At 45.4% G+C, this 139,788-nt stretch overlaps 3 protein-coding genes across 9 annotated transcripts; 2 read left to right on the forward strand and 1 right to left on the reverse strand.

Annotated features, from left to right (window-relative positions):
• The first annotated feature begins 35,872 nt into the window (after positions 1-35,872).
• On the forward strand, positions 35,873-80,961 carry GOLGA3 (golgin A3). Of its 2 annotated transcripts, XM_070950483.1 has the most exons (24): positions 35,873-36,201; positions 40,532-40,813; positions 43,394-43,506; positions 47,371-48,056; positions 49,225-49,336; positions 49,871-50,177; positions 52,798-53,000; positions 54,551-54,688; positions 56,408-56,569; positions 57,551-57,919; positions 59,281-59,358; positions 59,966-60,229; positions 61,680-61,774; positions 62,971-63,187; positions 63,277-63,420; positions 65,229-65,426; positions 67,010-67,126; positions 68,095-68,234; positions 69,267-69,399; positions 71,167-71,289; positions 72,653-72,817; positions 74,550-74,707; positions 77,074-77,320; positions 79,523-80,961. In XM_070950483.1, the coding sequence occupies exons 1-23, from the start codon at positions 36,084-36,086 to the stop codon at positions 77,279-77,281; spliced, it is 4,530 nt and encodes a 1,509-aa protein (XP_070806584.1). In that variant the 5' UTR covers positions 35,873-36,083; the 3' UTR covers positions 77,282-77,320; positions 79,523-80,961. The 2 variants fall into 2 exon arrangements, with proteins under 2 accessions (XP_070806584.1, XP_070806583.1); XM_070950482.1 differs by lacking the exon at positions 79,523-80,961 and having other exon boundaries at positions 77,074-77,950.
• A 1,835-nt stretch (positions 80,962-82,796) lies between these two features.
• On the forward strand, positions 82,797-111,011 carry ANKLE2 (ankyrin repeat and LEM domain containing 2). 3 transcript variants are annotated; one of them, XM_070950850.1, is made up of 14 exons: positions 82,797-83,140; positions 86,900-87,334; positions 90,938-91,132; positions 91,979-92,172; positions 92,735-92,923; positions 94,469-94,591; positions 95,218-95,284; positions 95,602-95,783; positions 97,440-97,546; positions 101,122-101,306; positions 103,425-104,118; positions 107,118-107,249; positions 109,287-109,451; positions 110,449-111,011. In XM_070950850.1, the coding sequence occupies exons 1-14, from the start codon at positions 82,834-82,836 to the stop codon at positions 110,450-110,452; spliced, it is 2,979 nt and encodes a 992-aa protein (XP_070806951.1). In that variant the 5' UTR covers positions 82,797-82,833; the 3' UTR covers positions 110,453-111,011. The 3 variants fall into 3 exon arrangements, with proteins under 3 accessions (XP_070806951.1, XP_070806953.1, XP_070806954.1); XM_070950852.1 differs by lacking the exon at positions 110,449-111,011 and having other exon boundaries at positions 82,797-83,074; positions 109,287-109,648; XM_070950853.1 differs by lacking the exon at positions 110,449-111,011 and having other exon boundaries at positions 82,799-83,140; positions 109,287-109,648.
• Positions 111,012-112,555: 1,544 nt separating this feature from the next.
• PGAM5 (PGAM family member 5, mitochondrial serine/threonine protein phosphatase) lies at positions 112,556-127,604 on the reverse strand. Of its 4 annotated transcripts, none has more exons than XM_070950774.1 (7): positions 127,275-127,604; positions 120,750-120,928; positions 120,167-120,292; positions 117,377-117,462; positions 116,537-116,667; positions 114,882-115,032; positions 112,556-114,275 (listed from the first exon to the last, which is right to left on the reverse strand). In XM_070950774.1, the coding sequence occupies exons 1-6, from the start codon at positions 127,559-127,561 to the stop codon at positions 114,882-114,884; spliced, it is 960 nt and encodes a 319-aa protein (XP_070806875.1). In that variant the 5' UTR covers positions 127,562-127,604; the 3' UTR covers positions 112,556-114,275. The 4 variants fall into 4 exon arrangements, with proteins under 4 accessions (XP_070806875.1, XP_070806874.1, XP_070806873.1 ...); XM_070950773.1 differs by having other exon boundaries at positions 116,537-116,670; XM_070950772.1 differs by having other exon boundaries at positions 117,374-117,462.
• Between the last annotated feature and the right edge of the window lie 12,184 nt (positions 127,605-139,788).

A 139,788-nucleotide genomic window follows, 5' to 3' on the forward strand; every position in this document is an offset into this window, starting at 1 on the left:
CCCAGATGGTCCCTCTATTTAGGCCAGAGCAAGAATCCATGCAGAAAAAAATATATAGCTGGATGTTTATTGATGAAATGCAAGCAAAGCCAAAACATTTGGCTGGCAAAAAAAAAACGAGATTAAAAGCAGGCAAAATCTGAACAAGGAAACTTACTTTTTCTCTCTCTCTCTCTCTTTCTCTCTCTCCTATTTCTTTCTTTCCTTTTTTATTTCTCTTTATCTCTCCCCCTTTCTCCCTTCTCTCCTTCTCTCTCTTTTCCTTTTTATCTCTTTATCTCTCCCTCTCTTTCTCCCTTCTCTTTCTTTCTCTCTTTCTTTCCTTTTTTATCTCTTTATCTCTCTTCTTTCTCCCGTCTCTATTTCCTTCTATTTCTCTTTCTTTACCTTTTTATCTCTCCCTCTCTTTTTCTTTTTCTTTCTCTTTCTCCTTTCTCTCTCTCTTTTTCTATCACTTGCTTTCCCTTTTTTCTTTTTCTCTCTCTGTCTCTTTTACTCTTTCCCTTTTTCTCTCCCTCTTTCTCTTTCTTCCTCTTCCTCTTTCTCTCTCTCTCTCCGCCCCTTACCTGTTCCTTACCTGTATTTTACAAGAGGTAAAACTCAAGTGACCAGGTTCTGGATTGGCAGAAATAATGAACACCTCATCACCTCCCATCACGGCTGACATTGGAGGGGCATCTAGATCGATGATGGGTTCCAGATTGCCAGGACAGGAAGTGACTGGAGAAAATACCAAAATATATTTATTTGCACCAAAGAAATAGCAAGCATGTTTTCAGAATTATTTGTAACCCATTCTGCATTCTTCTCAAATGCTCTATAGAAGTACTAGCTGGACGCCCGTGCTTCGCTACGAAACTATGTGATCAGGCGTGATAAATTGACACTTAAAGCCTGAAACCTAATGTAGAACATGTAACTCCGTAGCATCAGAGCATGTGAATATAAAACAACTGGCAGTTGGGACAGAGTTCCTTTGGGAGCCCCAGCCCTGTGGAAAGAACTGCCCCCGGAAATTCGTAAGATCTCTGACCTCCGGGTGTTTCACTGCGCATTGAAGACCCTGTTGTTCCGCCAGGCCGGACTATCAACACAATAGTTTTAAATTGGGGTATTTAAATTTTTGGGGGTTTTAAATCTGAGCCAATTTATTTAATTATTTTAAATTTTATATTGTTGTTTTGTCTGTGTTTTTAAATAGGCTGTATACCGCCCTGAGTCCTTCGGGAGAAGGGCGGTATAGAAATAAAATTATTATTATTATTATTATTATTATTATTATTATTATTATTATTATTATTATTATTATTATTATTATTATTCAGGTGGGGAGGGGGAGTAGAACATTTAACTCCTTAGCATCAGAGCGTGTGAATATAATACTGTATATGAAATACTAATGATCTGATGGTCATTTCGAAAAATCCTTTCTTAGCGAGCACCTAGAAGCCAAGAGGAACATACGTGCCAAATTTCAAGTTTGTAAGGCTTTACCATTCTGGAGATTTCGTGATGAGTGAGTGGTATTTGGCTTTTATATATCTATAGATTTCTCAACTTTGGCAACTTTAAGATGGGTGGACTTCAACTTCCAGAATTCCCCAATCAGCTTTGCCCAGAGATTCATTCTTCTTCTCCACCACTCTTTGCTGGCTGGCTGGGAATTCTGAGAGTCGAAGTCTACTTATCTTAAAGTTGCCAAGCTTGATAAACGCTGTTCTAAGTCATGGATCTTCTCTAACAGTCATGAATCTTCTCCTTGGAAGACTTCCAAAGTGCTTCTTCATGTCTTCTATCATCTTTTGCTAATCTTGTAGGACCTCTAGATACATTGGACTTTGCTTCCCACAATTCCCTCACAGTGGTTCAAAAATAACTAGCTGCTATTAAAAGATGTCTCTGATATAGTGCTGGAGAAGACTCCTGCGAGTCCCTTGGACTGCAAGGCAATCAAATGGATCAGTCCTAGAGGAGATCAACCCTGACTGCTCTTTAGAAGGCCAGATCCTGAAGAGGAAACTCAAATACTCAAATGGTCACTTAATGAGAAGGAAGGACTCCCTGGAGAAGAGCCTAATGTGGGAAAGATTGAGGGCAAAAGAAGAAGGGGACGGCACAGAACGAGGTGGCTGGATGGAGTCACTGAAGCAGTCGGCATGAGCTTAAATGGACTCCAGAGGATGGTAGAGGACAGGAAGGTCTGGAGGAATGTTGTCCATGGGGTCGCGATGGGTTGGTCACGACTTCGCAACTAACAACAACAATAGATAGATGGTAGGTAGGTAGGTAGATAGATCCAAGGGAGTCCTGCGAGTCCCTTGGACTGCAAGGCGATCCAACCGGTCAGTCCTAGAGAAGATCAACCCTGACTGCTCTTTAGAAGGCCAGATCCTGAAGAGGAAACTCAAATACTCAAATGGTCACCTAATGAGAAGGAAGGACTCCCTGGAGAAGAGCCTAACGCTGGGAAAGATGGAGGGCAAAAGAAGAAGGGGACGGCACAGAACGAGGTGGCTGGATGGAGTCACTGAAGCAGTCAGCGTGAGCTTAAATGGACTCCAGAGGATGGTAGAGGACAGGAAGGCCTGGAGGAACGTTGTCCATGAGGTCGCGATGGGTCAGACACAGCTTCACAACTAACAACAAGAACAACTGATATATTAGCAGGTCATTCCTTAATCTATAATCAAGAAATTCATAATACTCTTTGGTTGTGTGATATCACAGCAGGGATGAAATGGACTATTGGACCCTGAACAAGAACTCTCTAGTTGCAAAAATTGGACAACAAAGTCCACTTAACCTTTTTCTGCTTACCGACGCCAAGGGAATGATTGTTGTTTTCGTTTTCTTGACATGGGATCACCAGCTGGAGTTCACTGACGTCAACGCCGGAGTTCTGGATCTGGTTCTACAATTCCAAACATTTCCAAGTTCAAGCAATCGATCAGCAACCTGTTTCAAAAGTGGTAAACGAAAGTCCACAGAAGGACCAGAAATAACGATACTTACTTCTTGATCATTGTGGACTTCCAGAGAACTTCTTTTGAGACATAACCTCCACCTAGAAAATAAAGAAGGAACACATTTAATTATTAAGTGTCCTTCATATACAAAGCTACAGACATTCTTGAGTTGGGTTGGACTCTTGTTAATCCACCACACTTGTTGTGACCTCGGCTTCCTGAGTCATTAAACCAGACGAGTAGTCCCAAAAACCTCTTTTATTGCAACAGCTGTGAATTACGTTCATTCACAGCTGAGTCCCAATTAGTTGCAAAAAGTCCTTCAGGATAATGACCAACCTTTGTCTCCCTTGACACGCTTCCAAAGTTGGCTACTGACAAGTTGCTGTTAGAACCTGTACAGGAAGTCCCCAACTTACAACGGTTCATTTATGACCGTTCAAAGGTACAACAGCACTGGAAAAAGTGACTTAGGACCATTTTCCACTCTTACGATGTTTTCAGACATTGGCAACAGACTCATATTTATGACAGGTTGCAGCATTCCGCGGGGGGTGTCACACAATCCCCTTTTTTGCTAACCTTCTGACGAGCAAAGTCAACGGGTGAATCCAGGTTCGCTTAACAACTGTGTGACTAATTGAACAAATGCAGCAATTCACTTAGCAACGGTGGCAAGAAAGGTCGTAAAATGGGGCAAAGCCCGCTTAACCAATGTCTCGCTTAGCAACACAAGTTCAGGTGTCAGGATTCCAAGTAACACCCCCAATGAAAAAAGACTCCGAGGCTTGAAGTTCCTCAAAGTTCCATTTTATTAGAGATGTCATATTGGCACATCATGATGGGACATAGTGGCTCAGTGGCTAAAACGCTGAGCTGATCAATCAAAAGTTCGGCAGTTCAGCGGTTCGAATCCCTAGTGCTGAGTAATGGGGTGAGCTCCCGTGACTTGTCCCAGCTTCTGCCAACCTAGCAGTTCGAAAACATCTAAAAAATGCAAGTAGAAAAATAATAGGGACCACCTTTGGTGGGAAGGTAACAGCGTTCCGTGCGCCTTTGGCATTGAGTCATGCCGGCCACATGACCACGGAGACGTCTTCGGACAGCGCTGGCTCTTTGGCTTTGAAATGGAGATGAGCACCGCCCCCTAGAGTCGGGAACAACTAGCACCTGTGTGCGAGGGGAACCTTTACCTTTACCTTATTGGCACATCTGGGAAAACCCGAATCTGAAAGCTTCCAGATTTTCCCCACCCAAAGGAAAGTCCAAGTCCCTGCCCAGCACCCACATGTCCATCACATGGTCCAATCAAAACACCGTTCCAACTGGACATGTCTCCCAGTTCCAGCCTTCCAAGTGCAGGGCAAGATGTCCTTGACTGTCTGAGAAAGGAATGTTATTATGGCTATATATCACACTGGCTCCATACAATCCCCCCTCCCAGTTTCCCACAGTAGTAAATGTGGCAGTCCTGAAGCAGGGGTGAAATGCTACCAGTTCGGACCAGTTCGGGCGAACCGGTATTTCCGACGATCAGCTGTGACGTACGATTTATATTAGCTAGAATCGTTGGATTTCCTGCTTTCTAGCGAATCTAAATCGCATGGCACAGCGGATTTCCCTACGCCCCTTGTTGTTCTACATACCTTTGCAGACTCAGAAGGCTTCAAAATGTTCCTTTTTTTAGTGCTGCGTGGGCGCGCCTCAGGCGCGCATGTGCGCAAAGCGCGCGCTCGGTAGTAGACTCACAGAACTGACTTCAGAGGATTTCACCGCTGGCCTGAAGGCCCGATGCAAAAGATGGCTTCCAGGCCTGACATCAGGGCTCAGTTGCGGTCATAAGACGAGGACTTCCCGTAAATTGGCCGTTCGGCTATTCCAATAGTTTGCAAAGTTGGGAGGCCTTCGGTGGCAACCTCTTTTTGTCTCCGCAAAACGCATCGAGACGACCCCATCCCGGATTGTACAGGACACGGTTCATATTCACGAAGGTGGCCAGACGAATTCGGAGGCCAAAAGCAATTAGAAGGATTGGCCAAACCAACAAATGAAGCTTTCATTCCTTCTTCAACCAGTACACAAAGGGAGCAGTGTGGCAAAATCTTGGAGAATCCCCAGAGAGTGGTGGAGGAAAATGAATCGCGGGACATTTCACTGAGGAACTGTCTTTTCTTCCTCCTTTCCCCCTTCCACTCATTTACACGCACAAACACAGACTATTAGAACAGCGTTAGGTGACTTACACAGCCAGAAGTGGAGAAGTATGTCTGGGCCGGGTTGCTCACTTGATCCAGGCTGCTACATTTAGCCTCACCGATGAAAACGAGAAGGAGGAGATGGAGAGACGAATCGAGAGAAGTAAACACCACCACAGTAGCTACTTGCTGGGGCTTCAGGAAAGCACGGCAGAGCAACAGGGAAGGAGAACATGTCCCATGCTCCATTAGTGAGTTTTACTTACCTTCGCTACCAGTTCGGAACTGTGAGCGCATGCGTGCGTGCGCTCGCTTTGCTCGCGTGTGGCGCTTCTGCGCATTTGCAGAACCTTCTGCGTATGCACAGAATGTCCGTGATGATGTCCGGGCAGGTGGGTGGAGCCTCCCGCCACAGCTGCTACCAGTTCGCCTGAACCAGTGCGAACCGGTAGAAATCCACCACTGCCACGCTCCCCCAAAACAGCACGTGGATTTCCTTAATAACTGAGCAATCGAGTTTGGGACTTTTGGATCGGGAAGAAAAGAGCTTGAAGCTTGTGTTTTCACCTAAGCTTCCTGAAAGCACGAAGCAGACTCCTTTTTTTTTATTATTTGATTGATATGCCGCCCTTCTCCGGAGACTCAGGGTGGCTTACAATGCGTTAAGCAATAGCCTTCATACTTTTGTATATTTTATACAAAGTCAGCTTATTGCCCCCACAAACTGGGTCCTCATTTCACCTTCCTTAGAAAGGATGGAAGGCTGAGTCAACCTTGAGCCTGGTAAGATTCGAACCTGCAGAAATTGCAGGCAGCTGTGTTAATAACAGGGTGCATTAAACCACTGTACTACCAAGGCTCCTTGTCCCGACAAAACCCCTTTTTATTAAGCTAATGTGAATTCCTCTCATTCACATCCAGCAACGTCCCGGCAAACCGTTTTTTCAGGGTGAATTTGCAACCACAGACCTTATCAGGCTTGGAGAGCTGCCAGGCCAATATCTTCCAAACTTGCAATGCTACACAAGGAAATACTTGGCAAGGAGCAGGGGTGAAATCCAGCAGGTTCTGACAGGTTCTGGAGAACCGGTAGCGGAAATTTTGAGTAGTTCGGAGAACCGGCAAATACCACCTCTGGCTGGCCCCAGAATGGGGTGGGAATGGAGATTTTGCAGTATCCTTCCTCCAGGAGTGGGGAGGGATTTTGCAGTATCCTTCCCCTGCCACACCCACCAAGCCACGCCCACAGAACCGGTAATAAAAAAAATTGGATTTCACCACTGGCAAGGAGTCTCTGAGAGTCACGAACAGATCTTCACACTAATGAAATGAACTAATTGTCTCCTGCAAACTCCACTCCCCTTTCGCTCTTCTTTATTCCTGATGGGAGGGGTCATTCACCATCCACCTGTGCCTTTACTCCCGAGTTGACCCTTCTTCCTTAGCTGTTCCCTTCTCCTGGCAGCTCTGAGCATTCACACATCGGGAACAGGCTCCAGTGTTCTTCTGCCCCACTGATGTCTGACTCTGAAGGCAGCTGACAACTGTCAGACGGCCCTGGTCTCATCTCTGCCTCCGACGCAGAGCCCTTGTCAGAGCCTTCCCCAGACTCCAGGACTGGCCCAGGTTCCTCCCCAACCTCATCACTGTCCGAATCTGCTGCCAGCTCCACTGGCCGCTGGTGGGCCACAATAGTGCCTACTTCGGCACTATTTACACTACTCTTTGGCTGAAGAGGTTGTAAAAAAATGCTTTTAAAAGCCTCTGACGATCCCAGCTGACTTGCCTAATTGGCAGAGGCTTTTTTTTTAACTTTTAAAAGCATTTTTTCAGCTGAAGAGGTTGTAGAAAAAATGCTTTTAAAAATAATAAAAAGCCTCTGATGATTGTGTGGCTCAGCTGGGCATGGGGGTGGGGAGGGATTTTTGCTACCAGTTCTCCGAACCACCCGCCACCATCGCTACTGGATCGGGCGATCCAGTCCGAACAGGGAGCATTTCACCCCTGCTCCGAAGTCACTTTTCTCTTGTATCAGAGAAACATCGCTCCACTTCACTAAGTCTATTAAAGTGACTTCAGAAACACATGATTAAGGATTAAGATCAAGGAGAGATTCAACCTAGAAATAAGGAGAAATTTTCTGACAGTGAGAGCAATCAATCAATGGAACAGAAGTTGCCTTCAGAAGTTGTGGGAACTTCATCACTGGAGGCTTTCAAGAAGAGACTGGACTGCCATCGGTCAGAAATGGTGTAGGGTCTCCTGCTTGGGTGTGGGGTGGGTTGGACTAGATGACCTACAAAGTCCCTTCCAACTCTGCTAATCTGTTAAGACTTAAAACACAAAGCGGTGAAGACTCCACCATCGCTCACTTACCTACATGCAATGCAGAGCGAGGACAAAAGAACCATCGCAAAGAACAGGATGCCCGTGATGACCACCAACATCATGGTATTCTCTTCTCCATCCTGGATGTCGTTTGTGGGCATCGTCTCCGTCCCGTTCTTGTACTCAAAGAGCATGGCGAAGCCTCGCCCACGGTCGGTGGTGGTGATCAGCTCCACAATAACTTCCACCATCTTAAGAGAAGACCCAAAGGTCATGTTTTGGTTCAAGGGCGATTTTGCCCCACAGAAACGAGAAGAAAAAGCGATGAGGTCCGAGACATATAAGACATCATCTGGACAAACGTCAGCGGAGGATGACGGAGTGGAAGATACGTTCACCACCGGCAGGATCATGGTTGAAATGGCAGCCTCTTCTCCAAAAATCACCTTCCCGAAACGTCTCTGAGGACTTTCGGAGTTTTCCTTAGCAGGGTAGTGAGCAAAGAATATTTTGTCCACCAAGTCCTCCTTCTCCTGTTCTCCACCTTGTCTCGTCAAGGTATCGTCGGTCCCTTCCTGGATTGGAAATTTACTTGGTTGAGTGACCGCTAAGTCTTTGGGTTCTCCGCTTGGGTGGAATACTTTCCACTCAAGGTTTTGAGAAGTGGCTTCTGGGAGGCCCTCAACGAGATCCGTTGAGTCAAGATCAAGGTCAACCGAAGTCTTGGTTGGAAAGACGGTGCTTGAATATTCTGCGGTGTCTTCTCCAGGTGAAGAATCCTTGTTTGTATTTTTGGTCAAAGAAAAATAGCCATCCCAGGCATCCGGGTCTTCACTGATGCTTTCAAAGACATCAAAGTCAAAGATCTCCAACAGTAAGTAGGTCTTGGCAGGAATAAGAAAGCGCCAGACGCAGTGCATGCCCGACGAATAATTGCTGGGGAAGCCGGGAGATAAAATCAATCCTCTTTCCCAGGAACTAAACTGAGCCCCGCAGGAATAATAGACCTGAAACAACAAAAAGGAGGAAAATTCACACTCATTTCCTTCAACAAAAGCATTCACTCTCTCAACTGACCAAGAGGTCTCCCTCCTTTTGGACCCATCAGTTCTGAGTTATTTTTTTTTTACAGATTAACAGAGTGGGAAGGGACCTTGTAGGTCATCTAGTCCAACCCCCCACCCAAGCGGGAAACCCTACACCATTTCTGACTAATGGCAGTCCAGTCTCTTCTTTAAAGCTTCCAAGGATGAAGCTCCCCCAACTGCTGAAGGCAACTTCTGTTCCATCGGTTGATTGTTCTCACTGTCAGAAAATGCCTCCTTATTTCTAGGTTGAATCTCTCCTTGTTCGGTTTCCATCCATTCTTCCTTGTTTGGCCTTCAGGTGCTTTGGAAATAGATTGACCCCTTCCTTTCTGTGGCAGCCCCTCAAATATTGGAAGACTTGCTATCATGTCTCCCCTGGTCCTTCTCTTCCCTAGACTAGCCAGGCCCAGTTCCTGCAACTATTCTTCATGTTTAGTCTCCAGGCCTTTGATCAGATAGATTGAGATTAACAAAGTTGGAAGGGACCTTGTAGGTCATCTAGTCCAATCCCCTGCCCAAGCAGGAGACCCTACACCATTTCAGAGAGATGGCATTTCAGTCTCTTCTTGAAAGCTTCCAGTGATGAAGCTCCAAAACTTCTGAAGGCAACTTCTGTTCCATTGATTGACTGTTCTCACTGTCAGAAAGTTCCTCCTCATTTCTAGGTTGAATCTCTCCTTGTTCATTTTCCATCCGTTATTCCTTGCCTGGCCTTCGGGTGCTTTGGAAACAGGTTGACCCCCTCCTCTCTGTGGCAGCCCCTCAAATATTGGAAGACTATTGTCATGTCATCCCTGGTCCTTCTCTTCACTAGACTAGCCAGGCCCAGTTCCTGCAACCGTTCATCGTATGTTTTAGCCTCCAGTCCCTGAATCATCCTGGTTGCTCTTCTCTGCACCCTTTCTAGAGTCTCAACATCTTTTTTATAGTGTGGTGACCAAAACGGGATGCAGTATCCTAGGTGTGGCCTTACTAAGGCTTTACATACATTTATTTGTTGCTCATGGATACAAAACAAAGTTTTTCCTGTCTTGAAAAAACGTTGAGAGGAGAACTAGTTGTGTTGAGGAAGCCAGTGGAACGGCTGGCCTTCAGAAGTTGTTGGTGCTTCATCACTGGAAGTTTTTAAGAAGAGACTGGACAGCCACTTCTGCCAATGGTGTAGGGCAGGGGTCAGCAACCTGCGGCTCTGGAGCTGCATGTGGCTCTTTCACCCCTCTGCTGCAGCTCCCTGTCACTCAAAATATGCCTCACAACCGCCAATATGCGACACAGCCAGCACACAATTTGAACTTTTCAACCCCCGGTAGGCCAACCATGGATGAATCCAAGAAAAGAAAAGTTTCAGAAGAAAACGGAACGTTTACTTCAACTACATATGCTAGTTTTGTGGCCGCTCAAGAAATAGTCAGGCACGGGAAGGGTTTTGTGGCTCCCGGTGTTTTGTTTTCTGTGGGAAATGGGTCCAAATGGCTCTTTGAGTGTTTAAGGTTGCAGACCCCTGGCATAGACTCTCCTGCTCATGCAGGGAGTTGGATTAGAAGACCTGCAAGGTCTCTTCCAGCTATATTCTCAATTGAACTGAGGAAAATTACCCAGTGTCTTCTCCATCAAGAGAAGGGTAGTTCTGTCTGATGTGTTAGGTTAAAGCTATAATATAAAAATATACAGTAGTCCTTGACATACGACCCAATATTTTTGTTGCTCGACGAGACAGTTATTGAGTTTCACCAAACCTTTTTACAACCTTTCTTGCCGCCGTTGTTGAGTGAATCCCTGCCATTGTTAAGGTAGTAACACGGGTTGTTAAGTGAATCTGGCTTCCCCCCATTGACTTTGCTTTTCAGAAGTTCACAAAAGGGGATCACGTGATCCTGGAACACTGCAACCGTCATAAATGTGAGCCAGTTGCCAGGCGTCTAAATTTTGATCACATCACCATGGGGATGCTGCAATGGTGGTAGGTGTGAAAATTGGTCCTAAAGAGTGGTGAAATCCAAATTTTTTACTACCGGTTCTGTGGGCGTGGCTTGGTGGGCGTGGTGTGGCTTCGTGGGCATGGCAGGGGAAGGATACTGCAAAATCTCCATTCCCTCCCCACTCCAGGGGAAGGATACTGCAAAATCCCCATTCCCTCCCCACTCCAGGGGAAGATATTGCAAAATCTCCATTCCCTCCCCACTCCAGGGGAAGGATATTGCAAAATCCCCATTCCCTCTCCACTCCAGGCGAAGGATACTGCAAAATCCCCATTCCCTCCCCACTCCAGGGGAAGGATACTGCAAAATCCCCATTCCCTCCCCACTCCAGGGGAAGATATTGCAAAATCTCCATTCCCTTCCCACTCCAGGGGAAGGATACTGCAAAATCCCCATTCCCTCCCCACTCCAGGGGAAGGATACTGCATAATCTCCTTTCCCTCCCCACTCCAGGGGAAGGATACTGCAAAATCCCCATTCCCTCCCCACTCCAGGGGAAGGATACTGCAAAATCTCCATTCCCTTCCCACTCCAGGGGAAGGATACTGCAAAATCCCCATTCCCTCCCCACTCCAGGGGAAGGATATTGCAAAATCTCCATTCCCACCCCACTCTGGGACCAGCCAGAAGTGGTATTTGCCGGTTCTCCGAACTGCTCAAAATTTCCGCTACCGGTTCTCCAGAACCTGCTGGATTTCACCCCTGGTCCTAAATTGCTCTTTTGAGTGCCTTGGTAACTTCGACCGGTCACTAAATGAATGGTTATAAGTCAAGGACTTCCTGTACTGTTTGGAAAAGTCTCAGTGCTTCTGGGTTTTATGGTGAGTCTAAAGCATCCATGGAATTTCAGCCTCGACCCAAAAGATCTAAATCCTCATATATTTTCCTATCCTGCTCTCGATTAAGCTTGGATAGAGCAAAGTTATATATTAACAAGACTTTTCTTTCAAACACCATCCATTCCCTGGCATTAATTGTGGAGGAAAGAGGGTTGAAAAGGAAAAAAAAAAAATACAAAGGGATTAAGTCATTTTTCGTCTGTTTAAACACAAATGGATCTTGGCAAGAGAACAGAGAAGTCACACAGAGTTTGTGCATAAGCCCAGATGCGAAAATATTGCAGATTCTTTCCCCCCCTCGGTCTGAAATTAAACTCGCTGGAGAAAAATAGAATAACAGAGTTGGATGGGAACTCAGAGGTCTTCTAGTCCAACCCCCTGCTCAGGCAAGAATCCCTATATCCATGATAGTGAACCTATGGCACGCGTACCAGAGGTGGCACGTAGAGCCCTCTCTGTGGGCACACATGCTGTCGCCAGCTGCTCATCTGGTTTCCAGTGCACTAATCTTTGTGGGCGCTGGAGCACCAGAAAATGGCCTGAAAACAGCCAAAAAAACGGGCCTGAAAACAGCCTGAAAATGGCCCGAAAAACAGCCAAAAATGGCCCCAAAACAAGCATGCGTACGCCAGCCAGCTGGTCTTCAATCTTCCGGTGCTCTGGTGCACACCCATACAGACGCATGCATGCGTGTTCCAGTTTGGGCACTCGGTGTCGAACATCACTGCCCTATATCCTCCTGGACGCATTGGCTGCCCAATCTTTTCTTAAAAACCTCCAGTGATGGAGTACGCACAACCTCTGGAGGCAAAACCTTTCTGGAGAAAGGTTGTGTTTTTTTCCCCAAGTTTTCTCTCAGCTTCATACAAGCCACTACCTTCTTTTCCACATCGTGGTTTGTTTCTGCACTAAATCATAGTCTTAAGTTTTGTGGCCGCTCAGGAAATAGTCAGGTATGGGAAGAGTTTTGTGGCTCCCGGTGTTTTCTTTTCTGTGGGTGACGGGTCCACATCTCTCTGAGTGTTTAAGGTTGCTGACCCCTGATCTAAGGAGACCCTGACCTTTAAGATCTCTTAAGTTCTCTGTCGGGGTTCCAAGTAATACACCCATAGCAAGCAAAACTCCGAGGCAGGTAGATTCAGGGGTTCGCAGGGGTTTGGGAGAACCCGTAGCTAACATTCTGTGCAGTTCGGAGAACCCCCAAATCCCACTCCTGGCTCGCCCTGTCCACCCCTCCCCTCCCCTCCCTGGAATCCCCATGAGGCCCATTTTGGATGTAGGTAAGTGCAGGGCACATGTGGAGGTTCGGGAAGGGAGCCTTGGTGGCGCAGCGGACTAAACTGCTGTTAAAGTAGCACTTAGCTGCCAGCTGCCTGCAATTACTGCACGTTCAAATCTCACCAGGCTCAAGGTTGACTCAGCCTTCCATCCTTCCGAGGTAGGTAAAATGAGGACCCGGATTGTGGGGGCAATAAGCTGACTTTGTATAAAAAAAGAACACCGCTTAGGGGGGGCCGAAAGCCCTACTAAGCAGGTATATACAAAAGTATGAAGGCTATTGCTTAACGCATTGTAAGCCTTCTCCGGAGAAGGGCAGCATATAAATTGAATGAATAAATAAATAAATAAATAAATAAATAAATAAATAAATGTGAAAAACGGGCCTACTGGAAGTTCAGGAAGGCCAGAAACAGAAGGCCAGAGGGTCTCTGGAGCCTGGGGAGGCCGTTTTCACCCTTCCGGAGGCTCGAGGAAAGCCTCCAGAACCCGGGGAGGGCAAAAACGCCCCCCTGTGGTGCAGGAGACCAACTAGTGCCACCATAGCCACGCCCACCCAGCAACTGGGCAGAGAACCCCTTGCTAAATTTTTTGAAGTCCACCCCTGGGATTGACCCAAGATACTTGATTGTCAGAAGAAGAGACAGAAATGAAGTCCCCTTCTCCATTCCAGGGTAAGGCAGGTCTCTCAGGGCTGATCCCAAAATGTCCTAAAGCTTTGTCCCTCTATACTTTAATCTGCAACACCTGATGTCCCTTGATGTTTTTCTGGAATAGTCATCACTATATATATATATATATGTGTGTGTGTGTGTGTATATGTATGTATATATATATATATATATATATATATATATATATATATATATATATATATATATATATGTATATGTATATGTATATATATGTATATATATATGTATGTATATGTGTATGTGTGTATGTGTATGTGTATATGTATGTGTATATGTGTATATATATATACATATTTTATGGCCGTTGGTAGTGAACATGGTGTTTTAGGAATGTCAATGTTTCTCCTAATTCTTCTGGAAGACCCAAACAATTCTGGCATCAAGATGGATGCCCATTTTATGCCATGAGATGCAAAAATCTATAATATTATATATATATATATAGTGTGCCGAAAAATCCAGAGGACCACAAGATGGAGCCAAAGAGTTATCATTCCCAACATGTCTGTGCTGCCCTCTTGTGGTCATGCAGATTTTTACAACCTAGATCTGGTACCCATACTCTATATTTTATTTATTTATTTTATTTTATTTTTCGAACTTCTATACCACCCTTCTCCTTTCGGACTCAGGGCGGTGAACAGCCAAGATAAAAAACATTTATACATAAAAGTTAAAAATAGATTTAAAATAATTAAATAAATTTGGCCCGTAATTTAAAACTTATCAATTTAAAATCCATATCAAATTTTAAAACCAACCATAAAATCAGGACAGTCCGGCTAACTGAAAAAAATAGGTATTTAGGGCCTGACGAAAAGTCCGGAGGTCGGAGATCACTCGTATCTCTGGGGGTTCCAAAGGGTAGGTGCCACCACAGAGAAGGCTCTCCCCCTGGGGGTCGCCAGCCGACATTGTCTGCCCGACGGCACCCTGAGGAGGCCTGCTCTGTGGGAGCGAACTGGCCGGTGGGAGGCAATTGGTGGCAGAAGGCAGTCCCGTAAGTACCCCGGCCCTAAGCCATGGAGCGCTTTAAAGGTGATCACCAACACCTTGGACCTATCCGAGTCTGTAGAGAGATTCTCAGTCCTCCAGGTCATGGTTGTCCCAAAGGTGCTTTTTTCAAGAGGCAACTGGATTTCCTGATTTATCTTTGAAGATGTTTTGCTTCTCATCCAAGAAGCTTCTTCAGCTCTGACTTGGATGATGGGGGAATGGAAGGATTTATATTCCTTGCAGTCAGCTGATCATTTGCATCCTTTTAGAGGGTCATTGAAGCACTTGGAGGTTTATCTGTGTCCTCAGGGTCAGCTGACTAGTGCAATGGTTCCTGTAGAGCTGAAGAAGCTTCTCGGATGAGAGAGCAAAACGTCTTCAAAGAAAAAAAATCAAGGAAGTCCATTTGCCTCCTGAAAAAGCACCTTGGGGTATCCCATCCAAGGTTGCTGAAGATCTGTTCCCAAGATCCTTTGCCTAAAGCCACACTAGCTGATGTTCAGCAACATCTGGATGGACATCCATCATCTCCTTATCTTGAATCTTTTACACAGGAATATTTATTTATTGGTTCGATTTATATGCCGCCCTTCTCCGGAGACTCAGGGCGGCTTACAATGCGTTAAGCAATAGCCTTCATACTTCTGTATATACCTGCTTAGTAGGGCTTTTGGCCCCCCCTAAGCAGTGTTCTTTTTTATACAAAGTCAGCTTATTGCCCCCACAATCCGGGTCCTCATTTTACCTACCTCGGAAGGATGGAAGGCTGAGTCAACCTTGAGCCTGGTGAAATTTGAACTTGCAGTAATTGCAGGCAGCTGGTGCTACTTAACAGTGCTTTAGTCTGCTGCGCCACCAAGACTCTATAATAACAGAATAATCAGAGACGAGAAAGCGTGGAAGCCTCATTAAATCCACGAGATTTAAATTTTTTTGAAAAAAATTCTAACCCAATAGAGTAGATTATCGTTGTGTTCTCCCGCTTGCTTTGTATAACCAGCTGGATTTTTATACGGTCATCAATGCAGCTGTTTCTTTATTTGGAAAAAGATGCAGAATTTGCTTCTGATCTTTGGGCTTAGCCGTGAAATTATTTTTTCCATAGCGCCAAATTACTTGAGCTTAGTTGACGTGTTGTTGTTTTTTTTTCTCTTGTTGATTACAGCTTCAGATGCCAGGAAGGTCTGTCTGGTAATTGCACGGAAAGAGAAAATTGTTTTGTGAGTCAACGAAGGCCGGCTTACTCATTCGAAAAAGGTGTGTCTTTTTTCACAACCATCTTGGACACAAAACAGCTCGTTTGTTTTCCTCGTGAAAACGTCTTTCTCTTTTCTCTTCATTGTGGAGCGTTCCAAACACAGGTCGTCCTTGAATTACGACCTCAGTTTGGAGCCAGAATTTCCCTGGCTAACCAAAGAGTTGGTTCAATGAGCCACGGTAATGTTACGACGGTTTTTTTTCCCACGGTTGTTAAGTGACTCATGCGGTCGTTAAACAAACCCAGCTTTCTCTACAGCAGTCCTCGACATAACAACAAGTCATTTGTAACCTTCAATTCAAGGTTACAAAGGGGGCCGAAAAAGTGACTTATATGACTGTTTTTCATACTTGTGACCGTTGCAGTATCCTCGTGCTCACGTGGTCAAAATTGAGACACTTGGCAACCGACTCATATTTATGACGGTCGCAGTCTCCCGGGGGTGTGTGTCCCATGATTCCCCTTTTGCGACCATCTGACAGGCAAAAGTCCAGGGAGAAACCAGATTCACTGAACAACCGGGTTACTCATTGAACGACGGCAGTGAATTCACTTGACAAGTGCGGCTAGAAAGATCGTAAGACGGGTTAAAACTCACTTAAGAAACGTCTCACTTAACAACCTGAGTGATTGGGCTCTCAATTGGGGTCGTGAATTGAGGACTACACGTATTGACTTTGATTGTCCAAAACTGGCTGGAAAAGTCCCAACTAGCGATCTTGAGATCCCAAACACAGCTAATTCCAAATTATTTCTTCAGTACCTTCTTTTTTTTTTTTTTGGAAAAAAGTTTTTTTTTTATTTTTTAAAACATAAACATAAAATACATCTTTTCAAAACGAAGCATTGCTCCGGCCACAAATTGGTACAAATCACTAACAAATCTTAATTTTCAATTAACACAACGTAATATTTTACTTGATTATTTCCCTAAATTCTATCTATTTAACTATGCCGTTATCCCAAAAACCCATTACTTAAATCTTAAATCCTAACCAAATATCATTCCATTTTTCTTTTTTCTTTTTGCTTAGATGGATGTATTTTAACAATATAAATCATTAACAATTATTATAAGCATTTAAACAATATTTTAACTGTTGCTCCCAATATAATCATCTTCATTACTATTTATCCCAACATAATCATCCTAATTTTAATTCACTACCTTCTTGAGCACAGCACAAGGTTTAAGGTGGAGCGATCTTGCAGAAATGAAATCGATTTACGTTCAACTTGCTTCCTGACTTACGACCATTCGTTTAGTGACCATTTGAAAAAAGTGACCCAGGGCCGTTTTCCACACTTACGATCAACTGTAGCTTCTCTAATGATCAAAATTTGGATGCTTGGCAACTGATTCATATTTATGACGGTTGCAGTGTCCCGGGGTCACGGGATCCCTTTTTACGACGAAGTCAACGGGGAAGCCAGGTTCACTTAACGACCATGTTCCTAAACTTTAACAATGGCCGTGGCTCGGTGTACAAGAGTGGCGAGAAAGGTCATGAAAACGGACAAAACTCAACATTCCACTGCTCGCTTAGCAATGGAAACGTTGGGTTTATTTGCGGTCGTAAGTTAAGGACTACCTACTGTATACTAAATCAATATCTTGCAGAAGCTGCACTCAGCGTATTCCTGGTGACTTGGGAGGCAAAAAAAAGCAGAGAGTGCAATATTTAGGATAATTTACGGTAGATGTTGAAACCTTAGATACATGTTTTCTTCTCATTTTAGGTAGCCTTATCCAGGGATGGGCTGCTGGGTTTTTTTTTTTTTTTTTTAATTTGATTTATATGCCGCCCTTCTCCGGAGACTCAGGGCGGCTTACAATGCTTTAAGCAATAGCCTTCATTCTTTTGTATATTTTTATACAAAGTCAGCTTATTGCCCCCACAAACTGGGTCCTCATTTCACCTACCTTAGAAAGGATGGAAGGCTGAGTCAACCTTGAGCCTTGGAGAGATTCGAACCAGCAGAAATTGCAGGCAGCTGTGTTAATAACAGGGTGCACTAAACCCTTGTACTATCAAGGCTCTTTTGTAGGGGTTCGGGAGAACCTCTAACTGTGCAGTTTGGAGAACCCCCAAATCCCACTCCTGGCTGGCCCTGCCCACCCCGCCCCTCCCAGGAGTCCCCACGTGGCCTGTTTTGGATGCAGGTAAATGCAGGGCGCGCACAGAGGCTCGGAGAGGGTGAAAAACGGGCCTAACGGAAGTTCAGGAAGGCCTGAAACGGGTCCATTTCCGGCCTCTAGAGGGCCTCTGGAGCCTGGGGAGGTCATTTTCGCCCTCCCAGAGGCTCAAGCAAAGCCTCCGGAGCCCAGGGAGGGCAAAAACGCCCCCCTACCATGGTGCAGGAGGCCAGCTAAGCCACGCCCACCATGGCCACGCCCACCCAGCAACTGGGCAGAGAACCGCTTGCTAAAATTTTGAAGCCCATCCCTTGCCTTGTCTAAATCAAGCAAAACGAGCCAAATGGAAAAAGCTGGGTTGCTGTATCAGAACAACAGAATAACAGAGTTGGAGGGGACCTTGGAGATCTTCTAGTCCAACCCCCTGTGGAAGCAAGAGACCTTACATCATCCCAAACAAAATGGTTGTCCCGTCTCTTCTTAAAAACTTCCAGCGTTGGAGCATCCCCAACTTCTGCTGGCAAGCTGTTCCACCCGTTCGTTGTCCTCACTGTCAGGAAATTTCTCCTTAAGTCCTAGGTTGCTTCTCTCCTGGACTGGTTTCTTCTCATTAAATTTACAAACTCATAAATTTAGTGGTCTTCTCTTCAGGAAACCCAGCCCTGCAGATTCCCTGCTCCATCTCACAACAACAGTCCGGGAATCTGCTGAGAGAATTCCAAGCGATGTTCAAATCAAATTCTTGGGGGAAATATTTTTAGGAGAGGCTCTTTGGAAGTAGTGTTAGTTTTTCAAAGCTCAGTTCCTTCCCATCCCTCCTCTCCTCTCCTCATGCTGTGATGAAAACAGAAACTTGACTTTGTTTTCGAACAGCGTGAAGTAGACAGTTCTTTCATGTAAGCCCCAGGACGTTCCCACATGTTGAGTACGCTACAGAAGGCCATATGGATAAGAAAAAACAACCCACAAGTGGGAAACAAAAGAGGCCAGGCCCTACAAGATCATTTTGATTACTTCCGCTGGGTTTCAACCTCCCCAGATGCCTGGAATAATTTTATTTCCCCTCTTAAGAAAGTTAATAGGTAAAGGTTTCCCTTGCACATATGTGCTAAGTCGTTCCCGACTCTAGGGGGCGCTGCTCATCTCCGTTTCAAAGCCGAAGAGCCAGCGCTGTCCGAAGACGTCTCCGTGGTCATGTGGCCGGCATGACTCAACGCCGAAGGCGCACAGAACGCTGTTCCCTTCCCACCAAAGGTGGTCCCCATTTTTTCTGCTTGCATTTTTTACCTGCTTTCGAACTGCTAGGTTGGCAGAAGCTGGGACAAGTCACGGGAGCTCCCCCTGTTACGCGGCACTAGGGATTCGAACCACTGAACTGCCGGCCTTTCGATCGACAAGCTCAGCGTTTCAGCCACTGAGCCACCACATCCCTTTCAGAAAGTTACGGACCACCAAATTCCAGAGTTTTTGATTATACATTGTTTTGATGAAGATTACAGTAGTTTTGATGAACGTTGAGTTCCTGACACTTGTTTTAGTTGCAGCTCTACAAGTAGACCCACCTGCTCTTACGGCAGAGTACCAAAACTCTGGTTCGATCTTGGATTTCCCAAAAAGAGGAACTCAAAAAAGATCATCCGTTCAGCTCCATGTCTCCATATCACGGAGCCTTTACTGACAAATGTGGGGTTCGAAGTCTCTACATCTGGAAGTCAGAAATGAGAAGGGACTTTCTGACAGGGAGAATACTCAACCGATGGAACAGAAGTTGCCTTCGGAAGTTGTGGGAGCTTCATCACTGGAGGCTTTCAAGAAAAGATTGGACTGTCATTTGTCAGAAATGGTGTAGGGTCTTCTGCTTGAGTGGGAAAGTTGGACTAGATCAGCGGTCACCAACTGGTGGTCCATGGACTACTGGTGGTCCAAGAGAAAATTTTGGTGGTCCACAGAAAAATTATTTGCATTTTTTATATTGCACTAAATCAGGGGTCCTCAAACTATGGCCCCTGGGACGGATACGTGCAATGAACGTTTGTGTTGCTGCAGAGAGTCTCCCCCTTCAGGGTCTTTTTGTGTGGGTCGGAGGGGGGCATAAATTCCAATATGGGGTCTGCTTCAGCCTCCTGGTGTGGGGCTTTGGGCGAAGGCTGGAGGGAAGTGCCGCTGGTGGCAAAGAGACAGGGTGCCTTGTTCCAGTGGGACTGCCTCATGGCCTGGAACTGGCTGACCATCTCAGCCTGCTGAGCCTCCAGATGCCAGTACCTGGCCTTGCACTCCTGCAGGTCTTCCCTCTGCTTGGAAAGCCTATGCTCCTAGTCCTCAGTGAGGTGCTTCTGCTGAGCCTCCTTCTCGGTCAGATCCAATTTGAACTGAGCTGTTTTGCCAACTCTTTCTCATGGTGGCTGCTTAGCTCCAACAACTGCTTCCTGTTGGGGTTCTAAGGAGCCCGGGCAGGGAGGCGAGGAGTGGCTGGGAGGGGAGAGGCGAGTAGAAGCCGGCGAGGCGCCCCTCAATATGAGTGACATCGAGTTGACCACGCCCACCGAGTCACATGACCACCTAGCCACCCCCACCCAGCTGGTCATTAGACAGATCATATTAGTGGTCCGTGGGATTTAAAATTATGAATTTGGTGGTCCCTGAGCTCCAAAAGGTTGGTGACCCATGCCTGGACTAGATGAAATGCAAGCTCCCTTCCAACTCTGTTAATCTGTCCCCAAATTGAGAAGAACCGAGAGACTTTATGGAGACAAAAGTAGGACACTGAGGAACTGGAGATCCACTCTGCTAAGTGGAACCTGGACGTCAACACCTGGCTGAAGGCATGATCAAAAGGGCAGTTTTTTTTCGTGTGGTGGTCATTCTCAGTCATGGTTGACCCAACCTCCCTCTTCCCCCCCCAATTGTTTCCTCATTGTGGCCGTCATTGTTGTCTACAAATGACCCCTACCTCTATTCTAAGCCAAAAGGGCCCTGTTTTTTTTTAACCACTTGGCATTATTTATTTGCATAGATTTGGCTTCTATTATTTTGCTGGGTTGATCTGGCAAGGGAGCTCATACAGCAAGCTGTGATCCCAGCCTGGCTGCCAGATTTAATCGCTGAAATGTCAGAGACTTTATTAATCAAACGGCATTCTTTGCTAATTGAGGGACATAGTTTCCAAATGGAAGGATTTTTTCCCCCCCTCCGAACCAAATACTTGACTGAGCTTAGGAGCCAGGCTGGGTGGGGGGTGGGGGGGGAATCCATCTTGGTCCACAATGCTTTGTTATTAGGGTTGGTCACACAGCCAGCCAGATGTTTCGACTGGGGTTGGTGTGGTTGTTGAGCCTTTCCCGAGGATCTGGATGGAAAGGTGCTGCTCAAGGTTTTGATTCAGGATGTCAGCCGTTCCAAGCCAAGCTGCCTTCTTTGCAATTGACGGATGGGGATTGTGTCAATGCTGAGGGTGTTCAAGGGTTGCTCCAGATGTTTTGGGATGGGACTGCATCCCAGGGTGTCTGTCACTTACGGGTGCTGTCTTTGCTTCCTTTGGCCATAGTAGTTCTCCTTCTATTGCACGTCTTTGTATTTTGTGATTTTTTTTTCCTCTCCAGTTCTTTCTCTTCTATTCTGCTGTCTCCACCTAATGCCACATCCACTATTCAGTATTTTTGTATTTCTTATCAACAACTGTTGCGGTGTTGTGTGTGGCAGGAGCTTGTTTGTCTGAATTCTAAAGTTCCACAGCACTTTAGACTCCTCCTCCTCCTCCTCTTCCTCTTTCTCCTTCTTCTCCTCCTTCTCCTCCTTCTTCTCCTTCTCTTCCTTCTCCTTCCTCCTCCTCCTCTTCTCTCTCCTTCTCCTCTTCCTTCTCCTCCTCCTTCTCCTTCCTCCTCCTCCTCTTTCTCCTCCTCCTCCTCCTTCCTCCTCCTTCTGTTTCTCCTTCTCCTCCTCCTACTCCTCCTTCTCCTTCTTCTCCTCCTCCTCCTCTTTCTCCTTTTTCTCCTCCTTCTTCCCCTTCCCCTTCTCCTTCCTTCTCCTTCCTCCTTCTCCTCTTTCTCCTTCTCCTTCTTCTTCTCCTCCTCCTCCTTCCTCCTTCTCCTGTTTCTCCTCCTCCTCCTCCTCTTTCTCCTTCTCCTCCTCCTCCTCCTCCTCCTCCTCCTCCTCCTCCTCCTCCTTCCTCCTCTTTCTCCTCCTCCTTCTCCTCAAATTATTTTAATCATTATTTGTTATGTTGTCCCACCAGTTCTTATTATTTCCAAGCTCAATAGGCTACACCTGACCCTATTTTCGCCTTCCTGTCTCGTTATATGCCTCATCATTGGAGACTTTCAAGAAGAAACTGGACAGTCACTTGTCTGGAATGGAATAGGGAGGGTCCTCCTGCAGAGGGTTGGATTAGAAGACCTCTAAGGCCCCTTCCAACTCTGTTATTCTGTTCTGTTAAGATGCTAGATAGGATTTTTTTCCCCATCAGTAGGACATCGATTCGCAAATTAGAAACGGTTAGATTATATTGTGGGGCCAAATCGATTCTAACTTCAATGCCTCAGTGGAGATTTAAATTCAGAACTACCACTGATTTTGGATTTTCAAGAACCGAAGCTAGGAAACTGACAACCCTTGGCTATTCCAGGGGGCTAAATTAATTGCTTCCATCCCTCCCTGCCCCAAAGAAGAGGGAGTCAAGCTCTTCTCCAAAGCACCTGAGGGCAGGACAAGAAGCAACCGGTGGAAACTCATCAAGGAGAGAAGCAATTTAGAACTAAGGAGGAATTTCCTGACAGTTAGAACAATTAATCAGTGGAACAACTTGCCTCCAGAAGTTGTGGATGCTCCAAGACTGGAAGTTTTTAAGAAGAGGTTGGATAACCATTTGTCTGAAGCGGTGTAGGGTTTCCTGCCTAAGCAGGGGGTTGGACTAGAAGACCTCCAAGGTCCCTTCCATCTCTGTGATTCTAAATTCTAAACCATCTCTGCTTCCTCTTTCTCTTTTCATCACTTCATTTTCAAGGTGGCTGGCTAGTCCAGTGGTTTACAATTTCATGGCCAAGGGGACTGAACGGTACAGCGAAGGCTTCCCAGCAACGTCCAAGCGGGAAAGCGCGCTCCAACCCCCCCCCCCACCCTCCCCCCACGGCAGCCCTCGCCCCCCCCTCCCCAAATCTGCCTGGCTTCCTTTGGGGAGGATTTTGAAATCAAAGACAGCCCTGTCCGCCTCTTTCCTTCCCTCCCAGCTCAAAGGATCGTAAACAACCCCGAATGGCTCTTCCCACCCACCACACCCGTTTCTCCCCCCCCCACCCTAATTTTCCTTTTCAATGAAACCCACATGGACCCTGTTTGGAAATCCAAAGCGCCCCCTCCTCTCCTCGGGCTCTGCCTCTCCCCCTCTCTCCCGCACGCAACTTTCCACCGGGAAACGGAGGAAGATGGGGAGGGGGGGCGAAGAGAGAGAGAGCGAAGCCACCCCGACATGTCCGGATAAATCCCCCCCCCCAAACACACTCCCCTCTCCTTTCCTCCCGGCCCGCTCGGCCAAAGTCTCGGCAAGGCGAAGCGCAATTACGCAGCGAGCCCGGCTGCTTTGGAGAGGTGCCCGGCTTTCGCGGTGGATTCGGGAGAGGCTCTTTCCATGCAAGGTTGGGGGCTGGGGGCGGCAAAGTTTGGGTTTTAGGTGGGGGGGGGTAACAGGGGAGTCCCCGGCGTCGGAGGGTTTTTGCAAAGGAGTGAAAAGCAGCATTAGAGGAAGAGGAGAAGAGGAGGGCAGAGGAAGAGAAGCGAGAGACCGAAAGTGTGGGGGAGAGAGAGAGACAGAGACACAGACACAGAGAGAGAGAGAGAGACAGAGAGAGACAGGGAGAAAGAGAGAGAGAGAGAAAGAGAGAGAGAGAGAGAAAGAGAGAGAGAGAGACAGGGAGAAAGAGAGAGAGAGAGAAAGACAGAGAGACAGAGAGAAAGAAAGAGAGAGACAGACAGACAGAGACACAGAGAGAGAGAGAGACAGAGAGAGAGAGAGACACAGAGAGAGAGACAGACAGAGACACAGGGAGGGGGGGAGATAGATAGGGAGAGAGAGACGGAGACAGAGACAGAGACAGAGAAAGAGACAGAGACAGACAGAGACGCACACACACACACACAGAGAGAGAGAGAGAGAGAGAGAGAGAGAAATCCCCCCTTGGCAAAAACCTCTGTTCCCCCCCCGGGGGGCTTACCTGGCCTTGGGCCCCCCAGGACCAGCACAGGGCAGCCGCTGTCAGCAGAAGCAAGCAGGCGGGACGGCCCATCCTGGCTTCTCCGGTTGGGACGCTGCCTGCTGGGCGAAGCCGCTATCCGCTGGCGGGGTGGGTGGGTGGGTGGTTGCCCCCGCCCGGCTCCCCTCTCCGTCCTCCCCCGACGCTGCCCGCCCGCGGTTCTCCGCTTCTCCCGCGCGGCCGTCCAGTCGCCTCCCTGGCCGCCTCCCCGGGGCGGGCGGATCACCTGCGACGGGAGGGGTGGGTGGGCTTCGAGATCTCCTCCAGCCTGCCTTGGTTGAGGCGAGGGGCGCGGGCGCGGCTTCGGCTAACGGGAGAGGGAAAGGAGGCGCCGTTGCGCTTGTCCCCCTGCGCTGGTTGGGGGTCCCCCTTCGGCTTTCTCGGGGTCCCTTTTTCTTTTACACATGAAAGAAGGGAGAAGCCCCCCCCCGTGGCCCCTTTCTTCTCCTCCTCCTCCTCCTTTTTTTCCTTTATTTTTCTTCCTGTTTTCTTCTACTGTTTCTTTTTTACTTCCTTCTCTCCCTCTCTAGCCCTTTCATTCAACTTTTCCCTTTCCTTTCTTTCCTTCGTTTCTTTTTTTTTCTTTACTTTCTTCCTTCCTCCTTCATTTTCCTCCCTTCCTTTCCTTTCTTTTCTCTCTTCCTTTCCTTTCCTTTCTCTCCTTTCCTTTCCTTCATTTCCTTCCTTCCTTTTTTTCTTTGCTTCCTTCCTTCCTCCTTCATTTTCCTCCCTCCTTTCCTTTCTCTCTTCTTTCCTTTCCTTTTTCTCCTTTCCTTCCCTTCCCTTCCTTCCTTTTTTCTTTGCTTCCTTCCTTCCTCCCTCATTTTCCTCCCTCCTTTCCTTTCTTCTCTGTCCTTTTCTCTCTCTCCCTTCCCCTTTTCTTTCCGTATCCCTTCCTTCTTCCCTTTCATCCTTCTTTTTTTCCATTCCCCCCTTCCCTTCCCCCTTTCTCTTTTTCCTTCCTTCCTTCCTTTTCCTCTCAATTCCTTTCTTCTTTTCCTTTCTTTCTTCTCCCAATTATACTATTTTATTCATTTATTTATTAGTCCAATTTATATGCCGCCCTTCTCCGTAGACTCAGGGCAGCTTACAATGCATTATAGCAATAGCCTGCATACCTTTTTTGTATATACCTGCTTATTAGGGCTTTCGGGGGCCCCCTAAGCGGTGTTGTTCTATACAAAGCTGGCTTATTGCCCCCACAATCCGGGTCCTCAATTTACCTACCTCGAAAGGATGGAAGGCTGAGTCAACCGTGAGCCTGGTGAGATTTGAACTCGCACTAATTGCAGGCAGCTGGCAGCTAAGTGCTAGCACTTAACAGCACTTAGTCCGCTGCACCACCGAGGTGTATGTACAGCCGGGCCATTTTAAGATGAACAAGAGAGAGGAAAGGCAGAAAGTTTTTAAAGGCGTCCCTTTATGTCTGAAATTTTAAATAGCACAAAATAAACCAGAAATTGGGGGCTTTTCCCTCAGGTCCCTTAGCCATCATCGACCTAAGAGCTGAAGACAGAGAAAGAATTCTATCACATCTATTGAAGAACGAGCTGTTGTGTTGTTTTCCGCACATATATATTTTTTGTCGCCCTTGATGTTTCTCATTCCAACGTCCACCACAAATTTCAGAAACAGGAAATGGGGTGCGAAGGGAAGGGAAGAAACGAGAAGGCTGTGTGGAGGCAGGGCTAGAAAAACAGAAGACAAAGCTCAGCTTTGTGTGGAAATTATGTTAATAAAAGTAAAGGTTCCCCTCACACATACATGCTAGTCGTTCCTGACTCTAGGGGGCAGTGCTCATCTCCGTTTCAAAGCCGAAGAGCCAGCGCTGTCCGAAGACGTCTCCGTGGTCATGTGGCCGGCATGACTCAACACCAAAGGCGCACGGAACGCTGTTCCCTTCCCACCAAAGATGGTCCCTATTTTTCTACTTGAATTTTTTACCTGCTTTCGAACTGCTAGGTTGGCAGAAGCTGAGACAAGTCACGGGAGCTCACCCTGTTACGTGGCACTAGGGATTCGAACCGCTGAACTGCCCACCTTTCGCTCGACAAGCTCAGCATCTGAGCCACTGAGCCACCGCGTTCCTATGTTAATATGCAGGTATAAATGAGCTCTTAGAAATGATAACCACTTTGGGAATAGAAATGCCACCCATCTTGTGCTGATGGGACCAACTCAAAATCTCTTTCTCGGATGCCACCAACTCTGGAAGAGACATCTCCAAGGGTTAGGTTCTCATTTTTTTATTTCTTTCCATCTTACGGTTCTTACCGCGAATGAGATGCCTTCTGTTTTGACTCGCCGCAGGCTGAGAAAATGCTCATTGCTGGGTTACAGTGGAAGGAGGAGTCAACTCAAACGGGGGGATTTATCCATTGGGGTTGATGGTGACTCCCCACCCCATCCCATCTCTTAACCTGCTGACTCCTTGGGGGTTGAAGCGAGTTCAAGTCCAAGAGAATGATTGGCCCTTATCCCAACAGAAGAAAAGGCCTGTCACTTGGAGTTAAATTGTGAGGTCCTTGGTGCTCTCTGAGTATGCAGACGTTTCATGACCCAACTAGGTAACATCATCAGTGCTAGAAGGGAGTGGGATTTGCGAAGAGGAGGTGTTGTGGCCAGCCAGCAGCCTGCGTGGATCGTGGCTGATCCCAAAGACGAGGAGGCTGGTGTGGGGTCGCGCCAGCAGCCTGCACAGCCAGCGCTCGCGTCGGACAGCGAGGAGGCTGAAGAGGATGTGGTGCCAGAGGCAGAGACTCAGCCTGGGCCTTCAGAACCTCCAGAGGCTCCTTCCAGTGGAGAGAGCGAAGTGGAGGAGCCTCTCCTAAATGCTCGAGCACGCAGGGCTGCCAAAAGGAAGGAGTGGCTACTCAGGAGGAGGAGGTCTCCTCAAGAGTAAGGCTTGAGGATAATTGGCCACTCCCTTAGCCTATTTAAGTCACACACAGTAAGTTTTCTTGCTGGAAACAACTTGTAATTATCATCAGACCATTTTTGGAAAAGTCTTATCCTATTGCACCGCAGTTAGTAATTTCTTGCTGGAAACAACGTGTAATTATTATAGAGCATTTTGGAGAGTGAGTGTCTTATCTGGGCAGCCTTGTTTTCTGGGCTGGTTGCCAACCCTTGCCGGACTTTGTTTATTCTTGGTACGTTATAACTTTGATAAGGACCGTTGGTGTGTGTCACAATCCTTGGGAATCCGGAGCTGGGACAGAACAGAAGGAGAGGAAGAGAGGGAGGGGGAGGACTGTGGGGTCCTTGGTGCTCTCTGAGCTTGGTTGTTTCTTTGCAGACGTTTCATGACCCAACTAGGTAATATCATCAATGCTAGAAGGAGTGGGAGGAGGAGGAGGAGGAGGAGGAGGAGGAGGAGGAGGAGGAGGAGGAGAAAACTGTGAGGTCTTGGTGCTCCCTGAGCTTGGTTGTTTCCTTACAGAGATTTCATTGTCCAACTACATCATCGGTTCTAGTGAGCCTGGGGTCCTGTTGTCCCTAACAAGCTGCTTAAAATCTTAGTGGGCAGAAAACATTGGCCTCTCCTACACAGCCCTGTTGCTCAGTTATGGCTTTTAGGAAACACAGAGCTTTTCCGAGACTCTTGAACCCAGATTCATGGATTACTTCCTGAATCCTTCCTGGTGGTGACCCTCTCTTTGGGTCAACATTTGCGCAACTTGCGTGCAGGAGAGGAAAAAGAAACAGGAGGCTTGAGCTGGCATTTTGAAAGGACCCGTCACGAGAAGGGCCCACTCCACACTTTAAATGCTTTAATCCCCCAAAGCAAAGTTTCGGAAGAAAGCATTTGACATTTTTTCGGGTGACAAGCTCATAATTGGATTGGAATATCCTGGCGAGCCCAGAACAATTAACAGCGAGAGAGAGAGAGAGAGAGAGGGGATGTTTTTTTCTAAAAACAAAAAGCAAAACTTGGTCTTCTTTGGATCTGAAAAACATTCCCAGGCCTTTTAGCAGAATAACAGACGTTTGGAAAAGACCTTGGAGGTCATCTAGTCCAGCCCCCTGCTCAAGCAGGAAACCGTTTTCAGACAAACACGGTCGTCCGATCTCTTCTGAAAATGTTAATTGCAGGACGCTTTCTGGAATTCCTTGAAAACAAAAAAAAAAACCCAGTTTGCTGGGCCAAAGGTGAGGCGTTTGGACAGCTTCCACGGATCCAATTTGTGTTCTTTGTAGCTCGGCTTAAGCAGCCCCCAAACCCAGAGTTTCCCTCTTTTTTTTGCAAATTCTTCCAGTTTCGTTGCGGTTTTTAAGGGATTCAAAGAAAAAGGAAGGCTCTGCTTAGGGAGGAATTTGGCAGACGTGGGGGGTGGGATGCCCGTGTTTGATAAATAGGAACCCTCAAACCAGTGGTGAAATCTGAACCGGTTTGTTACCGGCTCGCTGGCCAGGCATGTGCACTGTGTGCCAAGTGTGCATTGCGTGCATGCATGTGCACTTCGCACCAAATGCATGCTGCATGCACATGCACAATACGCACCAAGAGGAGGCTTGGGAACAATGGTGGGTTCCTCCCGGTTCTGCCCGGTTCCTCCAAGCTAGTAGCGGTGACGATATGACGTCACCGAACCAGTTCTGCCCCCCCCGCCGCATTAGTCTTACCTTTTATTTGGCCCCACCCCCAATCTATTGCTGCCTCCTGAGTCCCAACTGATCAGCTAGAAGGAAAAAGCTGTTTAAACTCTTGCCACGGGGCTTCAAAGGGCCGCCCTACAGCTGATCAGTGTTAAAAGGGCAGTTTGGCGGTAGATCGGTGCCTCCAAAAACAAATGAGTAGACTGGTGCCTGCAAAAATAAGGTCAGCTTCAGGGTTGACACCCTATGCCCATGATGGCAAACCTATGGCACACATGCTGGAAGTGGCATGCAGAGCCATTTTTCCGGGCATGCGAACTGTTGCCCAACTCACCTGTAGCTGTGCACGTGCACGCATGCCCCAGCTGGTATTCGGGCCTCTGGTGCCCGCATACCAGGGCACCCAACTGGTCTTCTGAGCTCTCCCGGGCATGCATGCACATTTGAGCATGTGTGCCAGAGTAGTGGCATGCAATGTGCACATGCACATACACAGATTGTTCAACTGCATGCACAATGCATGGTGGGGGGCGCACGCAAAAGCTGTGCGTGTGTACAGAGGGTGCAGTTGTGTGTGGAGTGCATGGGGGTGGAGCCGCACATTAGCACGGATGGCACATGCGAAGGACATACCTGTTCGGCACTCGGTGAGTAAAAGGTTCGCCACCACTGCCCCATGCCATTTCAGACAAATGATTGTCCAATCTCTTCTTAAAAACCTCCAGGATTTTAGGACACCCTCAACCTCTGGAGGCAAGTTGTTCCGCTGATGAATTGTTCCCCCAACCAATATTAAAGTACCATAGCTTTTAGTTCTCCTCCATTTTGTGGGACAGATTCATCCTCTGCCCCCAAATCTCAAAAATGTGTGTCCACAGATGCTTACATATTCCAGGACTTTCTTCAAATTCCTGCAAGGGGAAGTAGAAGCATTTGCAGATGTTTGTCTCCGACTGTTCCAACTGGCTTAACGTTGAAGCAAGGATGGAGTAAAAAACATCTGGTGGTTTTACTTCTCTCGGTAACTCCTAGAATTGTCTAGACTCCTACAATAGGCAAAGCACCCAGGAACCAACTAGCTCAGGGGTGGGCAACTGGGGCCCTTTTACAACCTGTGGACTTCAATTCCCAGAATTCCTGAGACAGCCAAGCTGCTGGCTGGGGGATTCTGGGAGTTGAAGTCCACCCATCTTCAAGCTACCAAGGTTGAGAAACACTGCCTTAATGCCTTCTACACCTTCATTTGCCCCATCATTTGCCTCAACTTCTCGAAGTTGAGGGTTAAGAAAGAAAAAAAGGCAGTTTTAAGGCTCAGAAGAGGTACATTCTGGATACCTTCAGAATCCTTGCTTTTTCCTTCGAGTGTTTTTGGCTTTATTCCCCCCCCCTTTTTTTTTTATGCATTCCTCAAGAGTCCTTGGACCCCTTCCTAAAACTAACTTTATGGCCAGACAAATCTCACAACCCATTTCAAAGGTAAAGAACAGTGCCCTCTGGTGGACCATGTTCTGTATCAACAGATTTGGGTGGATTTTTTAAAATTGTTTTGAAAAAAGGAACGTGTGTTTGTGGGTCTTTATATATGTGTCTGCGTATAAATTGTTTGTGCGCTTATCTGTGCATATGTTTGTATATATATGTGTGTTTGTATACGTGTATAAACTGTACATATGCTTCTGTATATTTCTGTATATCTGTGCATACACATACATATGTGTATTTCTATCATCAATCTATATCATCTATCATCTATATCATCTATCTATCTATATCTATCTATCATCTATCTATCATCTACCTATCTATCATCTATCACTCATCTATCACTCATCTATCTATCATCTATCTATCGATATGTTTCTGTATATGCATATATACACTGCTCAAAAAAATAAAGAACACAAGCAGAAGACATCTGAGATCGGAATGAATGAAATAGCCTTATTTAATACTTTGTTCGTTACATACAGTAGTTTTGTGTTCCCTTTAGTTGTTTGAACATTGTATAAACTACTGTATGTAAAGAACAAAGTATTTATAAGGCTATTTCATTCATTCAGATCTCGGATGTCTTCTGCTTGTGTTCCCTTTATTTTTTTGAGCAGTATATGTGGGTTATCCATTATATTTTGGTGTATACAAAATATACATTTTTGTATATTTACAAAATATACATTTACATGTACATTTATGTATAAGTGTATATGTGTATTTACTTATGTGCATATGTATAAACTGTATATGTATTCATGTGTATATTGTGTGTGTGTGTGTGTGTGTATATATATATATATACACACACACATATGTATTTGCATTTATATGTTTACTTATATGCATATGTACAAACCGTACATGTATTCATGTGTATATTTTGTGTGTATATCTGTGTGTGTATATTTCTCTGTGTGTATATATATATAATTTCTCTTTAGCCAGGTTCTTCCTACGTAAACCAAGATTTTTATGCAGCCCTAGTTCAGTGAAATCACAATCCACTAGTTTCTAGGCTTTTTTCAGGCAGCCAGCAAGCACCCTGCTGCCCATTGGGAGACTAAGGAGAGTAAAGAAAAGAAAACATATATATATATTAATGTATATACGTGTGTGTGTGTGTGTGTGTGTATTTATATGCCTGTGTGTATGTGCATGTGTGTGCGTATACTTGTGTATATTACGACGTCCAAGAGGGCTGCTCCATCGCTCTGTCCTGAAAGCAGCTTCCCCAACCCGGCGCCCCCAGATATGCTGTGGGAGGAGTGGCGCGGGGGGGGGGGGGGGGGGGAGAGACAACCGGGGCAGCAAAACCCCAAATCAGCTTTGCCAGTTCCAACCTTTCCTGTGCGGCAGCCGAGAGACACCCACCCTCCCAACCAGCAGAGGGCGCGCCATTGGGGAAAAGAACAAGCTAAACCTTCCCGGAGGAGGAGGAGAAGGAGGAGGAGGCGGGGCAAACTCAGAAGGCGGGCCGAGGACGCGTCATCCCCCGCGCTCCTCTCTTTCTCTCGCTCACCCCCCCTCCTTCCCGGAAGTTCCGTCGCCAAAATCCGTCCGCTGGTGTGGGGGGGGAAAGCGTCCCACTCCTTCCGTTCCGGTCTCCATTTGTTCCGACGCTCGCTTCCTTCCCCCGAAATCCGGGCAGGTCGGTGCGGCTGCGGAAGCGTCCGGTGGGCGGAGCAGGAGGAGGAGGAGGAAGGGGCGGCGTCGCCCCGCCTGCCGCCCGCGCCACGTCTCGGGAGAAGGAAGGGCGCCTGGGGCCGAGCCGAGCCGGGCAGGTGAGCGGGGCGAAGGGCCGAGCCAGACCTGGGAATGGGGGGAGGGGGAGGGGAGGGGGGGTTTCGGGCCTGCAGGGCTGGGAGGGGGGCTCAAACCCCTCCCCCCTCTGTGTGTGTGTGTGTGTAAAAGTCACACTCTTGTGCAAACACACACACACTTCGAAACACGCTTCCCTGTCTGGGGGAGACTGGAGGGGGGGGTGTCTCTGGGCATGAGGGTGGCATGCACACGTGTCTTGCAATACACGCGTCTCTGTGTGTGTGTCAGAGAGAGAGAGAGAGAATCTGGGTCCTTCCCTTGTGGGGGGATGGGTTGTGTGTGTTTGTGTGTGTGTGCCTGTGGGTTGCGTTGTATGAAATGGGCTCTGTGGGGCTCTATAGAGCTGGGTAAGGGTGAGGTGGAGAGTAGGGGGGGGTGAGAGTGTGTTTGTGTGTGTGTAGTACCTGTGTATATGGATATGAAGTGGGTTTATGGGTTCTATAGACCTGGGAAGGTTTAAAGGTTTGATGTGTGTCTGTGTGTATATAAAAGTCACACCCTTGTGCAAACACACACACACACACACACACACACACACACACACACACACACACACACACTTCAAAACATGCCTCCCTGTCTGGGGGAGATCGGAGGGGGGAATCTCTGGGCATGGGGGTGGGTGGGGGTGGCATGCACACGTGTCTTGCAATACACGCGTCTGTGTGTGTGTGTGTGTGTGTGAGAGAGAGAGAGAGAGAGAGAGAGAGAGAGAATCTGGGTCCTTCCCTTGTGGGAGCCGGGTTGTATGTGTGTGTGTGGGGGGGGGGGGTTGTGTGCCTGCGGGTTTGCGTTGTATGAAATGGGCTCAGTGGGCTCTATAGAGCTGGGTAGGGATGAGATGGAGAGTAGGTGTTTGTGTGTGTTTGTGTAGTATCTGTGTATATGGGTATGAAGTTGGTTCTATAGACCTGGGAAGGTTTAAAGGTTTGATGGGGGGTACATTGGTGTGTACATGTATAAAATTGCTTTATGGACTGTACAGACCAGGTAAGTGTAAGGTTTGATGCACGTCTGTGTACATCGATGAAGTTCATTCATGGACTATATAGTCCTGCGTAGGTGTGATGTGTGGTTCAGGACTCTGAAACTGGTGGTTGTTTTAATGGATGGGTGGATTGAACACACCTAGTGAGGGTAACAGTCACTGTTGTGAAGCATTCATGGCTGCCTACTTGCATTTGTCTTGGCGTTGTGAACAGAGGTTGGCAATCTGACCCCAAAAGAGGAGGTTAAGGTGTGCTAATGACTTTAACTCTGCTCCTTTCCCAAGGAAACATGGGCTTGGATACACCGTCCCTTCCCCTCCTCCATCCCAGCAAGTTGTATTAGGCTAAAGCCCGCCTGTCAAGAGAAGTCAACTCTTCCAAGATGGACATCAAGGGTTGAAATCTTGAAGAGCTAACATTGTTTTCTAAATGCCATGAAGGAGGGGACTTATAATGTCTTGCTAACACATTTCTAGGAGGTATCTCATAGGTTGGCAAGTAAACATGGAACTTCTTGAGATGTGGTCCCACAAAAGTCTTCTCCTCTTTGTTGTTGTTAGTTGTGAAGTTGTGTCCATCGCGACCCCACGGACAACGTTCCTCCAGGCCTTCCTGTCCTCTACCATCCTCTGAAGTCCATTTAAGCTCACGCCGGCTGCTTCAGTGATTCCATCCGGCCATCTCGTTCTCCGCCGTCCCCTTCTTCTTTTGCCCTCCATCGTTCCCAGCATTCGGCTCTTCTCCAGGGAGTCCTTCCTTCTCATTGGATGGCCATAAGTATTTGAGTTTCCTCTTCAGGATCTGGCCTTCTAAAGAGTGGTCAGGGTTGATCTCTAGGACTGACCGGTTAGATCGCCTTATCTATCTATCTATCTATCTATCTATCTATCTATCTATCTATCTATCTATCTATCATCTATCTATTGTTGTTGTTAGTTGCGAAGTCGTGTCCGACCCATCGTGACCCCACGGACAACGTTCCTCCAGGCCTTCCTGTCCTCTACCATCCCCCAGAGTCCACTTAAGCTCACGCCGACTGCTTCGGTGACTCCATCCAGCCATCTCGTTCTCCGCCGTCCCCTTCTTCTTTTGCCCTCCATCATTCCCAGCATTAGGCTCTTCTCCAGGGAGTCCTTCCTTCTCATTAGTTGGCCAAAGTATTTGAGTTTCCTCTTCAGGATCTGGCCTTCTAAAGAGCAGTCAGGGTTGATTTCCTCTAAGACTGACCGGTTGGATCGCCTTGCAGTCCAAGGGACTCGCAGGAGTCTTCTCCAGCACCAGAGTTCAAAGGCCTCAATTCTTTGGCTCTCAGCCTTCCTTATGGTCCATAAAAGACAGCCTTTGCAAGTTGCTTTCTGCATTTTGAGTAAGCAAAAAATATAATTTACCCTTGTGACGGGGTCAACAGATTCTGTTACCTGAAACCGGATAGCCTCCTTGCATGATTTTGACTCTAGCATTGTAATGAGAGTTGATTCTGAGGGTCTTAGTCCTTCTTTGGTTGGATTCTTCTATACAGTTAGTCCTCGACCTAAGACCTCAGCTGAGCCCCAAATTTCTGTCGCTAAGCAAGACATTCGTTAAGTGAGGTCTGCCCCCTTTTACCCCATTTCTTGACACGTTTGTTAAGTGAGTAACCTGATTGTTAAGTGGCTCCTCCACTGACTTTGCTTGTCAGAAGGTTGCAAAAGCAGATCGCGTGACCCCTCCCCCCCCAGGACACTGCAACCGTCATAAATATGAGTCATACATATGTTGCCCAGCACCCTAATTTTGATCGCATGATCATGGGGATGCAGCAGTGGCGGTAAGTGTGAAAAACGGTTATAAGTCGCTTTTCTCAGTGCCATTGTAACTTAGAATGGTCACTAAACGAACTATTGTAAATCAAGGACAACCTATATGTGGTCGTTTCTTAATTGTCGAGACAGACTGTCCTTGACTTAGGACTTGTCGCTCAGCGGCCATTTGAAGTTCCAAGGGACCAACTTGGGGATTACCAAGGACCTGGATTTGAAGTTCTCTCTCTCTCTCTCTCTCTCTCTCTCTCTCTCTCTCTCTCTCTCTCTCTCTCTCTCACACACACACACACACACACACACAGAGTGATCACATGACCAGATTTTGTGTGCCTGGCCAGGCTGCATTTACACTCATCTGCAGTCGGTCGCAAGTGTGAAAAACGGTCCCAACTTGCTTTTTTTCAGTGCCGTCGTTAAATGAACTGGTCGCTAAATGAACTGTTGTAGCTCGAGGACTCCCTGTGATCTTTTATCTCCTTGCTTTCTTCGCGCAAAACGAAGCAACCTTTAAAACAGGCCCATACGCCTCTTTTCCCCGTCCTCGGTTAGTATAAGACACTCATCCTGCAATAAGAGGTATTTTAATCTCTGCCAAATCCTTGACCTCCTAAAACACATGCGTAGTCCTATAAATCAAACTGCCCGGTGCTTGGTGGGATAAAACAGTCTGGCTGGCAGTTGCCATGATGAAAATAAAAAAAGCAACTGGAAATGAAAATAGTTTCGTTTCCACTCCCTGCAGGAGCAATCAAAAGGGCCTCGATCCAGCCCTGTTCTGTGTCTATTCACAGGCAGCCACTTCAAGAAAGCTTTGGATGAATTCCATGTGTTGCTGAGAGATTTCCATACACATCCTGAAATCTTTAGTTTGTGAATTTCCTCCACCCCACAAGCTCCTTAGTTTTCCCATCCAGCCTGAAGGAGCCCGAAAAAGGCTCCCACCCACCCCATCGTTAAGACGGTGCCAATGTGACTTATGTAAGGATTGGCACTCGGGTGAGCTCAGAATTATATCTGGCAGATTTAAAAAAAACAAAAAACAAACCACAAGGAACTATTTTTAAAAAAGGAGTGTCATCCTATGTGTCTGTTTATCTCGGTGTGTGACGTCACTACAAAACGATTGTTTTCTTTCTCTTGCAGCTACTCTTAACGATCTCCAGAAATTCTTCAGTTTGCCCATCATCAAGTGGGCTGATAACGAAACCAAATCGCTCGATCTGCGAATAAATTGGTGCAGAAGCCCTAAGGACAATGTGCAGGCTGTTTTTTGGGCTCCCGGCGGTATCGATGGAGAAAAACTGGACTCGATAGGTCGCTTGGGAAGTTCCACTGGAGGAAATATTTCTCCTTGGACTTTAATAACTCCCAATAGCCATGGACTCTTCGGTGGTCATTCAGGAAGCCAGCAATGGTACCCCAGTCAGTTCTGAACAGCAACCAGACCACCCGGAGGTCAAATCGAAGCGGACAATGGAAAGAGAGGATCTTAACGGTAAGCAATTTCTTTACATACGCATTTATTTTTTTTAATGAGCATTTTTGTTAGTGTTGTTGGATTGTAATGGTGGAAGGTTAGGAAGATCTTTGACAGAGTAAGGTTGTCATTAGTAAGGAAGGTGGTAATCAGAGTAAGGAAGGTGGTAATCTGTTTCTGAATTTTTCTCCTTCTGACTAAACTAAATCAGTGGTATGTCCCAGAGGTGTCTTTTTTTTTTTCAAGCGGCAACTGGACTTTCTGGTTTTTCTTTGAAGATGTTTCGCTTCTCTTTTTTTCTTTTTTCTTTTTTAGACTTCTATACCGCTTCATAGTGCTTTACGGCCCTCTCTAAGCGGTTTACAAAGTTAGCATATTGCATAATAGCATATTGCATTAGCATTAGCATATTGCCTCCAACAATCTTGGGTCCTCATTTTACCCACCTCGGAAGGATGGAAGGCTGAGTCAACCTTGAGCCGATGAGATTTGATCTGCTGATCTGCTGAACTAGCAGTGAGCTGAAGTAGCTGCAGTACTGCACTCTAACCACTGCGCCACCTCTCATCCCAGAGGCTTCATCAGCTCTCAGTGTATCTTTCACGGCTAATCATCACCATCATCTTCATTTAACGACCCCATAATCCCTTGCGGGATGGAGTCTGGGCAACTGAACGGAGCTGAGTGTTTACTGGCCAGATGCCTTTCCTGTCGCCAGTGCAGAGTTTTGTTCAGCAGATATATTCTCAGTGTGCCCAGAGAGAGAAATACCTGCCTCTACCTAGGATCAAACTCACAGCCTCCTGTTGGTGAGACGAGAGCTCCACCTCTAGGCCACCCCGCCACTCCATATCTTTCACGGCTAATGCTGTGGAGATACCTACCATTGTCCATGTGTTTGCCTGTTGCAAAGAAGTGGAAGAAAGTCTTAGAACTATGTCTAAACTCCAGAAAAAGTTCTAAGATTTTCTTCCACTTTGCTTTTTCCACCCACCTCTTTCTTCTTCCGTCCTCCCTTTTCTCTGGAAAAGGAAAGAACAAGACTGTCCTTTCAAACAATGGATGGAAACTAATCAAGGAGGGAAGCAACCCGGAATTAAGAAGAAACTTCCTAAAAGCAAGGACAATTAATCAGCGGAACAGCTTGCCACCAGGAAGTTGTGGATGCTCCATCACTGGAGGTTTTTAAGAAGAGACTGGACATCCACTTGTCTAAAATGGAATAGAGTCTCCTTGAGCTGGGGGCTGGACTAGAAGACCTTCAACGTCCCTTTGATTCTAATCCTGTTAAATCAGCACTCGATGGGGGGGCAATAGAATAGAATAGAATAGAATAGAATAGAATAGAATAGAATAGAATAGAATAGAATAGAATAGAATAGAATAGAATAGAATTCTTAATTAGCCAAGTGTCAGCACGTCAAGATGCATTTATCCTAGTGCTGACATAAGGAGAACGCAGGCGTCTGCAACGGGATGGTTGCCTTTCACCTACTTATTTCCTCTGGAGATAATGTCCCCTAGGAGATGGATGGGAGGGGGAAAATTCTTTGAATTGGAGCAGTAGATTAGGGGTGAATGATTGGGAAGATGGCCAATGAATGCAGAGGAGTGGGGGAAGGAAGAGGAGGGGTTTTGGGTCAGCACGTTAGTGCTGGCTGCAACGAGTCGGTGTAAAAAGTGCTGTGCTTAATAAAATGGAAATTTGTTTTATAAAAGACTTTGTTTGCGATGCAATTTATTTGAAGACAGCCTGAAAACCTGACACCAAGTGTGACTGGACACATAAGGAATTTGTCTTTGGTGCACATGTTCTCAGGGTACATAAAAAGAAAAGATATGTTCGTTAAGAATCATAAGGTGCAACACTTAATGGTAGTCATAGGGTACAAATAAGCAATCAAATCATACTAGGAAACAGAATATAAATCGTAAGGATACAAGCAACAAAGTTACAGTCATGCAGTCATAAGTGAGAGGAGATGGGTGATAGGAACAATGAGAAGATTAATAGTAATAGTAATGCAGACTTAGTGAATAGTTTGACAGTGTTGAGAGAATTAGTTGTTTAGCAGAGTGATGGCATTCGGGGGAAAAACTGTCCTTGTGTCTAGTTGTTCTGGTGTGCAGTGCCCTATAGCATCGTTTTGAGGGTAGGAGTTGAAACAGTTTATGTCCAGGATGTGAGGGGTCTGTAGATATTTTCATAGCCCTCTTTTTGACTCGTGCAGGATACAGGTCCTCCATGGAAGGCAGGTTGGTAGCCACTGTCTTTTATGAGTTCTACTTATCCGTTGAAGTCTGTGTCTGTCTTGTTGGGTTGCAGAACCAAACCAGACAGTTATAGAGATGCAGATGACAGACTCAATCATTCCTCTGTAAATAATTCCTTTAGTCAGGAAAGTCTCTCTCTTGGAGTTGCATCTTAAAATAATTCAAAGTAATAAGGAGTATAACAGAATAACCGAGTTGGAAGGGACCATGGAGGTCTTCTAGTCCAGCCCCCTGGTCAAGCAGGAGACCCTCTCCCATTTCAGACAAATGGCTGTCCAGTCTCTTCTTAAAAACCTCCAGTGTTGGAGCAACCACAACTCCTGGAGGTAGCTTAAATTTTGGCATTTTAAAATTGAGAGCCATAAATGATCACTCTGGCTCCAAAGAGCCTTGGTTGTGCAGCAGTCTAAAGTGCTGTTAAGTAGCACCACCTGACTGCAATTAGTGCAAGTTCGAATCTCACCAGGCTCAAGGTTGACTCAGCCTTCCATCCTTTCAAGGTAGGTAAAATGAGGACCCGGTTTGTGGGGGCAATAAGCTGACTTTGTATAAAATAGAACGCCGCTTAGGGGGGGCCAAAAGCCCTACTAAGCAGGCATATACAAAAGTATGAAGGCTATTGCTTAACGCATTGTAAGCCTCCCTGAGTCTCCGGAGAAGGGCGGCATATAAATCAATCAAACAAACAAACAAATAAACAAATAAATAAATAAAGAGCTGACTTACCCCCATTCAGCCTGAAGGATGAACAATCAGCGAGGACAAAGGGTGCCATCAGAATATCTTTATCTTCTTTATCTTTTATTAGATTTTTATATCTGTTTTTCATCAAACTCCTCTGTAATTAAAAGAGCAATAAGGGAGGCAGGGAGCACATCTGCCTGAGAGATTCTTCTAACTTGTTGTCCATTAAGATGGATGATACCATGGATCTGAATTAAGAGAACTCTATTCCCTCTGCCTCGTGAGGTTTTAGAAATACCAGGAAGGAGGGGGAAATATATTTCTGTCTCACCCAGCGAAGGGAGGGATATGTGCTAGGCATATGGTTGATGCATAAACAAAATCTCATCAGGAAGGTTCCAGACTTGATAAGATTTTATTCTAAGAGCCGTGGTGGTGCAGTGGTTAAAATGCAGTGCTGCAGGCTAACTCTGCCCACTGCCAGTAGTTTGATCCTGACCGGCTCAAGGATGACTCGGCCTTCCATCCTTCCGAGGTCGGTAAAATGAGGACCCAGATTGTTGGGGGCAAGAGGCTGATTCTGTAAACCACTTAGAGAGGGCGGTAAAAGCACTGTAAAGTGGCATATAAGTGCTATTGCCCTTCCTTCCTTCCTTCCTTCCTTCCTTCCTTCCTTCCTTCCTTCCTTCCTTCCCTTCCACCCTCCCTCCCTCCTTCCTTCCTTCCTTCTTTTATTCCTTCCTCCCTCCCTTCCTTCCTTCCCTTCCACCCACCCACCCTCCTTCCTTCCTTCCTTCCTTCCTTCCTTCATTCATTCCTTCCTTTCCACCCTCCCTCCCTCCCTCCTTCCTTCCTTCCTTCTTTTATTCCTTCCTCCCTCCCTCCCTCCCTCCCTCCCTCCCTTCCTTCCTTCCTTCCCTTCCACCCACCCACCCACCTTCCTTCCTTCCTTCCTTCCTTCCTTCCTTCCTTCCTTCCTTCCTTCCTTCCTTCCTTCCTTCCTTCCTTCCACAGTGGTTAGAATGCAGTATTACAGGCTAACTCTGCTAGCTGCCAGCAGTTCAATCCTGATCTGTTCAAGGTTGTCTCAGCCTTCCATCCTTCCGAGGTGGGTAAAATGAGGACCCAGATTGTTGGGGGGCAAGAGGCTGACTCTGTAAACTGCTTAGAGAGGGCCATAAAGCACTGTGAAGCGGTGTATAAGTCTTAAGTGCTATTGCTATGACTATAAGGTTTTTATTCGTTACGCTTGCTTTCATCTGCAGTGGTATTTAAAGTGATTTAGAATAGAGTATATTGGATGTTCTTGGCTGCTTGAGCATATGAACAGGTAAGAACATGGCATCCGTTGTTAACCTCTTCCCAACTCCCTGTTCTTTTTTTTCCCCAGTGCTTAGTGTAAATAACGGCGGAGCGCCATCCGAAGGAGACACCATAGCCCTCAAGAGCAGCCAAGGTCCTTGCACGAATGGACCGACGTCTTACGACCCCGAACAGCCCGTGCCTTTGGGCCCCACCGAAAACTCCCTGGGGAAAGAACCCGCTTCAGGTGTGCATGGTTTCCATGAGCACCTAAAGGCGTCTCGGGGCGGTAGTGATGAGAGCTTAGCACTTAGGAAGGACACCCTGCAGTCTCTCAAACTAAGCCTCCCTTTGCAAGAAACTGAATTGTGTAAGCATCTCTTCACCATGGAGCCCACCTGTTTCTTTCTCGCTCCGCCCTCAAAGAAGCTTTCCCCCCTCCCCACCCCAAACCTCCTTATTTCCATTTCTCTGCCTCTGCAGAATCTCTCCTGAATGCTGAATCTTTGAAGCATGAGCTGATTTTTAACCCCTGGGCGCCTCTGACTTTGCCTTTAACAAATCGGCTTGATTTTTATTTTTTTTTAAACAACCTGGTGGGTTTGCAATCGAGGTTGCCATTGACCACTCTCTTAGAAACAAGGTATTTTGCCTCTTAAATCAGGCCTGTCAAACTCAAGGCCGGCGGGCTGAATCCGTACACTGCCGTCCCACCTCGCTTCGACCTGGTTTACCCATTGCGAAGACGAAACATTGGGTCTGCGTGGCTTCGGCCCGGTCTACCCAATGCAAAGAAGAAACATGCCAGCAGTGTGGGGAGTGGCATCAAGATGGCCACACCCACTCAGTCGGCCACGCCCACCCAGCCCCCTCCCCCCCAAGGTCAACCACAGCCAGGGAAGGTTTTACTTACCTTTACCACCGGTTCGCCGCACGCTTACCGGTTCGTTTGAACCGGTGCGAACCGGCTGAATACCACCTCTGATCACAGCCCTGATGTAGCTCTCAGTGAAATTGAGTTTGTCACCCGTGCTCTAATTGATGTGGCTCGCAAACTCTGCGCTCTCGCGCATGCTAAACATTAACCAGACAAAATGTCGCGCCTTGCAACAAGAGCCGAAATACAGGTGATTGACTTTTAACAACTGCTCCTGAGCCCCAAATTCCTGTGGCTAAAGGGAGACAAAATTCTCAAGTGAGCTTTGCCCTCATTTTATGACCTTTCTTTGCCGCCGTTGTTAAATGAATCAATGCCACCATTCGGTTACTAATCCAGTTAAGTGAACCTTTTCTTTCCCACTGACTTTGCTTGTCAGAAGGTTGCAAAAGGGATCATGTCATACACACACACACCGGGACACCGCAACCGTCATAAATACGAGTCAGTGGCCAAGCATCTGAATTTTGATCATGTGACCACGGGGATGCGACAACCGTCGTGTGAAAAATAGTCCTAAATTGCTTTTCTCGGTGCCGTAACTTTGAAGGGTCACTAAACAAACTGTTGTAAGTGAAGGACTACCTATATGTAGTCGTTTCTTAATTGTCGAGACAGATGGTCCTTGACTTGTGACTTATCGCTGAGCGGCCATTGAAGTTTCAAGGGACCTACTTGGGGGTTACTAAGGATCTGGATTTGTAATTCTTACACACAGACACACACACAGAGTGGTCACATGACCAGATTTTGTGTCCTGGGCAACTGGGCTGCATTTGCACTCCTCTTGCACACGAGACCACGTTTTACTTCTAAGTGACAATCCTATTTCGATTTAACACCCAAACAAAGAGGAAAAATTGAATCACAATTCTCCGGTGACACATCAAGTGTGTCATTTACCGTCATTTCCCTGTGACTCTCGGAGGCTTAAGAAATTCCGGGGAGGGGGGGAATCTGGTTGTCTTCATGCAGATTAGATGGTGGTGCAAAGCTTCATTTGGGATGGGTGGATTTGCTAGATCCTATTCTGAACGAAAAAGGGATGTGGTGGCTAAGAGCTTGTCGATTGAAAGGTCGGCAGTTCAGCGGTTCGAATCCCTAGTGCCACGTAACAGGGTGAGCTCCCGTGACTTGTCCCAGCTTCTGCCAACCTAGCAGTTTGAAAGCAGGTAAAAAAAAATGCAAGTAGAAAAATAGGGACCACCTTTGGTGGGAAGGGAACAGCGTTCCGTGCGCCTTTGGCGTTGAGTCATGCTGGCCACATGACCACAGACGTCTTCGGACAGCGCTGGCTCTTCAGCTTTGAAACGGAGATGAGCAGCGCCCCCTAGAGTCGGGAACGACTAGCACATATGTGCGAGGGGAACCTTTACCTTTAGAGCAATAAATGGCTACAGACAAAAGAAAAGCAGAATCTAGCGAACTGGCGTGAAATTTTACAGTTAACTTTTCCCTTTTCCCTGGCCACTCCCTCTCCTGCAATCAGCCAGTGTCCAATTAGCTGTACTTATTTTGTTTCGGGAAAGAAGATGCCTTCTTGCCCGACACAATGTGGATTCCAAACACACACACACGCACACACACACACACACACACACACACACACACACACACACACATACTGTCTTCCTCCTGCATTCCAATTTATTCCTCCCGTTGCAAATACTTTAGGCTAACAGGTTTGCGAAGCACAAGCAGGCTAACAGGCCGTGACAATAACATTCTCGGCCTAATTAAGTTAGTATCCAAAACATTTGGAAAGCATGTGGTTGTCGATCTCTGTAATACTGAACAGGGACCTCCTGGCTCTCTTCTCTTGAAATGCCTTGCTTCAGACGCAGCAAAAATCAAATTACCTCGAAACCAACACTTGAGAAATTTTTAACTTCCTTTTTTAACCTTTGGGTCTAAATTTCTGGCGACTTTGCGAAGAGAGCTTCACATCTGTCCTGCTTCCTTGTTTATAATTCATTGGCCCTGAACGATTCAACTTGTTCCTCCTTCCTGCAGGCTCAGCCGATGCTCCTCTCCCGCTGGAGAAGGAAGAACTGATCCGGCTCCAGGCCCGGAAGCGCCTGGAAGAGCAGCTCAAGCAGTATCGCGTCAAGAGGCATCAGGAGAGAGTAAGCGCCTAGCAAAAAGATTCACAGGCGGGGTTTGTTATTCATCGCGTGGTCAGCCAGATGTTTTTGTGGCATTTTTATCCACTGATTGAATCCTTCCCAAGGATCTCAGATAAACACGGGGATGTTTGATGGTGTTAAAGGAATTGTTGCAGGATGTCAGCTGTTGCGAGGAAAGCTGCCATTGGCAATTGACTGATGGGGATTATGTCAATGCCGCTGGTATTCAAGTGCTGTAGTTGACCAGTGGTGATGTTGTCAATGCCAAGGGTATTCAAGATGTTTTGGGATTGCAAGTATCTGAATATATAGGCAATTCCAAGTAAGGTTGTTACCATTGTTATTATTCTTTAAGATTTAATCTTCAATTCACAGTCTGGGACTGGTAAAAACTTAATTTATTATTATTATTATTATTATTATTATTATTATTATTATTAAATTTATTATTACTATTACTATTGTTGTTATTGTTGTTAAATAATATTTAAACATTTAAAAATGTTACCAGAAATATTATTGACTGGTGCCGATGGTTGATACGGGTTGCTGCCAGCATCCTAGGTATCAACCAAGTATCTTCTTAAAATATTATTATCATTATAGCCTTCTCTGGGGGGGCACCTGCCATCTGGAACGAGCTCCCCCCCGGGGGATACGGAGGATCCCGGATTTGCGCACTTTCCGCCGTGCCCTCCAAACATTCTTATTCGAGCAGGCTGGTCTGGCCTAACCTCCCTTTTAAATTGTTTTAAATTTGTTTTAAAATTGGGGTGTTTTAAATTAGTTCGTGGGCCAAAGTGTTTAATGTATTTTAAATTACATTAAGTTCGTGGGGCCTGGTGGCTCAGCAGACTGATAGCATTGTGATTAACACCAGCTGTCTGCAATTACTGTAAGTTCAAATCTCACCAGGCTCAAGGTTGACTCAGCCTTCCATCCTTTCTAAGGTAGGTAAATTGAGGACCCAGTTTGTGGGGGCAATAAGATGACTTTGTATAAATATACAAAAGTATGAAGGCTATTGCTTTAACGCATTGTAAGCCACCCTGAGTCTCCAGAGAAGGGTGGCATATAAATCAAATTAAAAAAATAAATAAAAAAAATGGTTTTTTAACGTTTGTATTATGTGTATTTTATCTCTTGGCTGTTCACCGCCCTGAGTCCTTCGGGAGGAGGGCGGTATATAAATTTAATAAATAATAATAATAATAAGCATTATTAGCATTATTATTAGTAATGTAAGGTCCAATAATATGTTTAAGCTCATAAATGCCAAACAAGAAACTTAAACAGAGGCTTGAGTAAAATAGCATTTAATCTTGATTCAAGCTTAAATGGTTAGCTGTTCCAAACACATACAAGATACATGCAGGTAACAACTACAAACAAGAGAGGGAATGTGAACGCCCTTTTATATTGTTTAGGAAAGTCATAAACCTCCAATTCTGGCATCTTTGATTTGTGTATTCCCTGGAATTTGGCTTGTGTACCCCCCCCCCCAACAGGGTAGAGCCTCTTAATGAGCATCATTAGCATTAACTCTTCCTGATCATCATCTTTGTGTTCACACTTGGCTATTTAGCCCCCTGGAGTGGAGGCAACTCAAAAGATCAAAGAGGAGATAGTTCTTAGGCAGGAGGGGGAGAGATAAGGCTCTGATAGTTTGACAAATGTCAGATACTTCACAACAGACCCCAATAACAGACCAGGAAGTTAGTCAATGTGGCATGTTTGTGTTATAATTACAAAGGGCATAATATATATGTCAATGTCACAGGAAGCAAATATTTATAGCATGCTAATATACAAAGACATCATATATCATAATGTGTGTGTGTGTGTAGAAGAGGCGATAGACATCACGATCTCCGGAACGTTTAAAAGTTTAAAAATTTTTATTTTAAAACTTGTGCTAAGCTTTCGTCGGCCCCTACCGACTTCGTCAGAGTATAAAATCCCCATTGAGGAGCTGCTTGCTTTTATGTGATGCTGATCAATTTGGTCATTGCGCTTGGAGCCTGTTACACGCGCAATGACCAAATTGATCAGCATCACATAAAAGCAAGCAGCTCCTCAATGGGGATTTATACTCTGACGAAGTCGGTAGGGGCCGACGAAAGCTTAGCACAAGTTTTAAAATAAAAAATTTTAAACTTTTAAGCGTTCCAGAGATCGTGATGTCTATCGCCTCTTGTATAAGTATACCTGGAACTCGCATCTTTAGGACAATTCTTTATATATATATATATATGTATATATATATGTTGCAGGAAACAACAAGTTTCTACTAATTCTAGTATTTCAGTATATCTATTTCCTTACAGTAGTATATCTCTTTTTTTTTTATTAAACATGAAACTCAGTCAACTGAACATTTAAAAATGTATCGCAAATATCATTGACTGGCGCTGATGGTTGATCCGGGTTGCTGCCAGCGTCCTAGGTATCAACCAAGTACCTTCTTTTTTTTTTTTATTGCAAAAGTTTTACAATTACATTTTCACCCCTTTTTCCCCCCCCACCTCCCCCCCCAAACTTCCCAACCTCCCTAACCCTCCCTAACCCTCCCCTCCCCCCAGACTTCCCTATAATATACTCATACTCATAAAGAACCCTAATATAACACTTATATATAGACTTGAACCCCTCCCTCCCCTGTATAATGTTTCTCTTTATCTCATTACATTAAAAAATTTCTAGTACATTATTTTCAAATAAAAGCTATTTGATACTTTCTAGTTTGATATTTGTTCTGAACATATTCTATCCACCTTTTCCATTCCCACTCATAAGTCTCTTGTGAACAGTCTTTTAAATATGCTGAAATCTTCGCCATCTCTGCAAAACTGGCCATCTTCAAAGTCCATTCCTCAATAGTGGGCAAAGCTTCATTCTTCCAATATTTACCTATCAACAATCTTGCTGCTGTTATCATATACAATATCAATTTTGTTTCACCCAATGTAAAACCCTTAACTATACCCAATAAAAACAGTTGTGGAGAAAATTGAATTTTTTTCTTCAAAACATTCTGCATGACCCACCAAATTTTTATCCAAAAAACCTTAACTTTCCTACAGGTCCACCAAACATGATAATACGTAGCATCCAAACATTCACATCTCCAACATTTTGGCTGAACATTAGGGTACATACATGACAACTTTTTGGGATCTAAATGCCATCTATAAAACATTTTGTAGAAATTTTCCCTCAGGTTCTGCGACTGTGTAAATTTAACATTCTGAACCCAAATTTTTTCCCATGTTTCCAGCATCACTGGTTCTTCAAAATTCTGTGCCCACTTAATCATACAGTCTTTAACTAATTCAGTTTCTGAATCTCTTTCTAGCAAAACATTATAAAGCCTTTTGATATGCATTGGACCTTTCTCTCTTATATGTCTAACCAATTCTTCCTCATGCAACATAATACCAGTTTTTTGGTCCAGTATATCTATTTCCTTACAGTAGTATATCTCTTTTTTTTTTATTAAACATGAAACTCAATCAACTGAACATTTAAAAATGTATCGCAAATATCATTGACTGGCGCTGATGGTTGATCCGGGTTGCTGCCAGCGTCCTAGGTATCAACCAAGTACCTTCTTAAGATGTACGATGTTCCGAGTAGCGCAGTTTTTTTGCAGTTCCGCTGGTGTTATTACAGGAAGCTGCAATTTGTTGATGTATTTTGTAAAATTCTTGGACATGGTACCAAGTGCCCCGATGACAATGGGTATCACTGTTACATGTTTCATCCATAATCGTGTAGTTTTGATGGCTGTTGTTGTTGTTATTGTTATTTCATTTTTTTTCCCTTCTTGGTCTTCCTTTCCTGCCTTCTTCTCTTTTACTCCAGCTGTTTACAGCTAAAAGCCGTCCCTCCAGCACCCTGGATCCCGAGCTGATGTGGAATCCAGAGATCTTACCGAGGGCCAGCCCCGTGACCATGACCAAAGAATACTCCTTTTTGCGAACCAGTGTCCCGCGAGGACCGAAAGTGGGGAGTTTGGGCCTCCCAGCTTCCTTGAAAGAGAAAAAAAATTCCAGATCTTCCAGAACAAGCCGGATCCGGTCGCTGGCAGATTATCGAACGGAAAACCCAGACGGAAGTGCCAGTGGGACCGTCCCGGTGGCCGATTCCTCGGGCGGGTCTCTGAAACAGAACTCAAACAGCCTGACCTCGGTTGTGTCTTCCATCAGCCTGACCCCCGATTCAGATGACCGATTGGAAACTTTGTCCTTGGCGGGAGACAGCGTGTCAGAAATGGATGGCAGCGAAGCGGGAATGAGGCTGGATGGCAACGAAAGCGACAGCTCGACCTACAGCAGCGTGTCAGGAAGAGGCCTCACTTCCTCCAGCCCCAAAAGCAAGCCGGGTATGGCCTTCACCATCAACGGACAAGAGGTCCCGTTAGATGCTGTTGGACAGTTCCCTTCCATCAGGGAGGTTCTGCAGGCTGCCGCAACAGAGCAACGGGCTCAGGAACAGGAACAGGAAGTCAATGGGGAAGCCAGAAGCCGGCGGGACAGTATTTCTAGCAGGTAAAGCTGTTTTGGTATCTTCTCCAACTCTGAAGGTTCCAGCTTGGACACTTTTGTCCCAAAGGTGCTTTTTTCAAAAGGCAACTGGACTTGGTTTGTTTCTCCTGGAAACAAAGAAAGTTCCTTCCTGCTTTCAGTTCTGAAGGAGCTTCTTGGATGAGAAGACATTTTTCCTTGAAGATGTTCCCCTTCTCATCCAAGAATCTTCTTCAGTTCCGTTCTTCTCATCCAAGGAGCTTCTTCAGTTCAGTTCCGTTCTTCTCATCCAAGAAGCTTCTTCAGTTCCATTCTTCTCATCCAAGAAGCTTCTTCAGTTTAGTTCCGTTCTTCTCATCCAAGAAGCTTCTTCAGTTCAGAACTGTTCTTCTCATCCAAGAAGCTTCTTCAGTTCAGAACTGTTCTTCTCATCCAAGAAGCTTCTTCAGTTTAGTTCCGTTCTTCTCATCCAAGAAGCTTCTTCAGTTCAGAACTGTTCTTCTCATCCAAGAAGCTTCTTCAGTTTAGTTCTATTCTTCTCATCCAAGAAGCTTCTTCAGTTTAGTTCTATTCTTCTCATCCAAGAAGCTTCTTCAGTTTAGTTCTGTTCTTCTCATCCAAGAAGCTTCTTCAGTTTAGTTCCGTTCTTCTCATCCAAGAAGTTTCTTCAGTTCAGTTCTGTTCTTCTCATCCAAGAAGCTTCTTCAGTTCAGTTCCGTTCTTCTCATCCAAGAAGCTTCTTCAGTTCAGTTCCGTTCTTCTCATCCAAGAAGTTTCTTCAGTTCAGTTCCGTTCTTCTCATCCAAGAAGTTTCTTCAGTTCAGTTCCGTTCTTCTCATCCAAGAAGTTTCTTCAGTTCAGTTCCGTTCTTCTCATCCAAGAAGCTTCTTCAGTTCAGTTCCATTCTTCTCATCCAAGAAGCTTCTTCAGTTCAGTTCCGTTCTTCTCATCCAAGAAGCTTCTTCAGTTCAGAACTGAAGGAAGGAAGGAACTTTCTTTGTATCCCAGACAAGCTAAATCCAGTTGCCTTTTGAAAAAGCACCTTTTCAACAACCATGACCTGGATGACGGAGAATCTCCATAGACGTCATGGATTCTTGCCTTGCATTTGTTTGATCTGCTAAAGAGCATCTTATTTTTTTTGTAATTGGCGCAGCTTCACAAAGTGTGCATCTGTTTTGTCTCACCCCAGCATATCCATGGAAAGTTCAGTCGCAGGAACCCACGATGAGCTGCTCCAAGTCCTCAAAGAGAAGATGAGGCTTGAAGGACAATTGGAGGCACTGTCATTAGAAGCCAACGAGGTACAAAAGGATCTTCTATTTAAAAATTCATTCTCCAGAATTAAGAGAAGCATATCAATGGTCCTATAGGTTTAAGGATAAATTATGTAATATATCGGGTAAGGAGGGTAGCATTTCAGGTCATTGTTGATAGACCTAGTCTTACCTGCAGATCTCAAAACCTCTTGAGATGGTAGAATCTTAAACTGGGAAGAGGCCATTTTAGCCCCAGGGTTCCCTTTGCTTCCAGGTGCAGGAATCCCAATGAAAGCATTCCCAGGAGACGGGGGTTTAGCCTTCCTATAGAGTGAATGTGAAAATAATACAGGGTGGTTTGTGATCTTGATGGTGGTTTGGGGATCCACATCTACTATCCACCTGTAAAAATTCCTACTGAAGAGGTGCCATGGACAAGATATTTGGTCTTGTGTCCAAAACATGGAAGGTGTTATAGAAGGTTTTGAAGGCCCACCTCAACCCGCTTTTGATGATGACACCTATGTCACTCTGCCTTGCTTTGATAGAAAATGTGACACCAGATTTATCTTTGTGTAGGCCCTCAAAGAAAAAGCAGAATTGCAAGCCCAGCTGGCTGCGGTCCAGATGAAACTCCAAACCCACATGGAGCATTCACAAACCAGCCAGCAGAAGCAGGACTCCCTGAATTCAGAGGTGGCTACCTTGAAGCAGTCCTGCTGGGACCTGGAACGTGCCATGGCTGAGCTACAAACCACCTTGGAGACCAAGAACGCTGGCTTGGTTGCTTCCCATAATGACCTGCAGTTGGCAGAAGAACAGTACCAGAGACTGATGGGGAAGGTGGAGGACTTGCAGAAGAATGTCCTCGGCAAGGATAGCATGGGTGAGTAGCACACAAGCAGAGTGTCTTCAGTCCATCTGCTCTTGCGTGAGAATCCTACAAAGCGTCAAGTCCCAAATAGATTGATTGTAACCTGACCGCAAACCACCTTCTTCGTGAGTCTGTATTGAAGAGATAGAAATCAGAAAGATCACAAATCTTTCTGGTCCATCCTTTCTTAATTATCATGTCTTTGGTAGGTGGTAAGATGATGACTTTGTCAGGGTTCCAAGTAATACACCCATAGTAAGCAGAACTCCGAGGCAAGCAGGTTCCTCGAAGAACAGGTTTATTGGACATATCATATTAGCACAGACTGGTGAAAACCGACTCTAAAAGTTCCTGCGGTTTTCACCTAATTAAACGTAAAAGTTATTCCCCCTTTCCCAAACAATCAGTCACATGGTCCAATCAAGGTGCTGTCTGGTTGCTTGGAAACTTCACTCCTCCTCTTTTCAGCCAGCTGGGGGGAATGTCTTTGGTTCTCAGGGGAAACTATTTTGTTTTGGCTACAAAACCCCAGCTATCTCTATTCCCTGCTCCCTATCCCTCAACACCATTGTGGCAATGCTGAAGCCTCCGAGATGGCCGCAGTCAGGCCAGCTTCAGAGTTGACAGACTTCCTGTGGAGGTCCCAAAGATACTTTCTCCAAAAGGCCACTGTATCTGAGGAGGATACAGAAGAAATTAAAAGACGCTTGTTCCTGGGGAGGAAAGCTGTGGCAAAGTTAGACAGCATTCTAAAAAGCAGAAACATCACCCTGCCAACAAAAGTGCATATAGTCAAGGCGATGGTTTTCCCAGTTGCAATGGATGGCTGTGAAAGTTGGACCATAAGGAAGGCTGAGTGCCAAAGAATGGAGGCCTTTGAACTGTGGTGCTGGAGAAGATTCCTGCAAGTCCCTTGGACTGCAAGGCGATCCAACCGGTCAGTCCTAGAGGAGATCAACCCTGCCTGCTCTTTAGAAGGCCAGATCCTGAAGAAGAAACTCAAACACTTTGGCCACCTAATGAGAAGGAAGGACTCCTTGGAGAAGAGCCTAATGCTGGGAAAGATGGAGGGCAAAAGAAGAAGGGGACGGCAGAGAAGGAGGTGGCTGGATGGAGTCCCTGAAGCAGTCGGCGTGAGCTTAAATGGACTCCAGAGGATGGTAGAGGACAGGAAGGCCTGGAGGAACGTTGTCCATGGGGTCGCGATGGGTCGGACACAACTTTGCAAGTAACAACAACAACATTTGAGGATACAGATAAACTCCAAGTGCTCTCTTATCTGGAGAGGAATTCAGAAGATGAAATGGAACACATATAAAAAGAAAAAAAAAGAGAAGTCAGAGCGAGATAAAGGGTTGAGCAAAAAGTTGTTAGAAAATGGGATCCTAAAAAAAAAAAAACAAAAAACAGAGGAAAAACAAACAAACAAGAATATCCAGTTGCCTTTTGGAGAAAGCTCCTTTGGGACAACCATGGAGACGAGAACGATTGAGTTTCTCCATAGACACTTCCTGTGGAGGTCGTTTCATGACTGTGGAATTATACTCTAGGAGAAGTCCATTCAGGAGCTTCTTTGTGCTTTGATGACCTGTTCCATTCCATTATTTTAGACTTTCCCCGGCTGTGGTTTTGAAAAATATACTCCCTTGTTTGGCCTATTTTATTTGCTTTTCAATGAGCTACCCTGGACTTTTCAAAAGAAGGAATAAGTGGTGGGACTCATCTCTGGGGGGTGGGGGGGGATGAGTCTGCCTATGGAGATGAGGTGGACCAGTTGCTTTCATGGTGTGGAGACAATAACTTGGTCCTTAACAACAATAAGACCAAGGAGTTTATAGTGGATTATAAAAGGAATAGATCAGACATCCAGCCCTTGGCTATCAATGGAGACCGAGTAGAGCAAGTGGCCAGTTTAAAGTTTCTGGGTGTTGTCATAAAAGACGACCTGACCTGGGGCGCTCACATTGCAACACTGATCAAAAGGGCCCCAGCAGAGATTATACTACCTGAGACTTCTCAGGAAACAACAACTGAATGAAAAACTGCTGGTGACCGCTGCACCATAGAGAGTATTTTAACTTACTGCACCTGTGTATAGTTTGCCAATTGCACAGTGGCAGATAGGACAACGCTCCAGAGGGTCAACCTCATTGCCCAGAGGATCATTGGTTGCCCTCTCTCCTCCTTGGAAGAGCTTTATAGCTCCCGCTGCCTTAAGAAAGTTCAAAACATTCTTAAAGATCCATCTCATCCTGGGCACCTTTTTTTTTTTTTTTTTTTTGAACTATTACCATCTGGCAGCCGGTACAGGGCAATAAAACCAAAGACAAATAGGCTGAAAAACAGCTTCTATCCCACAGCAGTAACTATATTGAATTCTACTGTCTAGTGCAATATTAATGCAATGTCAGGGGTTTTCAATTCAATTGTATAGAATGTGAAGGATGTGTGTTTTTGTTTTATCTTTTTATAGTTTTCTTAGGTGTGATGTACACGGAAGATGGCATTTAATTTTGTTGTACGAGGTGCAAGTGACAATAAACTAAATCAGGCCATTGCTGTCGATAGCTACAGATGGCGTTTCATAACTCTTCCCTTCCTTTGTTTTACATTTTTCATCCTGGCTTTTTAGTTCATGATCTCCGGCAGCAGCTCTCCTCGTTACAAAGCCAACTCCAGCAGGTCGAGCTGGACCGTGCATCCTTGACCGGTAAGCTGAAGTCATCGCAGGCAGAGATCGCATCCCTGCAGAAAGTTCGGCACTGGTACCAACAACAGCTGACTGTGGCTCAACAAGCGAGGATTCGTCTGCAGAGCGATATGGCCAACGTAAAGGTAAGCACAGCTTGCTTCTCTCCCTGCTCCCATTCAGTACCCAGACCTGATTTCCCTATGTGCGGTATTACCAGTCGTGGGATGCTGCCGGTTTAACAACCGGTTCGGCGATTGTGTGCTTCGCTGCGCGCGCATGCACAGTTTTACAATTACTAACCTTCTGTATTACCACTTGGGAGTAAAACAACTGAGGCACGGTAATCCGCTCTGCCATGCCAATCAGCTGAGAAGATAAAGGTAAGTAAGGTGGGCGGACGGACTTGATTGTTGGAGCGAACCGGTTTGCTCCCAGCTGATCGTTGGAGTTATTGGTTCTCCCGAACTGGTCGAATCCCATCCCTGGGTATTACCGTGTTAATTCAATAGATCCAAAAAGAGATTGGCTGATTGTGGTTTCAAACGGTGTGTGTGTGTGTGTGTGTGTGTGTGTCTCTGTGTGTCTGTGACAATCATTGGTTTCAATGGGAAACAATTTTCTGCAGGTTTCTCTAGATGTGATGGGATGCATTGAGGAGGTAGAGGGAGGGGTTGGATTCAACCTGGATATTATGTGTGTGAGAAAGAGGGTGAAGACAGCCTCTCCCAAACACTTCCCAGACTATATTGTAGAGTCATAAGAGTTAAGCCTGGTAAGAGTCCGTCTCTAGGTGCGAAACAACAGAAGAACTCAACTTGGAAGGATCACCCACTGGATGTCATTCTTGGTTTGGGTCGTGACACATGTTTGACTCTAAGCAAACAAGTTGTAGACCAGTGAGACTCTAGAAAGAGTGCAGAGAAGAGCAACCAGGATGATGAGGGGACTGGAGACTAAAACATGAAGAACGATTGCAGGAACTGGGCCTGGCTAGTCTAGTGAAGAGACAGACCAGGGGAGACATGATAGCATCTTCCAATATTTAAGGGGCTGCCACAGAGAGGAGGGGGTCAAGCTATTCTCCAAAGCACCCGAAGGCCAGACAAGGAATAATGGATGGAAACTGATCAAGGAGAGATTTAACCTGGAAATAAGGCGGAATTTTCTGACACTGAGAACAGTCAACCCATGGAATAGAAGTTGCCTTTGGATGTTGTGGGAGCTTCATCACTTGAGACTTTCAAGAAGAGACTGGGCTGCCATCGGTCAGAAATGGTGTAGGGTTTCCTGCTTGGGCGGGGGGTTGGACTAGATGACCTACAAGGTCCCTTCCAACTCTGTTAATCTGTCTGTAGAGTCTTCCATACCCGCCACAATGAAGGCTATTCTTATTCCTCCTTGTTCGTTTCTTTAATTGGTTTATATGGCCATCCACCCATCTCGCAATGGCATCTCACTTAGAGAGCTAACTCCGGGCACACTCGCGACGATATAAAAACGCATGAGAGCAACACCAATCGGCAATAAATGGCTGCTTTGAGTCTCTTTGTAAAGGGCATCTGAGGCACAATTACAAGCCATATCGCCTTTTAATCTAAAGAAAAGAAGGCCACCAAGTATAACCCTTAATAGCTGGGAATTGATTTCTTCAGATGTCTCTAAACACAGTCCTTTCTCTCCCTTTTTCCCCAAGGCTGGACAGATGACTCAAGTCGGCCTGCTGGAACATCTGAAGTTAGAGAACGTAACCCTGTCTCATCAATTAACGGAGACGCAGCATCGATCGATCAAAGAGAAGGAACGCATCGCCGCGCAGCTGCAAAACATCGAGGTAAAGACGACAGAGGTTTCTCTACGCAGCACAGGTTTTCCGAACGAGGCCTGTTTGATTGACAATCCTTGTAAATCTGCATAAATGCAGAGCCAGTAGTGATAAAAACTACCAGTTCAGGCGAATAGGTAGTAAAAAATGCTTTTAAAAAGTAAAAAAAAAGGTTCCAACGATCGCATGGCACAGCTGTGATCGTTGGAATCTTTTTTTTTTTTTTACTTTTTTAAAGCATTTTTTTACTACTGGTTTGGGCGAATAGGTAGTAAAAAATGCTTTAAAAAGTATTTTTAAAGGCCACGCCCACCCAGTCACATGACCCCCACCACCAAGCCACGCCCACCAAACCGGTAGCAAAAAAAAAATTTGCATTTCACCACACCGCATAAACGAATAAGGAATCGGTTCTCAGGAATATCCCAGCCTCTAAACATTTTGTTAGATTCTAGAATGAAATACAAAAATACAAAAACAAATAGGAGGACACAGCGGGGAGGGGAAGGGGAAAGAAAAGTGAGGGGTGGAGAAAAGGCATTGACTTCCAACTCCCTCTGTTGCAATAGAATAAAGCTTTAACAATGAACCTCAGCTTTTTAGTTTTCCATAAGAATATAAACTATGGTAGCCATTTCTATAACAACAATTTTAATTGGTAAAACCCAAAATCGAAGTTTCATTCTTTTCCACCTCAGGCACAAAATCCAGAAGTGGTTTCCAAGTAGAATCAAAAGTTACTTATGTTCTTTCCTTTGATCCAAATGGTCAATTTAGCCATCGCTGCCAACTCCATCAACTTCTGTAAGCCATTCATCTTGAAATGCCCTTCCATTTTTGTGCATATGGTAGTCTTGCTGCCATCAACATATATAAGATCGAAGTTCCAAATTCCCCCCCCCCCCCCAAGTCTTTTTCCACTAACCGCAAAAGAAAGCTTTCTGGTTTCATCTTGATCTTCGGTTTAAGAATTTTTGGTATTAAAATATGAATCTTACGTTGTGACCTAGGCCTAAGTAGTTATTATCAGACACAATCAGTCCTAAACAAACATATTTTATTACAACAGCTGAGAATTGCTTCATTCTCAGTTTAGTCCAAATTAAGTCCAAAACTAATTCTTCATAAACAGTCCTTTGGCCTTATCACCAACCTTTGTCTTTGGCACCCTGCCAAAGGCTTTTCTTGGCAAAAATTCAGAAGCGAGAGATGCTGACAAACAAAACATAGCAACGTTGCTTTCCTACAAAGATCCCAAGAGCTGTTAGTGCTCTTTTAAGCCGCCTGGGAGGGGCCAATCATCTCCTGGCCTTACTCCCGAGTCGTCCTTTTTGCTTTAGCTGCTCTTGCCTTCTGGCAGATCTGCGCATGCATGCATTAGGAACAGGCTCCTCCTGTTCCTCTGCCTTTCTGCTGTCCGACTCTGGAGGCTCTGGAGTCCGCGCATCGCTCCCAGATGGCCCTGGCCCCATCTCTGCCTCCGACGCAGAGCCCTCGTCCGGGCCTTCCCCTGACTCCAAGACTGGCCCATGTTCCTCCCCAGCCTCCTCACTGTCCGACTCCGCTGCCAGTTCCGCAGGCTGTTGGGAGACCACAACATCTTACTCCAAAACGTCTCAGGAACGTGCATCTCTGTATCTTATTTCTCACTCATGCGGTTCTTATTTCTTAGCATCGCCTTGGCACCTGTTACCACCGTTTTTAACAACTTCTGATGCTTCTGCACAGGCTGACATGTTAGACCAGGAAGCAGCCTTTCTGCAGATCCAGGAGGCTAAGAGTATGATAGAAGACGACTTGCAGAGGAAACTGGAGGAGTTTGAGGACGAGAAAGAACAGCTTCAGAAGATGGCTGATTCGGCAGCATCATTGGAACAGGAGCTAGAAAAGGTACAAAAGTTTTGTGCGTTGCATTACAACCAAAGATGTGTGACTCTCATGTAAAGGTTGAGGTTGATTCCTGTGATGGAATGTAGTCTGGATTCCCAGGAGTGTTTCAGAGGACTTAAGAGGCAACTCAGTTCAGAGACAGGATGTTGTAGCAGATAATTTTGTGTACTACGCTTAGGTCAGTCCGAAGGTGGCGTAGTTCTAAGTTGTCCAAGCCCAAAATTTCAAGCCTGGTGGCATAAGTTATTCGTTACTCCCATATAACACCCCTCCTGCATGAGCTGCACTGGTTACCAGTGGTTCTCCGGGTCCGCTTCAAGGTGCTAGTCCTCACCTATAAGGCCCTTCATGACTTAGGTCTGGGATATTTGCAGGACCTTCTCCTACCTGCCTCTCACCGTCCTGTTCGCTCACATAGGTTGAGCGAGCCAATGTCGTCTTGCTGTGCCCAGGGGTAGGGCGTTCTCTGTGGGTGCTCCCACCCTCTGGAATGAATTACCTACTGAGCTCCGGACGGCTCTTGATCTCCGCTCCTTCTGTCGGGACTTGAAGACTTGGCTTTTCAAACAAATAGGCTGAGACTGATTCCGGGCTTTATTATTTACTACTAATTAATTATTTGGATTAAATTATGATTTTATTGTACTTGTTTCTTAACTTGTGTTCGCCGCCCTGAGTTCTTTGGGAGAATGGTGGCATATAAATACATGTAATAAATAAATAAATAAATAAATAAGGTATTCTGTTGCAAGCAGAGGAGTGGAGAACTCTTCTCGTGAAATACCTCTGGACTCGCTCAATCGTATTTATGTCCGATATACAGTGTGGATTCCAGGCAGACGAGCTGTATTCCAGAATTGGTCTAGCAAAGGTTTTGTATGCCCTGGTTTGCAGTACAATATCACCGGAGAAGAAGGATGCCTGCTTTTACCTTGAGAGGAGATCACGGTGATGGTGAACTTCTTTGTGTCCTTGGCCCAGGTCAAACTAACGCTTCAACAGCGAGACGTCCAGGTGGAGACCCTGCAGCAGGAACAGCTGGATCTCATGAGACAATTGACCTCCGCCCAAGAGACGTTACAGACCCGAGACCAAACCGTGGGTGAGCTTCAGGTGCGCTACGACGAACTGGAGGCCAGGTTGGCTGAACTGCAAGGAGAGGCCGCCTCGAAGGACGACTCCATCCGCTATTTGCAGAACGAGAAGATCGTCTTAGAGGTTGCCCTGCAGGTGGCAAAGGCAGGACAAGAAGGACTCGAAGAGTCCATCCAGCATTTGGGAGGCCACACCGAGGCGGCCTCAGATGTTTTGGAGCAGCTCAAGCAAGACATAGCCATCAAATCAAGTCAGGTATAAATTTCTCCATTTAACCATCCCTTTTTTCTTTGGTGCTCTTAGCTATTACAGGTAATCCTCGACTTACGACCCACAATTGAGCCCAAAATTTATGTGGCCAAGCGAAGACAGTTCTTAAGTCAGTTTTGCCCCATTTTACACCGTTCTTAAATGAATCACTGCAGTTGTTATGTTAGTAACATGGTTGTTAAGCGAATCTGGCTTCCCTATTGTTGGTCAGAAGGTCGCAAAAGGGGATCACATGACCCCGGGACACTGCAACCGTCATAAAGATGAGCCAGTTGCCAAGCGTCTGATTTTGATCACATGACCGTGGGGATACTTCAACAGTTGTCAGGGTAGGGTAGGGTAGGGTAGGGTAGGGTAGGGTAGGGTAGAATAGAATAGAATAGAATAGAATAGAATAGAATAGAATAGAATAGAATAGAATAGAATAGAATAGAATAGAATAGAATAGAATAGAATAGAATAGAATAGAATAGAATTCTTTATTGGCCAAGTGTGATTGGGCACACAAGGAATTTGTCTTTGGTGCATATGCTCTCAATGTACATAAAAAGACAAGATACATTCGTCAAGAATCATAACGTACAACAGTTAATGATAGTCGTAGGGTACAAATAAGCAATCAAATCATACTAGGAAACAGAATATAAATCGTAAGGATACAAGCAACAAAGTTACAGTCATGCAGTCATAAGTGAGAGGAGATGGGTGATAGGAACAATGAGAAGACTAATAGTAATAGTAATGCAGACTTAGTGAATAGTTTGACAGTGTTGAGGGAATTAGTTGTTGAGCAGAGTGATGGCGTTCGGGAAAAAACTGTCCTTGTGTCTAGTAGTTCTGGTGTGCAGTGCTCTATAGTGTCGTTTTGAGGGTAGGAGTTGAAAGAGTTTATGTCCAGGATGCGAGGGGTCTGTAGATATTTTCCCAGCCCTTTTTTTGACTCGTGCATTATACAGGTCCTCAATGGAAGGCAGGTTGGTAGCCCTTGTTTTTTCTGCAGTTCTAATTATCCTCTGAAGTCTGTGTCTCTCTTGTTGGGTTGCAGAGCCAAACCAGACAGTTATAGAGGTGCAGATGACAGACTCAATAATTCCTCTGTAGAACTGGATCAGCAGTTCCTTGGGCAGTTTGAGCTTCCTGAGTTGGCGATGGTCATAAGTCACTTATTTCAGTGTCGTTGTAACCGTGAGCAGTCACTAAATGAACAAGTCGAGGATTACCCGTATTGCCTAAAACGATGGAAATTTAAATGTTGGGTCTCCTAGATTGAGTCCGTCTTCATGACTCTGCAGGAGATTTTTCTTCTTTTGTTCTTATCCAACGTTTCCTCTTTTTTGTTCTGGTAGGTGGAAAACCTGCAACAGGAAAGTGCAAATCTGAAGAAGCAAACCCAGAAAGTGAAGGAACAGTACCTTCAACAGAAGGTCCGTATGCGTGTTTTTTTCCTAAATTTTCTCACTCTTGGAAAAACTGGAAAATATGAAATGTTTCATCCGTGCTTGCATCTTAATTGTCACGGTCAAATTAATCATGTCTCCCCTAGTTCTTCTTTTCATTAAACTAGACATTCCCAGTTCCTTCAACCGCTCTTCATATGTTTTAGCCTCCAGGCCTTTGATCGTCTGAGTTTCTCTTCTCTGCACTTTTTCCAAAGTCTCCACATCTTTTTTATAGTGTGGTGACCAAAATTGGTTGCACTATTCCAGGTCTGGCCTTACTAGAGTTTTGTAAAGCGGCACTTATGCTTCACGTGATCTCAATTCTGTGTCTCTGTTTATACAACCCAGGATTGAATTAGCTTGCTTGGCTGTTGCCGCACATTGCTGGCTCATATTCAAGATTCATATTCTTCTTATTGGATCTCCCAAAAGTGTTTTGGACTTGCAAATTTCGCACATAGTTACACCATTTTAAAGCAGTTGTATTTTTTTTCCCCCTGGGACCCCAACTGCCAGTTTTGCTGCGGAACAAGAGTTTGATAATCCCGTAATATTTTCCATCAAACGGTTCTGTTTGTTTCTTCACCCGCAGGTGATGGTTGAAGCCTACCGCCGAGACGCGCTTTCCAAAGACCAGCTAATCAGCGAACTGAAGTCCACAAAGAAGAAGCTGGATGCCGAAATCAAAGAGCTAAAGCGACAATTCCTTCAGCTTCAGGGTGAGAAGAAATCCACGGAGCTGGAGAACTCCAAGCTGGCGAAGGATCTGACGCAGATTCAGCAGCAGATGGAGGAACTGGAGAGCCAACTCCAGCTGGCCCAGAAAGAACGAAACGACATGGAGATGGAGCTACAGGTGGGAAGGAAAGCTAAATTTCAGAAATCAATAGAAAAAAAACGAGACGTTTCTGTGGTTTTTCCCTCCTTTTTTAAAAAAAAATTGTTCTTTTTTTTTCATAATTAGGGGTAGATTGTAGGGGTGACACCGAAATATAATTTAATTTTATCATATTTTATTTATCTCTATATTAAATTATTGTGTTTTTATTCCGATTTCACTTTAAACTGCATTTTATTTCAATTTCATTTTGAATTGTATTTTATTCCAATGCCATTTTAAATTGTTTTTAATCAGATTTTAGTAATAATTTGTGTCTGGAACTCTGCACTTTGATATGGCCCAAGGGCTAATCAATAAAGTAAACTAAACTATACATAATTCAAAGTGCAGGCAAGTCCTCGACTTATAACATTTCATTTAGTCACCGTTCCAAGTTACAACGACGCTGAAAAAAGTGACTTGGGACCGTTTTCCACACTTATGACTGTTGCAGCACCCACATAGTCACATGATCAAAATTCGGACGCTTAGCAACTGATTCGTATTTATGACGGTCACAGTGTCACAGTGTCACGTGATGCCGTTGGGTGAGCTTCTGACAAGCAAAGTCAATGGGGAAGCCAGATTCCCTTAACAACCGTGTGACTAAACAAATGCAACGATTCGCTTAACAACGGTGGCAAGAAAAGTCATACAATAATAAAATAACTTTATTGTCATTGTACGTGTATACACAGGATACCCATACAACGAAATTCACTTAACACCCAAAGACCAGGTCTAACACACAACCCTAACCCTATCCCCAAACACACTCCCACCCACCTCAATTCTCCACCCCTAAACCACCCAAACATCCACACAACAGACCAAGTAATGCTGTCCAACAGCTCACTGATGGTGGCCCTTTAGTTCATTGTTGAGTGCAATGATAGCTCTGGGATAAAAACTATTCAGAAGACGTGTGGTCCAAGTTTTAATGGTTCTGTATCTTCTGCCAGAAGGCAAGAGTCCAAAAAGATTGTAAGCAGGATGGGAAGAGTCTCTGAGAATGTTATGCAACTTTCTCAAACAGCGAGATTCGAAGATGCCGTCCAGGGCTGGTAGCTGGAGTCTGATGATATTCTGGGCAGTTTTAATGATTCTCTGTAGAGCTTTTCTGTCCGCTAACAGAGCTGCTCCCATACCATGCAAGAATGCCGTATGTCAGGACACTCTCAATGGTGCTGCGATAGTAGGACAGAAGGAGATGCTGAGATAGATGCTGAGATAGATACAATGGGGCAAACTCGCTTAACAAAATGTTTTCCCTTAGTGACGTAAATTTTGGGCTCAGTTGTGGTCGTAACTCGGGGACCCCCTGTTGTTTCTCTAAGCCAGGCTTGTTCCTAAATAGGTAAGCTCACTGCATTAATAGTTTGTATCGTTTCAATTTTTCTTTCGTGCTTTTTTCCAAATTTCCCAGTCTTTGAGGTTCGACCAAGAACAGATGTCGGCTCTTGTCAAAGTAAATGAAGACTTAAAACGACAAGTGGACGAAATGCAACAAGAAACAAAGCTGTGAGTATAGCTTGCGTTGGTTTACCTGAATCTTAACACCTTACCTACATCCGTTCTTAGGTAGCCTGTTTAGCCTTTTGACCATTGCAAAACTTGAAGGACGAAGTGAGGCATGTTATGTAACGCTGTTGATTCTGTCCTAAGAATTGTACATTGCACACGCCCTCATTAGTTGGCGTGTTATTGTGACATCGTGCTTTACAACCTTGCCACCGTCACTAAACGAACGGTTGTATGTCAAAGACTACCTGTATTACTAACTGCTCACATCGCATTCGGAATCTTAGTGGACAACCAGCTAAATGTGAGCCAGCAATATGCGGTGACAGCCAAAAAATCCAATGCATTCCTATTGCATTAACAGAGGGATAAAATCAAGATCACATGAGGTACTAATACCACTCTATAAAGCCTTTGTAAGGCCACACTTGGAATCCTGCATCCAGTTATGGTCACCACACTATAAAAAAGAGATTGAGACTCTAGAAAGGGTGCAGAGAAGAGCAACCAGGATGATTAGGGGACTGGAGACTAAAACATACGATGAACGGTTGCAGGAACTGAGTGTGGCTAGTCTAGTGAAGAGAAGGACCAGGGGAAACATGAGAGCAGCCTTCCAATATTTGAGGGGCTGCCACAGAGAAGAGGGGGTCGAGCTATTTTCCAAAGCACCCGAAGGCCAGATAAAGAATAATGGATGGAAACTGAACAAGGAGAGATTCAACCTAGAAATAAGGAGGAATTTTCTGACAGTGAGAACAATCAACCAATGGAACAGAAGTTGCCTTCGGAAGTTGTGGGAGCTTCATCACTGGAGGCTTTCAAGAACAGATTGGACTGCCATTTGTCAGAAATGGTGTAGGGTCTCCTGCCTGGGCGGGGGGTTGGACTAGATGACCTACAAGGTCCCTTCCAACTCTGTTAATCTGTAATTAGCACCGAGGCGCTTCCAGGTTGAAAGGATTATCTGATGACATCACCGGGGGGGATCCCCAGTTGGGCTCCTTTCATGTTCCCGGCAGGAGCTGGAATGAAAGGACGGGAGCTCGCCCCATCCCACGACACCACTCGGGTCTCAAATGCGAGCTTGCTGCTCGTTCACCAGCGTCTTAATTGTTAAGCGACCACAATAACCACAATTGCGAGCCATTGTGCTCCTTTACTGACTGCCCTTTGCTGTTGGGTTCCCTTTGTAGGGCCATTACCGAACAGAAGCAGAAAATGAAGAGGCTGGGTTCCGATCTGAGCACGGCCCAGAAGGAGATGAAGGCCAAGCACAAAGCGTATGAGAACGCCGTTGGTGTCCTCAGCCGGCGCCTTCAGGAGGCCCTTGCTGCCAAGGAGTCGTCCGAAGCTGAGCTGAATGAACTCAAGGCCCAGTTCTCCGAGAGTGAAAATAACCATGCTAGCCTGGTAAGCAACCTCCTTTCCCTGATCTTCTAAAACCGTGGCGCTCTTGTTCGAGCGGGGACACTAACCCAGAATGTGCCTCTGGCCTTCAGGAAAAGATCCGGACGCTGGAGGCGGAATTGCAGTCTCTCACCCACAGTAAGATGGTTCTCGAGAAGGAGCTTCAAGAAGTCATCTCGCTCACCAGCCAAGAACTGGAAGAATACCGAGAGAAGGTCCTTGAGCTTGAAGATGAGGTAATGGCTAAATGGCTTATTGCAGGGGTGCCAAATTCGATTTCATCGAGGGCCGCGTCAGGGTTGTGGGTGGTATTCAGCCAGTTCGCACCGGTTCGCCCGAACCGGTAGTGGAAATCACAGGTGAGCCCGCCCACTCACCCTGGCTCTATGCCATCCTATTTAGGCACGTTTTTGAGGCCGGGCGCACGCGCGGAAGGCGCACGTGTGAGCAAGGCACATGCACTGAAGGCCGGCCACATTTGTGGAAGGCAAGCACACATGCAAACCAGGCACATGTATGCATGAAGTGAGCGCGCGGGCGGTGAACCGGTAGTAACATAATGTGAAACCCACCGCTGGCTGTGGTTGACCTCGGGGGGGGGGCCGGACGGATGTGGCCGACTGGGTGAGCATGGCTAGTTTGATGCCACTCCCCAAACTGTGGCATGTTTCCTCTTCGTATTGGGTAGACCAGGACGGCTCCGTGGGCCGGATCCAACCACATTGCGGGCTGGATCCGGCCCCCGGGCCTTGAGTTTGACACCCCTGGCTTATTGAGTTGCTCCGCCGTCTGTTGTGTGGATGTTTGGGTGGTTTAGGGGTGGGGGATTTGTGGTGGGTGGGAGTGTGTTTGGGGGTTGTTATGTGTGTTGGTCTTTGGGTGTTAAGTGAATTTCATTGTATGGGTATACTGTGTATATATGTACAATGACAATGTAGTAGTAGTAGTAGTAGTAGTAGTAGTAGTAGTAGTAGTAGTAGTAGTAGTAGTTGTTATTAACAAGCATAGTGCAACTGGTTTGACTCCTCGATCTCGTGTGGGTTGGTTAGTTGGTTGGTTGAGTTGGATACGGCCAAAGGGTTGCTTGAAATCGTTGAAGCCATTCTTGATTCTTGATAAGGAAGGACTGTAAGGAGTGAATGTCAGTGTCAAGTTTCCGAAAGATGCCCTAATTAATTCATGAGCCATGATCCAAACTTCAAAGGAAATATATTCATTTATTAGGAGCACCATTCCGGCAATACTGGGATGCAGTTAGGACTGACCCCACGTAGATTTACGTTTCCCTATGACCCTGTCTCTCCCCTCCTCTCTGGCCATGTCATAAATCACATTCTCCAATTAACCACTTTGGCTGGTTGTGAAACCTAACACCCTCCTTCTGATTGCGGTCAGGAAGAATGTATGGAATTCACTTCGGTTCTGCCTCCCTCCTGCTCATGGCAACTTGAAAGCTTTGCAAGTTGACAGTCAGCACATTTGGCATTTTCCATTGGCCAACTCAAATCCTTTACACACACACACACCCCAATTCCTGAAAATGGCGGAGCTAGCCGTTGGGGCAATTAGTCAACTCTTAGCTGAGTTAGGTTGAAAACTGTGGAGTCGTTGTTGCTCTCTGAGCTGGGTTGTTTTCTTGCAAACGTTTCACCACCATACTGTGTGACACCATCAGTGCTAGAAGGGAGTGGTGTTTAGGGAAGAGGAGGAGGACTGTGGGGTCCTTGTTGCTCTCTGAGCTTGGTTTTTTTCGCAGACGTTTCATGACCCAACTAGGTAACATCATCAGTGCTAGAAGAGAGTTGAGTTTGTGTATATGCAAGTTGTTGCCCTATTAAATTTTAAAACGCAAGTATTTCCCAGAGCCTAAGAAAAGAAAGAAATGGGTCCCTGGGAATCATTAACCTACTTTATCCCTCTCGTCTTCAAAACTAAGTGTTGTCTCTAGCCATCCAAATCGTCAGTATCTTTTTTTATTTTTTTAATTGAGAATGCAATGCAGTGTCTTTAATAAGAAAAAATATTTGTTTGTGTGTCCACGCAGCTTCAAGAAGCAAGAGGGTTCCGGAGGAAGATCAAGCGCCTGGAAGAGGCCAACAAGAAGCTTTCGCTTGAACTAGAACACGAGCGGGGAAAACTCACCGGCCTTGGCCAGTCCAACGCAGCTCTGCGAGAGCACAACCGCATCCTTGAAGCGGCTCTGGCCAAGAGAGAGGCGGATTTGGTGCAATTGAATCTCCAGGTAGACTTCTCCTTCTTCTTCCTCCTTCTCCTCTTCTTCCTCCTTCTCCTTTTCTTCCTCCTCCTCCTCCTTCTTCTCTTTCTTCTCTTCCTCCTCCTCCTTCTCTTTCTCCTTCTCTTCCCCCTCCTCCTTCTCCTCTTCTTCCTCCTTCTTCTTCTCTTCCTCCTCCTCCTTCTCCTCCTCTTCTTCCTCCTCCTCTTTCTCTTCCTCCTTCTCTTCTTCCTTCTTCTCTTTCTCCTTCTCCTCCTCCTCTTCCTCCTCCTTCTCTGTCTCCTCCTCTTCCTCCTTCTCCATGAAAAAAGCACTTCTCTTGTCTTTTTCCATTATTATGAAAACTTCTCCTCCTCCTCTTTCTCCTTCTTCTATTTCTCCTCCTCTTTCTCCATTGTTATGAAAACACCTCTTTCTCCTCCTCCTCCTTTATGAAAAAAAGGAATAGGATTATCTTGAAACTCAAAAAAAAAAGAAAAAGTGTTATTAGCCATCAAACCTAAAAAATATACTTTTCCCAAAAGGTTTCCACAATTTTGGCCACTACTGTAATCATGACTCCATCTGACCTCCTCCTGCAACTTTCCGAGTGGATGGTTTCCAGATGTTTTAGACTAGTGTTTCTCAACCTTGACAAGGTTACGATGAGTGGGCTTCAACTCTCAGAATTCCCCAGCCAATCACGAATTGGAGTCCCTACCTCTTAACCCTTCCAGGATTCAGACACACTCCTTTAGACCAGGGGTGTCAAACTCAAGGCCAGGGGTCTCGATTCACCAGCGGAGTGCTTAGATCTGGCCCGCGGGCCGCCCTGGAAACAGCGAAGGACCAGCCTGTGGTGCCTCTGCGAGCAAAAATGGACCTCCGTTTTCGCTGGCAGAGAGTTGCAGGAGGCTGTCGCAGCCGAAAACAGGTCAGGAGCCTGTTTTCGCTGGCAGAGTGCTCGGGCCACCACTGGTGCCCCCAACACCAGTGACGTCAAGCTGGCCACACACACCCTGGCCAGCCCCCCACCCCCCAAGGTCAAACACAACCCTGATGCGGTCCTCAATGAAATCGAGTTTGACACCCCTGCTTTAAACCCCAATACTAGCGCCAAGGCAGGTCCTTTGTCCTGTGGACGAATTAAATAATAACCGAGTGCAGAAATAAACAGTGCTGTCAGGGTTCCAAGTAACACTCCCAACGAAAGAAGACTCCGAGGCTTGAGTTTCCTCAAAGTTCCATTCTATTAGAGATGTCATATTGGCACATCTGGGAAAACCCGAATTTGAGAGCTTCCATGTTTTCCCCACCCAAAGGAAAGTTCAAGTCCCTGCCCAGTACCCACATGTCCTTCACATGGTCCAATCATCCACCATCCAAATTGGAGATACTTCCCAGTCATCCTACTCCAGGTGCCAGGGCAATGTGTCCTTGACTCTCTTGAGGAAGGAATGTTATTTTGACTACATATCACCCATACTCTATGCAGTCCCCCCTCCCATTTTCCCACAGTAGAAAATGCGGCAGGCCTGAAGGCCCAAATGGAAAAGATGGCTTCCAGATCTGACAGGTGCATTCTCTGCTTTGTGATCTTCCCCATCTTCCAGGTCCAGGCGGTTCTAAGGAGCAAAGAAGAAGAAGATCAAAAGATGAAGCAGCTGATTCAGACTTTGCAAATGGCTTTGGAGAAGGAAAAAGCCAACGTTCTCAGTCTTAAGGAACAGGTACACGTCCTGGCTGAAAGCGTTCAGAGCTCGGTTAAGGACTTCTTGGGTGCTTGGTCACCTCTGGGCAGGAGGTCAAGATGGTTTACGGTATAAATGAGTGACTTTGCCTAGAATTACTGTGAACATTGCCAAGATGTGAGACTTGGAAATGCGGTGTTGTGCAGGTTGTTGTGGCCCATCGGCTGCCAGCAGAGCCAGAAGCAGAGTCAGATGAGGAGGAGGTTGAGGGGGAGCCTGGGCCAGCTTCAGAGCCTTTGGAAGGCTCTGATAAGGAATCAGCACGGGAGACAGAGGCAGAGTCGGGGGCTTCCATCCTCCCCCAGGTGGAGAGGCAGCTGTCTTTGGGGCCTGAGCCGAGTGAGGGGGAGGAACAGATGGGGCCCATCCCAGATGTGTGTATTTGTGGAGAGGAGAGCAAAGGAAAGCAATAAGCCGGCTCTCATGGAAAGGCAGATGCTAGCCAGCCTCTCCCTGGCTGGGAAATAAATAGGAGGGTTTGGAAGTGGCTGGTTGTCAGAGACAACCGTTAGTTTCTAGTATACAGCAAGCAATTCGGATTCCTTGGCTAAAAACCCAGGCTGGGTCAGAACACAGATTTAGCCTGATCAGGTATACCATACAGGGAACAGAACCTGATAAACTAACTCTACTTTATTGTAAAGCAACCTTGACAGAATCTTGCAAGTTTGAAAGTGCAATTCTCCCACCGTCTCCTTTACAGCCTGGGAAAATAGGGTCCTGAATCTCTTGCCCCACCCATTATGCAGCTGTGGGCTACACTGCCTCTTATCTGACCATTTCCTAAGCAGCATAGACTGTCCTACAAATGGGTTGGACTTCAACTCCCAGAATTCCTACCTAACCTTCTAGTGTGGGGAGCTGAAACCTGACCCCATCTGTAGGGCACCGAGGTTGGGAAAGGCTACATTTTGTCAGTGTGGTAATGATGCAATGTGCTGTGGCAGGTTACGACGACAAAAGCGGAGTCAGCACACAACCGTCGGCATTATAAAGCTGCTGCCCTGGAACTTGGCGAGGTCAAGCGAGAGCTGCAAGCCAAAGAAGTCCTGATCGAGGCTCTCCAGGCTGAAGTCGACAAGTTGCAGTGAGTGTTTAAACCAAAAGGAAACCCTGATGTTTCTAAGGCAGTGTGCATTTGGCTGCCTTAGTTGTGTGTGAACTGTGCAAATGAGGGGAGGGAACCTTGTGTACCTGGGATAATGAGCTAGAGAGGCAACTTACAGAAGGACTGGTAGAACCTGTGGGAGGAGGAGTTAAAAGAGGTATCAGCCTGGAATCCCTACGTAGCCACACGCGAACTAAGTCCAACTGTTGTGGTCCACCAGCAGCCTGTGGAACTGGCAGCGGAGTCAGACAGTGAGGAGGCTGGGGAGAACAATGGGCCAGTCTTGGAGTCAGGGGAAGGCCCAGACTAGGGCTCTGCATCGGAGGCAGAGATGGGGCCAGGGCCATCTGGGAGCGATGCGCAGACTCCGGAGCCTCCAGAGGTGGATAGCAGAGAGGCAGAGGAACAGGAGGAGCCTGTTCCCAGTGTGTGCATGCACAGAGCTGCCAGAAGGCAAGAGCAGCTAAAGCAAAAAGGACGACTCGGGAGTAAGGCCAGGAGATGATTGGCCCCTCCGAGAAGGCTTAAAAGAGCAGCAACGGCTCTTGGGATCTTTGTAGGAAAGCAGCGTTGCTACATTTGTTTCTTGTTGGCATCTCTTGCTTCTGAACTTTTGCCAAGAAAAGCCTTTGGCAGGGTGCCAAAGGAGACAAAGGTTGGTGATAAGGACGAAGGACTGTTTATGAAGGATTTGTTTTGAAATTAATTAGGGCTAAGCTGAGAATGAAGTAATTCTCAGCTGTTCTAATAAAATATGTTTGTTTAGGACTGATTGTGTCTGGTAGTTATTACCAGACCCAATCAGACCCCTCAACCCCTCCTTTGAGTGCCATTGACCCTTACATAACTTCTAGCAGGTGCTAACTGTGACTTGAGAAGATTCACCTAGCAACATAAATTTTGGGCTCAATTGAGGACTATCTATAGCCCATATTCGTTAATGCTGTTGGCCAGTAGTTTCTGAGAACATCGATGTTCTCAAGGTGATTTGAGTCTCTTTGTCTGTTCTAGGGCAGAAGATGGAAAGCACTCCGAGGAAGTCTCTCAGATCCAGCGAGAGCTTGTAGATGCTCGGTCCCAGCTTCAGCTTCTGCAGAAGCAGCTGGATGATCAACTGGACAAGCAACCTGTAGAAAACCAAGAGGTGAAATCTCGGTCTTGGCCTTTCCTTTCCTCCTTGATGGGCATTTGGGCTTTATGCGTGCAGTAGGAAAACACTGAGGGAACAATCACCAGTAGAAGAAAACAATCACCAGTGAAAAGGAAGTTGGGTGGAAGAGGGAAAAGATCTGAATTAGTGAAGAATCTATGTTGCAACTTCATTGGAAATGTTCGGTGTGGGGTCCTTAGTGCTCTCTGAGCTTCCTTGTTTTCTTGTAGACGTTTCATTAACCAAACTAGGTAACGTCATCAATGCACTGATGATGCTACCTGTTTGGGATGATGAAACATCTGCAAGAAAACAAGGAAGCTCAGAGAGCACCAAGGACCCCTCATGTCAACCCTGAGCTACAGATATTCTCCTTTATTAATGTTCAGTGTATTCTGAAAAGGCATATCAAAGCTGGAAAAAAAACAACAGAAGAAGGGCAATCCATAATTATTTAAACTTTCCCTTTAAGTGTACAAGTTTACACAGGAACGTGGTGGCTCAGTGGCTAAGACGCTGAGCTTGTTGATCGAAAGTTCGGCAGTTCAGCGGTTTGAATCCCTAGTGCCGCGTAACGGGGTGAGCTCCCGTGACTTGTCTCAGCTTCTGCCAACCTAGCAGTTCGAAAGCAGGTAAAAAATGCAAGTAGAAAAATAGGGACCACCTTTGATGGGAAGGGAACAGCATTCTGTGCACCTTTGGCATTTAGTCTTGCCGGCCACATGACCATGGAGAGGTCTTTGGACAGCATTTGCTCTTCGGCTTTGAAGCGGAGATGAGCACCGCCCTCTAGAGTCGGGAACGACTGGCACATATGTGCAAGGGGAACCTTTACCTTTACCTTTAAGTTTGGATTTTTAACAGGTGGGGAAAAGACAAAAGCATTGTTAAGCATTTTGTTTTCATTGTCCTATTATAGCCTGTCAGTATTTGGAATCTGAATATAGGGATCTATTTGCCCTGCCCTATATAATACGTAATAAAATTGTAGATCTGGCTGCCAGAAAATGCCTCCTGGCTCAGTTGGCACTCCCAAAGGTTGTCAGGCACTCCAAAAACCAAGAACGACATGCAAAGTTACTTCTGAGCAGTGTCCTTTATTGTTCCTCGCCTGTAGATGGAATCTTGCCAAACTCAAGCAAGCTAGTTACATCATTAAAGACATACTCTGAGAACTTCTAGGAAGAAGCTATCTTGATTCTCTTTCTCCTAATCAAACTATCTGTCAGATCCGTGTATCTGCCATTCTTTGCGGAAGAAGTGGGGGGGATTTGGAGTTGTCACATTTAATTCTTTTCCTATGTGTCCTAAGTATCTAATTTCTTGCCTGATCCTCTTTGTATAAACTTTACCCTGATTTATAACCGTTGCCTGGCGGCAGGAATGCCTGGAGAATCCTCACACCTCGGGAAATGAAAGGGGAGGGGGGGAACGAATGGATTGTAAGAAGATCCTAAGAAGCTCTTCGTATCTGTTTCTGAGAGAGGCTGGTGCAATTCGAATTCACACCGGCGGATGGGTCGGAATCCACATCAGAAGGTGGGGAGGGGGTTCCTAATTTCCTTTATCCTGAACTGCATGCTCTGAGGAACCCCAGAGCCTGCTTTGAGTTTTGATTTGCTTTCATCCCTTTCAGTAAACAATTCCTTTTGAAATACAAAGTTCTCAAGTGTTCGTACTTTCTTGGAAAGGGGGGGGGAGGGAGCTCTCCAGTCTGTCGGAAGCTTGCCATGATTTTGACTTGTCTGTTGGTCCTTGCAGCTGGAAGACCTCAAATGGGAAGTTGAACAGAAAGAGAGGGAACTCCAGACTCTGAAGCAACAGCTGGATTTGACCGAGCAACGCAGTCAGAAGGAGTTGGAAGGCATGCAGTTAGTTCTTCAGGTATTTTCACTGGATTCTACAGATGTTTCCCGTCCTAGGCAGGTCATTCTGAAAGAATTAAGAGGCAAAATAAGATTCCGAATGAATAAAAATAAGATCAGAGATGTTTCAGGCCTGAATTCAGATTTTTGTTTCAGACTTAACTAAGCCTGCTGTTCTAGAATCACTATCTTGGCAGTGAAAATTTTGCAGCAAGGTTGGCACAACACACTGAGCTGATACCGGGTTCATTTGGCCTTGGGTTCAGCGTTATTGTATGAAGCCAGTTATCGTCGTTGAAAACCACCGCTTATTGCTTGGTGTGTTGTGTGAACCCCGTTATGATGTAGTCATCACATCCTGGTGGAAATAAATGTTGCCTTAATATAAGTATGTGAGCTCGGCTAATGTTCAAATTAGACTTATTGTCAACTGTCTCCAATTAGCAAACACAAAACAAGGAAACACTCTCGGGAGAATTGATTTCCCAAAAGTAAAACTTTATTGGATACACCAATGTTGTACTGAAGAAACAAAACCAGCTCTGGTTTCCCGCGCAGATGCTTGCCCTGTTAAACAATCCTTTCTCCTTCTCCCCGCCCCTGGTTGATCACATTGTCCAATTACAAGAAGGTCTTTTATGAGAAAAAGTCCGTCTCTTTCTCAGGCACCTGCAGCGATGATCTTGGTGGCTCCAAGCTCTCGCGATCTCTGCATACATTCTCCACATTCCATCTCCTTCCCCTTTCTCTCTAGTTCGTTGGCAAGTTAAAAAGCATTAGGTTTGAAAGAAGCAAAGCACTTTTTTTGTGATGATCATTGCTTAACAATTAACAACAAATTTACATTGAGGACCTGTATACTGCATGGGTCAAATAGAAGGCTGTGAAAATATCTACAGAGCCCTCACATCCTGGACATAAATTGTTTCAACTTCTACCCTCAAAATGGCATTATCGGGCACTGCACATCAGAACAACTAGACACAAGAACAGTTTTTTCCCGAATGCCATCACTCTGCTAAACAAATAATTCCCACAACACTGTCAAACTATTTACTGAGACTGTATTACTATTATTCTTCTCATCGTTCCTATTACCTATCTCCTTTTCTACTTATGACTATAATGTTGTTGCTTGTATCCTTACGATTTATATTATTTAGTTTCCTAGCACAATTAGGTTGATTGCTTATTTAGTATCCTATGACTATCGCTTGTATCTTATGATGAATGTATTTTTATGATGACTGTGATTTATCACTTACATCTTTTATGTGCACTGAGAGCTTATGCACCAAAGACAAATTCCTTGTGTGTCCAATCACACTTGGCCAATAAAGAATTCTATTAACAGTTTCTTGGCTATCCACACTTCCTTCTAGAACCTCAAGACAGAATTGGAGATGGTTCGGGACGATTTATCTATCACTCAGAAAGATAAATTCATGCTCCAAGCGAAAATGTCTGAACTGAAGAACAGCATCAAGACTCTGCTTCAACAGAACCAGCAACTGAAGCTGGATTTGAAACAGGGGAAAATGAAAAAGGTATCTGGGGAGACGCAGATGATCCCTCCGTTTTCATGCAGACGGCTTTCCCGTTAGCCTCGATCCCAAGCCTGCAATTCAGATGACATTTTGATCTGGAAGTTGCTTTTCTGCTTTAGCCACTATGTGAGATTAGACTGATGAGGGACCTCCTGGTTGCTGCAGTCCATGGACTGTATGTAGGTACCCTGTTTCCCCGAAAATAAGACCCAACCGGAAAATAAGCCCTAGCATGGTTTTTCAGGATGCTCGTAATATAAGCCCTACCCCCAAAATAAGCCCCAGTTAAGATTGTCAACCAGACGGAGGTGTTTAGTACTGTATTTCCCCCAAAATAAGACCTAACCGGAAAATAAGCCATAATGCGTCTTTTGGAGCAGAAATTAATATGAGACCCGGTCTTATTTTCAGAGAAACACGGTAGTCCTCGATTTACGACTCACACAGTGAGATATTAGTTAAGTGGGTTTTGCCCCATTTTCCGATCTTTCTTGACACCGTTGTTAAGTGAACCACTGCAGCTGTTAAAGTTATTAAGACAGTTGTTAAGTGAAACTGGCTTCCCCATTGACTTTGTCAGAAGAGGATTGCACCACCCCAGAACATTGCAACCGTCACAAATCCGTACTAGCGTCCAAATGTTGGTCCACATGGCCATGGGGGATGCTGCAAATGGTTGGAAAAACAGTTGTAAGTAACTTTTTTTCAGTGATGTGGCAACTTCAAACGGTCACTAAAAAAATTGTTGTAAGTCGAGGTCTACCTGTATTGCAGTCTCTGGATCTAAGGAGGCCCTGACTTTTAAGACCTCTTAAGTTATCTGTCAGGGTTCCAAGTAATACACCCATAACAAGCAAAACTCCGAGGCAGGTAGATTCAGGGGTGGGCTGCTGGGGGTTTACAGGGGTTCAGGAGAACCTTTAACTAAGATTCTGTGCAGTTTGGAGAACCCCCAAATCCCACTCCTGGCTGGCCCCGCCTACCCCGCCCCTCCCAGGAGTCCCCACGCAGCCCGTTTTGGATGCAGGTAAGTGCAGGGCATGTGCGGAGGCTTGGGGAGGGTGAAAATAGGGCCTACCGGAAGGTGAGAAGGCCAGAAATGGGCCCATTTTCTGTCTCCAGAGGGTCTCTGGAGCCTGGGGAGGCTGTTTTTGCCCTCCTGCATGCTTGAGGAAAGCCTCCGGAGCCCGGAGAGGGCAAAAACACCCCTCTCCCGGTGCAGGAGACCAACTAGGCCACGCCCACCATGGCCATGCCCACTCAGCAACCGGGCAGAGAACCCCTTGCTAAAATTTTTGAAGCCCACCCCTGGGTAGATTCCTCAAAGAACAGCTTTATTGGATCTATCGTATTAGCACGTATCTGGTGAAAACCCAATTCTGAAGGCTTCCGCGTTTTTCACCAAATTAAAAGTTTGTCCCTTTCTCAAAACAATCAGTCACGTGGGTCCAATCACAGCACGGTCTGGTTGCCTGGTGATATCACTCCGCCTTCCTTCCGACCAGGCGTGAGAACGTCCTTGGTCCCCAAGAGAAAGTATTTTGCTTTGGCTACAAAATCCCAGCTATCTCAAATCCCTCCTCCTCCCTATCCCTCAGCTCCCATGTGGCAACACTGAAGCGGTCAAGATGGCTTCGGTCAGGTCAGCTTCAGGGTTGACCATTCTCCACCGTTAACTGTAACCCTGAAAGTCAGTTTGTTGGTTGAAGGTCTTTTGTTTTCTTTTGAAAAGAAGAAACTCAAAGGGGAGACCAGTTCGAATCCGGTGACCCCGGTGAAGATTCCCGATTGTCCTGTCCCAGCTGCTTTGCTAGAAGAGCTGCTGAAACCCTCATCAGCCGTGAGTAAAGAACCCCTGAGGAACCTCAACAGCTGCCTCCAGCAACTCCGGTGAGTCATGTTTTTCTGTCGTTTTCAACACTAAGCATCAAAAAGGGCCACGCACAAAAAACGAAAAGCACGCAGACAGAATGAATCTCAAATTATGCTGAAAGTGCATACGCACACACCCTTCCCAGTTTGCTTAAAAAAAAATCTCCCAAGATTGCCCCCTCAGTAAAACTCTGACAAACGGACTCTCTATTTCGGATGTTCTTGCCGAAATCTCTCGGTGCGAGGAATTCTGCATTTTTTTTTAGTTCAAGTAGTCCTCGGCTTACGACCACCCTACAGTCAAATTCAAAATGGCTAAGTGAGACGATTGTCAAGTGAGCACTTTGTATCAGGGGTGAAATGCTCCCGGTTCGGACTGGATCACCCAATCCGGTAGCGATGGAGGTGGGTGGTTCAGAGAACCAGTAGCAAAAGTCCCTGCCCCCCACCCCCCATGCCCAGCTGAGCCGCTCAATCATCAGAGGCTTTTTATTTTAATTTTTAAAAGCATTTTTTCTACAACCTCTTCGGACGAAAAAATGCTTTTAAAAGTAAAAAAAAAAGGCCTCTGATGATCGCGCGGCTCAGCTGGGATTGTCAGAGGCTTTTAAAAGCATTTTTTCTACAACCTCAGAGGTTCTTTTAAATGCCTCTGACGAACCAAGCTGAGTTGCCTGATCGGCAGAGGCTTTTTAAAAGAAAAAAAGCCTCTGCCAATCAGGCAACTCAGCTGGGATCATCAGAGCCTTTTGAAAGCATTTTTTACAACCTCTTCGCCAAAGAGGTTGTAGAAAAAATGCTTTTAAAAGTTAAAAAAAAAATGGCCACGCCCACCCAGTCACATTACCCCCCCCCCCCCACCAAGCCACGCCCACAGAACCGGTAGTAACAAATTTTAGATTTCACCACTGCATCATTTTACGACCTTTCTTGCCAAGGCGGTTGAGCAAATCACAGCCATCGTTAAAAGTTAGTAACACGGTTTGTTCAGTGGAATCTGGCTTCCCCCCCGGACTTTGCTTGCCAGAAGGTCGCAAATGGTGATCATATAAATATGAACCAGTTGCCAAGTGCTTCAATTTTGATCATGTAACTTTGGGGATGCTGCAAAGGTCATAAATGTGGGGGGGGAGGGGAGTCATAAATCACTTTTTTTCAGAGCCGTTGAAACTTTGAACGGTCACTAAACGAACGGGTGTTAAATCGAGGACTACCTGTACAAGACTGGAGGGGTTTTTTTTCTAAATTAATTTGGGAATCACTAGTTCTGCTTTGAAGGTTGACACATTTTTACTGCCAATGAATATCTTTATATTCCTATAACAAAGGGTTGGAGTGAGGGGCTGTTTTCCCGATTCTGGTGGCCATCCAGAAGCACCTGGGAAATGAAGACAGATGGTCCAGCAGGATTTTTCTTATTAGCAATAGCACTTAGATTTATATACTGCTTCACAGTGCTTTCCAGCCCTCTCTAAGCGGTTTACAGAGTCAGCCTCTTGCCCCCAACAATCTGGGTCCACATTTTACTGACCTTGGAAGGATGGAAGGCTGAGTTAACCTTGAGCCATTCAGGATCGAACTACTGGTAGTGGGCAGAGTCAGCCTGCAATACTACATTTCAACCACTGTGCAGGATGGATGGATGGATGGACGGACGGAAAGAAGGAAGGAAGGAATAGCAATAGGACTTAGACTTATATGCTACTTCACAGTGCTTCACAGCCCTCTTTAAGCGGTTGATAGAGTCACCCAACAATCTGGATCCTCATTTTACTGACCGCAGAAGGATGGAAGGCTGAGGCAGTCAGGATTGAATCCCAGGCTGTGGTCAGTGAGTTACCCTGCAATACTGAATTCTGATAGGTAGGCAGGCAGGAGACTAGACAGACATGGAGAGAGAGAGAGACAGAGACAGAGAGAGACACAGAGAGACAGAGAGACAGAGAGACAGAGACATAAATAATTAGCTGTATCACTTAGTCTTATATACTGGTTGATAGTGCTTTAGAGTCCTCTCCAAGTTAGCATCTTGCCCCCAACAATCTGGGTCGGTAAAATAACCTTGGAAGGCTGAGGCAATAGCAATAGCACTTATACATAGCTTCACAGTGCTTCCCAGCCCTCTCTAAGCGGTTTTACAGAGTCAGCCTATTGCCACCCAACAATCTGGGTCCTCATTTTACCCACCTCGGAAGGATGGAAGGCTGAGTCAAATTTTGAACCACTCAGGATCGAACTCCTGGCGGTGGGCAGAGAGTCAGCCTGCAATACTGCAGTTCTAACCCCTTGCGCCTCCAGGGGCTGTAAACAGTCGTTCCGTTTCTCTTCCGTGTTTCTGACCTTCTCTTCCGTGTTTCTCTTTCGTGTTTCTGACCTTCTCAAAGGCAAGAGATGGACAGCCTGCAGCGCCAAATGGAAGAGCACACCGTGACGGTCCACGAATCGATGTCTTCCTGGACGCAGATCGAAGGCCAGTGGACGGACCTCACTAGTAACCTCTCTGTAACTCTGTTATCCAATGAGAGCCTTCCTCACAGAGACCTCCAGGATCATAAGCCAAGCACGGACGCCGAGGAAGAGTTGGCCCAGTGATTCCCAAGGCCCATGGATTTCCCGTCAGAACTGCTTTAAGTAGGTTTAAAAAAAAAGAGAGAGAGAGAGATAAAGTATTTATCAAAACCCCTATTTATATTTTGTTCTTAAGCCTTTTAGAGTCCTCGGTCTACGGTTCGTTTTAGCAAACGGGGGGAAAAAATGTGAAGGCCATGGCTTGATCCGACCTTTGTTCGTCGTACTTGAGCAGAGGTAGAGATGGTGGGCTGGAACAGAGGGATGTGAGGTTTGCCGTGTTAAAATTTTGAGAACCGAGGATTCGAATTAGGATGGCTGCAGAGAGAAGACAAAACAGGGTCCCTTTTAGTTCCCACTTTTTTTAAAAAATATTTGCTAAACTCGTTCGGTGACGGTTCGATCCACTTCAAGCTTGGGAATTCCGTGACTGTTACGCCACCAAATCCAGTATTTTTATGATCGTATCTTTGATTCATATTCCGACAAATCAAGCAACCAAATTGTTCGTCTCGAAAACCGCAGCGAAGCCGTTTCCAATGGCGTCGATTGACCTGGCTCCCAAGCAAATAATTTTCCCAGTAAAATGTTCTGACAGATGCTGTTTGCACATTTGTGTTGTTTGTCTTTGCAGACATCTGCAGGACAAGAGTTGTGGGTGATGTTGCTTTGTTGTGGAGCCTCTTATATATATACATACATATATATATATATATATATATATATATATATATATATATATATATATATATATATATATATATATATTGGTCTTACTAAGGTGACTTCTTAAGTTTTGGTGTCCTGCAAAACGTGTTGTGGATATGGGCCTGAGAAAGCTAAAACCAGAGCTTTTTAGATATTTAATTAATTCACGTATTTATCTTCCAATTGTATTCTGCCTATAAAATCCTAGTTTCTTAGCTTTAATGCCATCCCCTACCCCGTGGCTTCTTCCTGAGACTTAAACCAGGAGCCAGAACTCATGTCCTTTTTTGCAAAGGCATTTTCATTTATAATTAATCGGTTGAAATAATAGGGTTGTTTTTTTAAAAAAAATGTTTCTCAACAACTGACAGCACCTTTTTGTGCTCTGGGTGGAAACACAGAATTTTTACCCTGGCCAAATTGCACTGTAGGATATGCCAGGAAATAAAAGGAAGTGTGAACGGAGGACAAAAATGTAGGAAGTATTGTGATCTTGGCTGGAAGTTAGGTGAGAATCAGGTGAGGGATCTCATCAGATACAATTGTGAAATCAGCAACTGTGAGTCTCATCCTGTGTTCATGCACATCATATTTACGGGAGCATACCAGGCTTCCCCTAAAATGCCACACCGATCTAGTGTCCTCTGTCACCTAACCTTAGTCAAATCTTATTTTATGAACCTGATTGAGGACTTCGGATCTTTAATGAGCTGTATCCTAACTGAAGATGATCACAGCACGTAACTGTCATGGCGGGAAGTCTCAAATGAAGAAAACGAGAAGGTAAATGATGTTTGGAGAACAGAGAGGAAAGAGAGAAAGAGGAAAAGCAAAGGAAAAACTGGTTCCCAGGGCTAAACCTCAAGTTTAGATAACTTTACGGAGTGTTAAACTCCGTTAAACATGATGAAGGAAATTTCGAAGCAGGACCTGACAGATGGACACAATCTATAAATTAAATTTCTGTTTCAACAGTCTGACCAAAGAAAGCTCCCAACTGTGAGTGGTGTGGATTGATTGAATGCGGAAGGAATGTTTTTTCCCCCCAGTATTTGTAGAAATGTCACTCTGATTTTCCTGTTAAAGCCAAGACATTTTTTCTCTCTCTAGGTATTCTGCTTTTTTTCAGAACAGATGCACACTTTGATTGCTCAGCTCTTTTTTCCAACCTGAGTTTCAATATTTTTAATATTCTGATTCTGAAAGTTCTGTGAGGCATTTTTTTATTTTCATTTCATACATGAAGGAAAGGTGGTTTTTTAAATGGAAAGCTTTCTAAATTTGGAGGGGAAGGAATCTCAAAATATACTTAACTATTTGACAAGACTAATCCAAAATTATCAAGACACCATCTTGAAGGCTTAATGGGTCAATTTAGACAGGTGGTAACTTTTATTATAAAGTTGGTTTTATACAGTAAAATAGCAATGATGTTTTTTTTTTGCCGCTCATATCTGTGAAGCTTATGTATCTGCTAATGTAAGCGAGAAATACGGTAGTATTTAAACACCAAAGTTAATATTACATAATGAATAATATGTATATGATCACTTCCAGACTTTGCTGTTCCACTTAGTTCTTTGCATTTCACAAGTTTTGATTTACCCATGAAGATTTTTCTGAGCATCCTATCAACAGTCACAGCTGAATGCAATGTACGTATTATAAAATCAGATTTTTTTTTTTTTAAAAAAATACTCCTTCAACAATTTGGGGAAGGTGAAGGGACAAGAACAAGAATAGAGAGAAAACGCCATTGTGAACTAAATGAAAAAAATCATTTCTCCCGCTTCCCTTTTCCAGACCATCTTATTTATATTTCCCGTGACTTGTCATTTTGGCTGGGAAAGAAGTGTTAAGTTTGGGAATCCCTGACTCAGCAAATTTCCTCCCCAAAAAATATTTAGTGTCAGTCTCTCTTTTTTTAAAAAAAGTGCTGTCATTTAATTCATACTTCAAGAAACCAGGGCTTTCTGTTTATATTTTCAGATTAGCCAAGATCTATAAATCATTCGGACTGGTCCCTTGGTTTTTAAAAAAATATTCAAAATAAATAATAGAGCCTTTATGGCATTTAATAGAGCATTTTTTAAAAAAAATATATCTGTTTATTCATCTCTGGAAGCTAGATGTGACTGTTAAGTGTTTTTCTGTATATTAGCAGACGGTGGTTCCGAAGGCTTAAATCTGTCATTGTTCACAGCAATTTTCTTGCAGTGCAACAATATGGTGAATATTAATTCACCTTACGGTCTTCCAGGTTATTTGGAGACTTCGTCGGTTTCATTTTCCAATCAGGCAGTCCTTGTCTCATTCTACCTGGAAAAAAAAATTCTGCTTGAAAGAAAAATACTTCTCCAGAGGGAAGCAGACTTTGAAAGATGCTTTGGGAAAACTGGCCCTTCTCTATATCAGAATTGTAATTTTTATTTTGGGGTGTGTGTGTGTAAGCAGCTGCACTAAGCGAAAAGGGAGCACTGATGCTAGGTGTCATCTTTACAAACCAAATTAGGTCACTGACATTTCGAGTGACAGCTACATAATAAAAGTAGAAAGTTGCCTTAATTTAGAAAGTGAACTCTGGTCAAACTGTCCCATTTATAATGAGGATCTGTTTCAAAGTAGTGTTTTTCTCCCTCTTGCTTGAAAACGCAGAATGCTTACCCTCGGAGATGGAAAAATTTTTTTTAGATTCTTAGTCATAGGAATCCTTTCTGTAACAATAGCCACGCAGAGCATTCCTTTCCAAAAAGAGAATCTTATGCATATCAGTTTCTCACGTTTTCTTGTTCCCGGCAAATGGTCGTCTGATTCTATTTAATGAGGAGGGGGAGGGGGAAATGTCATTTTCATAACATGTTTGAGTGAGTGTTCCAAAAGAAGAGTTAGATGTGTTTGATTAAAGAGTAATAATTGTGCTTTAAAAAAAAAACAGGGCATGTTAATTTAAGAAAAATCTTTAAGATACGCTAAACATCCTTGAAAGGTTTTGTGCAATAAACTATTTTTCATTAAAAAAAATATGTGTGCCCATTGCGTATTTTAACTCTATAGTGTGTATTTTATAGGAGAGGCATGTTAGTCTACACTCTACAGCATATATTGCCTGGGATAATTTAAGTCTGATCATTTGTACCTCGAGTGGGAAGGCTGGGGTGGTTTGGTCAGTGATCTATTGATTTTTTTGGCTGCCCATTGTAATGCTCCTGTGTCCAGCTCTCCTTTAAATCTACATCCCATCAACTGTACATGTAGTCCAATTCATTTAGTGACCGTTCGAAGTTACAACTGCACTGAAAAAAAGTGACTTAGGGCCATTTTTCACTCTTATGACCGTTGCAGTCTCCCCATGCTCAAAATTCAGGCACTTGGCAACTGACTCATATTTATGATGGTTGCCCCCTCCAAGGATCACGCGTTCCCTTTTTGTGACCTCCTGACAAGCAAAGTCAATGGGGGAAGAAGCCCGTTTCACTTCACAACTGGGTTGCTAACTTAACGACTGCACTACAGTGATTCACTTAACAACCGTGGCGAGAAAAGTCGTAACACGGGGCAAAACTCACTTAGCAATTATCTCGCTTAGCAACATAAATGTTGGGCTCCGTGGTGGTTGTAGGTCGAGGACCACCTGTACATCCTGATAGGCCCAATAGATGATCTATTAAATCCTGATTAGGTGGCTCAGTGGCTAAGACACTGAGCTTGTTGATCAGAAAGGCTGGCAGCTCGTTGGTTCGAATCCCTAGTACAGGTCTGCGTGAGCAGGGGGTTGGACTAGATGACCTTCGAAGGTCCCTTCCAACTCTGTGACTGTTAAGAGGCCTTTTTGAATAACTGATTTCAATAATAGGGAGTCCCTTTGATTGTTTTCTGTTTCTTTAACATCAATACAAGGAGTGACTTTTGATTAAAAAAAAAGATCAGATAAAAATTGGCCAGAAAGTTGAATTTTAGTAAACTGAAAACTGATAATAATTTGCAAAGCCAGCCATTTGCAAAGGTAAATCCACTTTTGCAAACCACATGCTAGCTAGAAAGTTAAACCACCTTTTAAACCCTATGCTCGAAGAGTTAAGCGCAACGTGGCTTTGCTGGAGAACTTCGCAGCATTCTCCACTTCCGGTTGCTATGCGACTCCGCCTTACGCCACTCATCTCTTAAGCCTTTGCGTGGCATTCTCGCCGGCTTCAATCGGAAACCGGAAGTGTTTCCCTCTTGCGACTCCTTTCTCTGCCCCGCCTCCTCAAGCCGTTGCCAGGGGCAACCGAGCCGTCACTTTCTCAAGGCGACGGGTGGGGCTCGTCGGACAAGATTGGACTACACCTCCCATGCTCCGCAGGGATCATGGGCTTTTTCTCCCATTCATTGGCAGAACTCAACCATCCGATTTCCCGCCATGCAGCGCGGCACGTGTGACGTGAGCACGCGCGACCCCACCTCCCTCCCTACGTGTGACGTAGAGGGCCGCGATTGGACATCTCGGCGCCCCTTTCAAACTCGTAAGCGCGCGCGCGAGAGAGAGGGGCCCGCTTTGCCATCGAGGCCAACCGGGGAGAAGTCAGCGCCGGGCCTCGAGGCGGCGGCGGCCTCCTCCTCCTCCTGAGCCCCTCGACGGGGGGAGCCGAAGAGAGAGCCGATGCCTTCGGCGCGGGCATCCCCGCGCGCGGACGTCCGTTGGAGCGGTCGATAAGGGGGCGGGGCCTGGAGTCGCCGCGCGAGCCCGTCTGCGCCTGCGCGGACGTGAGGAGAAGGGAAGCGCGAAGGATGCCGGGAAATCCCTCACGAGGTACCGCCCGGGGTTTCTCCTCACCCCTTGCCGAGGCTGCTCTGCGCCTGCGCAGTGGCGTCCGTTGGCCGGGCAAGCGATGGAGCGCTGGGTGGCGGCCGGCTGGTCGGGCTGGGCCGGGTTGTGGCGGGCCGGCTGGCCCGCCTGGGAGCTACTGGCCGCCTGCGCCGTTATCGGCGCGCTGGGCTGGCTGCTGCGGCTGCTGGAGCGAGGCCCGCGCGCGGGAGGAGGCCGAGGCCCGAGTAGGCCCAACGCGACGCCTCCGTCCGCGACGCCTCCTGAGGAGAGGCCTCCGCGCTGCCTCGACCGCTGCGACGGAGGTGAGAGGCCTTTCCCCGCGGCTGCCTTCCCGCTCCTTTCTCCCGCCGCCGCCTCCTCCCTGCCAGGTAGGCCGCTTGGAGGCGCCTATGGATTCCCCCCCCTCCCATGCAGGGGATGATGGGAGCTGGAGTCCCCAAGCGCCTTGGATGAAGGGGGGGAGGGTGTCTTGCGATTCGAAAGGGAGGGGTGGGGAGAGAGAGAGAGAGCTTTGGTTAATCTCAAGAATAAGGGAAGAGAGGGGGAAATGTGGGGATGGGAGACCACCAGGTAATCCTGGAGCAGCAGGAAGGGAGGCGAGCAGAAGGGAGGCCTGGATGAAGGGCCAAGGCTGCCCTTCTCCCAGGGCCTTGGGTTAGCTTTCCTCGCCTTGCCTGTCAAAGGCATCCAACCATTTGGGAAGCCTCTGTGCATTTCATACAACAACAGAGTTGGAAGGGACCTTGGAGGTCTTCTAGTCCAACCCCCTGCTTAGGCAGGAAACCCTACACCACTTCAGACAAATGGTTATCCAACATCTTTTTTAAAACTTCCAGTGTTGGAGCATTGACAACTTCTGGTGGCAAGTTGTTCCACTGCTTAATTGTCCTCACTGTCAGGAAATTTCTCCTTAGTTCCAGGTTGCTTCTCTCCTTGATGAGTTTCCACCCATTGCTTCTTGTCCTGCCCTCAGGGGCTTTGGAGAAGAGCTTGACTCCCTCTTCTTTGGGGCAGCCCCTGAGATATGGGAACACTGCTATCATGTCTCCCCTGGTCCTTCTTTTCATCCGACTAGACATACCCAGTTCCAGCAACCGTTCTTCGTATGTTTTATAAGCAGGGAACACACACACACACACACATACATGCTCTGTACCTCATTTCTTCTATTTTAGAGTTTTCCTGCCAAGCATCTGAAGGAGAGCCGTTGTTCCCAGCCCTAACCCCATCTAAGGTTCAAGGAGAAACATAAAGGTTTTGTCGCGTGGCGTATCACAACTTTTTTCCCCCTTTGCTAAACCGGGGGGGGTGGGCATGGCCATGGCCAGCATGTGACACATCCGGCCTGCAGCCCGTGAGTTTGACACCTCTGGTTTAATGGTGAAGGCATAGAGCTAAAAAGCGGGAGACAGTGAGTTCTAGTTTTAGCCAGGAAAACCAGCTGGGTGACTTTGGGCCAGCCACCTGGAGTCTGGGAATTCTAGTCCTGCCTTAGGCATGAAAACCAGCTGGGTAACTTTGGGCCAGCCACCGGGAGTCTGGGAGTTCTAGTCCTGCCTTAGGCATGAAAACCGGCTGGGTGATTTTGGGCCAATCACCAAGAGTCTGGGAGTTCTAGTCCTGTCTTAGCCATAAAAGCCGGCTGGGTGATTTTGGGCCAGCCACTGGGAGTCTGGGAGTTCTAGTCCTGTTTTAGCCATAAAAGCTGGCTGGGTGACTTTGGGCCAGCCACCTGGAGTCTGGGAATTCTAGTCCTGCCTTAGGCATGAAAACCAGCTGGGTAACTTTGGGCCAGCCACCGGGAGTCTGGGAGTTCTAGTCCTGTCTTAGCCATGAAAACCGCCTGGGTGACCTTGGGTCAGTCCCTCTCTGCCCAAACCACCTCACAGGGTTATCGCGGTGAAAATATGAGAAGGAAGATGTGTTGGATATGTTTGCTGCCTTGAGTTTTTATAAAAATAATAAAGGCGGGATACAAATAAATAAATAAAATATACGCTGAATCACACACTACTATGAAAAATGTGGCATAAAATTACCCTTTCTTTTTCCTTCTTCTTTCTTGTATCCCGCAGCGCCCAGGACCAGCCATCAATGCAAAAAGATAGCAATTATGACATCTGATGCAACTACACAAATTGCATCATTTGCCAGTTGTCAGGATGCCTGTGCCCTCACTTGCCCCCCCCCCCCCGCCCCTGTGGATTCCCATGCTATATTTATTTTAGGTATGAAGCCTCTGGGGATGCACAGACTATCACTATGTGGGCAGATGGGGCTGCCCAAATGTCAAGTAATTCTGAGGAGCATCATATTTAAGGGATATTCACATGGAAATGCAGAATTTTTAAAGCAAAAAAGAAAAGACACTCTCCATGGTAGTTCCAATTTAGATTCTTAGGCTTGCTAAACAAGGTGGTTTAGATTTGGTAACATATCAGTATAATAAAGAAAAAAAGCACCAGTGCATAAAAATAGTTACAATATTTCTGTTCTCTTGTATTTGTTTTGGTTTTACATCAAAGCCGGTGCTTTTTCTTGAGAAAGCCAAACATGCTTGGATATAAACCCAAATCCTAGTTCCCTGGTGAAATTAGATTAATTAAAGCATTCCTAATAAATATTTATTCAGGCTGCTTGAGTCACTAGCAAAGTGTTTGCTTTCTGGATGTTGATTTTGCTGTTGCACCTGATGTGATCGATGACATGAAAGCAATACGTATTTATATATTTAGATTAAAACTATTTTTGTTGCATGGTATTCTCCATTTGTGATCAACAATAATAAAATTTGCAAAGATGTCAACATATCTTAAGAGTATTCAAATTCCGTTGAATGCAAAGATATATCTCCTAGTCCAGAGGAACTGTTTCAAGATGATTTGAGATTTTGGTTAGATTGTCTGAAGTATTTAGGCTTCCCAAGAAAGTACTAAATACAGCATTTCTTTGGCATCAGTGTCTTCAATTTGAAACAATACAGAGGAAAAAAAAATCCCTAAAAGAATCTTATGGCAGGAGGACCAATTTATTTTCCATTTTAAAAGAAACCAACCCGCTTTCGAAATCCATGATTTTTGGAGTTGGTAGCAATTTTTCTATTCTAAAATATTGGTAAAATTAATATATCCAATATTCTTACTCCACTGAAACGTTCTGTTTATGTCTATTTCCAGTCTTCAACGGCAGTTTTCCTTTTACGGTTGAGATTTTGCTCTTACTTTGTTCTATTTTTAAATAAGGGAGCAGAAGTGGATTTAAGCATTCTGCCAGATGCTTAATGATTAAGATCTAGAATAATTCTCAGCATGCTTGCTGCTAACATTAGATCCTGTGCTAAAAGAGAAATAGATTAAGGGCATCCATTAATGATCTAATCTGCTTTTTTAAAAATACTACAATAACTTCGAAGATTGAACATGTTTAATTAATTAGTTATTAAATATATTTCAATCCAGCTGTAACTGAGTTTATCAAACTTGTCTTATCTAGAAGGGTTTTTTTTTTCCTGAGTCTTTATGATGTCCATAAGTGTGCACAGTGCTTTAGGGGGTGTCTAGCCCCATTAGCATGATGGCTGGGGAATTCTTGGAGTTGAAGTCCTTGCATTTTGAAGTTGCCAAGGTTGAAAAACACTGATCCAACCAATGTGGAACATAATGGACCAATACGTCTTTTGACTCTGCCTATATTTGCGTAGCTTTTTAACCATACAGTTTAGCCCTCAACTCACGATCACAATTGAGCCCAAGATTTCTGTTGCTAAGCGAGACATCTGTTAAGTGACTTTTGCCCCATTTTACCACCATTCTTGCCACAGTGGTTAAGGAATCACTGCGGTTGTTAAGTGAGTGACACAGTTGTTAAGTGAATCTGATTTCCCCATTGGTTTTGCTTGTCAGAAGGTGATCACATGACCCCGGGGACACTGCCACTGTCATAAGTGTGAGTCAGTTGCCAAGCATCTAAAAGTTTGGATGCCGCAAGGGTCGTAAGTGTGAAAAATAGTCATAAGTCGCTTTTTTCAGTGCCGTTGCAACTTGGGTCGCTAAATGAACTGTTGTAAGTCAAGGACTACCTGTACTTCTGATGTACTTGAACTTTTTTTTTTTTTTTTTGGTTTACAGGGAGGATAACAATGGATGAAATCTTATCCCGATTAAAACAACTGACCCCCGATGAGCTGAGAAACGAGATCGTCAAAGCTGGCCTGAAATGCGGGCCCATCACCCTGACCACGAGGTCCATTTTTGAAAAAAGATTGGCCCAGGCTTTATGGGAACAGCAAGGACCCTCCGAGGCCACAGCTCCCTTTTCGAACGGCGTCCCTGGAACTGCTGCAACTGATGGGAATCAGCCAGAATCTGGAAAAACGAATGGCCACCTTGCCTCCCCTCCCGAGGAGGGTGATTTTGGCTACAGCATGGGTCTGAACCCTCCCGAGGAGGAAGCACTGCTGCGTGAAGCAAACGGCTCTCCTGTTCGTTCCCAGAATCTCTCCAAGGAGCCTCTGCTCTACTATGGGGTGTGCCCAGTGTACGATGACATATTGACCAGAAATGGTAAGAGTTTCTTTTATAAATATGCTTGAAATTGGTCCCTTCAGGGCCTCCTTCGTTGACGGTGTCTTAATAACCATTCATTTAAATGTCTATGGAGATTCTCAGTCCTCCAGATCATGGTTGTCCCAAAGATGCTTTTTTCAAGAGGCAACTGGACTGTTTGTTTTTCTTTGAAGACGTTTCGCTTCTCATCTAAGAAGCTTCTTCAGCTCTGACTGGATGGTGGGGAATGGAAGGATTGATAGTCCTTGGCAGACAGCTGGTCATTTGCATCCTTTTAGAGCAGGGGTCACCAACCTTTTGGACCTCAGGGACCACTAAATTCATAATTTTAAATCCCACGGACCACTAATATGATCTGCCTAATGACCAGCTGGGTGGGCATGGCTAGGTGGTCATGTGACTGAGTGGGCGTGGTCAACTCAATGTCACTTGCACCAAGGGGTGCCTCGCTGGCTTCTACTCTTCCTTCCCCTTCCAGCCACTCCTCGCCTTCCCACCCAGGCTCCTTAGGGCCCCAACAGGAAGCAGTTGTTGGAGCTAAGCAGCCATCACGAGAAAGAGTTGGCAAAACAGCTCAGTTCAAATTGGATCTGACCGAGAAGGAGGCTCAGTAGAAGCATCTCACTGAGGACTAGGAGCATAGGCTTTCCAAGCAGAGGGAAGACCTGCGGGAGTGCAAGGCCAGGTACTGGCGCCTGGAGGCTCAGCAGGCTGAGATGGTCAGCCAGTTCCAGGCCATGAGGCAGTCCCACTGGAACGAGGCCCTCCGGCTCTTCGCCAGCAGCGACGCTTCCCTCCAGTCTTCGCCCAAAGCCCTGCACCAGGAGGCTGAAGCAGACCCCAAGTCGGAATTTCTGCCCCCCTCCGACCCACACAAAAGACCCCAAAGGGGGAGCTTCTCTGCAGCAACACAAACGTTCATTGCACGTATCTGTCCCAGGGGCGTAGTTTGAGGACCCCTAATTTAGTGCAATATAAAAAATGCAAATAATTTTTCTGCGGACCATCAAATTTTTCTCGCGGACCACCAGTGGTCCACGGACCACCAGTTGGTGACCGCTATTTTAGAGGGTCCTTGAGGCCACTTGGAGGTTGATATGACCAGCTGCCTGCAAGGAATATAAATCCTTCCATTCCCCACCATCCTGTCAGAGCTGAAGAAGCTTCTTGGATGAGAAGTGAAATCAAAGAAAAAAACAAAAAAGACCAGTTGCCTCTTGAAAAAGCACCTTTGGGACAAGCATTCATTTAGTGGCCATTTAAAGTTACAATGGCACTGAAAAAGTGACTTACGACCGTTTTTCACACTTAAGACTGTCACAGTGTCCCCATGGTCACGTGATCAAAATTCAGACACCAGGCGTGACTCACATTTATGACGCAGCATCCCGGGGCCCTGTGGTCACCATTTGCAACCTTCCCAGTCAACTTCCGACAAGCAGAGTCCATGGGGGGAAAACCATGCACTGCTTGATTCACTTAAAAATTGCAGCAATTTGCTTAACTATAGCCAAGCAGGTCATAAAAGAGGCAAAGCACACTTAAACATCCACCTTGCTTGGTGGATGGAAATTTGGGGCTCAGTTGTGGTTGAAAGGACGAGTTGTGGTTCGAGGACTAGTTGTCCTGTAAACACATCTTTTTTTCCCCCTGATAACTCTTGACAGCATCTCCCTGAAACTGGGCAGGCTGCTTGCTGCTGATGGATCTTGCAGTCCCAGCAATATCTGACTTTCTGCAGCACGACTGCGAGGACAGACAGCAGACGGTTAGCTGCCTTAAGAGTCCGAGACTCCTTCATGTGAGACAAATGGCAACGAGGCTTAATAGATGGCTTTCTTACAGCCAGCAAATGAAAAATTCAACAGGAGGGCATTGATTTCCCGCGCTTAATGTGCACCCAGCGCCAGTGCGGTCAAATTACTTGAGAAGAAATGGCCGCTGGAGGAGACCTTTTAGTGTGATAGCAATAAATACTCGGCATAAAAATAGCAGTGCTGCATTTTTCAAGGATCGATACTATTTTTTTTTTTTCAGGGATGTGGTACCCAAAGCTTAATGTTTATGGATTATGATTTTGAATTTGTTTGGTGACTCATGTGTGCCCCTTCCCCAATGCAAAATTGGAACATTTGGGGTACAAAAATACTAGGGTGTATGTCTTTCTTTACCAAAGAGATCAGCTGGATGTATTATTGATGATTTAGTAGAGCTTTTAAGAGGAAGGAGATAATCCTGCATGAATCTTGAGCTTGCAAGCTGCTTCCATCCCTACCCACCACCACCTTGCTTGTTTTTGGAATCACAAATATTTGTTTCTCTTGTTAAAAGGAACCCAGCTGTTTGTTACATCCAAAACTGGCAATCTTCAGTTCGCTGAATTCAGGGATAGCCACATAGGCTAAGTCAGGGGTCTACAACCTTAAACACTCAAAGAGCCATTTGGACCCGTTTCCCACAGAAAAGAAAACACCGGGAGCCACAAAACCTTCCCGTGCCTGACTATTTCTTGAGCAGCCACAAAACTAGCCTATGTAGTTGAATTAAACGTTCTGTTTTCTTCGGAAACTTTTCTTTTCATGGATTTATCTATGGTTGGCTGACTGGGGGGTTGAAAAACTCAATCGTGTGCCTGTGGGTGTCGCATATTGGCGGTTGTGACACATATTTTGAGTGACAGGGAGTCATAGCAGAGGGGTGAAAGAGCCATATGCAGCTCCAGAGCCGCAGGTTGCTGACCTCTGGGCTAAATCCACCTTGCCCAATTTTTCAGGAACACGTGCTTTCTTGAAAGACAGTCTCCTTCCAATTCTTAGCTCTTACCTTAATTGGCCCTTCAGGCGAATTCCCAATTCTGTATTAAGGATCGGTTTGTTCCAACAAGATAAGATCAAGCTGTTAATTACAACTTGTTTTGGAATTATAAAATCTTGAGCAGAAATGGAAGCAATAACAAGGACCCAGAAGATGCAACAGATTCTTTGAGGCTCCTTAAAACAGTGCCGGAGGACATCAAAACATATACTGTAAATCTAATTGCTTTTTTTTTTTTTTTAATGTTGTCTCTGACTTGGAGCCATGATTTTAAGCAAATTAAGTTCCTTTCAAAAGGTTGTTTAGTTTTGCAAGGAACAAAATTGACTTGCTGATGAAAAAACAACCCCAAGTTGCATCATAATCTTAGGTGATTTTAACTCGAGTTAGCAATTGTTTTCCAGTATTGATGGTGTGTCCTGCGGCTTTAATTTGATTCCTCTTTGCAGTTTTGACTAGAATTGATCGGTTAGGTGGAAGGCCCTGGAAAAAACAAATTGCAGAGGTTGTTCTGTGGTATTGCAGTTATTCTCCCCAAAGTAAAATTCACCAAAAAGCAGATTTGCTGTAATTGATCTGAGTGTTTTCTGCTGTAACAGTCCTCAGGGAGAAGGGCGGAATAAAAATTGGATATAAAATAAATAAAATAAAAATAAAATAAATTGCCATCTCATAAAGTAGCTAAAGTAGATAAAGTAGATTTGGGATTAAAAATTGAAGGACAGATTTCTGTTTTCATCGGAAATGAATTTTCTTCACTGCTGTTTTTTTTTTTCCCCCTCCCAGAAAGGGTACACGTCTATGAGGACAAAAAGGAAGCTTTGCAAGCTGTAAAAATGATTAAGGGGTCACGTTTTAAAGCGTTCTCAAACCGAGAAGATGCAGAGAAATTTGCGAAAGGCGTCTGTGATTACTTCCCGTCTCCAAACAAGTCTACCATCTCTCTGTCTCCTGTCAAAGTCTGTTCGGTCTTCGGTAGAGGTAAGCGGGAGGCTTAAGTGTGTTCCACAAGGGCTTTTAGAGTTAAATGGCTTTTAGTAAAAGGTAAAGGTTCCCCTCGCACATATGTGCTAGTCATTCCTGACTCTAGGGGGCGGTGCTCATCTCTGTTTCAAAGCCGAAGAGCCAGCGCTGTCTGAAGACGTCTCCGTGGTCATGTGGCCAGCACGACTAAACGCTAAAGGCACACGGAACGCTGTTACCTTCCCACCAAAGGTGTACCTTATTTTTCTACTTGCATTTTTTACGTGTTTTCGAACTGCTAGGTTGGCAGAAGCTGGGACAAGTCACAGGAGCTCACCCCGTTACGCGGCACTAGGGATTCGAACCGCTGAACTGCCGACCTTTTGATCGACAAGCTCAGCATTCTTAGCCACTGAGCCACTGCGTCCCTAAGTGGCTTTTAGGCTGCTTTAAACACCTGACCATTACTATAGAGAAGGATGAGCTGTGCTTTAAAAATGAACTTGGCAGGGTTATGAAAAAAGAGCCACCTCTGAATCTTGAGAGCAGCTAATAGAGGTGAAGTCAGCAGTGAGAACTGCTTCGTAGGCTTACCTTCTAAGTGTGTGTGTTGGGTGGGGTAAGAATGCTGAAAGCGTTTAATCCTATTACAGAGGACCACGGATGCTTAAGCCTGCCCTAACGTTTTAAAAATTAAAAATTCACACATTAAGTGGACAAATGAAAACCAAAAGCTCTTAACGTGTGCCATTTCAGACCTTTGCATGTAAGAAGTAAGTTTGCATTTTGCCAAATGCCAATGCATTTTTTTCAGCTTGTATTCAATCAGGAGCGTGCACCATGCTATTTATATCTTTTTAACAGATGGTTTGTGCTCTCCTGAACTGGAAACGGTCAGTAAAGAAAGAGCCAACAGTTACAAAAGCCCTCGTACCCAGGACCTGACGGCAAAGCTTCGAAAAGCCGTGGAGAAAGGAGACGAAAGTGCTTTCTTAGAACTCATCTGGAGTAATCCTCGCTATCTCATCGGCTCTGGAGACAATCCGACAATTGTCCAGGTAAAAAAAAAGGTGCTACGGCCACTCTCAGTTGCAGGACAAACAGATCCCTTTTTTCCCTCCTCTCCCCTCCAGACATGATTGTTAAGGGAAATGTGTAGCTGCCTTGTGGGTCTGTCTTGGCATCAGAGCAGTTTATTTCTTTATTCGTATCCCACCTTGATTATCTTTACAAATAACTCAAGGTGGTGAGCCTACCTAATATTTCTTCCTCCTATTCCCCCCACCCACCCACACACACCCCAACCCTGTGAGGTGGATTAGGCTTAGAGAATGAGACTGGCCCAAAGACAGCCAGCCAGCGTTCATGCCTGAGGTGGGACTAGAACTCCCAGTCACCTGGTGGCTGGCTCAAATCAACCAGCTGGCTTTCATGCCTAAGGTGAGACTAGAACTCCCACCTGGTTTCTAGGCCAACACCCTAACCAATACATCCGGTTTCTCCTCATCAGCTAATTTTGAGGCTGATAGCAGAGTCTGGGAAACAGCCCCCCAGGAAAAAAGGAAGTTGGGTTTATGCTGAAATGGAGGAATCAAAAAAAAACCTCTGTTCTTTTTCTAGGAGGGGTGTCGATACAACGTCATGCATGTGGCAGCCAAAGAGAATCAACCCGGCATTTGCCGGCTGCTGTTGGACACTCTGGAAAACCCTGAATTTATGCGGCTGATGTACCCTGACGACGACACCGTCATGTTGGAGAAGCGCATCAGTTACATAGTGGATCTTTATCTGAACACGCCAGATAAAATGGTGAGCCTCCCTCGGTTTTCATGCTGAAATATTCGCAGTAAACCCTGTTCCTTTCCAAGGGCCATCTCGGACACATTCAAAGATGCTGCCGGACACATCTCCGCTTAGAACCGAGGTCCATTCAGTTTATTTATTTATAAATACATAATGCCATCCATAGGAGTGGTGGCCTAGAGGTGGAGTTCTGATCCTACGTAGAGGCAGATATTTCTCTTTCTTGGCACGATGAGGCTATATCTGCTGAACAAATCTCCGTATTGGTGACAGGAAGGGCATCCGGCCATTAAAACACTCTGCTAGTTCCATTCAGTCGCCCAGACTCCACCCCACAAGGGATGATGGGGTCATTAAAAGACAACGATGATAATGCCACCGATCCTGCTGTCCGAAGCGACTCGGGTTTAGTGGGACCATTCGCATTTATCCTAGGAAATCAGCGAAAGATAGCGGTGGTAAATTCCCTCTGTGAATTTGAGTGGAAAAGTGCTACTCATTTCAGTTGGATTCTGCCCGATACAGTGTTCTCCATAACACCAGATGTCACTGGAAGGCAAAACATAACTGCCTCTCTCTTACTTTGGCCATGTCATGCGGCGGAATTCACTGGAAAAAGCAATTATGTTTGGAAGAGTCAGCGGTAAAAGAAATCAGGCCCCCAAAGTGTTCTGACCCGGCTCCCCAAACATGACAAGCCCTCTGAAGTTAAATCAATGATTCCTTTATTAGGAGAGCCAGCAGCCCCAGCAAAAAGTTTCTCTCTCACCGCAGGCTAACAAGTCTGTCCGGCAGGGAGATGAATCTGCCACATCTATTCATCTCCGCCCCCTGCCTTTTATCCCTAGAGCTAGGGTGGGGCTTCGCTAGCAGTGGTGGCTCTTCCGTCCCAAGGACCGTCCCATAGATTTCCACTGCTCTCCTTTCCTCTGTCTTCTGCACATCCCTGCGTCAGGCACTGGACCCAGCTGTTCCTCCTCTTCCTTATCAGCCATCTTCTGGGGCTGTTGACTCTCCATTTGAGGGCTGATGGACGGCCTCTGTCTCTATCTCTGACAGCTCCATCCCGTCTTCTCCCTTGGAGCTCTCAGGTTACCTTGATGCTGGCCCTGACTCCCATGCCGCCTCCTCCTCATCATCCGATTCGGCTGCTGGAGGGGCCGGCAGCCAACAGGCCACACCACAAAGAACACGGTGCTGAGCATAGAACACAGCCAGAGCATAGAACAATTGAAAGAATTAGTGTGAGATTGGAAGATGTGGAGAGACCCAGCCCACAGAATCGCCAAAAGTCGGACATGACTAAATGGATAATATCATCAATCTAAGCACAGGCCTGGAAATATGAAGGAGAGTTGTCTAATATTCACTCATTTTTGGCTTCCTGCATTCCTTCACTCATTTCTACCAGCCTCAAGAATCCATTGCTATTGTCCCTAAAATAGAATTTTAGAATAGAAACAAATTTTGGGAGGTAGAAAGCAGATCCGCCCAATCCGCACAGGAACACTGGATAATAATGGATTATTCATAATGTTTATTTTTTTGTAGGTATTTGATACTCCGCTGCACTTCGCTTGCAAGTTTGGGAATCCAGATGTGGTCAGTGTTCTCGCTTCCCATCCGGGCATCGTAAAGAATCCAAAAAATAAATACAGTCAAACTCCAGCAGATGTAAGTCACATTCAAAGCATGTCGTAAATGTCTTGATTTCACATTAAAAACACTTTACATCTCAGCAACTTTAAGACATGTGGATTTCAATTCCCAGAATGCCCCAGCCATGCAGGCTGAGGCATTTTGGGAGTTGAAGTCTGTCAGATTATTCATGAACTGACAGAACACATGGTAACTAGGTCAGCCAATAAATAGGCATAGCAACTAAATCAGCCAATTGGAAGCTGAGACAGACTGGAGCCAGGTCGTGTCTTAGTCTGCAGCTTCTGAGTCTGTGCAGAGGATTGAAACTGAAACCAGAGTGTGTGTGCTTGTCTGCTCTGCTGAAATGAAACTAACTGTTCTCTCCTGCCTTGTGTTTTGCTTGTAAGAGGAATCTATATTGGTATTGTAAAATTTACTTCATCTGTTGTTATGTATATAAAGAGAAATTAATGAATCCTGCTGAATCAGTTATCTGTGTGTGCTTCTGGATTTGATTTTTGCAAGAAACTCTGAAAAAGTCCTGTCTTAAAGTTGCTGAGGCTTTTGAAATGCTGCTTTATAGCTCGGTTCCCCTTTTAAGTACAAAATACGAGGCGACTTAGCTTAACTAATACACCTTACGCCTTCTTGCCTAACAGGTCATCTGCGAAAGGAGCAAAAATAAATCGGCGGATCTGAAAACAAAAATCAGGGAACACTTGGAAGGTTTGCATTTCACATTGGCTGTCTACGGGGCTTCATTCTACCACATCTGCTTTGGGGCGATTCAAAAAGCAAATGGCACAACTCAAGACCCAAAGGATATTTAGTGTAGTTTTTTTTTTTTTCTTTTTGACTGATATCAAACCCAGCCATATTGAAGCAAATAAATATCTTAAAAATTTAAAAATCTGCAGGCAGTGATGAAGTTGAGAAATATTTCCTACACCAGCAGCAGAGATGGGGGCAGATGTGTAGAAAATTCTACCAGTTCCTCGGAGGCTCTCCACCTGAATATTCCCTTTTGTTCCTTTGTGAATCAGGTCAATGTTACGTGCCCCTCTTCAGAGCGGAAGATAACGCCACTTCGCCCATGATTGGCGCCCCCTGGTCCCCAGATCAAGCTGACAGCAGCCCGCTCGCTTCTTTGCCCAGATACCTCGGCAGCCCCAAAGATCCAATGCTGACAGTGAGGGCTTATGCAGGGCCACTGAGTCCTTCCAAGGTAAGGAGAGCAAAGAGGCTCTTCGCTGAAGCGCCTTCTTCCGTTTTTGATGTTGTATTGCGAGACTGTGAGAAGGAGCAGCATGGCAGCCTAGTGGTGAAGACTCTCGCCTCCCACTCGGAAGGTGGAGAGTTAAATCCCAGGTGTTTCTCAGGGTGCAAAGAGAAAATTGCTGTGAACACCATGTAGGTGTCAGGAAGGGCATCCGGCCAGTAAACGCTCAGCTCCATCCAGTCACCCGACTCTACCCTGAATTAAGGGATTACAGGATCGTAAAAAGGAAATTATTTTTATTGTGGGACTGTGAAATTAGGATGAGGATGCCGTATCTAAAGATGAAGCAGGCATGGAAGTGTGCTGGGCAGGGGAGGTCCAGGCAGTCCTCCATGTATGATCACAATTGAACCCAACGTTTCTGTTGTTTAGCGAGACAACTGTCTGCTAAAAGTTCAAGCGCTGAGTGAACTTTGCTCCACTTTATGACTTTCTTGCCACCGTTGTTAAGCGACTCCTTGCAGTCATGAAGTTAGTAGCATGGTAGCCAATCCGGCTTCCCGATTGACTTTGCTTGTTAGAAGGTCGCAAAAAGTGATCACGTCTCTCACACACACACACACACACACACACACACACACACACACACACACAGAGAGAGAGAGAGAGAGAGAGAGAGAGAGAGAGAGAGAGGACACTGCCATAAATATAAGCCAATTGCCAGGCATCCAAATTTTGATCATGTGACGATGGGGTTGCGTGTGAATCCTGGTCATAAATCCCTTTTTTCCCCAGTGCCGTCGTAACTTCAAACACTTGCTAAATGAATGGTCATAAATTGAGGACTGCCTATAAATTAATAACAATAATAATAACTTTAACAATATTACCGTGTTTCCCCAAAAATAAGCCCTCTCCGAAAAGAAGCCCTCCCCGAAAATATTTAACCGCTTGCGCAGCCCTTCCCTGCCATTTCCTCTGGTTAGGGTTAAGGGGACAGAGCTGGAAATCAGGTAAGACAGCAAGAGGAGCCCCGTCTTGCTCCACGCGCCCCAAAATAATAAGACCTCCCCCAAAATAAGGCCAAGCGCTTATTTTGGGGTTCAAAAAAAATATCATTTACAGGAAAACACGGTATTATATTAATAATAACAATTTAACAGGCAGGGCTGTGCTACCCTGAGAGTAACACAGTGTCAAGGTTCGAAGTCATCTCAAAATAAATCGCATTTCAGCCAAGTTCTTTATGAAACCCATTCATTTATTAGCACGACATTCTGTTCCAAAACTCATTGCAGCCAGCAATGAGTTCCTGCTCCAAAACCCTTCCCTTCCTGGCTTGCTCTCCTGTTCTGATTGGCCATCTTCCAAGTCATTCTACTCCTATCTACTAGCTAAACTCACAGGAATTCCCCCCCTCCCATCTCATCTCCTAGGGAATAATCTCTCCAGGGAATTAACTGGGTGAAATGTCAAACGGTCTCTTGCCAGATGCGCCCCCTTCTCTATGTCAGCCCTGAACGAAGTGCAGTTTGAGGGGCTGACACACAGGTCCCTAAATCCCCCACATGGGACTACTTCTCTTCCCTGAAGCATCAGGAAGCCAGCTGGCTGTAAAAGTTGGGATTTTGTTCCTTTCATCTCTCCTCTCCCTTTTGACAGGCAGAAGATTTCCGCAGGCTTTGGAAGACTCCACCTCGCGAGAGGGCGGAATATTTCTACCACCTCCGAAAATCTGATTTGGAAAGAGGGGTCGAGCGAGTTGGAAGGTATTTCAGACTCGGTGCCCGAAGACAGATGGCAAAAGGCAGGGAAGAGTCCTGTTTCAACACGTTAAAAAAAAACCTTTTAACCAAGCATGAGCACCAAATAGACTAGCAAGAGCTGCAAGTAATCATTATTTATATATATAAAAGCGAAAACCACTCACGCATCATCACGAAATCTTCAGAACCGTAAAGCCTACAAACTTGAAATTTGGCACGTATGTTCCTCTTGTTTTCTAGGTGCTCGCTAAGAAAGGATTTTTCGAAATGACCATCAGAGCATTAGTATTTCATATACAGTATTATATTCACACGCTCTGATGCTGAGGAGTTAGACATTCTACTCCCCCTCCCCACCTGAAAGGAACTCTGTCCCAACTGCCAGTTGCCTTATATTCGCACGCTTTGATGCTACCCCATCGCTGAACCGGGTGTCGGCATGGCCACTGCATGACTCATCCGGCCTGTGGGCTGGAACATTCTACTCCCCCTCCCCCTCTGTTCCAACTGCCAGTTGCCTTATATTAACACACACTCATGTTACAGAGTTACACATTCTACATTAAGTTTCAGGCTTTTAAGTGTCAATTTATCACGCCCGATCACATAGTGTCATAGCGAAGCTAGTTATTACATTCACACGGTGTATCTACAGGCCATTTATTGCAGAGATTAAATGTTTTGAGATGGTTGCCATTTTCTTCTAAATACTCCTTTGTGGTTTGACACATCGCCGTGGAATATTCCTAACTACAATACAGGTAGTCCTTGACTTAACAACCGTTCGTTTAGTGACCAGTCAAAGTTACAACAGAACCGAAAAAATGTGACTTCATTTTTCACAGTTATGATCTTTGCAGCATCCCCACGGTCATGTGACCAAAATACAGAGGTGTGACAACTGACTCCTATTTTTGACAGTTGCCGTGTCCCGGGGACATGGGATCCTCTTTTGCGACCTTCTGACAAGCCAAGTCAATAACAACCGTGTCACTAACTTAAGAACAGCACGATTCACTTAAGAACTGTGGTGAGAAAGGTTGCAAAATGGGGCAAAGCTCACTTAACGACAGAAATGTTGGGCTCAATTGTGGTCGTTAAGTCGAGGGCTACCTGGAATGTTTTCTCTGGGGAAAAAATGCATTGGGATTAGTCTGCGAGGCTTAAACACTGTGTATTCAGCATTTCTGTCTTAAAATATTCTCTTTTGGAAACAATCTACAGTAGTGGCCAAAATTGTAGAAACCTTTTGGGAAAAGTGTATTTTTGAGGTTTGATGGCTAATAGCACCACTTTTTTTTTTTTTTTTTTTTTTTGGGAGTTCCAAGATAATCCTATTCCACTGCTGGAATGGCCTGGGAATAGCCCAGATCTTAACCCAGTTTGAAAATTTATGGAGCCAACTAAAGAAACTTGTTAGTCAGAAGCGACCCAGCAATAAAACCCAGTTAATAGAAGCCATCCTTCAATCTTGGTGTCACATTAGAACAGCTGAAGAACTAAAAGACTTGGTTCACTCCATGGGAAGATGTAAGGCCAAAATTCATGCTAAAGGTTACCCAACTAAGGATTAACTGATGTGATAATTTTTGTTTATCTTGTTTTTTCTGTGTGTTTCACTTTTCTTTATACTGTAACTGCTATTCTAATAGCAAATCCTTCATAAAAGTTACTGCATTACATTCTTGATTAAATAATTCTTCCATTGATATATATTTTTATGGTACTACTCCAAAAAAAAGTGTTATTAGCTAGTTTTAGAAAATACACTTTTCCCAAAAGGTTTCCACAATTTTGGCCACTACTGTATGTTTTAAAAATTATTATCATTCAATGTCATGTCGTACCTATTCCTCTCTGCATTAAGAGTATTTCATATGCTGGAGATCTTTTATAAAAGTTATAGAGGAAAAGAAACATTTTGGGTGGTTTAACAGCTCTTTGAGGGAGGGGAAGGGATTGTGTGAGCAGACAATAGAATTTGTTGGAAACAATAGAATTGGTATGAGTTGCACATGGCTACAGAAGTAGCACTGTTAAATATTAATCTCTTCGAAAATTAATGTTTGGGAAGAGTATTTACTGGTGCATTTAGTCACAGAGATACAATCTCAGCCAATGTTTCTTAACCTTGGCAATTTTAAAATAGCTGGCCTTCAACTCCCAGAATTCTCCAGCCAGGGAATTCTGGGAGTTGAAGGCTACCTATTTTAAAATTGCTGTGGTTAAGAAACACTGATCTAAATGTTGTTTTCCCTTCCCTGCTCAATTACCCCTATTTTATTTTGGTTGACCTATCCTGCTTATTGGTTGGGAAGAAGAGACAATGGTGTCAATCTGTGTGTTTTGTATGTGTGTGTGTGTGTGTGTGCATGCAAATACATCAGCCTATACTTTCATAGCATCAAGGGGGAAGGTGCCGAGAATTTGAATTGGCTCATTGGAAAACTGGAACTTGCACCGGACTTTTATCTCTCCAAATGTTTTTATTTACCTGTTTACCTGATCTTTCATTGTGACTTTTCTGAAATTTGGCATCATCTTCTTTTTGGGTAAATATGGTAATATAGAGCAGCGGTCACCAACTGGTGGTCCGTGAGAAAAATTTGGTGGTCCTCAGAAAAATTATTTGCATTTTTTATATTGCACTAAATTAGGAGTTCTCAGACTACGGCCCTTGGGTGAGATATATGCAGTGAACGTTTGTGTTGCTGCAGAGAGTCTTCCCCTTTGAGGTCTTTTTGTGTGGGTCACAGGGGGACAGAAATTTCCACTTGGGGTCTGCTTCAGCCTCCTGGTGGGGGGCTTTGGGCGAAGGCTGGAGGGAAGCACTGCTGGTGGCGAAGAGCCGGAGAGCCTCATTTCAGTGGGACTGCATCATGGCCTGGAACTGGCTGACCATCTCAGCCTGCTGAGCCTCCAGGCACCCGTATCTGGCCTTGCACTCCCGCAGGTCTTCCCTCTGCTTGGAAAGCCTATGCTCCTAGTCCTCAGTGAGGTGCTTCTGCTGAGCCTCCTTCTCGGCCAGATCCAATTTGAACTTAGCCAGCTGTTTTGCCAACTCTTTCTCGTGGTGGCTGCTTAGCTTCAACAACTGCTTTCTAAGGAGCCCGGGCAGGCAGCCGAGGAGTGGCTGGGGAGGGAGAAGTGAGTAGAGGCCAGCGAGGCGCCCCTCAACGCAAGTGACATCGAGTTGGCCATGCCCACCCAGTCACATGCCCACCTCGCCATGACCACCTCGCCACGACCACCCGCTCAGTCATTAGGCAGATCATATTAGTGGCCCACAGGATTTTAAATTATGAATTTAGTGGTCCCTGAGGTCCGAAAGGTTGGGGACCCCTGATCTAGAGGGGTTGTTTTTTGGTGGTGTTTTCTTCCTTGATGTTCTATGAGTGCATAAAACAAACTTGACATTTTAGTGTGTGAAGAAAACTGGGTGTGGGATAGTTTTTGTATCTAAAGCGCAGCCCTGAGGCGGATCATTTTTTAAAAAAAAAAATGCCTTTCAGTGAATCTGTTGTCAAAAATTAATTTCACACCGTCACAAATGATTCGTTGTGTCTCATTTATTGCAGGGAGTTAGCTCACGAGCTGGGGTTCCCGTGGGTCGAATACTGGGAATTCCTGGGCTGTTTTGTTGACCTGTCTTCCCAGGAGGGGTTAGGACGCCTAGAAGACCACCTGAGTCAACAGCAGGAAATGAGCAGTAATGCTCAGCTGGGAGAAAACGAGGCCCACAACAAACCTCCACAGTCTCACGGTAAGATTTGAAGGCTGAATAGGGACCTGGGTTGGGTGGTTTAAATGCATTACTTTAAATCTGCAAAGCAAATTTAGTCAAACCTGCTAATGCTTCAAAAAATCCCAGGAGAAAGCTAGCTGGTGGAGTACAAAATGGCCCCTTTACGACCTGTGGACTTCAACTCAATGGTTCTCCAGGTCCGCTTCAAGGTGCTAGTTCTCACCTATAAGGCCCTCCATGACTTAGGTCCGGGATATTTGCAGGACCTTCTCCTGCCTGTCTCTCGCCATCCTGTTCGCTCACATAGGGCCGCTCTCCTCAGGGTTCCGACAGCGAGCCAATGTCGTCTTGCTGTGCCCAGGGGTAGGGCATTCTCTGTGGGTGCTCCCACCCTCTGGAATGAATTACCTACCGAGCTCCAGACGGCTCCTGATCTCCGCTCCTTCCGTTGGGACTTGAAGACTTGGCTTTTCAAACAAATAGGCTGAGACTGATTCCGGGCTTTATTATTTACTACTAATTAATTATTTGGATTAAATTATGATTTTATTGTACTTGTTTCTTAACTTGTGTTCGCTGCCCTGAGTCCTTCGGGAGAATGGCGGCATATAAATACATGTAATAATAATAATAACTCCCAGAATTCAATGGCTGACTCAGGAATTCTGGGAGTTGGTGAAATCCACAGGTCGTAAATGGAGTTGTTAAATCTCTACGGAGGTTCTCAGTCGTCCAGGTCATGGTTGTCCTAGAGGTGCCTTTGTTTTTCAAGAGGCAACTGGACTTTCTCTTTCTTTCTTTGAAGACCTTTGGCTTCTCATCCAAGTCAGAGCTGAAGAAGCTTCTTGGATGAGAAGCGAAACGCCTTCAAAGAAAAACCAGAAAGTCCAGTTGCCTCTTGACAAAAACACCTTTGGGACAAAGGAGTTATTAGCTGCCCACCCCTGGTTAAAAAGCATTGGTGGTATCTGTGTAACCAATTGTGTTTTTATTCATTAAATCCCCATCATTTTCTGAATCTGTAATTGCAAAAAATAAATTCTTACATTGCAATCAACTCAGACCTGGACCTGTAAGATTAAATTTGGGGAATAGGACAGCTGGCACCTCTAAACCTTGACATCTTGAAGATGTATGGACTTCACTACCAGAAAGCTAACATGGTTGGCTGGGGAATTCTGGGAGTTGAAATCCACATGTCTTCCAAGTTGCCAAGATTGAGAAACCCTGTTCTAGACAGCATCTTCTTTTAATGACCCCATAATCCCTTGCAGGGTGGAGTCTGGGCAACTGAATGAAGCTGAGTGTTTACTGGCCGGATGCCCTTCCTGTCGCCAGTGTGGAGTTATATTCAGCAGATACATTCTCATCGTGAACAGGGAGAGAAATACTTGCCTCTACCTAGGATCGAACTCACAGCCTCCTGATTGTGAGGCGGGAGAGCCACCTCTAGACCACCGCACCACTCAAAACCCTGTTCTGGGCATACTCCCTTAAAAATAAAGGATACCTGCCAAATCAAAGAATGGTGCCTCTCTTGTAGTCGCAACCCACTGCAGGGAACGGATGGGAGAGATTTTAATTTAAATGTAAAATAGATTCGGAGGAAAATTCCACTCTCTTTAAATAGGAGCACTAAGAAGCAGAAGCACTATTGACAAGATCAATGGGCTATCTAGCAGGGGTGGGCTTCAAAAATTTTAGCAAGGGGTTCTCTGCCCAGTTGCTGGGTGGTCATGGCCGGCGTTGCCTAGTCAGCCTCCTGCACCACGGAGGGGGGAGGGACGGACATTTTTGCCCTCCCCAGGCTCCAGTGGCTTTCTTCGAGTCTCCAGGAGGGCGAAAACGACCTCCCCAGGCTCCGGAGGTATTCCTGGACTTCCGGTAGGCCTGTTTTTCACCCTCCCTGAGCCACCACATGCACCCTGCACTTACCTGCATCCAAAACGAGCTGCCCCTGGGAGGGGTGGGGTGGGCGGGGCCAGACAGGAGTGGGATTTGGGGGTTCTCCGAACTGCACAGAATCTTAGCTAGAGGTTCTCCCGAACCCCCAGCAGCCCACCCCTGCTATCTAGTCAGCCCCAAAGCCTACAGTTTGGTCCACACCATTTTTTGTTTTTGTTGTTGACGTCACAGGTAAAAGTAAAAACTGTAATTCCGTCTCCGTTGGAGCGTTTCTCGACGACGACGATATGAGTTTGGAAGAAGTGAAAAACAGGCAAAACGCGGCCAGGAATTACAGCCCCGTCATAGCGCCCAACGAACCGACCATCGGTAGCTTTGAAAGCTCCAAGTGCGACATTCTCTCCATCGAACACACGGGCACTATCATGCCAAGGACCAAAACCTCCATCCGGCCGGCCGAAAAAGGAGACCCCGTCAGTAAAAACGGATATTGCAATCCGACCACTAGCGATGATAGGACAGGAAAGCACAGGAGGCACCCCAGCCAGGAAGAAACCTTTCAGTCCCCCGTGGCCAACTTAATGGATAAATTTGATCAACTCTCTTGCCAGGATCCGGCCGTGGCGAGGGAATGCTCGTCCTCGGGCAAGCCGAGCCAGAAGGTGGCAAAAACGTGGAAATGCCAGGAGCAATTGCCTAAAATGCTTTCTAAGGCAGGGGCGGCTGCCCGGAAGAGCAAGGATGTCAAAAACAGGAAGGAAGACGGGGACCCCCAAGAGGCAGAGAGACGCTCGGCGGAAACGGAGGTCAGGCCTGGCGAGAGAAAGCCGCCGGGCACTTTGGAATCACAACCCGAGTCGTCCGTTCCCGGTTTACTGAAAACGCCTTCCTCAAACGGGAAAAGCAAGCAGATGTTCCTTTTAGGGTATGAAAGGAGGTTTTGGGTACAGAAAGTGGGTTTCTTTGTGGACTCCACAGTAGGAAATATATTTCAGGGACATTTTCTACAGCCAACTGCTAATTTGTAATGTTCTTTAAATAGATACAGGTAGTCCGTGGTAGCACAGTGGTTAGAAGACAGTACTTGCAGGTTAATTCTGGCTGTCAGCAGTTCGGAAGTTTGAGCATTCAAGGCAGTGGTGGGATTCAGCCGGTTCTCTCCGGATCGGGCGAACCGGGAGCAGTGACTGCGGGAGGCTCCGCCCACCCGCCCGGATGTAATCCACGAGCACTGTGCATGCGCACAAGGCCAACGCGTGTATGAGTGAAGTGAGCGTGCACACATGCTGACATTTGCGAACCGGTAGGGAAGGTAAGTGAATCCCACCACTGGTTCAAGGCTCAAGGTTGACTCGGCCTTCCGTCCTTCCGAGGTTGGTAAAATGAGGACCCAGATTGTTGGGGGCAAGAGGGTGACTCTGTAAACCGCTTAGAGAGGGCTGGAAAGCACTGTGAAGCGGTATAGAAGTCTAAGGGCTATTGGTTTTCCTTTCCTTTCCTTTCCTTTCCTTTCCTTTCCTTTCCTTTCCTTTCCTTTCCTTTCCTTTCCTTTCCTTTCCTTTCCTTTCCTTTCCTTTCCTTTCCTTTCCTTCCCTTCCCTTCCCTTCCCTTCCCTTCCCTTCCCTTCCCTTCCCTTCCCTTCCCTTCCCAGTGGTTAGAATGCAGTATTGCAAACTAACTCTGCCCACTGCCAGCAGTTCAATCCTGACTGGCTCAAGGTTGGCTCAGCCTTTCCATCCTTCCGAGGCGGGTAAAATGAGAACCCAGATTGTTGGGGGCAAGAGGCTGACTCTGTAAACCGCTTAGAGAGGGCTGTAGAGCACTGTGAAGCGGTATATAAGTCTTAAGTGCTATTGCTCCTTCATCCATCCATGAATGGATATGCCCAATGCCAAGAATTCAATCCTTACTCACTGAAGGTTGACTTCCAAGGTCAGTAAAACGAGGATTGTTGGGGGCAATAGGTTGACTTTGTAAACCACTTACAGGGCTGTGAAGCAGTATATAAGTCAAGTGCTATTGCTACAACCATTCATTTAGCAATCATTCAACGTTACAATGGCACTGAGAAAAAATGATTTAAAGCTGATCCTCCCTGTACAACTGTCACAGCAACCCCATGATCACATGATCAAAACTCAGGGTGTGTATTTCTGCCACTTGCAGCATCCTGGGGCCACATGATCATCATTTGTTCCACCTCCCCAGCTGGCTTCTGACCAGCAAAGTCAATGGGGGAGAGCAAGAGTCGCTTAATGATGATTTAATGGTTTAATGATGATTAGCGATTGATTTAACAACTGCAGAGATTTGCTTGACAAAAAAAAAAAGTCATAAAATCAGCTTTGGCGTAATAACAGACTTGCTTAGCAACAGACATTCTGCTTCCGGTTGTGGTTGTGTGTTGAGGACTGCCTGTGTTGAGATGAACATGTAGCTTCACTGCTATGATAGTGTGATGGACATCTGTTTCTGTAAAACGGAAAAGATGGGTTTGACCCATTCATGGTTAACGCTGGGCTCAAAACATCTGTGGGGCTTGCATGCGTTAAGTATGATTCTTACGTTGGATTAGTTTCTTTAGGGCTCAGTGTATTGTGGGAACCCACTGACCTGGTTAATAGAATAAGAAAATAGAGTAGAATAGAGAATAGAATTAGAATTAGAAATAAAATAGAATAGAGTAGAAAATAATTATAAGAGAAGAGAAGAGAAGGTAGGGTAGGGTAGGGTAGGTAGGGTAGGGTAGGGTAGGAGCCTTGGAGATCTTCTAATCCAGCCCCTGTTGAGGCAGGAAACCCTATACCAGGGGTGTCAAACTCATGTCACATTGTCGTCACATGACATATTGCAACTTTTTTCCCTTCGCTAAAATGGGAGTGGGGGTGGCCACCATCTGGCCTTTGGACCGCAAGTTTGACACCCCTGCCCAATACCATTTCAGACAAATGATTGTCCAATCTCTTCTTAAAAACTTCCAGTGTTGGGGCATTCACAACTTCTGGAGGCAAGTTGTTCCACTGATTAATTGTTCTGTTAACTTTCTTCTTAGTTCTAGGTTGCTTCTCTAAATTAATTTATGCAAATCCTGAAACTGGGTTAGTTTACCGTAGTCCTCAAACATATATATATATATATATATTGCTTTAATTTATATGCCGCCCTTCTCTGGAGACTCAGGGCGGCTTACAATGCGTTAAGCAATAGCCTTCATTCTTTTGTATATTTTATACAAAGTCAGCTTATTGCCCCCACAAACTGGGTCCTCATTTTACCTACCTTTGAAAGGATGGAAGGCTGAGTCGACCTTGAGCCTGGTGAGATTTGAACTTGCAGTAATTGCAAGCAGCAGGTGTTAATAACAGTGCTTTAGTTCACTGTACTACAGGCTCTTTGTGCAAGTCGTTCTGTATTGTGGCCAATTCATGCATGTGCACAAAATTAAAAAAATTAAAAAGATATACCAATAGCACATAGACTTCTGTACCACTTCACAGTGTTTTTACAGCCCTCTCTAAGCGGTTTTACAGAGTCAGCCTCTCGCCCCCAACAATCTGGGTCCTCGTTTTACCCACCTCGGAAGAATGGAAGGCTGAGTCAACCTTGAACTATTCAGGATCGAACTCTTGACAGTGAGCAGAATTGGCCTGCAATACTGCATTCTAACCACTGCGCCACCACGGCGCTCTTAAGTTTGTTCAAGGTGAAGAGAGCTTGTCCAGTTTTATGAGCCTCTTGGTGTGTGATTTATTCACCCCTGGGGGTCATCCGAGGTGAAAAATTGCTCACTTGGGGCACTCTCAGCAAAAGCCCAGACAGGGTTTTTTTTAAATGCTGAAATATTTCTGGGAGATTAGCGAGTAAGCCTCTCTGCCTTTGGGTGGTGCACAGCTGCTAATCCAGCTCTTGTCCTCCTCTGCTTAGCGATCAACCGTCAAAATGGGACGAAGACGTCTTAACGGCGTTAGTCGGCATCGAGATCGACCCCCAAAGGTACCCTGCTATTTACAAGTGGAGCGAGTCCGTGCGGGCCTATCCTGCTTCTGAACGGCGAAGGTAAATGGTTTCATGTGAAGCATGAAACAGTTTGTTGGGCAGGTGGAGGAGCACATACCCCTTTGCATTGGTGTCACATCAGGAGTGAAATGCTTCCAGTTCAGACTGGTTCGCCTAAACCAGTAGTAAATAAAAATGCTGCCGGTTCGGGCAAACTGGTATTTCCAGCAATCAGCTGTGCCGTGTGATTTAAATCCTGCTTTCTAGCGAATCTAAATCGCGCGGCACAGCTGTCTCACCCACCCACCCACCGTTCTATTTACTTTTGCAGACCCAGAAAAGGCTTCTTGATCTTCCTTTTTCAGCACTGTGGTAGTGCCTGCGTTGCGCCTGCATGTGAAGCACACGTTTGACGCACACTGTGCTTGTGCATGCGAAGCAAGCCGGTAGTACACTCCAGAGCATTTCACCCCCGTGTCACATCCATTCTAGGATGCCGGGAGGAAAAAGCTACACCACACCAGTGTTGTCGGTTGTCCTTTCTCTTCCTCGCCATTAATTAAAACCACTCGGGTGACTTAATTTATCTTTTGAAGAACTTGATATGTGTGCTGTGGTTGTGAAAGATACCGAACTAAAATTAACCACTGGTTGGGTTTTTGCTAACCCAACCCACCTCTCTTCCTCTCTGAAAAAAAAAACACATTTTTGAAAGGACACAACTGCTTCCTCCTCCAGATAAGATTTTAAGGAGCAAAGGAAAGGGTGTTGGAGCAAATTTTGGGGTCAGTGTTTCTCAACCTTGGTGACTTGAAGATGGGTGGACTTCAATTCCACAGCTGGCTGGGGCACCCTGGGGAATTGGAAGTCCACCCATCTTCAACTCACCAAGGTTGAGAAACATTTTGGGCAAAGACACCAGTGTTTGCATCTCTCTTGTTTTTCTCTGTTGCCTTGCTACGGTCAAGAAACTCTTGATTACTTCCTACTTAAGATGCGTTGTGACCTAGGCTTCGCGAGTCATTAAAACACACGAGTAGTCCCAAAAACCTCTTATTGCAACAGCTGTGAATTACTTTCATTCACAGCTGAATCACAATTAGTTGCAAAAAGTCCTTCGGGATAATCACCAACCTTTATGTCCTTTGACACACTGCCAAAGACCTACTTGGCAAAGTCACATGGAGTCCAGAATCAAACAGAGATGCCGACTGGGAACAGAATTAGCAACGTTGCTTTCCTGCCAAGGGCCTTTGCTCTTCTTTTAAGCCTTATGGGAAGGGCCAATCATCTCCAGGCCTTACTCCTGAGTCGTCCCTTTTGTTTTAACTGTTTGTGCCTTCTGGCAGCTCTGAGCATGCACGCACCAGGAACAGGCTCCTCTTGTTCCTCTGCCTCTGCTGTTTGACTCTGGAGGCTCCGGAGTCCACGCATCACTCCCAGATGGCCCTGGCCCCATCTCTGCCTCTGACACAGAGCCCTCTTCCGGGCCTTCCTCAGCCTCCAGGACTTCCCCAACCTCCTCACTATCCAGCTCCGCAGGCTGCTGGCGGACCACAACAAGATCTGCATTTAGGGATGCGGGGGCTCAGTGGCTAAGACGCTGAGCTTGTTGATCGAAAGGTGGGCAGTTCAGCGGTTCGAATCCCTAGTGCTGCATAACGGGGTGAGCTCCCGTGACTTGTCCCAGCTTCTGCCAACCTAGCAGTTCGAAAGCACATAAAAAATGCAAGTAGAAAAATAGGGACCACCTTTGGTGGGAAGGTAACAGCGTTCCGGGCGCCTTTGGCATTGAGTCATGCCGGCCATATGACCACAGAGACGTCTTCGGACAGCGCTGGCTCTTCGGCTTTGAAACGGAGATGAGCACTGCCCCCTAGGGTCGGGAATGACTAGCACATGTGTGCGAGGAGAACTTTTACCTTTAGTTAAGACCTGCACTTAATTACAAATAATCTATAAAAGCCACAGCAAACATTTTTCTGGCTCTCTTTTTCTAACAATCCCGTGACGACCCATCGCTCTGCAAGAAAGTCAGAGAGCCGTTTCTCCAGTTTTGCTTTCAGTTCTAACAAAGCCACTGCCTTTTCCCGACAGGTGGTCCAGCCCTTCCCTGAAAGGGTTCCCCAAGGGCCAAGCCACCCCCAGCCCTGCCAGAAGCCTTCCATACTTCAGCCCAGGAAAGAACAGCCCGGGGAAATACAACGCAGCGGCCAGCGGCTTCTCTCCGGATTTAGGGAGCCCGGGACGGTATACGCCAGCGTACGTGAACTACATCCTTCTGTCCAAGAGGCAACATTTCTCAGGATTGCCTAATCATTAGGGGGGGGGGATTTCAGCCACCCCCTGGCCGTGAAAATGTTGGAAGTGAAGGAAATTTTGGATGGTGGAAACCTTTGACGGGATGGTTTTTGTGACCACTTTTAATTTATTTATTCTTGGAAGAGGGGGCTGCTGGAAGTGGGGTGGGGGTGGGGGAGAAAAAGCATTCCATTTATACCAGATCGTCAGAATCTTGTAATTAGGAAGTTAAACCTGAAAGGCCTCTGGATGGGAAGCCTAAATCTTGGAAATTTAGGGATTGATGGATAGAAAGGGGCCTTGGACTCAAGGAATTACAAATTATTGAGGTCCAGTCTACGTGTAATTTTCTCTCTCTCTTTCTTTCAATCTCTTTCTTTCAATCTTTTATTCTTCTCTCTCTCCTCAATCTATCTCTTTCAATCTTTCTCCCAATCTCTCTCTCCTTGCTCTCTCTCTCACTTTCAATTTTTCTTTCAAGCTCTTTTATTCCCCGCCTTTTTCTCAATCTTTCAGTCTTTCTCTTTCAATCTCTCTCTTTCTCTCACTCAATCTCTTTCTCCAAATCTCTCTCTCTCTCTCTCGTTTTTCTCTTTCTCACTTTCAATCTGTCTTTTCTCCCAATCTCTCTCACATATTGGGGATCCTCGTGACTAAAACACCTGTAAAGAGAAATTCCATGATCGTAACCCGGTTGGGCCGAGATAGGAATAAAGTCACTTCAATCCCAGTGGGTATCGAGTGCAGATTCGCAGTTTGTTTGCAATCTGGTCTAATTAGGTTCGTTAAGCATAAGGGGGTTGAACCTTTAAGAGAAGCTAATATAAGTTATAAATAACACAAGTGAATTATTTTCCTCCCCCATTCGAACTTCGTTTCCGGTTTGTTGTGAGGGGATGCAGACTTTGCAGCTTCCACAGAAAAGCTAAGCAGCAATAAAGCAGTTTTCCTTTCACAGGTAAATTCATCACTGCATCTCACGGGAGCATATACAGCATCGATATTAACTCCGTGTTTGATGAAATCGCTAGAACAGATTACAGCTACTCTGCTGTTAATTTTAAATCCCACGCTGTTTAATGATGGCTAATTTCTGAGTTTCCAACATTTAAGAATAAACCTGCCCCAAATAACGCTTATATTCACTGCAGGCCATTTTTTATATATATATATATAACGGAGTTCCATACTTCCATTCTTGTGCAAAAAAAGGGAGAGGAAAAAAAAAGGATACAAAATGAGAGAAATTGTTAAATCATAGGGCTTGAAGAGAGCATTATTTACAGCACACTAACTTGAAATAATCACAGCATCAGGAACTGCACCGGTGGTTTCCTTACCCACGTGTAACCCACATTTTATATACTACCTGTTTGATGTTTTTGGTACTAAAACTTCAGAACTACACTCAAAAGACTCTTCCAGTTTTATTAGTGCCTTTTGTAACTTTTACGTTTGGTATTCTTGTCTTGCTTTTCAATGGGTAACGTTCCCTTATGTATTAAACACATTTTAACTTTCCACTTTTGCAGGTTTTTTTATAGTTTAAAAGATTCTGAGAAGTACTGTAACCATCTTATTTATTTTATATATGTAATATAAGTGTGTCCTATACATAAGACAAAAATTTGATTGATTTAAGGATCATTTGGAATAGAAATCAGCTTTGGGAGCAGCTCCCTCTTCGGTCACCCAGCTTTTGCGATCGATATTTTCCAGAAAGTATAAAAACCTCCAGGTTTGTACTAAATGACATATCAAAGCAGTGATGAAATCTGAACCGGTTTGCCGGCTGCGCATGTGCAGCGTGCACCAAATGCGTGCTTCACGCATAAAGACTTCACTAGGTAAGTAGAACAGGGAGGGGGAACAACTCTGCTGTGCAATTTAGCTTCGCTAGAAAGCAGGATTTCCTGCTTTCTAGCGAATATAAACTGTGCGGCACAGCTGATCGTTGGAAATACCGGTTCAGACGAACTATTAGCTTTTTAAACTACCGGTTCGCATGAACCGGTAGCATTTTACCCCTGTATCAAAGTGAAATTCTTGTAAGTCCTAAAGACAGATGTGTATTGTGAGGAATGTGCCAGAGTTCTGTAGTGCAATGTTGCAATAAAAGGCAGTTTCTTAAAAAAAAAAACCCTTTAGTGTAGCACGGTTTCTGAAATTCAGCCTTTGTGCTTAAAGGTGCCCTATGCGCATTACACCTTGTCTACATAAATGGTACAAAGCCGGATAGGGCTATTGTAGACCGCTGCAGGTCTTGTGTAAAGCTTACTCCACAGTATAAAGGGAAGCATTCCTGCTTAGCCAGCCACTGCAAATTAAAACCATAGGCAACTTACCAGTTTCCTTTGCTTTTGTTAATAATACTTTTGTACTCAAAAGATGTTTCTGGGAGCACAAACATCCAGTTAATACTCTTTTGTTGAGATGTCTGAAGAAAACTCAAAGAATTGCTCTTGAAAATATTGTCTAAAATGGACTTGTGTGTTATTATTTTTTTGGTCAATGTGTTAATGTGAATTTTAAACAAGCTTATTAAATTTGTTTATTTAAAAAAAAAAGTCTTCTCTCCATTAATCAGTGGGTTGTTGATAGAAGGGACTAGCCCTGGACTCTGGAGACAGGAAATATGTTAATCCCATTCTACTCAGCTACAGATCTTAGATGCTGAAAAGGATCAGGCCGTTTTAAAAAAATAACTGAAGTACAGCCTTTAAAATTTCTGACGTGTATAAGATTAGAAACACTACAGATGACTAAGACATTGTTAATGACACGCATGTACATGTTCCAAGCCTTTTTAGAAACAGCAGCAAGCGGCTGAAATTAACCGGGAATGCATTTCATAAGGCCAGTTATTTTCAATTCCACCTTCCCACCCGCAAAATAAAATCGGATGTCGCACTGCATAAGTAGCAAAAGACCCAGAGAAATGTCACGCTTCTATTTTTTGCCTTGCGTGAATCTTGGTATTCTCAGTATTGGTATGCAATCTCAGAATTGAAACCCTTCACTTAAAAAAAACTAGGGACTCTTAAAATTTTAAAGCAGTCTCGAAGTGAAAATCAATTATTTTTTTTATTTTCATAGATAAAATTGACAAATAGAAATAACTTACATTTTTTCCACACTGATTTGATATATAGATCCAGTGGTGTCTTCTATTCTGACCACAGAACAACCCCCACATCCTCCTATTCCAGTTCCACAAGATAACAAGATTCACAAGCAGCACTTGAATCTAAAGTGACAGTTACTGGCTGAGGATTCGGCTTCCCTCCCCTTCCCCATAAAAATTATATTTTGCTCTAAGAAGTACAGAAGCGTCGTGGACCCATCTTGAGTCCGGTTTGTAGGAGGAGGAGTTGGAACTGGGACCATCCCGACAGGGATGGACCGGCCACCTTGGAGAGGGCTTGAGGACGATTCTTGTCCCGGGTCCCTCAGACATTGGGGAGGTGGTTGACCGGACGGAGAGCTGCCTGCCTTCACAAGACACGGGAGGATCGGCTGTTGGCAGGCGGTGGTGCTGATAGGCAGCAGATCCCCTCCGATGAGGAACAGCTGCCTCCTCCACTGATCCAAGGGCACCGAGAACAGAGTGTAGGCAAGCCCAGAGAAGGGCTACAAGGCTATCCGGGAGAAGGCTGCCCCACCCCTCCTCACAAGGGTAGTAACTTCAAGGAGAAGCCGTGGGGAGTTAGACTCCTGCCTCTCACTGCTTTGCCTTGCCTCACCACTTGGAAGATTTGCTCTTCACCTTTGGTCTTGGACCTTGACCTTGTCTTGTGGATGGTTTCTTGCCTTGGACCTTCTCTTTGCCCGGAGGACTACCCTTGTCTTGTGCCTGGACTCTGCCTTGTGGACTCAACTTGGAACCCTGCAGGTGTGTTCCTACTCGATGCTACTCTCTTTGTACTATAGGGGCTCTTTGGCGGACTGAGGGTGGCTGCCTTCAGGGTACGGGAGTGGGGATGGAGACTTACCAGTCGTCGGAGGGCCATTGGCCGGACCATTTGTTGAGAGAATTTAGGACTCTCTCTAGAGGCCTGCCTTGCCTTGACCACCTGGGTCATGCACACAGAAGGAGAAACAGAACAGCTTATTCTTAACTTCTAATTTGATGGCGACTTTACTTGTAATCGAGTGATGGATTAACCTGTGACAATTATTAACAGCCAAGAAAGGCTCCTATTTAGGGTTTAATTTATTTATTTATTTAGGAATAGACACTTGTAGCAAAAAGTCTCAAACTAAAAGACCAAGTAACTAGGCAGGGCTTGAAGAGCGTAGACAATTCTATGCTTTTTAATATTCAAGCACTGCTTTGGATGACAACTCTCTTAACTACAGATGCCGCCTCCGATTTATATAGTGTGCAAATCGGAGCTGCATAATAAGAGAAGGCGCTACTTTCGAGATTTTGTCTCCCTCAGTACCCAACGTGTATCCCTGGACTTCGCAGTATTTCTGGGGGGGGGGGGTGTTCCGCCCCAAAATAAGAAAGGGGAAAAAACAAATCCTTGGATAGGCTTTGGCGAGAGGCCACCGGCATGGTAGTTTTGAAGCCGCGAAGGAGGGGGGGTCCTCTCCAATTCTCTCAACGGTCAACATCGCACGCCACGAGAGCTACTAGTGCAAAATCTTAACGTGTTAATAAACGGTCTGAGACATACGAAGTCCAGTTCGAGGGAGCCTGCAGCTTTTGAGGGGAAGTGTTGGCCACATCTGAAAGTAGCTTTGTCCTCTTGGTTGGAGACCCTCCCTGTTTACCACGAGCTTGAAAAGAGGACGGACGAGAAAGAGGCATTAGTTAATTAACTCAGTATCCTTCACAACAATCATGTTCCAATATTACAGGTGTTCCTCGAACTTAGGATCACAATTGAGCCCAACATTTCTGTTGCTAAGTTAAGTGAGTTTTGCCCCGTTTTGCAACCTTTCTTGCCATAGCTGCTAAGTGACTCACTGCAGTGGATAAGTTAGTAACCCAGTTGTGAAGTGAATCTGGTTTCCCCGTTTGAAAATAGAAGGGAAGCACCCATCAATCTATCGCCACTGAGCGGTTTACAAGGAGCGGATCAGTTCTAGCCGATCAGTTGAGAGGCTTCTTGGCTTCTCAATTTAAAGCTAAAGTGTCTTTTTTTTTTCTTCTCTTCTTTGTCAAATGAGCCCTGATTTTTTTCCTTTTAGCCGATCAGCTGGGACTTGGGAGGCAGCAAATAGATTTGGGGTGTGGCCAGGCAGAGGTGGTATTTACCGGTTCTCTGAACTACTCAAAATTTCCACTGCCGGTTCGCAAGAACCGGGGAGAACAGATAGCAACCCACCACTGCCTTGTTGCATGGGTTCAAGGCCGATGGGGAAACTTCAAAGAAGGCTTACTCAGTTGCGGGTGATCTTCTCTGGCGGCATAAACCCCGTGTCACCAAGAAGGCGCAGGGCCACCCTGCCGTTGGGACGAATCACCAGGTGAGTGATGCTGCCATTGTTGAGGGATATCCGAAGCCAACCTTCCGGAGGAAATTGCAATGCTCTTCCAAAAAAAAATACATATTTTTTTTTTAAAAAGGAAAACAGTTATTGAGTTATTTATAGAAATAATAAAAGACGGGATAAAAACCAGGATGCACTTTCCTCGGGGTAGGAGGCAGAGTTTGTGAGTTTCAACTGTTGTCAAAAGTGAACTGGTCTCCTGAGACTAGCATTTTTCAGGAATTCATTATGCTGGGATTAAATAAGAGCCGTATGAAGAATCATAATTAACTCAGCAAGCTTTTTATGCCCCGAGGAGAGCTAAAAGAATCTTTAAAAGAAGGAATTGTTGTTTCAGCAAGACTATAAATATTTCTACAGCCATTGCCCGGCTTTTGTCTCCCCTCTTTGTGATAATTGCTTCTAGAACCCTCCTCCAACTCAAAATAAATTTAGCAAATACTAAAGCAATCTTAAATGAGGGTAAAAGTAAAGGTTCCCCTAGCACATATGTGCTAGTTGTTCCTGACTCTAGGGGGCGGTGCTCATCTCCGTTTCAAAGCCGAAGAGCCAGCGCTGTCCGAAGACGTCTCCGTCGTCATGTGGCCGGCATGACTCAACGCCAAAGGCGCACGGAACGCTGTTCCCTTCCCACCAAAGGTGGTCCCTATTTTTCTACTTGCATTTTTTACCTGCTTTTGAACTGCTAGGTTGGCAGAAGCTGGGACAAGTCACGGGAGCTCACCCCGTTACGCAGCGCTAGGGATTCGAACCGCTGACCTTTCGATCGACAAGCTCAGAGCCTTAGCCATTGAGCCACCGCGTCCCACACAAAAGCAATCTTAAGTGAGGGTAATCTTAAATAAATAAAAACAGCTCGTCTCATAGTCTGTGCAGACTATGGATAATGGACAATGTTGTCCATAGTCTGCACAGCAAGATAGAAACATGGGTTCAAGTTTAGATTGATTGTCATTGAAACTGGCACAGCTTTAAATTTAATAGGCCACCAGTACAATTCCTGGTACATACAAAGCTTCTAGCGCGATTGAAATAACCTGACAGAAAGTGATTCCAATCCATCTATTCATTCCTTTTGTCCCTTCCCTTGCAAACCCTTCGTGTAAGGAACTACAACTCCCATTACCCACTCCCCCCGGCCATTGGCTGAAACACCAAAGCTATCAACAATATTGGAGGAGACTGTGGAAGCCAAGTGAAGTGGGGAAATTTACCGATGTTAATTCAGAAGGGCTCCAAACCCAGGAATTTAAACATTCTCCCCATTTCTTTCCCCCATCCAGTTTTTAAATATTACATTTGTTTAAACGATTCTTTTAAATCCCGCTACTTAAAAGAGCGAAAAACCAAAGCTCTGAGTTAATCCTGCAGACAACTGTTCCAATTACTTGCTAAATTCCCAACCATGTGCTAAAAGCATCCGATCTCTCCGTCTAATGCAACGGTGCGTGTTAAAACCCAACTTAATAACCACAAGGATTTAGGAGTGTTGCCCCAACAACCCCCCCCCCCACCGGTGCGGTCTCTTCCGCAGCCTGGGTTACCTGCAGACAATATAGCGAATAACGTTTGCGTGACAAACGAAGATTTCGTAGCTGTCCACTTCCTGCTTGATATCGGCTCTGTGAATGTAGCTTCGGAAGGCGGCCTCAATGCGAGCGCCATCTTCGTAATACTGCTAAAAGCAAAAGTTGGGTGAGAGATGGCAGATCATTAAAACCTGCACACATTTTCTCCCCCCCCCCTTTTAACCAATCGGAAACAGTGATCGGCTCCCACAACAGATTAAAAAACTAGAGGCCTTAGATATTTAATATTTATATTTGGATTGCTGGAATCAGCAGGAATTAAAGGAACAGGCTGTGTAAATCCTTAAAATCCAGTTTTAAGTTGCTGAGCCTTGCCTTTTATCTAAATAGGGCTTTGGCTGTCCCAGAACCATCTCGCTTATATTTCAATATTCTGTAAGAGTGCAAGCAAAGCTTTAGATTCTTATATTTGCCGAATTACAGAATAGACAAATTGGAAAAGAAAAAAGAAAAAAAAAAAAGAACCCTCAGTAGAATACATTTGGATTTCCAAGTAATACTATCAATGTCTGAACTTTTTTTTTTTTTTTGCTGTTAATGCATTATTCTTTTAATGCCCATTTTAAGAAACACAAGTTTTGATTTAGCATTGTCAATAAGCTACTGTTCATTTATTGTCACTAAAAGAACCAGCGAATGGTAAACTTTGCAAATCGATGACCCGCTTATCAGTGTGCAAAATTTTTTGCCTTTTCTCATGAGATGACACGTGCGCGCCTGGGGAGAAAAGCCGGTCTTAAAAGAAACCCTGAAGTTAGACCCACAAAAGCTAAATTCTGGAATAGATATTACCACAGCTTCAGGTTTCCAGTGAGAACTGGGAGGATTTGGTTCAATGGGAGCTCCTTCACGCAGGAGATCCGTGCTCAGCTTGGACACCCCTGAGGAAGACAGAAAAGAAGGATGTGTGCAACCCTTGTGTGGTCTGATTTATACACAAGGCAACGTACACAAGAGGATTTTACAGGCCTTTTGGTCTTAGTGATTTTCCATGTCCATAGGCACACACACAACTCCATAACAGACTTAAGACACAGATTTCCTAGAGAGGTTTACTGCCAATGCTCCAACACAAGTCTTACTTTTGAAGTGAAAGAGGGCCATCACCAACCTTGGATAAAAGTAAAGGTAAAGGTTCCCCTCGCACATCTGTGCTAGTCGTTCCCGACTCTAGGGGGCGGTGCTCATCTCCGTTTCAAAGCCAAAGAGCCAGTGCTGTCCGAAGACGTCTCCGTGGTCATGTGGCCGGCATGACTCAACGCCAAAAGCGCACGGAACGCTGTTCCCTTCCCACCAAAGGTGGTCCCTATTTTTCTACTTGCATTTTTTACCTGCTTTTGAACTGCTAGGTTGGCAGAAGCTGGGACAAGTCACGGGAGCTCACCCCGTTACGCGGCACTGGGGATTCGAACCGCTGAACTGCCGACCTTTCAATTGACAAGCTCAGTGTCTTAGCTACTGAGCCACCGCGTCCCTAACCCCAATCTTAGATATTAGCAAATCTGTGCCAGCTTGCCAACTTTCTAAAATGCTGTGTTGCTTTGTAGCCTTCAGGGAAAGACTGTTATAACTTATGATGGACTCCAATCCATCGTTTTATTATAGTCACAGACCAGCATGGACCCCAAAATTCGTTCGTGTCACAGCTCCTAAAACTTATTCCACACCACTTTTCCTCCTGTATTTTCAATATAAAATCTTAACTCCCTGTGAAACATTGGTTGCAACCCTTCTAGATGCTTCCTTGCTACACTCTTTGCTGAAATTGACTTATCTCCCTCCCCTTATATTTTAATATTTTGTTTCCTTCTCCTGTTTGTCACTAACTAGGCCTCTCTGGTCAGTACTATATTTTCCTTTCAACCCAATTTTATCTTCCGATAATCAGTCATACCTTCTTCACAAATATGCCAGAACAAGCAAAACCAAGGCAACATTTCGATTTTCCAAGTTAATGTTGTTAACAAGTTGAGGTCGCTTTGACATAATATTCTCTCCTCTCAAATCAGCAATTAAATCAGCACCAACCTTAACTAAAGGGCCTTTGGACTAATGCTTGTTTGCCTATCTACGAAAACACATCATGTGTTTCAAGGTCATTTTGTATGATGCTCAGGGAATTGGCTGATTTGGGATTGCAGGGGTAAACTAGCTAAGATTAGAAGTAGGAACAATATATGTGACTCAGGCATTATGTCCTCGAATGTTATCTTTCTCTGATACACACAAAGAATCTGTATCGCAACTGGGGGAAAAAAGAGACCGGTAAAAGGTCAGGATTTAATCTGACACAATGCATTCCAAAAGCTTGATGAAATCTTAACAAGGATAACAGAATGAACGTTGCAACTGTTTTACAAAACTGAAAAAATATTTTCCTAACTGCAGCCACATCTGGTGAAAAATGTTTGCAACAGTTAAGGAGAAGTCCCAAAGATGCACCTCCCAGAAGGTAACATGGAAAACAGGTCATGAAAAGGATGGTGTAGCATCCCAGACAATACCGTGGACCTTGCTCAAGCATCGCTTATATGACATGTCCTGGATAGAAGAGAGCTGACTGCCCATAATCTTTTCTGCTGTCCTCACCACTCTCTGCACCGCCTTCCTGTCTGAAAACAGGAATGCTTCCAAACCAGTAATCAATATGACAGAATAGGCTCTCTATAGGAAGTGGTGAGGACAGGGGGAAGGAAGATGTGCTTTTCTCACGTGACACAGAAAACTTGGGCGCTGCTGTGCCTGCTTCACCAGTGTTGAGTGACCAAGCCAGCTTTGTTAGCTGCACACCCAGAAACATGATGCTACGAACCACCTCCGCAGGTGAATCATTAATATGTAGAGGTGTGTGGCTGTGGCTGCCTTTTCTGAAATCGATAGCGATCTCTAGTTTTCCCTACGCTTAAAATATACAGCAAGATCCCTAACCTGGATCTACTTTGTCTTCTCTCAACTGCTGTTGATCTTGCTAACAGTGAACTACCATATTTTTGGGAGTATAAGACGCTTCCTACCATTTTTGGTGAGGAAAACAAGAAAAAGAAATCTGCCTCTGCCTCCCAGCAATTGTGCCTCGTTGCAGCAAACAGCCTGCTTTACTTTCATTTTCAACATAGCTTGATTAGCACAAGAAAAAAAATATCTGCTCCCAGGAATTTACCTCCTTGCAGCAAGCAGCAGAGGCCCCTGCAAAACAGTTGAGAGCAAAACAGCTGAGAGTCGGGAGGCTGATCCAATCAACTTGTGCTAATCAGGATGTGCTGAAGCTGAAATGAACCGTTTCTTCTTGTTGCTTGCTGCAAGGAGGTAAACTCCTGGAAGGTAGAGGCCAAAGGGTGGGGGCCAGTGGGTGGGCGGGGCTACATTCGGTGTATAAAATGCACCTAAATTGAAAAAGATGTGTCTTATACTCTGAAAAATACGGTAAGCCTTTGAGACTTAGATCCCTACTGGCCACAGACTTCGAATCCAACCCTTCAGATATAACGGCTCAAAGTATAAGCAAATCAGACAGACTGGTCCTGCTGGCATGTAGTAAAAACTATATCAATGTTGCTTACCACCACAAACTCGGTTCCAACTCACCAGGAAGATGTTTGCTAATAATGTTGGTTGTTTCCGTTGCTCTGGTCATTGAGGAATGGACAATTTTATCAAATTTCAGCCCCAGGCTTGCAAGTCTCTTCCCGGTCAGCTCAGCTTGCTCGCGGCCTAAAAAGTACATTTATGGATAAATTCCTAATAAGGCACAGAGGTTGTTTTTTTTAATGTTTTGGCACAGTATTTTAAAATCAGAACTTGCTGCTTTTCGCGCCAGTCCTGTTTGCATTCTTCACATAAAGGATTATTTTGCAATTCAGACAGAAACTTGCAATTTGGCAAGCGATGGAAGCAGAACATTTTTTTCTGAATAAGGAGGGTATGTGAGTCTCCTTGCCTTGAAAACAGATACTGGTTAATGGGCTTAAAACTGCTTAAAACAAGCAGAGTCATTTGACTGAACGTACAAAGAAAAATCTACATTTAGGAAAGGACGGAAGGCTCCCCATCGATTATACACCGAACAAGCAGCTTCTTCAGCATAAATTGTATCCCAAAGGTGCTTTTTCAAGAGGCGACTGGACTTTCCAGAAAGTTGTACCTCCACCCACTACCCCATCATACCTACCCAGCTTCGTTAAGATTCTGTCCTTATCCTGCTGCCCTTCCAGATTGTACTGAGAATGGCGTACGAGGAATATGTGCCTGGTAGCTTTTGTTTTATAGTGGGCTAAGCGAGATGACACCTCCTGTTCGCCCGTCTCTTCATTTTTCTTCTTCAAGTTCATGAGCGCCAGGGGTTCCCTCCTAAAAGCAAGAACCTGAAGTTTATATTCTTGCATTAAACACAGCAGATGGGCAAAGCAATGGACTCAGCTCTGTTGCTGCACCATTGTTTGAGAAAGTCAGCCTTAGCAATTCAGATTGCATAAATGTCTCCTTCGTGCCATTTACTATCTCGAAAAGACAGAAGAGCAATGGGCAAATGGAAGCCACGGGCAGTCCTCGAATTACAACCGTTTAGTGACCGTCCAAAGTTACAAGGGCAGTGGAAAAAAAGTGACTTTTGACTTGTTTTTCACACTAATGACTGTTGCAATGTTCTCCGTGGTCATGCGATCGAAATTTGGATGCTTGGCCAGTGGTTATATATTTATGACGGTGGCTGTGTCCTGGAGTTATGTGATGCCCCTTTTGCCACCTTCTGACAAGCAAAGATAAAGAGGAAACCAGGTTCACTTAACAACTGGGTTACTAGCTTAATAACTGCAGTGATTCGTTTAACAACTGTGGCAGGAAAGGTTGCAAAAATGGGGCAAAACTCACTTAACAAATATCTTACTTAACATAACAAAAGAAATTTGGGTCTCTATTGTGGTCGTAAGTCGAGGACTACCTTGTTCTCGACTTACTTGTAACGCTGATTTGAAGTGTGTGCATCAAACACCACCAGATTCTGTTGCTAATATGTCAGCCTGCATAAATATACCATATTTTTCGGACTATAAGACACACTTTTTTGTCTCCCAAAAGGGGCGAAAATGCCTGTGCGTCTTATAGACCAAATATTGCCCACCCGCCAGCCATTTTTTGGCCTCTGCACGCCCTGTTTTCGGGCCTTTTTTCAGGCCCATTTTTGCGGCTTTTTTGGGACTGTTTTTGAGGCTTTTTGCGGCCCATTTTCAAGGCCTTTTGGGGGCCATTTTGGGGGCGTTTTCAGGCTTTTTTCTGCCTGTTTTTGAGGCTTCATTTTTGAGGCTTTTTTGGGCCCGGTTTTTCAGAAAGCCTCCAAAACGAGCCGAAAAAAGCCGCAAAAACGGGCCGCAAAAAGCCCCGGAAACAGGCCAAAAAAGACTGGAAAAGGTCCGGAAAAAGGGAGGCCAAAACCTTTTTTTTGTTGTTTTCCTCTTCTAAATTTAGGTGCGTCTTATAGTCTGAAAAATACGGTATATTCTTAGCCAAAACACAAAGCAGTTCCATATACTGGTATTCCAAAATAAAGAATGAAACCACCAACCCTTTTGGGATTTGTGACGTCTGCTTCATTCATCCCTTCACTTACAACTACTAACACATCCACTAGGGCAGCAATTTACCTGCAAACTTTTATATTTAAAAATAAAAAAGGCAGGAGGCAGTTCCTGCCACACGCTCAGTCACTTGGTAGTTCCAGGCACTTTGACTCATTTCCCATCACTGGATTATTATTTTCCCCCCCCATTTAAGAGCAGATCCAATTTTGGCATTTTATTCCTGCTCCTACCCTTCATGATTTATTAAGTACAGTAGAGAAATAAAAGTGAGTCAGAACAAAGAAAGCCTTGAGAGCTGCCAAAATAAAATAAAGTCAGAAAATGAAAGATATAAACGGAAGCACAAAGCTGGCTCATCTGATGTGATGGATGTTTGTGGTGTTAATTACACTTTCAAGTAAGCAGATAGTGTGTTTCACTTTCGTAACAGTGGCCACTGTGTTGAAAAATAATACACTGGCTCAATGTAAACGCTAAGAATGCAATCCATGGCAAGGCAAATTCACAGGGGCTAGTTATTAATATTAATTCGCTATTGCTAAATGCTTTCTGATTTGGAGCAGCAGTATTTTTTTTTCTTGAAATCTGTAGATTCCTAGTTTTAAAGAGAAATTTGAACTAGTTTTTTTTTTAAAAAAAGCAACGTGCACATAAAAATACAAATATAATGAAAATGATACCATCTATTTAAAGGGAACCCCACTGAATTAAGTCTAGAGCCTCTATGCAATAGGCTTTAGTCATATTAACTGTTAGTCCTAGAAACATACCGTGTTTTCCCGAAAATAAGACCCTGTCTTATATTTTTTAACCTTGAAATAAGTGCTTGGCCTTATTGCCATGCTCTCAAAAGCCCAATTGGGTTTATTATCAGGGGATGTCTTATTTTGGGGGAAACAGGGTAGGATATATAGTCATACCAACTAACTGTTCAGAAAAGCAGCAACAACATAGGAGCAATATCACCCCTAAAAGAACTACTTGCCCATAGCTAAACAAAATTGCCAGATATGCTAAAACTGCTACGAATAGGACCACATAAGAAAATCACAAATGAGTGCTCAGACATTCAAAATAAGCCATTCTCCATGTTACAACAAGCCAAGGAACCCTGGCTTGGATTCAAAGAAATGATTTACTCATGTTCTCTCTTTCCTATAGCAAAAATCACTCCTGGACATCAGCAATTAGAAAGCATGCACTGGCAAGTTTAGATCTTCCCAAAACATTCTGGTTTAGAGTTTATTATTTTAGATATAGATATACACTGCTCAAAAAAATAAAGGGAACACAAGCAGAAGACATCCAAGATCTGATTGATGTTTTGTGTTCCCTTTAGTTGTTTGAGCAGTGTATAAACTACTGTATGTACAGAACAAAGTATTTAATAAGGCTATTTCATTCATTCAGATCTCAGATGTCTTCTGCTTGTGTTCCCTTTATTTTTTTGAGCAATATATATATATATATAATGAACCCCATATAGCCAAGCTGCAAACCTTAGATGGGATCCAGTGTCTCCACATAAGCTGATTACGGGCGTTTTGCTTACCCATACTACACTGAGAGCAGCAGTTCCAACCCATTATGAAATTAAATGTTAGGAAGGCTTTCGTTCAGATTTAGTGTTATTAATCTGGAAGGGATCAGGCAGAAAATAATACTTAATTCTCTTTACTAAGTGAATTAGTAACTGCAGCGTTTCGAAAAGCATAGGTATTATTTCATTTATAGCAGAAAAACAGAAGTCACTAGGCAATTACTTTGATATCTGAAATTCCCAATAACTATGAAGTGACTCTCTCTGTGTGTCTGTGTCTGTGTCTGTGTGTAAATATAATATGAACAGCCATAGATTATGTATTTTCAAAGTTTCTCCTGAATTGCTTAAGGCAATTATTCAAAACTTGTTCAGCAGAAATAGAACCCAACGCTTAAGAGTTGTTAATATTTCTTTTCTCTTTTTTTTTACATGAATGGTATGATTGCTGGATCTAAACCACCCTAAAATTTAAGAGTATGGTTCCAGTTCCTATGATATTACCCTGTTTCCTCCAAAATAAGACATTATCCCCTGATAATAAGCCCAATCGGGCTTTTGAATGCATGGCAATAAGGCCAAGTGCTTATTCCAGGGTTCAAAAAAAAATATCAGGGTCTTATTTTCGGGGAAACACGGTAGTAGAGCACTAGCCAACGATTTTAAACTCCACTCAGGCATGGTTATGCTCTGGAAAAAAAAATAATAATGTCAACAAATCAGGGACAAAGTGACATCTATTAAAGTTCATTCACACTGCTTATCTTCAGCAACTCGTGCAAGACGAACAGCAGGACGTGGCAAAAGAAACCTCAGTTACTAACATTTTTGAATGTACATTCGGCCACCTTATTCAGATGAAAATAAGGAAACCCCCCCATATACAATCTTCTTTTTATCCCGGAGCACCGATCCAGACAGGATTAGCAGCATCCAAAACATCTGTTTTGAGAAAGTGTTTCTAATTGGGCAGGAATCTTGCACAAGTAGAGGATTCAACTTCAAAAGCTCTTAAAGGCATGCCGGGGAGAGAAGGGGAGGTTTTTCTTAATAATTCAAGCATTTGGAGTATTCGTAGTGCTAGTATCTACCCTGCATCTTTTTTTTTTTTTTTAATTTGATTTATATGCCGCCCTTCTCCGGAGACTCAGGGCGGCTTACAATGCGTTAAGCAATAGCCTTCATCCTTTTGTATATTTATACAAAGTCAGCTTATTGCCCCCACAAACTGGGTCCTCAATTTACCTACCTTAGAAAGGATGGAAGGCTGAGTCAACCTTGAGCCTTGGCGAGATTCGAACCTGCAGTAATTGCAGGCAACAGGGTGCTTTAGACCACTGTACTACCAAGGCTCCTTCTGGATGTTTGGTTTAGAACTCGCATCCGTCCGTTGGCAGAGAGCAGGGAAGCACAGCACATGGGAATGACGACTCCAGGAATGCCTTAAACCGTCCTCCAGACTGTCTAGGGTGCTGTTTCTCAATCTTGAGAAGGCCGGATTTCAATTCCCAGAATCCCCCAGCCAGCTTGCATCCACTTCAACTCCCCAAACCCCCCAAAAACCAGCACTCTGAGAACATTCACACACTCATCTTAAAGTGGCTGGAGAAACGATCGTCTCCGTAGTCATTTCTAAGCCACCTTCCCTCTTATCAGAACATGGGCTGGCAAGGCCTTGCCCTGTCCACTCCCCTCCCACAACAAGCCTGCCAGGGAGGCCAATCTAATATTGGACCGCAAGCACCCTAAGATCCAGAACCTGGACTTACCTTCCTGGGAGCAGAATCTAGAATTCAGTCAGAAGGGACCCTAGAGGTCTTCTAGCCCAACCCCCTGCTCAAGGAGGATACCCTATACTAAAATAGGGCAAAACTCACTTAACAGAATAACAAGAGTTGAAAGGGACCCTGAAGGTCTTCTAGTCCAACCCTCCTGCTCAAGCAGGAGACCTTCTGTTATCCTGGACAAAGGGCTGTCCTGTCTCTTCTTGAAAACCTCCAGTGATGACCAGTGAAAACCTCCACAACAGTAGGGGGAAAGTCTAGGCATGGGAGTCTGGGAGGCGGGGGGGGGGGGGGGGGGGCTAGGGATAGGGAGATTAGGGAATAGGGGAATAAGGCCATGGGGTGGACTCTGGGCATTGGGAGAATCTGGGCATGGGGGTTCTGGGGAAAGTCTCTGGGCGGGGGGGGGGGAGTTTGGGAAAAAAGGATTAGATCATGGGGTGGGCTCTGGGAAGGGTGGGGGAAGTCTGGGCATGGGGGCTCTGAAAGTAGGGAGCTCTGGGAACAGGGAGATTACACCGGGGGCTGGGCTGAGCATGGGGGGTTTTGGGCTTGGAGGCTCAGGGATTAGGGGGAAAGTCTAGGCAGGGGGGATTTGGGACTGTGGGGGCTGGTGGGGGGGGGCTCAAGGAATTAGGCCATGGGATGGGCTCTGGGCATTGGGGGAGTCTGAGTATGGGGATTTGGGGAGGGGGGACGGTGTGGGGGCTCAGGGAGTAGGGGGAAAGTCTAGGCATGGGTGGTTGGGGATAGGGGGAATAGGGAGTAGGGGAATTAGGCCATGGGGTGGGCTCTGGGAGGAGGGGAACCCTGAATAGCGGGGGGGGGGGTCAGGGGGAAAGTCTAGGCATGGGGGGCTGGGAGTAGGGGGGGCTAAGGATAGAGGGAATAGGGGAATAAGGCCATGGGGTGGACTCTGGGCATTGGAAGAATCTGGGCATGGGGGTTCTGGGGAAAGTCTCTGGGCGGGGGGGATTAGATCATGGGGTGAGCTCTGGGAAGGGTGGGGAAAGTCTGGGCATGGGGGGTTCTGGGCTTGGGGGTTCAGGGATTAGGGGGAAAGTCTAGGCAGGGGGGATTTGGAGTGTGGGGGCTGGCGGGGGGGGCTCTGGGAATTAGGCCATGGGGTGGGCTCTGGGAGGAGGGGAACCCTGAATAGCGGGGGGGGGGTCAGGGGGAAAGTCTAGGCATGGGGGGCTGGGAGTAGGGGGGGCTAAGGATAGAGGGAATAGGGGAATAAGGCCATGGGGTGGACTCTGGGCATTGGGAGAATCTGGGCATGGGGGTTCTGGGGAAAGTCTCTGGGCGGGGGGGGGGGAGTTTGGGAAAAAAGGATTAGATCATGGGGTGAGCTCTGGGAAGGGTGGGGAAAGTCTGGGCATGGGGGGTTCTGGGCTTGGGGGCTCAGGGATTAGGGGGAAAGTCTAGGCAGGGGGGATTTGGAGTGTGGGGGCTGGCGGGGGGGGCTCTGGGAATTAGGCCATGGGGTGGGCTCTGGGCATTGGGGGAGTCTGAGCATGGGGGTTTGGGGAGGGGGGACTGGGTGTGGGGGCTCAGGGAGTAGGGGGGAAAATCTAGGCAGGGGGGTTTGGGAGTGTGGGGGGGATTAGGGATTAGGCCATGGGGTGGGCTCTGGGTATTGGGGGGTTCTGGGAGTGTGGGGGGAAGTCTCTGGGCGGAGGGGGGGCTCTGGGAACAGGGGGATTGGGCCGTGGGGGGGGGCTCTGAGCGTGGGGGAGGGGTCCTGGGAGTGAGGGGGGGTCTCTGGGCCCGAGTGGGGGGAGGGGCCTCCTCACCTGTCCCAGTTGTTGTCCCAATAGCCGCAGCCGTTGGCCTTCTCCAACCAGGCGGGCGCGGCCGAGGCGTTGGGCGACGGCAGCAACAGCAGACCCGGCGGAGGCGGAGGCGGCGGCCCCGTTAGCGAGGCTGCGAGGCTCTCCGGGGCGTCCCCGCTGGCTCTCTCCGGCCCTTGCTGAGGCGACGGCGGCTGCTTCCCGAGCGCCACGGCGGAGAAAAGGAAGGAGCCGCCCGCCAAGCCGCAGGCCGCGGCGGCCGAGACGGTGACGACCCTCCGGAACGCCATGGCGCCGGGCTGCGTGAGGGGCGGCCGCGCGGCCAACCTTTTCCCGCCGCGGACGGGGCGCGGCGCGGGACAAAATGCCTCGGCGTCGGCGAAGGACCGGCGGCGTGGGCGGGGCCGGGTCGGCGAGGGACGTCCGCCATTGGATAAGATCCAATGGGGGATAAGATCTGGCAGGAGGGGGCGGAGACTTGCTGGTAGGCGGGGCTAAAGGAGCTCCCGAAGGGACGGAAAGCGTCTTCGGCTCGGAACGGAGAGGGCGGAGCTTCCTTGGAAGGAAGAGAAGATCCCTCCGCAGAAGACTCGCTGAGCCGTCCCGCAATCCCTCCGCCTTGAAGGAAAAGGGACTATTTTTTGGACAGGAAAACCAGCTCTGGAGGATTCCTGCCCCCATCATCCACAGAGGGGTGGGGGGAATGATGGGAGCGATAGCCTAAGCCGGGAGGGCACCACGTTGCTCCATGGCTCATTAAATTGCAAGAATGCTCCCTTCATTCCACCCTAATGCAATGGGCTTCCCCTTCCATGGTGCTTTGCCATGGGCCAGGCTGATGGGAGATGTAGTCCTTTCTGTTTCTCTTAAGACTTTGCCTACTCTTACATCAGTGTTTCTCAATCTTGCCAATTTTAAGAAGTGTGGCTTGTCTTCAAATCCCAGAATTCCCTAGCTGACATGGAGAATTCTGGGAGTTGAAGTCTATGGATTCTGACTGGGGAATTCTGGGAGTTGAAGTTATGGATTCTGGCTGGGGAATTCTGGGAGTTGAAGTCCACCCCTCTTAAAAAGATGCTGAGATTGAGAAACAGTGGCATAAATTCTCCTACCTAATCATTGGAATGGATGAAGAAAAGCAGCTTTAGAGAGAGAGAAATGCCCACCCAGAAAAGCTTTAAATATTAAGGATAAATGACTGGTATAATTATCAATTGCTCCAGCAAAGTGGACATCTAATTTCTAGCCTTGCCAAATGATGTGGTTTTATATCTGCATAACCACATAGATGGATCCCTTCAAAATGTTGCGTGGATGCTTCCAACTGTAATTTGATTGAGACTTTTTTTTTTTTTTTGCAACTGGTTTCCATCCAAACTGTCAAAAATCCACTATCACTTGACTGGCAGCAATGCTGATATTTTGGTACGAACGACAGGCAGTTCTGTTTTGTAGCAGCAGGGAGTGTGATCTAAAATAGAACCATTTAGATGAGAGAGATAATTGCAAAAAGAACACCAATTTAGGACATTCTTGTCCAAATATTTTTTTTTTTGTACACAATTAACTGGCACTGAGCAAGCGAGACCATATTGTGTTTAATTCACATTCCTAACTTTCCATGTTGTTCGGGAAAAGAGGTCCAGAAACTAAGGCGACTTGAGATTTTATGAATGATTGAAAGTGTATTTGGTACCGTCCATTGTCCACAACAATTTTTTCCACATTATTACTCTCCATAAAAAGTGGAGCTAACCCTGAGATGGCGACGTCTTCCGAGACCCTTCTTCCAATTAAGTTGATTTTAATTTATATCGAAATGGACAGAAAGCAGAATAAATTCTCCAGTTCTGTTTGATGGTTTTCCCCTTCCATCCTCTTTAATTTTTTAGATCTTTAGGGATGGAGTCAGGATTTGACCAAGGCCCACTGAAAGACTAGATGTATAGATGAAATCTTGTCCAAATTGTGATGGGAGACTGGATTGTCTCTGCTAAAATAACCCCATATATACTACAGCATTGTATATCGTATAGTACAGTACTATACAAAATCAGCTTCTCATAGGACTATGCCCTGGAACCTCTGGTGAAAATGAAATGGTCCTTTTAAGGTGTAAATATTATCAGCAAGCTGCATTCTGCATTAATTTGGTTTCTAATTACTTGGCAGATCCAACCAATTTTATTTAGAAGCTTTTCTTTAATGGTACCTTTTAAATTGCTCAGTGTTATATCTTGCCATAAGCAAGCCTTGCCAAGAGAAATATACCAAGTAATAAATTATTAAGACTAATTCTCTCCTATTTTGGGATTGTAATTGGCTATTATAATTCTGTATTGGTCTTGGACTGTTCTCTATCTATCTATCTATCTATCTATCTATCTATCTATCTATCTATCTATCTATCTATCTATCTTACCTTCCTTACCCTCCCTAGCCCCCAACTTACGATGTTCTCTATTTTTTCATTTTTCATGCATCTTTGATTCCCTTGTAGGGTCTTGAAGCATTCTGCAGAATCAAAGTTGATGTGTTTTGTTTCATTGCCAGCATATCAAAATCCCACCACTGATTTATTCAAAACTGAATAAATCTTAACCATTTTGAAGAATCCGATGGGCAAGAAAGCTGGTGACGTTAAGGTGGATATCCACGAGCCATTGAGGATGCTAGACGTCTAACGTTAGACAGAGGGATGGATTCAGCATCCATCCATTTGTAAAAAGGTTCCCCTCGCACATACGTGCTAGTCGTTCCCGACTCTAGGGGGCGGTGCTCATCTCCGTTTCAAAGCCGAAGAGCCAGCGCTGTCCGGAGATGCCTCTGTGGCCATGTGGCTGGCATGACTCAACGCCAAAGGCGCACGGAACGCTGTTCCCTTCCCACCAAAGGTGGTCCCTATTTTTCTACTTGCATTTTTTTTACCTGCTTTCGAACTGCTAGGTTGGCAGAAGCTGGGACAAGTCACGGGAGCTCACCCCGTTACGCGGCGCTAGGGACTCGAACCGCTGAACTGCTGACCTTTCAGTCGACAAGCTCAGCATCTGAGCCACCATTTGTCTTTTTCTTCATTCTCTTAAATGGGTTGAATTGAGAAGGATTTCCCCAAATTGGTCATTCTACAATGCCAAATAAATCTGAACCGCTCCCGATTTGGACAAGACAGCTAGTTGTGGCGTTGATGATGGTAGGGGTGGTAGATCCTTTTCCCCAGAAATTTCAGAATTTCCCAACCTGGGCATTCAAAACTGAACGCCCCTTCCCCTTCCCCCACCCCCAGCAACGGTGCGATTCAGCAGCCAAAGAAGGAAACAGAGTAAAGGAAGCCACCTTCCAAGCCGGATTGAAAAATATATACATATGTATTCAGACTAAAGCGACAGAGATGAGAATTACAGACACAAGTTTCACGAAGCCTGCACAGATTACATTCCAAACAGGTTTTTGAGATAGGAGAACAGGTGAATAGAGACTGTTAGGAGGTCTCTCTCTCTCTCTGACAACAAGGTCCTTCGAACCGTGATTTTAATAGCAACGTCTCTCTCAAGTCTTTAAATTCTTTCTGTCCCTAATCCCAGGCTTGGGTGCAGGGCCAGTCCAGAACATTGTGGCCCCCTGATAAGCTTCCGTCTGCAAGACCGTGACCCTCACCCAGAGGGTCTTGCTTACAAGAATCCCCCCCTCCCCATTGTACAAATACGATGAGCAAATATTTACAAAACCTCGGGTACGCTTGTCTTTATTTTCTTTTCTAAGCACACCCACTTGGCTGCATATCAGGGTTTATTTTATTTTTTTTCAACATTAAAGCATACATCTGCATAGTTTTGTCTGTGTGTTTGTTGTGTCTGTGTGTGCCTGTGTGTGTTTAAACACTAGAGGATACCTGCTTAGGGAACAATTTTTTTAAACAAAAGATGACTTGGGAATTTGACAGCTCTGAAGATTTGTTGAACTTTACCAGCTGTTCCCACAATATGTATATTGATATATATATATAGATAGATCAGAGGATTCCTTAGGGATGCGCGTGTGTGTGTGTGTGTGTGTGTGTGTGTGTGTGTGTGTATACATTGGTTATTGGTTACCAAATTGGTTATTTGGATTTCTCCTGCGTAAAATTGGAAGTGTCTTGGCGACGTTACGACGAAGTCTCATTCATCATCTTCAGGCTGGTGTTTTTGGCTTCGTGCTTCTAGGAGCAATTTGCCTAGATTGCTCCTAGATGACGAATGAGACTTCGTCGAAACGTCGCCAAGACACTTCCAATTTTACGCGGGAGAAAACCCGAATAACCAAAGACTTAAATACAAACACCCGCGAAAACCTCAGAAAACAAATACACACACACACACACACACACACACACACACACACATCCCTAAGGAATCCTCTATCCCTGTCGACTTTACAAGCCCTTCTCTTTGTCTTTGATGCTTGGTGTGTGTGTGTGTGTGTGTGTATTTTAACTGCCCCGGGGTAAAGTCTATTATTAAACCCAAGCAGAAATAAAGCCGGCGTCTGGTTTTCTCCACTCTGCCCTCTGTTGCTTATTCAAAGAAGTGAAACATTAAGGCTTCAAGTTAAGAAGAAGAAGAAAAAAAAGGAAGAGAAAAAGACCAAACCAAAACTCTAAACTTATTCCTCTTCTCCTGTTTCCTCTTGCAAATATTTAAAAAAAAAACCCTAAAATGCCAGATACACACACACACACACACACACGGATTGCAAAAAGATAAACCTGCAGTTTGATGGAAATAAAACAAGCAGACTAGTTAAAAGAAAGCAAAGCGTGGTGGTCAAGGGAATGAGATGAAGAAGTTGACCCCTTAACCAGGGGTGAAATCCAGCAGGTTCTGACAGGTTCTGGAGAACCGGTAGCAGAAATTTTGAGTAGTTCGGAGAACCGGCAAATACCACCTCTGGCTGGCCCCAGAGTGGGGTGGGAATGGCGATTTTGCAGTATCCTTCCCATGCCAAGCCCACCAAGCCACCCCCACAGAACCGGTAGGGAAAAAAATTGAATTTCACCCCTGCCCCTTAAGGCAAATTTGTTGTGGTTTTCTAAAGCGAGCACATCCCTGCAGTTCACAATTTTAAAGTGTGTTTGGGTGTAGAAAGCATTCAAAAGTTCAAGTTGAACTCTTAGTGAACGTGTCCATGTTGTTCCTCTGGGCTACAACACAGAAATTGTTCTTCTGTGGCCATTGTCTTCTTTTGAGATACTATTGTGAGTCTACTCTACAACCTTGTCTACCCTCCAGACATTTCCTGGTGAGAACTAACAAGGCCCGAATGTACCGTGGTGGAATGTAGTCTGGATTTCCAGGAGGGAGGGGCCACATTCCAGAGGACTAAGAGACAGTGAAGTTTAGATCGTTTGATTGGGAAGGAAGATGGCTCCTCCCCAGCAATTCTCAAAAGTATAGGTTTTCCAACTGCAAGGACAGACAAATCAAAATCATGGCAAGCTTCCGACAGACTCTTCCTACAGGAGAAGTCAATAGTACAAGAGTGTGGGCTTCCATCAGGGGTGAAATCCAGCAGATTCTGACAGGTTCTGGAGAACCGGTAGCGGAAATGTTGAGTAGTTCGGAGAACTGGCAAATACCACCTCTGGCTGGCCCGAGTGGGGAGGGAATGGAGATTTTGCAATATCCTTCCCCCAGGAGTGGGGAGGGAATGGGGATTTTGCAGTATCCTTTTCCTGCCATGCCCACCAAGCCACACCACGCCCACCAAGCCACACCCACAGAACCAGTAGTTTAAAAAATTGAACTTTACCACTGGCTTCCATTCAGTGGAAAGCAAAGCAGATTTCAAAAGGGGCTTTCCTTTGCAGTCAATCATCCCTGAAGGAATTCTGTTCAAGAATTTGAATTATCCATCTACCAATCCTGCCTCAAAACCAGTGAAGAGCCGTTCTCTCCCAGAAGTAATTTCAAGATGTAGTGGAATGCGGTCTGGATTCCCAGCAGGGAGGGGTTGCATTCCAGAGGGCCAAGACAACAAAATTTAGATAGTTTGATTAGGAGAAAGAGAATCAAGATAGCTTCTTCCTAGAAGTTCTCAGAGTATGTATTTAATGATGCAAGTAGCTTGCTTTTAGTTGGGCAAGATTCAGTCTACGGGTGAGGAACATAAAAGAGGCTGCTCAGAAGTAATTTCAATTTGCCGTTCTTAGTTCTCGGTACCTATTTTCAAAATCAGCCAGCATCAGTTCCTTCGTGAATAATAATCATGAATAACCTTTGGGTTTATAGCCCAAACACATGAGTTGCGATATCTTGAATGAAAAAAAAAAAGTTGGTCAATCGGATCATTCAAAACACACCAAACCAAACTTTGGATAAAGTTTCTAACATATGTGGTGAACAGAGCAACTGGCCATCCGTAAGAGCTGGATAGAGCTAAAATCCTTTGTGTTTTTGGCAGATCTCCCAATCTGGCATCATCAAACTGTCCGCTAGAAACTTTCTCCTTAACCACAAACACAACATCTATAGCCCTTTCCTCCGAGTGACCCACATCAGCTGAAAATAAGCCCAAAGGGAAGACATTCTGTGGTTTCCAAAGTCTGCTAATGGGTTAATGCCAACTTACTTCAAAGATCTGAATAATTTACTGCCATCTCAAGGCCATTTAGCCTATTTTAAATGCAGACTTCCAAGAGAAAGAAAAGCACAGGGTCTCACAACACTATTAACGCAAAAGGTATCTTCTCCCAGCCGAAGGAGTTTCACGTCCGAGATTGAAGAAGCTCCCTTTTGCAATTTGTCTGTGCCTGGATCCATTTTATATTCTTAACCTAATGAGATGCATCTCTGGTGCCTTCGCCTTCTTTCTTGGGCCTCGCTAGAGCTAAATCAGCCTGGCCAAGATAAATCACCGCTTTCAAATCCGCACCATCCTTCTGCAATACAAATTTGGAATGCATTTGCTAGAGACGAACTATTTGATCAATGTTGCGAGCACGCGGGTGTGTCTCTTTTCTTCATCTTTTAAAAGAAGAAGAAGAAGAAAAAGAAAAAACATTGATGCCATGGACCTCACAGAATTCAGCTCTGACCTGACTTTTAATTCTTAACCATTCTGCATTTTCTCACAGAAATTAAAAGGGAGAAAACAAATTAAATCAGAGGGAGGGAGGGACGGACGGAAAGGGAGAGGCAGAGAGAGGGAGGGGGGAGAGAGAGAGATAGAGAAATCAATGCACATCATCACAACTGGAAGTGACCAATATATAGTATTCCAGCAAAACATCCAGGGGTGGGCTGCTGGAGGTTCACAGGGGTTCGAGAAAACCTCTAGCAAAGATTCTGTGCAGTTCAGAGAAATCCCAAATCCCACTCCTGGCTGGCCCCACCCACCCCGCCCCTCCCAGGAGTCCCCCATGGCCCGTTTTGGATGCAGGTAAGTGCAAGGCGCACACAGAGGCTCGGGGAGGGTGAAAAACTGGCCTACAGGAAGTTCGGGAAGGGCCTCCAGAGCCTGGGGAGGTCATTTTCGTCCTCCTGGAGGCACGAGAAAAGCCTCAGGAGCCTGGGGAGGGCAAAAACAACCCCCCCCCGCCGTGGTGCAGGAGGCCGACTAGGCCACACCCACCCAGCAACTGGGCAGAGAACCCCTTACTAAACTTTTTGAAGCCCACTCCTGAAAACATCTGCTCAGTTACACATGTATGTATGTATGTGTATGTCTATGTATGTGCTTGCTTTAAACTATCCGCCCTTTTGCTTTGATTTTAAAGGCACTACAGAAACATCCATGTGCTTATCTGATCATAGCCTTAATTCATACCCCAAACCAGATAGGCCTAGCTCTCGTAGCAGTGAGGTTTTCGCGAACTTTGCAAATTTCAATAGAAAAAAAAAATCACCTGATCTACCTACATTTATTAAAAATGTTCCAGACGACAGTCATCTGCTAAATTTCACACTTCCCTGAATAAGGCCCCTGTGTTCCTTAATTGCTTCCCGCCCATCCGTTCCCCCCCCCCCGCCCCCTAAAACAGCTTGGGAAATGTGCATTCATTTCACAGATGCAAATCGTCTTTCCTTTAGTAGTTCATTGCCTGCGTTTGGTCCCCGTTTAATGGGAGACTACAGAATTGCAGAATAACAGAGTTGAAAGAGACCTCAGACGTTCTTATAATATCATAACAGAGTTGGAAGGGACCTTGGAGGTCTTCTAGTCCAACCCCGCTTAGACAGGAAACCCTGCATCACTTCAGACAAATGGTGATCCAACATCTTCTTAAAAGCTTCCAGTGTTGGAGCATCCACAACTTCTGGAGGCAAGTTGTTCCACTGATTCATTGTTCTCACTGTCAGGAGATTTCTCCTTAGTTCTAAGTTGCTTCTCTCCTTGATTAGTTTCCGCCCATTGCTTCTTGTCCTGCCCTCAGGTGCTTTGGAGAAGTCCAACTTCTAGTCTTCTAATCCAACCCCCTGCTCAAGGAGACTTTATACCGTTCTGGACAAAGGGCCGTCCAGTCTCTTCTTAAAAACCTCCAGTGATGGTCTTTTTTTTTTTAAAAAAAGGGGGCAATTGGACTTTGCTTCTCCTTGAAGATATTTAGCTTCTCATCCAAGAAGCTTCCTCAGTTCTGACTGAAGTCAGTCTGGCGTTAGAACTGAAGAAGCTTCTTGGATGAGAAGCGAAATGTCTTCAAGGAAAAACAAAATCCAGTTGCCTTTTGAAGAAGCACCTTTGGGACAATCCATGACCTGAAGGACTCCTTAGACCTCCAGTGATGAAGCACCCACAACTTTTGGAGGCAAGAACTTCCACCGATTAATTGTTCTTTCAGGAAATTTCTCCTTAGTTCTCGGTTGCTTCTATCCACGATTAGTTTCCATCCGTTACTCCTTGTCCTGCCTTCAGGTGCTTTGGGAAATAGAAGCCCCTCAAATATCAGAAGACTACTATCATGTCAACATTAGTACTTCTCTTTGTTAGACTAGAGCAGGGGTCAGAAACCTGCAGCTCTGGAGCCGCATGTGGCTCTTTCACCCTTCTGCTGAGGCTCCCTGTCACTCAAAATATGCGTCACAACTGCCAATCTGCGACACCTGCCGGCACGCAATTTATTGAGCTTTTCGACCCCCGGTAGGCCAACCATGGATAAATCCAAGAAAAGTTTCAGAAGAAAACAGAACCGTTAATTCAACTACGTATGCTAGTTTTGTGGCCGCTCAAGAAATAGTCAGGCACGGGAAGGGTTTTTGTGGCTCCCGGTGTTTTCTTTTCTGTGGGAAACGGTCCAAATGGCTCTTTGAGTGTTTAAAGGTTGCAGACCCCTGGACTAGAGACATTCCCAGTTCCAACCAAGGGAAGATGTTCATATAAAAGGAAAGAGGAGCTAGAAAAGAGAAACAGTGAAGGCTGGATAGAAATAAATTTTGCTTTCAATTCCCTTAGAATGAAATTGAAAATTAAAGCCAGCTTCCCCCTTGCATAATAATTTCCACTTTTTGCATTTCAGTAAAAACTCAGTAACAGCATTTGGAGGGAAGCACTGATTTAAATGCAAACTTTGGGTTCAGTCATGGATACATTCTTCCACGCTAATCTTTATCAGCCCCACTTCTTCAGAAACGTTACGTCAGTTTTGGGTGCCAGGCTTTTAAAAAAAATCGAGTCCAACTGGAATAGATTCAAAGGAGGACAATTAAGGATCATGGGGGAGCCAGGCAGAAGTCTAGCTCGGCCTTGAGAAGACCAAGGGACGATAGAACAAATATCTGGAAGTCCTCCCACAGAAGATAAAATAGAATAGAATAACAGAGTTGGAAGGGATCTTGGAGGTCTTCTAGTCCAACCCTCTGCATAGGCAAGAAACCCTACACCACTTCAGACAAATGGTTATCCAACCTCTTCTTAAAAACTTCCAGGGTTGGTGCATTCACAGCTTCTGGAGGCAAGTTGTTCCACTGGTTAATTGTTCTCACAGTCAGGAAATTTCTCCTTAATTTCAGGTTGCTTCTCTCCTTGATCAGTTTCCACCCATTCCTTCTTGTCCTACCCTCAGGTACTTTGGAGAATAGCTTGACTCCCTCTTCTTTGTGGAAGCCCCTGAGATATTGGAAGACTGCTATCATGTCTCCCCTAGTCCTTCTTTTCATTAAACTAGACATACCCAGTTCCTGCAACCGTTCTTCATATGTTTTAGTCTCCAATCCTTTAATCATCTTTGTCGCTCTTCTCTGCACCCTTTCTAGAGTCTCCACATCTTTTTTACATTGTGGTGACCAAAACTGGATGCAGGATTCCAAGTGTGGCCTTACCAAGGCATTATAAAGTGGTATTAACACGTCACGTGATCTTGATTCTATCCCTCTGTTGATGCAGCCTAGAACTGTGTTGGCCTTTTTGGCAGCTGCTGCACACGGCTGGCTCCTATTTAAATGGTTGTCCACTAGGAGTCCAAGATCCCTCTCACAGTTACTACTATTGAGCAAGGTACCACATATACTGTACCTGTGCATTTGGTTTTTCTTGCCTAAATGTAGGATCTTCCTTTTTTCACCATTGAATTTCATTTTGATGAACCAGATCTGTTCTCTTTCATCCAATAACGTAAACTATGAGATAATAGATTTAAGTCACAACAAGGATGATCCCAGTTAAATTTTAGGGGAAAACATCCTAGGAGGAAGGAACATTTTGGAGGCTTTAATTTGCAATTCCAACACTGAGCAGGTGGATGAAATCCATAGCTTCCATTTTGATAATTCTGTGCTTCTATCGTGAGTAAACATTTGGGAAGTTGTCAGTCTATTATATCTCAGGGTTATCTGGGTAAGGAAGACAGCCACAGTTTTTCCCTGAACAAGAGAAAACTTTCTTCTATAAATAGAGGATGGTGTTCTTAGACCATTATGTGTGCAATCTGGAATTAAAATAGTTTACGAGAAGATAGAAAAATATAGCAACACCCTAAAAACAGTCCACAACAATCATTAAGAAGTCAACAGCATTCAAATGACAGAGGAAGAGCAGAGATTTGAGTTAAAATCTACTGTGTTTCCCGAAAATAAGACCCTGTCCCTGTCTTATATTTTTTTGAACCCCGAAATAAGTGCTTGGCCTTATTTTCGGGGAGATCTTATTATTTTGGGACACGTGGAGCAAGACAGGGGCTCTTCTTGCCGTCTTACCTGATTTCCAGCTCCATCTCCCAACCCTAACCAGAGGAAATGGCAGGGACCTGCACATCTGGTTAAATAATTTGGGGGGCGGGGCTTATTTTAGCGCATGCACTCAAAAGCCCGATCGGGCTTATTATCAGGGGATGTCTTATTTTAGGGAAAACACAGTAGCTGGAATAAAATAGTGTCCATCCTTATCCATCATCCTACTGAAAGTTCAGTGGTCATTGTCCAAATTACCCAGAAGGCACTTCTTTCCAATTTCATTCAAGACCGGAGGATGGATGATGGATCATGTAGTAGTGGATAACTTGGGCAGAGCATGCTGGGGGGAGGCTCCACAACGTTGGAGAAAACAGACACGAGTCACCCAAATGTCTCTGAACTTTGATTCCAAAAGACTATTGTCCCAAAGGTGCTTTCCAAAAAGGCAACTGGGCTCTCTTGGTGTTTTTTTTTTCCTTGAATACATTTTACTTCTCATTTAAGAAGCTTCTTCAGTTCTGACTAAACAGTGGGGAATAAGAATGATTTATAGTCTCTGCAATCATCTGGTATTAGCACTCTTGGGGCCACTTGGGAGGTTTACCTCAGGGTCACCTGAATAGTGCAAATGGATGTTGAGCCAGTACGATACGACACCACCCCTCTCCTTTTTACAACCCAATCCTTTCCGTAGTTCCAAGAAAGTTCCACATCTATTTGCACTATTCAGGAGACCCCGAGGGCACAGATAAACCTCCAAGTGGCCTCAATGACTCTCAGAAAGAGCGCAAAAAATATAAATCCTTCCATTCCTCACCATTCAGTCCAGAGGTCGGTTCTAAATTTTTTTACTACCGGTTCTGTGGGGGTGGCTTGGTGGGGGGGGGGGGTAATGTGACTGGATGGGCATGGCCAACTTTGTGGGGTTTTTTTCTACTTTTAAAAGCATTTTTTCCACAACCTTAAGAGGTTGCAGAAAAAAAATGCTTTTAAAAGCCTCTGACGATCAGCTGGGATCGCCAGAGGCTTTTAAAGGCATTTTTTTTTCCTACAACCTTTTCTACATTTTTTTTTTCAGCCGAAGAGGTTGCAGGAAAAAATGCTTTTAAAAGCCTCTGACAATCCCAGCTGAGCTGCGCGATCATCAGAGGCTTTTTTTTTAACTTTTAAAAGCATATTTTTGGCTAAAGAGGTTGTAGAAAAAATGCTTTTAAAAGTAAAAAAAAAAGCCTCTGATGAGATGGGCGGGGTAAGTGAGCGGCGACCGGGCCAGGGACCAGTTCGGGGGCGTGGCCAGCCAATGTTATTACCGGTTCTCCGAACTACTACAAATTTTTACTACCGGTTCGTGCGAACCGGTGCGAACCGGGAACAAC

The sequence above is a fragment of the Pituophis catenifer genome, unplaced genomic scaffold (genome assembly GCF_029215685.1).
Source record: "Pituophis catenifer annectens isolate HBS135680 unplaced genomic scaffold, rPitCat1.0.hap2 SCAF_10, whole genome shotgun sequence".
In the NCBI taxonomy this organism is placed as follows: domain Eukaryota; kingdom Metazoa; phylum Chordata; class Lepidosauria; order Squamata; family Colubridae; genus Pituophis; species Pituophis catenifer.

Bases quoted from the DNA above. Each gene is read 5' to 3' on its own strand.
- ANKLE2 (XM_070950853.1), top strand. From the start codon at position 82,834: ATGGAGCGCTGGGTGGCGGCCGGCTGGTCGGGCTGGGCCGGGTTGTGG. The intron at 83,141-86,899 runs GTAGGCCGCTTG...TTTGGTTTACAG, and splicing joins CGCCGCCTCCTCCCTGCCAG to GGAGGATAACAATGGATGAA. The intron at 87,335-90,937 runs GTAAGAGTTTCT...TCCCCCTCCCAG, and splicing joins TGACATATTGACCAGAAATG to AAAGGGTACACGTCTATGAG.
- GOLGA3 (XM_070950483.1), top strand. From the start codon at position 36,084: ATGGACTCTTCGGTGGTCATTCAGGAAGCCAGCAATGGTACCCCAGTC. The intron at 53,001-54,550 runs GTAAGCACAGCT...TTTTTCCCCAAG, and splicing joins GCGATATGGCCAACGTAAAG to GCTGGACAGATGACTCAAGT. The intron at 68,235-69,266 runs GTGAGTGTTTAA...TGTCTGTTCTAG, and splicing joins GCTGAAGTCGACAAGTTGCA to GGCAGAAGATGGAAAGCACT.
- PGAM5 (XM_070950771.1), bottom strand. From the start codon at position 127,561: ATGGCGTTCCGGAGGGTCGTCACCGTCTCGGCCGCCGCGGCCTGCGGC. The intron at 120,929-127,274 runs GTGAGGAGGCCC...TCTTGCTTTTAG, and splicing joins TGGGACAACAACTGGGACAG to GAGGGAACCCCTGGCGCTCA. The intron at 120,293-120,749 runs GTAGGTATGATG...TGTACTTTTTAG, and splicing joins CAGAATCTTAACGAAGCTGG to GCCGCGAGCAAGCTGAGCTG.